The 141,686-nt window shown below is 40.5% G+C and overlaps 9 protein-coding genes across 32 annotated transcripts; 4 read left to right on the top strand and 5 right to left on the bottom strand.

Annotated features, from left to right (window-relative positions):
- Nucleotides 1-16,462: 16,462 nt before the first annotated feature.
- On the bottom strand, nt 16,463-21,539 carry sod1 (superoxide dismutase 1, soluble). Its single transcript, XM_039778304.1, has 5 exons — nt 21,385-21,539; nt 17,797-17,893; nt 17,570-17,639; nt 16,917-17,034; nt 16,463-16,817 (listed from the first exon to the last, which is right to left on the bottom strand). Exons 1-5 carry the CDS (start codon nt 21,454-21,456, stop codon nt 16,710-16,712), a joined length of 465 nt encoding a protein of 154 aa, XP_039634238.1. The 5' UTR covers nt 21,457-21,539; the 3' UTR covers nt 16,463-16,709.
- Nucleotides 21,540-23,971: 2,432 nt separating this feature from the next.
- On the bottom strand, nt 23,972-36,013 carry scaf4a (SR-related CTD-associated factor 4a). The gene is made up of 19 exons (XM_039777984.1): nt 35,806-36,013; nt 34,128-34,211; nt 33,959-34,003; nt 33,703-33,864; nt 33,414-33,546; nt 32,166-32,302; nt 31,862-32,038; nt 31,584-31,669; nt 30,759-30,843; nt 30,022-30,198; nt 29,776-29,849; nt 29,420-29,614; nt 29,318-29,321; nt 27,695-27,808; nt 27,443-27,599; nt 27,205-27,323; nt 26,658-26,811; nt 26,165-26,320; nt 23,972-26,047 (listed from the first exon to the last, which is right to left on the bottom strand). The coding sequence occupies exons 1-19, from the start codon at nt 35,833-35,835 to the stop codon at nt 24,918-24,920; spliced, it is 3,219 nt and encodes a 1,072-aa protein (XP_039633918.1). The 5' UTR covers nt 35,836-36,013; the 3' UTR covers nt 23,972-24,917.
- Nucleotides 36,014-37,948: 1,935 nt separating this feature from the next.
- On the top strand, nt 37,949-49,583 carry hunk (hormonally up-regulated Neu-associated kinase). The gene is made up of 9 exons (XM_039777102.1): nt 37,949-38,605; nt 41,541-41,833; nt 42,618-42,673; nt 43,047-43,182; nt 43,319-43,446; nt 45,797-45,923; nt 46,071-46,239; nt 46,440-46,602; nt 47,317-49,583. The coding sequence occupies exons 1-9, from the start codon at nt 38,372-38,374 to the stop codon at nt 48,063-48,065; spliced, it is 2,055 nt and encodes a 684-aa protein (XP_039633036.1). The 5' UTR covers nt 37,949-38,371; the 3' UTR covers nt 48,066-49,583.
- Nucleotides 49,584-53,848: 4,265 nt separating this feature from the next.
- Nucleotides 53,849-58,894, bottom strand: mis18a (MIS18 kinetochore protein A). The gene is made up of 5 exons (XM_039777101.1): nt 58,598-58,894; nt 58,218-58,284; nt 57,578-57,700; nt 56,964-57,066; nt 53,849-54,440 (listed from the first exon to the last, which is right to left on the bottom strand). Exons 1-5 carry the CDS (start codon nt 58,830-58,832, stop codon nt 54,360-54,362), a joined length of 609 nt encoding a protein of 202 aa, XP_039633035.1. The 5' UTR covers nt 58,833-58,894; the 3' UTR covers nt 53,849-54,359.
- Nucleotides 58,895-59,994: 1,100 nt separating this feature from the next.
- On the top strand, nt 59,995-64,107 carry haus1 (HAUS augmin-like complex, subunit 1). 2 transcript variants are annotated; one of them, XR_005636358.1, is made up of 9 exons: nt 59,995-60,298; nt 60,391-60,565; nt 61,627-61,762; nt 61,886-62,020; nt 62,222-62,345; nt 63,336-63,436; nt 63,547-63,618; nt 63,843-63,890; nt 63,978-64,107. XR_005636358.1 is itself a non-coding variant. In XM_039776634.1 (9 exons), the coding sequence occupies exons 1-9, from the start codon at nt 60,278-60,280 to the stop codon at nt 64,020-64,022; spliced, it is 822 nt and encodes a 273-aa protein (XP_039632568.1). In that variant the 5' UTR covers nt 59,999-60,277; the 3' UTR covers nt 64,023-64,107. The 2 variants fall into 2 exon arrangements, 1 of the variants encoding a protein (XP_039632568.1); XM_039776634.1 differs by having other exon boundaries at nt 59,999-60,298; nt 63,371-63,436.
- Nucleotides 64,108-66,362: 2,255 nt separating this feature from the next.
- Nucleotides 66,363-73,074, top strand: eva1c (eva-1 homolog C (C. elegans)). Of its 4 annotated transcripts, none has more exons than XM_039778267.1 (9): nt 66,363-66,625; nt 66,716-66,924; nt 68,644-68,843; nt 69,197-69,320; nt 69,562-69,714; nt 71,435-71,578; nt 72,223-72,300; nt 72,378-72,482; nt 72,592-73,074. In XM_039778267.1, exons 2-9 carry the CDS (start codon nt 66,810-66,812, stop codon nt 72,948-72,950), a joined length of 1,278 nt encoding a protein of 425 aa, XP_039634201.1. In that variant the 5' UTR covers nt 66,363-66,625; nt 66,716-66,809; the 3' UTR covers nt 72,951-73,074. The 4 variants fall into 4 exon arrangements, with proteins under 4 accessions (XP_039634201.1, XP_039634199.1, XP_039634200.1 ...); XM_039778265.1 differs by having other exon boundaries at nt 72,375-72,482; XM_039778266.1 differs by having other exon boundaries at nt 72,220-72,300.
- A 572-nt stretch (nt 73,075-73,646) lies between these two features.
- On the bottom strand, nt 73,647-77,052 carry cfap298 (cilia and flagella associated protein 298). Of its 3 annotated transcripts, none has more exons than XM_039778263.1 (8): nt 76,907-77,052; nt 76,402-76,572; nt 75,918-76,085; nt 75,417-75,484; nt 75,166-75,324; nt 74,860-74,991; nt 74,637-74,732; nt 73,647-74,528 (listed from the first exon to the last, which is right to left on the bottom strand). In XM_039778263.1, the coding sequence occupies exons 2-8, from the start codon at nt 76,538-76,540 to the stop codon at nt 74,418-74,420; spliced, it is 873 nt and encodes a 290-aa protein (XP_039634197.1). In that variant the 5' UTR covers nt 76,541-76,572; nt 76,907-77,052; the 3' UTR covers nt 73,647-74,417. The 3 variants fall into 3 exon arrangements, with proteins under 3 accessions (XP_039634197.1, XP_039634196.1, XP_039634194.1); XM_039778262.1 differs by having other exon boundaries at nt 76,887-77,014; XM_039778260.1 differs by having other exon boundaries at nt 76,402-76,568; nt 76,907-77,000.
- A 601-nt stretch (nt 77,053-77,653) lies between these two features.
- Nucleotides 77,654-107,199, bottom strand: synj1 (synaptojanin 1). 18 transcript variants are annotated; one of them, XM_039776664.1, is made up of 35 exons: nt 106,966-107,196; nt 105,816-105,979; nt 105,510-105,596; nt 104,789-105,056; nt 104,317-104,542; nt 103,221-103,304; nt 102,780-102,857; nt 98,714-98,775; nt 96,623-96,719; nt 96,021-96,196; nt 95,852-95,933; nt 95,576-95,728; nt 93,885-94,050; nt 93,439-93,462; nt 92,772-92,963; nt 92,128-92,212; nt 89,856-89,996; nt 89,562-89,754; nt 89,330-89,488; nt 89,076-89,232; nt 88,802-88,928; nt 88,368-88,580; nt 88,203-88,281; nt 87,824-87,989; nt 87,479-87,661; nt 87,304-87,342; nt 86,825-86,947; nt 86,569-86,607; nt 85,913-86,020; nt 84,055-84,096; nt 83,167-83,219; nt 82,862-83,051; nt 82,684-82,761; nt 82,340-82,620; nt 77,654-81,229 (listed from the first exon to the last, which is right to left on the bottom strand). In XM_039776664.1, exons 2-35 carry the CDS (start codon nt 105,937-105,939, stop codon nt 80,219-80,221), a joined length of 5,286 nt encoding a protein of 1,761 aa, XP_039632598.1. In that variant the 5' UTR covers nt 105,940-105,979; nt 106,966-107,196; the 3' UTR covers nt 77,654-80,218. The 18 variants fall into 18 exon arrangements, with proteins under 18 accessions (XP_039632598.1, XP_039632592.1, XP_039632593.1 ...); XM_039776678.1 differs by adding an exon at nt 82,005-82,028 and having other exon boundaries at nt 81,093-81,229; nt 82,340-82,761; nt 106,966-107,199; XM_039776658.1 differs by having other exon boundaries at nt 82,340-82,761; nt 106,966-107,195.
- Nucleotides 107,200-107,309: 110 nt separating this feature from the next.
- On the top strand, nt 107,310-113,322 carry slc46a3 (solute carrier family 46 member 3). The gene is made up of 6 exons (XM_039776679.1): nt 107,310-107,451; nt 107,986-108,200; nt 109,421-110,303; nt 111,144-111,227; nt 111,472-111,628; nt 112,581-113,322. The coding sequence occupies exons 2-6, from the start codon at nt 108,006-108,008 to the stop codon at nt 112,696-112,698; spliced, it is 1,437 nt and encodes a 478-aa protein (XP_039632613.1). The 5' UTR covers nt 107,310-107,451; nt 107,986-108,005; the 3' UTR covers nt 112,699-113,322.
- The last annotated feature ends 28,364 nt before the right edge of the window (nt 113,323-141,686 follow it).

The following is a 141,686-nucleotide window of genomic DNA, read 5'->3' as shown; positions in this document are numbered from 1 at the left end:
ATCTCGTTTGTATTATCCATACAAAAAACAACTGTAAAGTTGACAAATTGTGTACCAGATTTCTTGCCTCTGAGCCGTTGCCAGGAAACCAGCAAAGTCTCCAGGAAGTTACTGGTCCCGACCAAGAAATACTCTTGGTCGGGACTCTTAACCCCCCCCATAACATCAAATCTGTGCGTACCAATGTTTAATATTTGACATTCTGAAAACAGTTTCAAAATCAATTCAAGATTACAAATACAAATAAACAGCATAATTTCTGTCTCGGTGTGAATGTTAAATTCAGTAAATCCTCCATTCCCTTAGTAAATTAATGAGCTTTATTACAGTGACTACACGTATCTCTGAACCTAATGGACTGATGCTCACACAGCTATTTTAGTCCATACTAATAAGGCATAACACATAAGTAGGCAAACAAATTGGCAACAATGTTCAGCCAATAATCAGAAAACACACTGAAGAACACACATTGCAGTTGGTCCCTTACATGCAATACAAACACAAGACATTATTTCCCTGGAGACACTACACTGAACTCACGTACAGTATATATCTTTTTGTAGATTATGCTGAGATAAACAGAAAGATGAATAAGCTAAGAAACTGTGCTAAAGTCAGCACTACTTTATTTTAGGATCAGATGGGTTTAACATAGTGTCCAATGTGGATTGAGATTAAGAAAAGAACAGGCAATAAACAAAGCATGTGTATTTCCAAGGCAGAAAATAACATTAAAAGCATCGTGCAAGACTCAGCAGAGATGTAGCCCTATCTGTAGGGGCTTTGTGCTAAACCCTTCAATAACCAACGAGCTGAAGATTTTGAATAATTATTGCAGAGAAGTCAGTTGTATCTACATGGTAATCTCTTAAAACGTCTGTAGTTCTGGGAAGAAAATAATTATATGTAGCAAAGGTGAAAACAAAATATGTCTTTAAAATTGTTAAAGCTGGATAAACTATAGTCAACACCCAAAAATGGCAAAGACCAAGTCAGACATGTCAGAGTCAAGACCTACAGCCCTGCTCTGAGTAATACCTAAACACAAGTTTATCAAGAGAATGGAGAATATGGGCTGACATAGAGTCATCATTTGGCACTTGGCATGTTTGGCAAGCATAACCAGCATCACAGAAAATCTGATATAATCAGCAAGACAAAGTATCAGATATAAAGACGCATCTGTCCTCCATACATGTTGGTAACCTCCAGATCAGTGAAGTAAAAGTACCGTATTATACTCACCAATCATAATCCCCATCAATGTAAACAGGGAGCAGCATTAATTAGGGTGCTGCAATCAAAGATGATTATCTGGGATACAAGCACATAGGAAGGGTGGGAACAGTGTTTTTTTTCATTACTCTCTTACTCTTATTTGTAAAGAAATTAACAAGGAATGGCAGCAAAGGAATAAAAGGTGTGTGTTTGTGTGAGTAGGGGATGTGGTAGGATTTATGGGAGTCTGAGGGAGGAAGAGTGAGAGACAGATAAGGCTGTAGTAGTGCTCGGACGGCTGCACACACACCACACAGTATCCTGACCTTGTCGCAAACTCATGAGCACAAACTGCAGAGCCCATTTCTTTACTCACATAGCCCAGTAACCCAGCCTCTCTGGAGACACAAAAACAAACACACACACACACACACACACACACACAAACCATTCTGCACTTTTGTTATTTAAGCATGCTCAAACCATTACAAGACTGCAGCAACACACATCAAAAGATTTCACTGCTCATCAGAGACTCTTGGACAAGGATGAAAACGGATTCTGACATGGCATCCTGGAAAAACCACTGGCCTTAAGCTCTGATAGCATGCGTAAGATACCAAGTCTTGCCTCTGCAGCAATAATAGAAATTTGTTTTTTTAGGATACACAAATACAGATTGCTAACCACACACTGTGGCAGTTCCACAACCATTCCCATATTTCCTTACAAAGAAAAGAAGAAATTCTGAAATACACTTTTGCAGTTTTGTTGATTTTATTACCTAAATAGATACTGATTTCCCACATTTCAGCTCAACAAATTCAAATGGTTTGGAGAGGTGAATTATGCCTCACTGTGTACCTATTAATTAAGTTAAAAATAATTGTGATTAGAAGTTAATGAGATTAGCTCTATTTCAGTGATGATTTTGACTGAGATTTAACTCCCAGCAACAAAGTTTACATTTAAGTTCTTGAGACATTTGACTCAAAATTTACAAAAGTGAACCTCATGGTGATACTAGAGGAACAGTCTGGGGATCATCAAAGTCAGTCAAACCGCTAGCATGGCTGTAGCTCTTCTATTGATTAGAAAATGTTCTTTTCTCGCCCTCTTACTTTCTTCACTTCATACACACAAAACACACTCACGCAGTTACACACATATTCTCATGGACTTCCAGCTTGTTTAAGATCTTTATATGGGCTGTTTCCAGGTCAATCAGCAGAGACAGAATTAGACCTTATCTTGTCTGCCAGTTGTGCTTGTCTTATTACATCATTCACTGTCTGTAACAAACAGCCATCTCAAATTTACATCATCTAGCCCCATTTAGTAGCTCTCGGGTTTCCACTTACACAATAAGACACAATAAAAGACTGTATTAAATGCATACAAGATTACAATTAATAAAAAAGTGAATAATGGAGTCTTGTTGATTCATGTTATAATGAATAATAAACTACTAACTAATGAACTATCTCTCTTTTTGAAAAACATATTTCCGAAAGTGGGATAATACAAATCATATTTCACCCTGTGTGACATCTACTGTGATAAACAATGGATTCAATAAAAAAATAAAAATAAATATTAAATAAAAAATTTTATTTTTTTATTTTTCTCTCTTGAGCTTCTTGTCATCGGTTTAAATCTTTTAAACACCTAAGTAACACAAAGCGGAAAGTTTCTTTCCATAACAATATATAGCAGCAGCATTTTGTTGTCAGACAGAGTTGTAACTTCACAGCTTTAAACACAACAGCTGCTGAATCTACTGTAGTTTCAGCCACTTCAGCTAAAAGTTGACAGCGCCAGCAAAAAAAAAAGGGAGGGAGGGAGGTGGGGGGATGAGGTTAAGAGGTTGAGTGTGGGAAAAGGAGGGGAGGAGAGGGAAAAAAGGATTAAAGCATCAGAAGGTATAGTGTTCCTCTGAAAGATGACGGGCTGATGGCTGCTCCCACAGGACAGACTGGAGGAGTAATCCCACCAAATGGAAGAGTTTAACAGTTACCACCCACTGAGAGAGATGTAGAGACAGAGACAAGACACACACACACACACACAGTCACAGACACCTGAATTTACACAAACATCCACATGTAGGTACACACAAAATGGTAAATATTAAAATATGATCAATTACAAAAGACACATATTGTACACATGCACATTTTTTAGTGAACTATGAAAAAATATTACTACAGGTAAAATACCAACAAGGGAATGCATGAGCTAATCATTTTGTGCTGTAAAATATGTAATTTCAGTAAAGTCCTTGAACATAAATAAACATGTCCGTTTACTACACGGAAATACAAAAAAAAAAAAACTAAAATGTCCACAAATGCACACAGCATGGTAAAATCCAGACTGCAGAAGTGGAAGATGTTGTGCAGTGGAGTGTCAGGTGAGGACACCTAACACCCCACTGCACTGACGCTTTCTGTGTACATCAGCAAAACCAAGGACCATAGTGCCCTGCTATAAAAATAAAAAATGAAAAAATAACAAGGCAGAGTGTTTGCTGTTCTCCCATGTCTGTGGCAGACTTGGACTGGTGTGACCCTGCTAACACATCAGTGCTTTGATGGGTTTATGCTGTTGGCTGGCAAGCTCAAATAATTAGAATCACAAACAGCCAGAAAGAGGCAGACAACAGGAGGCAGAGAAGGATGGGATTTTGATTAAGCTGTGAGATGCTGCCAAGCTAGTGAAGGGTTTTAGTTCAGTGAACCCCACAAAGCCCCAGGACAACCCACACTTCATCTGGCCATTTGACATAGACACACAAGAAATAGTATTGCCCTATTTCATATTGAAGACGTCATCATTTTGTCATCATCACAAACATCAGATAGTGTAAGACTAGAGCTGCAAAGATTAATCGATTATTGTCAACTCATAAATTAATCAACAACTATTTTGATTTTGACTGATTGTCGGCTTGAGTAATTTCTTTAAGACAAAAGTAAAAATTCTTTGATTCCAGCTTCTTAAATCTGAATAATTTCTAGTTTTGTCTCTCCTCTGTGACAGTAAACTGAATATCTTTGAATTGTGGACAAAACAAGACATTTGAGGACATCATCTTGGGCTTTTTGGGAAACACTGATCTACATTTTTCACTATTTTCTGGCCTTTTATAGACCAAACAACTAATCGAATAATTGAGAAAATAATCAACAGATTAATCGACTATGAAAATAATCATTAGTTGCAGCCCTATGTAAGACATCAAAAAATGTCCTACAATATCGACCTAATTACTGAAAAGTACCCGGATCCCGAATATGTTCTCACGTAGGATTACTCATCTTGAAATAAAACACTTATTTTACAATCACTGTGTAAATCTTCCAACAAAAACTGTATATTGATTTACTAATACTCTCTTATATTAATTAATTTGTTGATTGTTGTGTTGATGACATGTTTAAAGTATTCATTTATTGTTTTATTATGTTCTGCCATCATTATTATTGACCTATTGGCCTAGGTTTTCGTGAGATAAATGATCAGTGTTGTTTGCATTTGTCAAATTAGCTTTCTCTGTAATTGCTATGGCATTTGAACACTCTATCCGGTATTGAATTAGTGGATTAGTGAATTGATTTTTTAAAGGCAGAACACACTTATGTCTCAATTATGCACCATCATAAATAGAGTGGATCCACACACACACACACACACACACACACAAACACAAACAGGTATCCATAGCACTGGGTCAATGAGAAGAATCGCTACATGACCCTGAGCTGGGTGTGAGGTGAAGCAGGAGAAAGCTGTTCCCCATCTCAATAAACACAAACTGTTTGTTTCTCTTTAGACAATGGTACTGGTTTTCTGAATGAGTGACAAACTGCCCTCTGACGACCTCTCCTCTTATTCTTGTTTTCTACTGATTAATTGAGCAAAGATTTGAACAACAACTGAAGCATGCAACTGGCTTCAGGGTCACAGTTAACGAGTAGCAATTGATCCTGGTATAAGGCATCGATATGTGATAGGAGGTTCAAAACTAAATGAAAAACCACGTGCGAGCACCAGTGATCTCTCTATCCACAGGTTTAAGTTAAACATTTACCCTAATGTTATTCTCATCCTAATCTAGTAGTTCAATCGTAGCCCAAGACCTGCCAATAAAATACTCCTCAAAAGTCCTGACTGAAAACAGAAAACCGTATTGGACAACAAATTCAATAATAGTGATTACAAATCAGAAAACAATGAGATTCCATGAACACGAGTTAGACCAAAGATGCTGTAAATGTAATGACTCACAACAGTAATGGAAACTGGATCCACAAAAGTGTAGACTAGCTGTCAAATTGCTTACATTGGGCTTCATGCCAGGAAGCAACACAATATCACCAGTGAACGATAACAGTCAGTAAACTGTAAGTGCTAAAGAAGTGTGCCAGTAAGGGTTACTACTGGCAACAAACTCAAACCAATTGTTGGTGGCAGAATAATCACTTTCCCTTTAACCTCCTCCGGCAACACACTCTAATTAAAAACAGGTTAATTGCTGTCCAGGACTAACAAGACAGGGCACCACAAGTAATTAATATGATGATAACTTCAAACACCAGCAAGAGCACATTTTCACCTAAACATACACACACACACACACACACACACACACGACCAACTGAGAATAATGGTCACCAACATTTGTGGAAGAACAAAGAATTGGCTTGGGAGGAAACATAAATACAGTATCCATTATGTGTTCAGTTAGCTTACATATTAAAGATAATTATACAATTCCACTATTGTCTACACTTATTGTCCACACATTGATTTAAGAAAAACATATATTCATGCAAGTGCTTGTTGTGTTGTACCCAAAGCGGGGTGCCTTGGCATTTCTGGTTCATAAATGTAAAAGGGGAGGAACCCAAGTGATTGGTCGATTAATCAATTAGTAGATTAACAGAAAGATAATTGTTTAAATCAGGGAAGATTTGCTGATTTTTTTTTTTCCCCCATAATTGTAAATGAAAATACCTTTGTGTTTTGAACTGCTGAAAATTTGAATATATCAACTCGTGTTCTGGGACATTGTGACACTGCCATTTTTAACAATTTTCTGAGATTTTATAAACCAAAAAATTAACTGAGAAAAGAGTCAGCAGATGCAGCGCTCATTCTCTTCTTACGGTTCAGATTACTTTTCAAAATCTTTTCACAAGTAGATGAATAATTAAGCAAAATGTGGGGTGAAGTGTATAATTTTAGGCTGGGTAAATCAAAAGAATGCAAAATATGCGCATATTAGCACAGTAATTTCCTCCTTCATCTCAGAGAGCAAGGGGGTCAGAGCCCAGACTCTCTCCATTATCTGTAATGGACAGAAAGGAAAATGAAAGAAGAGCAGAAGGAGAAGAACAAATCTGAAGAGTGGAATACAGAGTGAGAGAGAGGACAGTCTGTGAGGGAAGATTCCTGCTAGTGTGACCATAGACAAAAATGTAGAATGTATATATTCTCTGTGAGATGAATAAGAGCGTCAGTGACCCTCTCTCCTTGTTTCATTCCCTCCTTCACCCTGTTCTACTGTTTTTCTATCCCCACCCCCTGTCTTTTCTACCTCCATGATACAAGAGGGTGTGTTAGTGGTCTTCATTCTGGTGGGAACCGCAGAACACTTCACACCTGAGCTTAACATCTCACACATACGTATAGAGTCTTAAATTGAAAACTCACAAACATACACACATGGATAAAAGTGCACTGGATCAGCAGCTCTCAAGAAAGAAAATAATCACAAAAGCATGAAAACTGCATGGTGTGCCTATTCAGAGAGGTCACATTGCAGACAAAAATATGTGCAAACATACTTGCTGTAGGTTAGTAAAAACTGATCTATCGTTCTGTTTCAAAGATCAGACCCCACCCTGAACAGAATGTACAATATCTGGGACACACACTTTTCTTACTCATTGTCCTCCCTACTGCTTACAACATTTGCACAACTGGCTTCTACTTTTCATCTTGTTCATTACTTCCTCTTTCTGTAACTACCTAAATATTTGCTTTGATAACAATTGGATGCGGAATGAATTTACATAACGGAATCTAGAGACTGTCTGCAGAAGGACATCTGCATGAACAGACTCTGGGGAACAAAGAGGTGGGGGAGAGGATAGAGGGGGGGAATTCAAAACAGATCATTTCTGATCTGATCATAAATGTTGTAAACATTTGCAATCGCAATTTACACATGAAAAATATGTAGATGAACACCAGCATATTATTCCCTCGTGATTATGGACACTTTCATACGATTGTCTTAAACACTACTGTATACAGTGTGTTTTGAATAATTGGGCATTTAAATATGTTATATAGGGCTGCAACCTGACGATTATTTTCACTATCCATTACTGTGTAGATTATTCAGTGTCATGTCTTTTGGCATGACAATGTTGGTCCACCACTTTGACTTCCAGAGTGAAATATCTCAACAACAATTGTATGGATTGCCATGAACTTTTGTCACGGACATCCATTGTCCCCAGAAGATAAATCCTACTGACTGTGGTGATCAGCTAATTTTCCCTCTAGCACCACTGGCAGGTAAAAGTTTTCCCATGTGCTGTGAAATATCTCAACATCTACTATATGAGATGGCACCACATTTTGTAGAGACATTCATGGTTCCTGAGGATGAATGCCAAAGGATTTTATTGATCCCTTGACTTTTAGTCTAGTGCCACTATCATGAAAACTTTTCAATTTGTCCAATACATGCAGAACTAATGGCATTCCCATCAGCCTCAGCTGTACTTTGTTTTTAGTGCTCTTATAGAGCTGCTAGCAGGGCTATAGACTCTTAGTCTTGTTTCAATTAATTGATTGATAATTTTCCCACACCCCAAGGTGACAAAATTGTTTGTCCGACCAACTGTCCAAAACCCCAAAAATATTCAATTTACAATTATATATTGTTTATAATATTAAACAGAAACAAGAAAGAAATCATCACATTTAAGGAGCTAAAAACATATTTGCCAATTAAGATGAATTGGTAATCAAAATTATTTACCATTATTTTTTTGCCTATTGACTAATCACCTACTTGATTAATTGTTGCAAGCACTAGTTTTCTTTATGACATACTGCGTGTCAAATCAAAAACACTATAGTAAAGGTATGCAGTAGTAAACTACCATTTACAAAGCTTATAACAAGCATAATATTTTGTAAAATCTGTGTGCAATTGGTCATAAATATACAAAATATACAAATACCGGTAGATATGCAAAGTACATAAACTGTAAAACAATTTTGAAAAATCGTGAGCTTAGAATTATAAGGTTCTATCTCCACTTTTGGTCGAAATTGAGTTTTTGACATAATCTGATCCATTAGGTGTTTATTAATGCCTGTGTGGTGTTATTTTTGAAAAACAATATTTTGTTAGTTAGTTATTAATAAAATAAAAAGGTTCCATCTCACAAAATAGCTGGGATGTAAAAACTTTGATTCTCAATATCTCAGAACTACCCTAAACGGAGATAGAACCTTATAATTCTAAGCTCACGAAATGTAAGATTTTCTTCACATGGGATACTACGCTGTCACTGTTTGTGATCAAGTGATATTCCTGCCGTTGACCATTCAGGAGGTTGACACAGGGGCATCCCTGGAATGTCACACAAGGCCAGCATCTAGCAAGCTACTCAGTTGCCAAATAATATCTAATCATGTTTGTCTCCCTACCCTCCTTCATGCAGCAATCTATTAAACAGCGTTGAAAATCCTACAGCCATTCATCCTAGAAAGAATAATAAGCACCATCTTGAGTAAAAGTGAGAATAATGGATGTGCAGGGTTAGGAGGTCACAGAGTTCGAAGGTCAGACGAGACTAGCTGTTTGACCATGGATAAGAGGGAGGTTGTAATGTGTTAAATAGGCCTTTGAATCCCTCTGGAGTCATCTCTACACAGCCTGCACCGTGTAGCCCAATCCTACAGCCTGCTGAGGCTACTGGACTATTTCCAGAATCTAAACACCGAAACATTTGTCCTTTCTGACTCAAACTATGCCTCTAATAAGAGATGGAGAGTGTAAAACGATTTTAGCAGTATACATGTAACAGAGGGTAAAATGAACAGCAGAAAAGAGAAAATATCAAAAGCAACAGGGTGTTCAGGGGGTCCACTCTCATGATCACATGACACACAGCTCAGGGGTCAGAGGTTAGGTCATGGGGGCCATGTAATTAGTCTGTCTACCAACCAACCATGTCTCATAGGACATGCACCATTTATGGCATCTCACCCCTGACCTATGGCTCCTAGTCTCTAAAATATCCCCACAATGTCAGTGGTGGACGGTGTACCGGAAGTTGAACTCTCACCCCAGAAAATAGAGGGTCACAGGGGAGTAAGCACCAATACCTCAATAGGATCATTCAGGCTAGAGTGCAGATTAGGTTCCTGTGTGTTTGTTTCAAAACATGGATCTGTGTGCATGCAGTTACCAGACTGTAAACTGTCTCTCAAGAGAGTAACAATTGCACCCTAAATCACACAAACCCATGCTAATACAGTTACAGCTGAAACGCTTGCTCCATTAATCGAGTAGTCGATCAACAGAAATTTAATCAGCAATAATTTTTATAATCAATTAATTGTTTCAAAGGATACTCCAGCAATTTATTGTACAGGTACTTTCATGAAGTTGAGCATATTTTAAGGATTAAAAAGCTGCTTTAAATGTGTGCAGTGGAGGCCAAGATATCCTAACTTTTAGCCCCTATGGGTCAAGCTAAAGAAACACAGAATCCACGATGCATTGTCATAGTATTTTTCATCAGTCCCTACCAGGTAATACTACACATCTCTAGTTGGTAAAACAAGCTTCCTGAATAAAATGTCATCATCAACAGGTTCAGACATCAGAGTTTTGCCTATGAAAAGGCCATTTTGGGCTTGGGGAATTTTTCACACTTTCCCTTTGTAGTCAAATGGCTATCTGAATAATTGAGAAAATAATCTGCAGATTAACTGATAATAAAAATATTCGTTAGTTGGAGCCCTAACGACTTCCAAACTTGAACTGACAGCCATATTGCATCAATCACATATGTTAGAAAGCCACACTACTGAATGAGCTTTGATAATTTTCCAAATGATGGATAACTAGTAAAGTTGAGAAATCCACTACAGGGGGGGAACGATAAAAAGTGACCTCCAGAAATGTGACCACACTGGTTCTTGTCTGCAGTGCTTTGGAGTGCAAAGCTGGATGTGTATGGGAAGAAAAAAAGAACACAACCCTGTAAATCCTCATAGACAAAGTACAACTACTCACAGAGGCACATAGACACAGAAAAACAAACACAAGTGCACTTCTCTCCACTTACGTAAATTGGTTGAAAAGCAAAACCTTCACCTCTGAGTGAACACCAGAGGGACAGCCCTACCACCTCCAAGTGTGATTGTGTACATGTGGGTGATGGATATCAGTTAATAGCAGTATATTTTCCCCTTTATTTTTAATATGATGCAGACACATCCGCACGTGCACTCACTGCGACCTGCAAGCAACAAAAGGACTGGACCCTGTAAGACTGGTTCACCGCTGCCTTTGGGAGGAACACGCACAACTACTGTGTTGAGTTAAACCCTGAAGCAATGGCTATTAAAGGATGAATACACCTTAAGCATTACCTTTTACCTGAAAGATTGTTGTTGTGATGCAGTGACAGTTATGCCCCAAGCCTTGCATAAGTATGGCTTGTCTGTTTTATGTTGGCTCATTCTAGGATTTAACTGAATTTGAAGGCATGCTGTTAAGTTGAAGGTTGGTGCTGACGTTTATATATGCAAATGTTTTTGTCAACATTTAAAAAGTGTTCTCTGTGAAACAACATTTAAATATGAGGCACTAATACCAGAATTAGTGCTAACACCTTGGAATAAAGTCCATTGAATGCCTTATATCCAAGACAGAAAATAAGGACATGTTGATTAGTCATAAAAGTCCAATATTATAATGACATTTGACCTCTCACATGATCATCTGTCAACAGCTAGCTAGATAGTAGTCATTGTCTTTCTCGTTCTATTCAATTTTTTTCTGCTTTTATACTAAGCTTTGTTGGACTCCCCTGCTGTCCTGGCCTATCTCCCTCACTGTCAGCAGCATTGGTAAGTCTCTATTATTCATCACCTCCACTCCCAGGCTATTTATACTAGCTTTTATAGTCCGTCTGTCTTTCCGCTCTGCTGGCTGCATCTGTCTACACTAATACAGCTATTTCACCTTGTATATGCAGTTTTGGGCTGCCTGTGAGTTCTTCTTGGCCTGAAACAGCATCACTACTAGTGCCAGCACAGTGGAAAGACATATGCATACACTGACTTCCATGCATAAAGGCTAATACATTCTGCTACATCAAAAAAAGAAAGGCTGGGGCGCCTGAGTAGCTCACTTGGTAGAGCGTACGCCCCATGTACAGAGGCTCGGTCCTCGCTGCAGCGGTCGTGGGTTCAATTCTGACCTGTGACCCTTTGCTGCATGTCATTCCCCCTCTCTCTCCCTTTCAAGTCTAAGCTGTCCTGTCAAATAAAGGCCTAAAAATGCCACAGAAAAGGAAAGGCTACACTCTTCGCTGAAAAAACTGTGCCAAAATGTGGCTGCCACCCACCACTAATGACTCTGATGAAAACCATTGGTGGGTTTTACTGAAAGGGGTGATAAAATGATTATATAGGGTATTTTACACCGTTCCTTAAGGTCTCCTAATGGGGTATGTAACATTGGTTGGGCTGAAAATTGCCCGAATGCTATTTTATTAGGCCCTTAACTACCCTGTGAATATGGCTCTACTTGGAACAAGAGCTTTTCTTCCAAATATGGTATGCTCATGAATATTCCGAATAAGCTACACGCTGATTGGTTTGAGCAAACTACATAGAAACACATGGGAGACTCAACAGCAGGTCTCAAATTTCAGACACTGCAAAGTTATACATTGTTTGTCGGGCTATTTTGTTATTATATTTACTTCTGAGACTTTTTTAAGCGAGAAATCAACTATATAAAGCTCAAATATGGGCCGTTTTACAAAAACTGATGGCTAATTGCAAATTTGGTAAGACTGTGTGTCGGAGTTCAGCCGACGGTCCTGCCTCGACGCCCGCCGGTGCTGCCTCGCCGCCCGGCCTGCCTTCCTTCACAGACCCCAGCCTGCTATGAGGTACTTGGAGCTCGGTCACGGCTGGCAGCCCACAGCAGGGACTACCAAACGCTGCTGCCCTGACAGAGCTCCAGGGCCTGGAACTCCCCTCTTCCTGCTAGCTAAATGGCCCGTTGTGTGAGAGTGAGAGCGTGGTTACTACACCAGCAATCTCTTACCACATGTTACACACATGTCACGCCACTTATACAACATCTAACTATGTGTCTTATAAAGCTAACAACGGTGTCCGATTTCAAGTTAATGAATATTTGTGAAGACTAGCTAGGTGTTTCGTTAGCTGCGACTGTCCCTTCAATTCTAGCTATATGTAGCTACAAATCACGGATAGTTAGCTTCATTTTCGGTGTAATTCGAGTATATTTACAGTTTGAATTTCGTCACGCCGCTTATACAACATCTAACTATATGTCTTATATAGCTAACAACGGTGTCCGATTTCAAGTTAATGAATATTTGTGAAGACTAGCTAGGTGTTTCGTTAGCTGCGGCTGTCCCTTAAATTCTAGCTATATGTAGCTACAAATCACGGATAGTTAGCTTCATTTTCGGCGTAATTCGAGTATATTTACAGTTTGAATTTTGTCACGCCACGTATACAACATCTACCTAAGGGTCTTATAAAGCTAACAACGGTGTCCGATTTCAAGTTAATGAATTTTTGTGAATTTCAGAGGAATTCTAAGAGGAGGCTAGCTTGCTCTTATTGATAGAGCTCCATCCAGCCGCAGGCTCTATCAATGAGACTCACGGACAAGCGGCGTTTATTTCCCGAATCGTTTGTTTAAGTAACTCAACACATTATAATTACACACATTAAAAGATTAACTAGAATCTGTGGTAAGAGATTGCTGGCGTAAAAAAACTGCAGGCCCTGGAGCTCTGTCCAGGCAGCGGCGTTTGGTAGTCATTCACCCACCAAGCGGTGACTTTGCGCGGGTATGGAGGGCTGTGGGCTGCTAGCCTTGACGGAGCTCAATCGAGCTCACAGCAGGCCGGGGTCTGTGAAGGAAGGCAGGCCAGGTGGCGAGGCAGCTACAAAGGCAGCACCAGCGGCTGAACTCCGACACACAGTCGGACAAAATCTGCAATTAGCCATCCATTTCGTAAAGCGGCCCATATTTGAGTTTTACATGGTTGATTTCTCGCATAAAAAAGTTTCAGAAGTGAATTTTGTAATGGAATAGCAGAGATCTGCGTGACCTAGATTCAGAAGACTACCTGATCTCAGGTCAGTTGTGTAGCAGTATGTAAATGTTGGGGCGTGACCGTTCTCTTAATACACCCATGGGCTGACAAAGGTTCCGGTTTTTGGGAGGTTGACGTCAACTTCCAGCTTTGTTGAGATTCGCCCGTTTTCAGCGGCACTTTCAAAATATGAGATTTTCATAGTAAAGGGGTGTCAATGGGATTTTGAGCTTCTATGTATGTCCTATTTACCCACCGAACTGTGGTTATTCAACTATGACAGGGTAAAATCGGTTTTGCATTCTGTCACCCCTTGAAGAACTGCAGATGTTAATTTTAGTAGTAAAATAACAAGTAAGGGTTCCCTAATTATTATTTAGCACTGCCTCCAATTCTGCTGCCTGACTGCCTTCAAAGCTGAAATTTAAGATGATCAAGTAAAAAGCAGAAAAAGAGACACATCCCATTTTCCAAAAGATTTTCCACACGTCTTGCTACGTATATGATTATTCCACTGCACATTTTCAGAGCTAAGCATTTCATGTATGAATTTGTACTATACACACTCTGCAGTTTGCATCTGGATTGCTCCCTGAGGTAATAACTCCATTGATGGCCCTCCAATATCTCATTTCCCCAGGGAGAAAAGCAGAGTGCCAAATCACTTCACATGGGACCATCCGCCATTGCCATAAAAAAAAAGGACCGACTGGTAGAATGGATGTGTATACTGTATGAGAGTGTGTGTGTGTGTGTGTGTGTGTGTGTGTGTGTGTGTGTGTGTGTGTGTGTGTGTGTGTGTGTGTGTGTGTGTGTGTTGGCCAGTGCAGGACACAGCTGTTCAGTTTAATATCATGGATGAAGACCAATATTCCAATTTCAACCCAAAATCACAAGATCACAAACTGTATTTATATTTCAGTAGGGTGGCTCCCATCATGAAATTTAATGTTTGTATGTATGCCTATGCAACAGTAATTAACAATTTAATGGAAATAATTGTTACCAGTGCAGAATAATAAGGCCTGTGTGTGCTGTGATGATGAAAAACAATCATAACAGCATTAACTAAAATTTTCAGCCACTGGTATGCATGGCTACATCCCTACAATGTAAAAATATGCAAAATCCTGGATGAGGTGGACAGAATGTGATCCGATCGATGTGTGTTGACCTGGAGGCTACCTGTTACAACTTCAGTTATGAAGAGTTGCAATGCCCTCTAGAGGATCTGACATACACATGCATCTTACATACACAGTCAAGATAAAAGCTGTTCAAAGTTGCAGATTCAGTTACATCTTTAAAATCACCTCTTTTTACACTTACTTGTTTTAAATGATTGGTGTTTGTATTTTTATAATTGTTTCCTATTGTTTTGGTAATGTCAACATGGGACCAACATGTCCTATAGGGCAGATTAGTCAACCTGGTCTTTAAGGTAGGAAAGGAAAAAAGTATTTTTCAACATATCTTAAACATTTATTTTTTCTTACCTATAGCCCGGCATGTCTGTCAGTTGGACTACACAGCATGATAATAGGCCACCGTTGACCACCTGATATCTGCCAGATTTAAAGTTGTCATTCGTCTAGTCTGTAAAATTGTACAGTGCAACAGACACAATTAAAACTGAAGTCCTTTACAGTTACATTATTTACCACATAATTCTTTAATTGTGTATACCACTTTTATCCTCCATTATTTATCTGGAACTTCAGTGTTTCTTTCCCTTGTTTAGGCCTTTACATTTGTAGCCGTAGCCTTTTCGAGTGTTTTTCAAGTAACCTTAAACTATACTGTAAACCCATTAACCCCCTAACGTTTCTTAGATACTACACACTGAAAAAGTAATTCAAATACTCTATTAGTTACATTACTTTCCCTTAGACTAGTTAAATGTCGGTCACATGTGACCGACATTTAATGTATACAGTTAGGCCCTGTTTAGGCCCTGTTTAGAAGGATAAAGAAAATAAGGCATATTTTAACGAGCAGTCAGACTATACATTGGAGCTTTACTGACTGTCAACGACGTAAGAGCCAGGCAAAAGCCAGGTGATGTCAGGATATAACGAGCTAGGAGCTATAACATGTAAATAAGCCAGTTCATGATTTACCTGAAAGGTTATTCCTCTGGTTTTGGCGAATGCTATAGCCTCGCCTCTGGCTAATTAGGCTATACATGACCGCAGCGCCGCAGCCAAATCTGTGACCCGTCAGATTCTGATGGTCCTTTGGGCCCCATGTTTCCTCAAAGTTCCTATCAGGTGCAGGTGCTCACCGAAGATGTCAGCTTCACTATATGCATTACACGATCAGGATTCTGCAGGTTAGCTAGTTTGTGGTAATTTGGTGTAAAGCTTTATTTAGGAAAATGCACCAAAGCACAAAATAAGATAGTTTCATACAATTGTATGGTTAGAACTAGGTTTTGACACAGTAGGCATTCACAAGAGAGGGGCACAATATTAAGTAATAATGTCGGACATATTCAATATTGTACCGTAGTGGAGCAAATTCATAGTAAGAACTCCAGTTACCAAAAGCAAATTGTGCACAGTAAATCAGGGCCACTAGGGGGTGTTGCCCACTTGGTAATCCAAAATGAGTTTTAAATTTGACCTAAATAAATACTACAGTTACCATTTTTGTAACAATTATCCAAATTCTAATGTATCCATAACAATTAAGAACATATGCAGTTATTAGTGGCACAGACCAAATTACAAAAGCAAATAAACCCACATGTGTAATTAGTAACACCAAGGTAGGTCAGTAAGCCATTCCATTATGGAAGTTTCTCACACACACACACGACAACTTCGTAAATTGTACTTCTCTTTTTATTACATGTGAGTTACCAATTCTTTGGGACCAAAACTAATCAGCAGACATATAAACCCATACATACAATTGTCATGAGGAACGGACAGGGTAAAGCATGGCTCATCTACTCTCTAGACTAGTCAATAAAGAGTATTGCAAAGGACACACTGTCACATTAGGTAGCTTGGTCTTATTAAGTGATGTGGGGAAACATTGTTTCCAGTGCTGCATGATCTGGCAGAGTGCTCACTGGGCGATACCAATGACACCACAAGCCAGACGTCCACCAGCATTGCCCGTCTTTAGACTTTCGTCATTGCCTCCTTTTCCCAGGTCATCGGCCTTCTCATGGATCTAAACACAGGACCGAAAGTTAGAAATGGTTTTCTTCATTAAGATTATAGTCTGGATGCTCAATTCCAGTTCCAGGGGCAATAAGGCCCTTTCTCTTACCACCATGGTTCTGCCAATGATGGAGTCTGGGCCAGTGAGGGTGATTATACTGTCCGTGATGTCTATCTTGGCAACATTATCTCCTCCTGCAGTCACATTGCCCAAGTCTCCAACATGCCTATTTACATCAAAAAATGACGTGCATTAAAACCATCACCAATGTTCGTGCATGCTACAAACTAACCCTGTGGTCGACATTCTGTGCGCATTAATCCATTTTCAGGTCATAATTATGCTGTTGGGAAAGTTTGTATTTTCACTGGACTCTAAAATACGTTTTTATGACTGATGCCGATTTATTAAGCTCAAACTATTCAAGTTTAAGGTTTTAAACATCAGCTGATGAGTTTTCTATTTCAGGCGGGGCCCTTTGCTGCATGTTGTACCTCTTTTTCTCTCTGCATGATTCCTGTCTGTATGAGGTACAGCTGCTATCTAATAAAAAGGCATACAAATTTGGCTTAAAGCTACTTTGTTCCCCTCCAAAGAGTTACTAATTTCTCATGTGATAGAGCTATAAATCTATGAGTCTATGGATTCTGATAAATGTTAACCGTTTGCATTAACGGTTATATAAAAAGGGCATTATGAGGCAAAATGATTCGCTGAACATTGAACTGGCTCATAACTACTCTTCCCTCAGACAGCCTCACCTCTCTTTATCCTTAGGACCAGCATGATTCTTGTTGTGGGGATTGAAGTGAGGGCCTGCACTGATGCACCCTGGTAAAACCGAGAGGAAAAAATAAAAATAAAAACATCATTACTCAGATTCTGAGTGTAGGTATGCTAAAAGCAGACAATGCAGTTATATTTATTTGCAAGTCCTGCAATTTCAGAAACCTGATAGATTACCACGCAACTACTGCCAGATACTCACCGTTTGTATTGTCACCAAAAGCATGGACATGGAAACCATGCTCTCCAGGAGTAAGGCCTTTGATTTCTCCAGTCAGCTTTACAGGGGCTGAGCCCTCCTAACAGATCAGGATAACATTCATCAGGAGAAACAAAAGACACAAAAGAGCTGTCAAAGCCAGGTGGCTAGAAGGATTTGAAGGAAAAGTAAACAAAACAAGAATTAAGTCCATGTCATTTGCATTCCCCAGACAATTTCTTTATTTCAAACTACTTGAAAAAAAATTAATTATTTTTGCAGTCTTAAAAATTCTACCAGATGCTTAAACTTTAAGGTGTGTCATTTTAAATACAGTATGTTGGTGTGATCATTAGGGCTGTGCTCGATTGAAGAAATTCTTAGGTCGACTAACACTAATTCAATTGTATCGACTAATCGATTAGTTGATTTAATAGACAGATCTGTAAATCTGAGTTTCTCTGCAAAGAGTCATGCAAAAGCACCACTTTAATTCTTGTGTTTACCGGAGATGTGCTCGTACGTTTCCTGGAAATAAGTCATTCAACATTAAAAAAAATTAAAAATAAAATAAAAAAATAAAAAAGCATAAAACATGACTAATAGACTAAAGAAATCTAAGTTGACTAAGACCAAAACAACCGATTAGTCGACTAAGAGGGAGCAGCCCTAGTGACCATGATAACCTACATTGTTTACTATCCAAATGGTTCTTTTTTTGTTGTGTGCTTAATGATTGTAAGATGGTTTTGTAGGTGTTGCCACATACGTCTACACAGCAACTTAAAATTTGTTAACATAAGTGAACTATACCGAAAATAAAGTGCACTCTCATTCAAAACGTTCGTTGCCCATCACTTAGGGGTTGAACGGTACATGTATTCATATAGAACCGTAACGGTACGGGCGTCACGGTTCGGTGCATGAATTTACACGGAGAATACACGGTATAAAAATAAAAACTCGGATGCGGCACTACCGTTATATACGCGGGTTGTCCAGCCAGACAAGATGGCGAGAAATAGGCCATACAATTGCTGAATCTGTCTGTTTTTTTTTTTTTTAAATCGACAAAAGGTCAGTTTAATAGATTTGTCAGATTTGGAGAGGCGGCAAGCCGAGGCGACCGCTCATCATTTCCGGTAAGTGTTTTAACGTAAGTGTTCTTTTTGGGACAATACTAACCACCGAAAGTGGGCACTACGGCAGTAAGTGGTCAGTGCACCTTCTAGCAGTGTACTGACGGAAGTGTGCGGAATGAGACACTGCCTATGACAGGTGGTACAGCCTGAGACATGCACAAAAAAAAACACACCTGCTTCTGCATTTTTGTTTTGCTTTTCCCTCCACTGTACCGAACTCGTACTGAACCGTGATGTCTGAACCGAACCGTACCCTTCCACTATCACTCCAATACTCCGTGCTACTTTTGCTCGCACATGTTTATATGGGGTTTCTAGCAGATTTAGTCACGCCCGCCGATAGGGGGGGACAAACGGGTCTGTTGTCCCGGGCCCACAGTAGGGGCAGAACTGGGCCCTCAAATTATGGAAGAATTAAAAACTAATAATTTTAAATAGGCCTATTTGTGGAAAAAATATGTAGCATAATATTTGAATTACATAAAAGCGTTTTATTTGTTTTCTTCCTAATTGTCCTGGAAATGGTGGTCAAGAACCCCCCCACCCCCAACATAAAAATGGTTTGGCCACTGATCAAAATTTGATATTGTCACTTGATTTGAAGTTCAGTACGCTCAAAATGTCCGGTCAGCACAAGTCCGGAGCTCGGAAAAGGAAAGAAAAGAGAAGAAGGAAATAGAGGCCTTAGAGATTTTCTAAACAAATATTTAAAAAAAGGTGGTGACGGTGAAGCTGGAACTGTCAACGTAGAGCAAGGTAAGAACCAGCGCAGCCAACGTTTACGAGTCATGTAACGTAACGGGCCAGCTTTCATGTTAACGTCCATTAGCTTGTATAAAAGCCTGACACAGCACGTTAACTTTGACAGAAACAGTTGAGTTTGGTAGCTCCATCAGTAAGGATGAGACCGAGAGAGATCCAGCTGCAGTCAGGTGACAGAGAGAGTGATGCGGGAGGGGCCCGCTGCCCCGCAACGGAGGGACAGAGTCAGGCTACCGGTGAGAGAGAAGAGAGAAGAGAGAGAGAGAGAGAGAGAGAGAGAGAGAGAGAGAGAGAGAGAGAGAGAGAGAGAGAGAGAGAGAGAGAGAGAGAGAGTGATGCGGGGGGGCTCGCTGCCCTGTCGGAGAGTCTGAGCAGGATGGATCAGAGACTGATTACACACTTAATTTCAGTGAGAAATGTGAGGAGAGGAAGAGCAAGGGGGGGGGCCCATCTAAGATCTCGTCCCGGGCCCAGGCAAGACTGTCAGCTGGCCTGGATTTAGGGATTACAAATTACAACCAGAAATTCATTTTCATAAACACTTTCCATTAGGCTATTTTGCGGAGGCAACGTTATGGTTTCCGGCGTTTAGCACTGCCCAAGACGATTGGTTTAAAGACATGCCAATAAACCAGAGCAGAGTTTTTCTCCTATCCCAGTGCTGTGTGGACTAGACAGACCTTTATTCGCAGCACTGTGGACGAAGGTCTGACAATGCGAGACTACTGTCATAACACAAAAAGTAAATGGCAAAAATGAATATGGACATTTGTCATAGATTTGGTTCTTAATATTTTTACTTAATCTCCTATAGACTTCCCCAATCACAAATTTTAGCAAATCTAAAACTTTCAAAGGATTTGAAAATCCTTGAGGATCTGGGTTAAAGTTATTGTATCAGCAACACCAACCCTGCTTCAACCGTCTAACTTCGACCACACATGGGAGTCCAACCCCTTATCAACAAGGCCAGATATTCCAGGTAACGTTCAACGCCAACAAGGACGAGGGCAGGCAGTGACTCAGCAAACCTTAATTAGTGGGCTAGCCTTTGCTCTTGTTTTAAAGGCTACCACTGACGGTGCAGCTTTTGACTTCAATTTAGTTTTCACTAATAAGCTACAAACAGGAGTGCTCCCTGAAGGGAGCAACTAACGTTATTTAACCAAATAAGACAATAAAAGCGTTGAACTGGCATTGCAACAGGCGTTTTCAATACACGCGCTGTTGATGATTAACAAAACACAGGCCTTATACGTTCAAAGGTTATGACAACAATATATATTTTTTTATATATACACTCACATTTCCTAGATAGAGAAGAACGAATACAGTACACACGAGCAGACTACTTTGAATAAAGGTCATAGTACCAGTTAACGTTACTGCATGTGCACTTAACGCTAATTGTGTGTTTTACTCCGTGCAGGCTCATTTAAATTTGCATTGAATAAGCGTGCGGTCAGGTAACTTATGCAAAAATCAGCGGAGGTCTGCTAAATCTGATCAAGTTCGACGCCTCGTTATTCAAATGTAACATTTAGCTAGCTAGCTAGGTCTCTCCTGAAAACGAATATGACCGTAGGCTTGTGAATGGGGAACTTTGCTAGCTAGCTAGGTAACGTTAGTTTAATTAAAATTAGTAACCAGAGAATTCTACCTCTGAAAACAACGTAGCACACCTTACCTCCTGCTCAAAATAAACGGTCCCGCTGGTCTCTCCAGCTCCTTTCAACACACAGACAGCTTTTATAACCATATTCGCAGTAGTTTCCAAGCACACCCGAGTTTCTGTTGCGCTTGCCTTGCTGAGCCAGCCAACTGTATGCAAGTGCCTGATGGGCGGGCATATAATACAGACAGCCAATCAGAGTCAAATATTATCAAAAAAAGACACATTTTGATTGGTCACTATGACTATGACGGTGACGAGCTGCCCATTGAATAACAGCATATTTTTTTTCACATTTCTCCACAATGCTTTTTTGTAAGAAGGCATTGCATTTTGGTTTAAAAAAATATTACAAAATGTTTTGCTGCCATCTTAATTTATATCAGTTCTATCAATCAATGGCCGAATATTTGTATATATATATATATATATATATATATATATGTAAATATTTATCATATTTCCTATACTGTTGGACTATAATGCTGATATTTATGCCACATGCTAAAGGGGGGTGGGAACAACTGAAATTCCTTCAAGATGTTAGATGTTCCTGCACAACAGATGATTTATTTAATATTTCTCCTGGTTCCATATAAAGTAACTAAGCTGCGGGGCAAGGCTGTCAGTAGGCCTCTTAAAGCGAAAGGTAAACTCGGATTGTCTCTGTCACAAAGAGCATGACTAAATAATATGCTGGGCTGCAATAGTCTCGCATTGCCAGACCTATCTGCACAGTGCTGGATAGCTGCAAAGTCTGCTGTCACATGAGCTTTTTGCTGTTGAGACCTAGACTATTAACAATTAATGATAAATCTTACCTGTTTTAAGGGCCAACTTGTAATCATAAGTTGAAATACTCCAAAATCACAGCACATATCAGGCCTGTGACATTTGAACAGACCATTATGTGTGCCAAGGTTGAGCATGGGTTAAGCACAGAATATCATTTGAACAAGCAAAATGATTTGGTACAAAAATAGTTTATTAAAAACAATTTCCTCTGGCTGAAATATTGAAGATTTTATGTTCATGTCTTTTGTGTTTTTAACAAATCATAAAAACATCTGTCAACTTTCAAACCATTAGGAGTTAAAAAAAAAAAAAGCGTTAAAGCAAGAGGCCTGTGTTGTTCTTTCCAAGTCAATTTGCTTCTCTCGGATAAACGAATCACAGATCATGAACAATCAACATTACACCTTTGAATCATCCGTGATACAAGCATATTTACAGCAGTGTGTCCCAAGCAATACTCATTTAATCACTTTAGTTTTGCACTCGTGGCCCCTAAAATTATTCAAGAACAAGAGTTGGGCTTGCAGAATCTGAGCTTCAAATGTCAACTTAATCAATATGAGATACAGTATGTCTGCAGGGAAACAGACACTAAGTTTTAATGCTGTGTTCATCAAAATCCAAACAAAATCCAGCAACAGGGTACAATTTTGTATTTTCATGTGGACACAACAAAATTATATCAGAGTTTGACTGACGTACACGAAACAAATGAAGAAGTGCTTTTGTCTGATCGAAGAGATTGCCCCCTTTCTTCCATACACACGGGAAAAAGAAAAGTCCACCAAAACATAAAGCTTATCAAGTCTGCCTTGTGTGTATACACAATGCTCAAAAATCCAATCTGGCACCTACATTTGTTGTGGAATGCAATAATATTAAAATAAGCTTGTTTTGGATCTACAAAAGGTTCTATTTTATTCCTTAACGGAATAATAATAACATACACATTTAGGCAAGTTTGTGAAATTTAGACAGCAGAAAAAAAATTACTAAGTACTAATTACTATACTAGAATTTCCAATATAATTTTACTTTCACTTTGATGTAAATGTTAGTTTTAAAAAAAACTGACATTTAACAGAAACCAGGATAAAAATCTTGCATGGGCACAAAACAAATCTGCAACCTCCTGTTTTTATTTGTTCTGGCATTTGCAATTTGGTATGGCGATTTCAGGCTAATGAAAATCCACTTAACCAGAGAAAAATGTCTTCTTTTTTGTGCAAGTCAATTTCTTTGCAAATGGATGTACTTATCCTTATTTTCGCATACCAATATTTCTCAGTCTAGACCAATCAAACTTCTGAAACAAAGTCCACTTATATAACATCATTACATTTCTTTACTTCCAAAATATTCTTGGGGAGATGTACCAACATTATGTTGAAATGTCTCATCTGAAATGCCTCACGGCCCATAAGTCTGTTAAGCAAAATAAATTACCGTTTAAGTCCTTGGTTTTGAGCGCCTAGAATGGTTTGCCCAATATTTGATTGATTATATGCACACGTTAAACACTTAATGTGATATGCATTAGTATAATATGATCAAAGAATGTGAAGCAATATTGATTCCCTAAATAATATAATGAATGACGGAGGGTTACCTTTTTTCACAAGAAATGGGTGTAATTCCTGTTATCAGTAAAATATGACTTAGATGTTTATTTCAGAGACCTTGTGAGAATAAGCTCAGCTTCTAATCAGTCCTAGTCTAGTAGAATACATAGAAATTTATAAAATCATGTACCAAGAGTGGATATTTTAAGGACATTGGGTATTGGCTAGTAAATGTGCACCAAGTGTCTGGTAGAATGAAGACAGTACTCGTATTTATTAAGCCTGAAATAAAGTGTGGTTCAAAGGGTCAAAAGTGGGCAAATAATCAAAAGAAGAGCTCAACATTTTGTGTGAGCAAAGTACCAAACCTAATTCTCAGTGTAATTTACCCCGACATGTCTTCCACAATTTGTACTTTTTCCTTCTCCATTCAAACACCTACAAGTAACATGATTGGATTTTAAGCCCACCCCCACCATAGTCCTTTCAAAGCTGTGCCTTACTGGCTGTGATCTTGCAATAATGAGCCGACATTAAACACAAGAGGAGATGAAAACAAAGAAAAATAATGGTGCCTATATTATCATATAGTTGTTTGAAAAGATATTCAGTGTTTTGACATGACATTTTGGCAGATTTAAAAAAAGGTTTTAAAATGAACATATTCACTTTGTTGAGGAGTGCCTGCTATCACACAGATAAGGCAGTGAAGTAAAAAAAAATGGTGTCATAGAAGTCATTTGTTTACTCCGCCTGCAAACCAACTTGAGTAAAAACATAAAAGCTAAGCTCAAATTAACCTAAAATGGACAGAGCTAAGTTAACATGCAAGCACTCCGTTCATTCTTACAAATTACAGGAAAAAAAGTTGACAGCCAATATTTAACAACAGCAAATTGCGCCAAACGGATTTTCATGTGGTCGTGTGTTTGGAGAAACAGATGCAAAGTCAAATTTGACCATAAGCCGTACAATCTGAAAACAACCATTTTACATATGTTTAACAACACGTGTGGGAGAGGTTTGTTTTCAAGACATGTTAGTGCCCAGAAACTGCCAATTACCAACTGACAAACTGACGAGCTAGCATTCATATGCCATGAGTTGCGACTGACCATCATAGTGAAAAATGCCTCTCCTTATCTTTCAGTGGTTCACAGCAGTCTCTGGCTGAAGGAGCAGTGAGCCAGTCTATGATGCTGCTGCTTCCTCTTTTGTTTCTGTGGGCTCACTTTGAGCTGAAGGTGAGGGCTCAGAGGTCATCGGTTCTTCTGCAGCAGTTTTTACCTCTGAAGACGGAGCTAAAAGTTCAGACTCTGCCTTCTTTTCAGAAGCTTCCACACTTGGTTCTTTACTGGTTTCCATAGTAACCACAGGAGTCACAGGAGGTTGCTCTGTGCTGTTAGAGGTCTGAAATCTGTCCAGGTTTTCCAGTTCGGCCAATCGATCATCCCTGTCCCAACGCGTGGTCCTCTCTCGACGTTCTGACCGCCTTGGCCTGTCCCCCACTTCTTTTCCTTCAGTTCCTCTCCCTCTTTCTCGACTCCCACCTTCTACCCGTCCTCTCTCTCCTCCCTCTCCCCTCCCTCGCTCCCTCTCCCCATTATCAGCCCTCCCTCGCTCCCTGTCGCTATCCAGGCTGTTTCGCCTCTCCCTCCAGTCCCGTCTGTCTCTGTCCCGATCTCTGTCTCTATCCCATCCTCCTCCCCTGTGATCTCCTCCATCTTCCTGCCAGCCTCCGAGCCGGTCCCTCCCATCCATTCTATCACCACCTCCACCCCTCCCTCCATCACCAAATGGACGCCTTCCACCTCCAAAACCTCGGTCCCTGTCTCTCTCCCTATCTCGATCCCAGTCCCTGTCCCTCTCTGGCTCTCGGTCCCTGAATCCAGGCCTGTCTCCCCTGAATGGTCTGCCATCCATTTCTTCCAGCCCCTCCGGACCACGAGGCCCCCCTGGTCTGATAAAAGGAGGAGGAGGACCTTGAGGAGGAGGGCCATGCCCATGTGGAGGGAAAGGAGCTCTCATATTATGAGGAGGGAGCATCCCAAAGCCTCCTTTAGGTGGAGGGGGGTCATGTTGCATCATTTGAGGGTGTGGCCCTCTGGGCATCATCTGTGGTGGCATAGGTGGCATGTTGGGGTGAGGGGGTCGTGGCCCATGGGGTGGAGGGAAGCGCTGCATGTGTGGTGGTGGGGGAACCGGAGGACGCTGGAGTGGGATTATACCAGGCCGTGCGCCAAGCAGACCACCAGAAGGGGGTTGGAGGTTTCCTGGAGGACCACCTGGGAGAGAACCCAGAGGTCCACCTAACTGGTTACCTGATGGGGAAAACAAATACAAAATACAGCTTTAACTTTAAATCAACTTTTATAACTAACCAAAAGCAATAGAGCAGAATGAGAAAAAAAGAAGTTCCGAGAGAAAGACAGACTGACCCATGGGCCCCATCTGATTGCTGAAGATGTTGGGACCCTCCAGGACCTCGTCATTTTTCCTCTTGCCCAGACCCGCTGGGTCCAGAGGCGGGTCTTCAACTCCACCTTTGGAGGGAGGTGGGGGACCAAGAGGCATGGTACCTGGGGGAGGAAAACCTGGAAGAAGAGGGTTGAAAAGAGTTAGTTAGGGTTCAGCTTGTCTGGGCTGGCGTGAAAACTGTCAACAGGGGAATTAACAACTGGACCATTCCCCCTGAAAAGGTGGACTGTTGTGTTTTGTTGTGGTGCAAGAGCAAAGACAGCAGCGTGTTGTTCTTGTGTTCTTCTAGTGTACGTATTTTTGCAGTTTCTTATTTAAAAGGCGAGCGAAACTTAGCGACTACACACTTACTACTGATAAACATCATTCAAGAATAGCACTGTGTGAGTAAGAGAGAGAAACTGAATGAAAGCCAGTGAGAAAGGGTTTGACGGCAGCTGAAGGAGGTGCTACCTGGAGGCATCTGCATGGGGTTGAAGCCAGGTCTGATGAAAGGAGGAGGGGGGACGCCTGGGGGGAAGGAAGGCAGAGGCATGCCTATGGGACCAGGAAAAACAGGAGGCTGGAGAGAACCCACACCAACCACTGGCTGCTGCATCGGAGGAACCTGAGAACATTTACAAGGATTTACTGGAGATGTCAAATGAGAAAGTCATTTGTTATCCTTCCCAGTGGCACTCTGGAGAAACACAGGAGCTAAGTAACTTCAAACAAAAAAAATCATCTTATCCAAGCTACCTCGTCTATTATAAAGTAGGTATGGACCAGGCGTCTCACCAGCCTGTCATAATATTATAAACGTGGCCTCCAAACTTATCCTTCGGATTGAGTAGCATACACATATTTGCATAGATCCCCAAAAGAACAGCAGGCAAGTACTCTTAATCACATTAAGTTTCAGAATGATATTTTACCAACATTTTATTTTATAACAGTATTACATCCTCCTATCTCTAATCCAAAGAGTGTAAGCTGGTAACATCTTTCAGGTGCCGTTTACCTGAGCAGGAGGAGCAGCCCCAGGTAATACTTGTGTTTCCTCAGGCTGCTGTGGCTCCGAACGGCCGTTGTGGTTGAGTTCCTCCAGGAGGCCAATAGTCTTTCTCACTCCACTCCACTCTGGAAAGGACACACGACAGGACCTTATTTATTGTGCTCTGTGTGACTAACTGGACTTCCCTGTGTCTTAATTTGTTTGTATGATTTCCTAATGTGTCTGCGCCTGTGAGAGTTTTTACCTGGTGATAAGGTGTCCACATCCAGTATTCCTCCTTCTTTGAGCTCCTCCAACTGAGCCTCTCTGATTTTAGACCAAGGTATGTAGGTGACACCCAGATCCACATCCCAGTACTGTTTAAACTCAGGCTTTATGCCCTTGTTCAAAGCCCAAGCAATCTGGCCAGAAATAAACAAAAACAACTCTTGATAAGACAATTTGAGTTTTATTTTTGATTTGCTTTATTAAGCAGCAATCTGTGTTGCTCACTCACCTTGATTGCTTTCTGGTTCACTTTGTGTGATCCTCTACTAAGCTTCTGTAGAGCCCTGAAGGCATCTTGCCTATGTATCATGACAATATAGGCACAGCCGCGTGGAGGGATCATCTTAACAAGTGAGGAGGACAAGCAGACAGGTGAGGAAAAAACAAGGAGACTGTGATTTCCATTTAGTTAGCCGAATCTCATTATGTCATATATATCTCATGTTCCTTTCATCAACAAGTACAACATTTGGCAAGGTTTGAAAAAACCAATATGTAATATAAAACATTAACAACAAAGCAGGGTCTATGAGCTGTCATATATATATGATGAAATGTGTGTGTGTGTATGTGTATATATACATATATATATATATATATATATATAACATATACATATATATACATATATACATACATATATATATATATATATATACAAATATATATATATATACATACATATATATATATATATACATACATATATATATATATATATACATATATATGTATATATATATATATATATATGTATACATACATATATATATACATATATATGTATATATATATATACATATATGTATACATACATATATATATACATACATATATATACATACATATATATATACATACATATATACATACATATAATATATACATATATATATATATATATACATATATATATATATATACATATATATATATATATATAAAGATACACATATATATATATATATATATATATATACACATATATATATATATAGAGACAGAGATATATATAATATATATATATATATATATATATATATATATATATATATATATATATACATATATATAAGACTATATATATATATATATATACATATATATATATATATATATACATATATATATATATATATATATATATATATATATACAGAAACATATATATATAGAGACGTATATATATATATATATATATATATATATATATATATATATATATATATATATATATATATATATAACAGTATATATATATATATATATATATACATATATATATATATATATACACACATATATATATACATATATACATATATATATATATATATATAGTATATATATATATATATATATATATATATATATATATACATATACATATATATTTGAAGGTAGAGAACGGGGAAGGCACCACCCAAAAAGTTACGCACACACAGTATAAGATATTTTATTCAAAGTTAAATAAATTTACTTAACTCAAATTAACATAAATAAATAAATTCATTCTCTCTAACCTCCCCCAACAAAAAATAAAAAACAGCTTACTTTTTAATTTTTTTTTACCCACCCGCCCGCCCCAAAAAGAGTTGTACAAAAAAAAAAAAAAGATATAGAATATGGTCATGTAAACAAGAATAAAACAAAGGATCATGGAAATAATGGAGAAATACAATATGCACAGAATAGACATAATGTAATGGACACTGGATAGTAAAAGATGAATGGTTAAATGGAAGCTCAAAAGCAAAATATAATGGTATTAAAGAAATAAGTATAAAAAACCCAAAGCATTTTTTTCTCCTATCCCAGAATGTACGTGTGATGAAGCCAGACCTTATTTCACAGCGCTGTGGAGAGGATTCTGGCAATGGAGACTAGCTCACAATATAACAACTCATTTCAGGTCCATATACTTGAATAAATATGCCCATAAATAGATTATGACTCACTGCTTAGTGTCTCGCTCTTGGGTGGCGGAAGGCCTTTCTGCCGTCGCTCTCTCTCCTTCTCTCTCTCCTTGCGCTCCAGCGAGCGAGAGCGTGGGGAGTGGTGACGCCGGTCTCTGGAGCGCGAGCGCGATCGCCTGTGCCTGGATCGTCGTGTACGGGAATTAGACCTCGACCTCCTCCGCTTTGGAGACCTGGAGAAAAAAAAAAAAAATAAATATATATATATATATATATATCATGATATGCTCACAATAAATAAGCAGCCTATCTGCATAAAACAAAATAAATGGTGAAGAGCAATTTACATTGCTGCAACCAGATCAATCAATCAGATCCAATTTCAGAAGCTTACCTAGAGCCTGAGTGTGATCGTCGACCATGTCTGCCATCCCTCATAGATGATCGGTCCATATCCATTGACAAATCCTGATATGGTACAGAAAAAGCCATGATTATGATTCAATGCACACATTTAAATATTCATATTAAGCTGGCATCAGATTTGATTTTTAATGCAAATATAAAAATTTACTTTACCTATTTAATTTATTGGCTTCTAAGATTTTACATATATCCTTTGTACTATTGTTAAGTCTACCTGTTGTTGCTGGGCTGCATTGTGGGGTGGGTATACCCCTGAGAAGCCTGGAGGCCCAGTAGAACCAGGGAGGGTCTGCCCTGGCAAAGCATGCCCCATAGGAGGCATCATAACTGGGAAGCTTTGTCCTGGCGGTAAACCATAGGCCTGAAGCTGGCCATTAGGAGGGAGAGGAACCTGAGAAAGACAACTGGAATAAATAGTGTGCAAGTACAATATTGTGCAAGTACAACAGGGTTTTCCTATATATATATCAAATTCATTTTTTTTTTTTTTTTTTTTTTATCCCTCCCTACATTTGCTTGTAATATTTTATGTGTTACTCTTTTTTTATAAAAAGAGCATATACTAAGGCCGCCCACCAAGAGCCAGGGTCTGTGTGAGGTTTCGGCGTGTTAAAAGGAAGTTTTTTCTTGCCACTGTCCCATCAAATGCTTGCTCTTGGGGCGGCGGGGACTGGCTGGGTCTGTAGTGTAGTCTAGACTTACTCTGTCTGTAAAGCGTCCTGAGATAACTTCTGTTGTGATTGGACACTATAAATAAAACTGAATTGAATTAATACTGTATATCGTAAATGTGTTATGTAACCCTATTGTTGTAACACAACAAGCTTAAATAGTTGTAGTGATAGGAAACTTAAATTTGATAGCATTTTAAAGTAAAAATGACAAAAAGAAAACAAAGACCAAAGAATTAGCTGGAGTTATTTTACAATTACAAATGTTTATACTTATTACCTGTTGTGAGAGGCCTTGCAACACGTTCATCATTGACGGTTTAAAGTGCTCCATGTGCTGTGGGAAGGCTGGAGGCTGTTGCATACTGTGATGATAAAAATACCCCATTAGCTTCACAGCTTTAATTTCATTTCCCACTTATTGGATTTGCAGAGATGCTGCAGCGTTTCCCCTATAATTGTACTTTTTTTAAATGCCAAATATCGATTGTGTTTCCGCTATATTTATTCTGCAGCAGTGCCCAGCCACGAGCTGCAGCGACGCACTGCCTTGAGTCCATGAACGAGACAACTGTCTGTGGTTAGTTCATGTCTGTAACAGCAGGACAGTCGAGTGTGTTATCTAAACTGCTAAAAAAAAACAGGCTCGGTAGTTAACGTCACGCTGACGGATTCAGTGTTTTTGTATTTTTGGCAAAGCTGGACGCGGTTTTGCCCTCATTGTTCTCTGTGGTCTCTGTCATCCAGTTTACTGGATGTAATGTAGCGTTTTATGTGGCGTGAACACTGTGCCAAACTCCGTTTAAAAATATAGCCTTTTAAATGCTATGTATATATATATATATTTCACTTTTTTAGATAAATCTTCTTGGCCAGGACTCCCTTGAAAGAGGTTTTTAATCTCAATGGGATTTTCCTGGTTAAATAAAGGTTTAATAAAAAATAATAATAAAAAGTGAAAATGAACTGAGAAATATTTAAAGAAACTTTGAAGTGCTGAATTGAGAACAGACTTTGTAGTAGTGGTAGCAGCCTCCCCCCCCCGCCAGGCTTAAGCAACCAACCAAGGGGAAACACTGTGCACTATTACAAATCAAGGGCTTACAAGGAGGCCTGTGATGACATTTCATCCTTCTTTGTTTCTTCTCCAATTTCTGGTTCATCATCATAGTCAAAACGGTCCAGCAATTTCTGAGGGCGAGAAATAAAATTTAGGGCACAGATGTTGTAGTTTTTAACATGGAAGAGCTTGTACAGCCTTAAAGAACTTATACTCCAAGCACCGTCCTACAAAGTGTCTAAACAGTGCCTGCCCTCTAAAATGATGTTCAGAGTATATTTAGCCGTTGATTGCATATGCAAATACAAAAAACGCACTGCTACCTTGTCAAAGGCTGCCTTCTGCTGGGCGGTTTGGGTGGGCAGAGGCGGTTGCGGGGTGACCGTGCCCAGGCCAGTGGTTATGTTTTGGGCCTGTGTTTGACTGGTATGGACAGGAGGCTGAGTGTTGGTGTCAGACTTCACTGGCTGCTGCTGAAAGTTTTGGAGCATCTGCTGAAGCTAAAAATGCCATTGACAGATTGAAAGAAGAGTTGTAGTAGTGAGGGTCTAAAAGATGTGCAAGCAAAGATAATACAAGCAAAATGACTGTGGTCAAAGCTTATCACACACACACACAAACACACACCTGTTGACCCTGTGTGGACTGAAAGAGCTGTGCGACAGCAGCAAAGGCATCAGAGTTTTGCAGCTGAGCAGCAGATGCCGTGGTGGAGTTTGCCGTTACCGCAGTAACTGGCTCTTTGGCTGGAGGTGGGGAAGAACCTGAGAAAAGAGACGTAGCATGAACGTGTGTGTGAGCAGCACACAGATGCCTTTAAATGCCAGCATACTGACAGTGAAGCATATCAACATTAAATTGTAGAGGTGTTGAAATTAATCAAAATAATCAATGCATCGAATCGTGGACATGGATGATGCTGCATCGATAATCGGCCAGGCCATAATCGATTATTTCTGTTTACAATTTAATGTATGCCTAACAACCTTTCTGTTTACATATTCTGTTATGTTTTGCACATTCAGGAAGTGCCATGTGCTCAGTGCTGTAGTTTTATGTATCCAATTTATTTAGTATTCGAGCACTGCAGAATGTTTTGTTTATGAAACTTGAAAAGCTATGAATTAAATATCCTATATGGCTTTAATAGAAAAATGTATTTGATGCATCGTGATATCGAATCGAAGACCTGATAATCGTAATCGAATCGGGAGATTTTATGCAATATACATTTAAAAAAATAAATAAATAAATAAAAAGGACATTTACAATTTTCTCCACTAAGCAAACATGGATTATTTTCACTACTGAATCCAACAACTCAGCAGTTAGGAAATTGTGCTGATAAAGAAATAAAAAAATAATAAATGTAAAAACAATATCATGGACTTAAAGTAATCACTACTGCCTCATGTGTACATTACAAACACTAGGGTTGGGTACCGAGACCTGATGCTAATATAGCACCGATGCCTAAATGACCGCTATCTACCGGACCGAATGGCAACGTGGATTTCGGTGCCACTTAAATGCCTGCGCTGCTCTCTGATGCTCCGAAACGGACGTTAGGGGCAACAGAAAGATTGCTGCATGTGACGCTAGTTAAGACTACGCTTGACAGCAGGTAACGTTAGCCTACTGGTAGCTAGTAACTGGCTTCAACACGGTTAAAATGCACAACGGTGTAAAGTGTGACTGTACTTCGCTGTAGAGGATTCCAACACCGGGACGTCTAACAGTTAAAGACATTCTAATAGCTAGCCACAAACTATTTTTAGGCCACTGCCTGCTGTTGTCGCAAAAAACACCCTCGTTTTAGTATCGGTATCGCAAAAAAACCAAACGATACCCAACCCTAACAAACACACAAATCACCTGGATCATCTGAGCCTGTGTAGGGTGCAGCAGCACTGCTAGAGCCAGCTGCCATGTCGAGGAGGGGCTGAATAACCTCAATCTTGAACACCCCATTCTTCTGCCACAGGTTCAACACCCGCACAATCTTACTCTACAAAGGGAAAAAGAAAGCAAGGAAACAGGTAAAGGAGATGACACAATACTGACTAGCATTTGTCATTAGCGGGGACAAAATCTTTTAACCCCAATTTGGTACAGTCCACAACATTCATCACAGTGAATTTTCACCAACTCTTTCCTTTCTTACCCTGTCCTCTACTGGGCAAAGGCAGAGGTTCTCAAAGGTTCCTGTAATGTTTTTGGTGAACCTTGGGCCAAAGACATCCTTGTCTGATCCAAACTGGTGTCTGGACTGCCTAACAATAGAATCCACCACATACAGGCCTGCTACCTTGTACTCAGGCTTACACTGGAGAGAGCAGAAATAGAAAACAGATTTGGGTTCATTCATGTTTGGTGAGGTGAACATGGATGATAACCGGATTTAGACAGGCTTGTCTCACCTTTTTGATAAACTTTTCCACAATCTGGACCACATGTTTGTAGAGCTGAGAAGAGAGAAGCAAGTGAACATGTCATCATATACATATAGCCTCATATAATACAGAGAATATCATTAAAATGAATATAGAAGTAACTCTCAAAACGAAGGAATGCCAAACTCATTCTTACTTTCATAGCTTTGATGGCCGATTTGGTGATGGAGATCATCTTTGCCCGAGAGATTGGGGGCTTGGAGTCCATCAATGAGAACAACTAGAGACAGAGTAGATGATAGATGAGTGAAATGGGAGGGTCATAATAAAAAATTATAAAAAAAACACAGAGGACAGTGCTTGTGAAGTTTCAGAGGTGATGCCAATCATTTCTACTCCATTGCTTTTGATTTCATGCAATTTGTTAATTGGATTACTGATCTTTTATTGGTTGCCACTGTTGTTGAGCTGAAGGGTGGCGCTATTGGTTAAGTGGACTTTTTCACTGTCTCTATATCCTGTGTGATTGTTGTATCGAGGATGAATCGCTAAAAAGTTTCAAACTTCCAACGTTTTTATTGTCACATGCACAGTAAGGAAACATGTTTCCCATGGTGGCATGAAGGAATGAAAGCTTTGTGCTTAAAAAACAGTAAATGCAAGAAATCTTTCACTTCTATCGTTTACCACTTTCATTTTCAATCTGCTACAAAGCCTTGACGCGTGTAGACACTTCAAACTGTCATGTGGTTTTGTAAAATAGAATTTTTACAATTCCTCCTCAAGGCTGAGGGGACAATGATACATTTTGCAGTTGGTTACACAACACACACAGTAGCATAACTTACAATAAATAAAATTACAAGATACAGCCTTGTTACAGTAAGGTGAAAATAAATAAATAAACTATACACAGTTAAGCTGTGTGGTGCAATAGGACCTTTGCTAATTCTGAGCTAACCTAAATGGTCCAGTGCCTAAGGGAAACTAATTTAAACATCACTTAAGTACATGTTTTCTTATTTAACAGGTATGTGAAGTATACGCTGACATGTTTGTCATGTAGGCTAGTATATTAGGTTATATCTAACAGTGCTTTGCATCCATAAATAACAATTACTTTATCCTGTGCCAGACAGAAACTGCAAAGCATATTCCCAGATCCATCGGAATCCGCTTCTAGGGGTTGCGATGGTGTGGTGCAACAAACAAATATCAGGACTGCTCTATGATACTACTATTACAAGTTTGTGCGTTTCCCACTCAGTCTCAGCGGGCCCAGCAGTGGTACCGTAACTGTTAACGTTTCATTCAAGGATTAAAAAGCCCATTAGCAGAAATGAATTGACCTGTCTTTTGACTGGGCATCTAACAGCAACAACCATCAGTCCACAGGCCTTACAGCAACCTGGTTTCTAAAAACACTGACAGTGCATATCACCGAAGCGGTTATGCACATTGTGTAAGGTTGCATTGCGACAATAACAACAGGATAGTGTGTTTGCCAGCACCAATGTTACCAACAACAATGTTGGAAACCATGCTCCCACAAGCTAACATAAACGTTGGTCTTACCAACTTAGCGAACTTTGTAAACCAAGGTGGACTCGCTAACGTCGTGTTAGCTTGCTAACGTTAGTTGGCACTAATTTGTTTCAGTACCAACATTAATCGCGCTGCAGGTGTAACGTTAGCTACAACACAAACGCTAACTCAGTTAGCCCAAGCCAGGTAAGATGGACAAGTCCAGCTAGCTCGCCGAGCAGGCCCATTGGTCAGTCCTGCTCGGCTAGCTCCAGAGCAACACAGCACCATGACCAGCGCCGCCAGACTCGGTGACTTCGGGGTCTCAGCGAGCCCTGCGGGCAGCTTACCTCGTGGTTGAAGGCGTTGACGGCATCCATGATTGCCCAACGCTATGAGCTTTCCCCTTAATTCCCGATCCCCCGCTTACAGCGATGTTTATTAAAAGAAGGCTCGGTACAACATGTCCGCTCCCCGTTAGCTAACGGCAGTTAGCCTAGCATCGGTAGCTCTCGGGTCGGCAGGCACGGCAAAGCATGATGGGATTCAATTGTGTTGTTCTAGATTTGGTCCACTGGATGGCGGAGTGCTGTAGGGATTTAAAATTGGTGGACAGGGCATGGGACAGGATTGTCCACGGTGTGTCCTTTTGAACATGGTTATATTCAGGTGCTCATCAGGCAGGCTGCACACACTGACTTCTCATGCAATGTTATATTTTACCAACTCGCAGATACCAATCAATATTACTGTAGGCTACTGTACATGACCCCAGATTAAACCACCAAAATTGAAGATACTTGCTTTTTTATGACTGTGCTAAAAGTGTCAATTCCTAATATATAATAAACTTGTCATCATCACCTGATGTTTCTGGGATGATTTATTAATATATATATATATAATAAATATATATAATAATATATAACTATGACTTTTCCAAGTCAGAAGGAGTAACGTTTAGTTAAATAATCACTTGTATAGGCTAGTGGTAGGATGCTTCTCATTTAAACCTTTAAACTAGGCCTATATGAGCAACACTTAAAAGTAGACTTTAAATTGAGAATCATTGTCTTCAAATTAAATAACTCGGTCACAATACCACTCTGTTTCCCCCCTGAACAGGTCACCTTTATGGATATCCAAGTAGGCTATCTTTATTTTACAGGATGCTGTAACTCCAAGGACTAATCCACAGACTACTTGCTTTAATAATAATTTAACTAACGACTAGATGAAAATATAGAATGAAAAAGTTCAACAAGGATGCAGTCTCACTCATGTTTTAAGTATTAGGACTGACTGTAGCCTATGTTCTTGTAGTACGAAATTACTCCAATAGATGGTAGTATACTTGTACATTTGCTTTCATGTCTGGGTGTCTGGTTTGGTGTCTAGAAAGCATGGTCCAGCAGGCAAGTCAAACTGTATGTACAGATGTATTATTCTAACTCCTATAGGAATCCATACAAGGAATAAGAAAACCGAGCACACCTGTATAGAATTAAATCTGATGCAGTAACACCACAAACTCTAGCCTCATACAACACCACAGTTGAATCAACACCTCTTGGACACAGACTAAAAAAACAACAAAAAAACATAATCTTCACATTGGTAGTAGTACTATTGCAGGGCTATTGTATTGTCAGGTGAACGGTCATTTTGTTCAGCTCCTGTAAGAAAACATACAATACAATCATATTAGGTCAGATTAGCTAAACTGAAGCCAAATAGCTCAGGAAGAAAAATATGTCTCAAACTGTTGCCCCTCCCTAGGTGTTCTCCTCTGAGAGATGAACACCATGTTAATTAGGCCAGTGACACCTCAACAAGCCGGAGGAAGATGCTTTTTTTGTCTGACACTGGTCTACTGGAGTAGGCTACAACTTTCTATTGTTGGCAGAACTCCAACTCCTAGTTCAGCAACAACCAATAACACAGTGAAAAATGGCAATAGATGATTGCACGCCTTACATGAAATTGACCATTTGTCACAGACTCAGACATTTATTTATGATCATGTATTGCCACTATATGTAACCAACGCCTCTATGTGTAATTAAGGAAATTTAGCCTGCGTGGTGCACAGCACGTGAACATTTGGTACCTTTACGCCCATTCTACCCAAATAAACCTGACAATAAAGTCACAACACAGACAGACAGACATTTTGTTACAAGAATAAACAAAAAGAAAAATCGAAATATTTGTAGTGACAGTGTTGTTGTCTATCTCTTCCGACCACACACATATTCTTTGTTCATAGCTGTGTACAATCTGAGCGCACCATACGAAACGGCGGCCAGCGGTACCGGGTGCAGTTGTCCCCCTTGTTCTCACATGTGCTCCGCCCGCCTGCGCTGATTGGATTGAAAATTGCCCCGGCTACCACCACCGTGTGAGGACTGTGTGTTTTTCTTTTTTTTCCCACCCTCACACTAAGTAACGCCCACCCATATGACCGGCAAAGTCAGTTCAAACTGAAAAACACGCTGTCTGCACACTATTCAGGAGACACATAGGTTCATGGAGCAGGGACGCCGAGTAAGAGCCTACCTCTGACTGAGCTACAGATTATTTATTTTTAAACCCTCACAAGTATTAATACAGGTTGCGTCATTTAATTTTACTTTCCATGATTGAGTTTGACATTTTTTCTGTGTCATGTCAAGCTGATAACACTAATCACGACTCGTCTCGGAATCTGCTGAGTGCGCTCACTGGATGCTTTGGGCGAACAGGTGGCGCAAGCTCCCGTTCCCTTAATTTGTATTAGGGGCAAGACGCAGACGGACCGGAGTTAACGCACTTTGCCGGACGTTAAGCATTTAATACCCGCCTTAAAGGTGGGAAAGGGACGAGGTGCGTGATTTTATCCCTTGTTAAAAGGGGACATTTGACAAGGCAGCTGTGATGCCAGTTGCCGACATGGTAGTAGACAACAGCCACGGGTTATATGAGGGCAAAACCCCAAATAGTGCCGGGAATGACAACGTCCTCCCGGCCTCTCTATGCAGTCCTGCGGCGGACATCCTCAAGAACTTTTATCACACCAAACGGGTCGGGAACTATCTGATCGGGAGGAAGCTGGGAGAAGGATCGTTCGCCAAAGTTAGAGAAGGTCTCCATGCGTTGACTGGAGAAAAGGTAAGACTGCGGGGATCATTAAGTGGAAATGCAACAGGGTTTGTTGTAATTGTGTGTAGGCCTGATCTATTTTCTTTGCTTTATTTTAATGCATTTTGCGATCCTATAACATGCTATCAGAATTAAAGTGAATTAAGGCCTCGTGATTTCTTGAACTTAAAAAAAAAACAAAAAACTTTTTTGAGGAAAACTAACTTTTTTTCTTTTCTTTTAGAAAACTGAGTTTGTTCTGATTGTAGGCCATAGGCTAAGTTTTTAACATTTAAGATAATAAGTGGCATGCAGCATGGTAATGGGGATATGGTGATATGGTTTCGAATTCCATTTCAGTGGACAGTGTCAGCTGTCACTTGCCTGCAGGTCAACCGATAAACTGCTCACCTGTTCATACAGTTTAGCCATACTTTATGATTTTGCAATGTGTCTAATTAGTTCTTAGCTTTGTCAGAGAAAGTGATCAGCCCTGTTTGCAATGGGGAGCTTTGTTAATGAGCTCATGCGGCACCACCAGCTGTTGAACTCAGCCATACGCACAGCGGGGCTTGTTTTCTAGCCAAGCTCCAGTGGCAATATTTACTTTTTGTGTATGCCAGAGAGACAAAGAGAGCTGTCTGTCCTTTCCCTAACATGTGTTGGATAACTAGTTGTGCGATCTGTGGCTTTTTACGATCTTCTTTGTCTGCTGCTGTTGGTGGTGATCTCACCGCTGTGGGCGCGCGAGCCTGTGATAGGGACAGAGAGGAAAATTGGCCGGCCTATGAGAGAGCAGAGCTGCTACTTGCATATGAAATAATGTCGTTGATAAATGGGCTTCAGTCTCATTATGATTCTGCCAGCGCAGGGCTTTGATATGGGCCACCATTGGCCACTCGTTGCCTTTGTCTCTTCACGTTGTTTTGAGGGGCAGCCCTAACATTTGCATATAGGAAAAAATATACCATCTTGTCCTTATGTGTCCCTACATGTAGACCCATGGTTGTCTGTATATGTGTACAACAGAATATGTGCCAGTGAAATGCATATTTATTCATTATTAGCTCATCCTGTGCCCCCCTCCCCTCCCATTCTGTTTCTGTGAGGGGAAAGGAAAGCACTCCTCTCCTCTTCCCTCGCCCTCTTTGTTAAGGATGATGCAAACGCTGGCAATCGCACAACCAAGCACAGCACATGCTCTCCCTCTCTTTACTCTCTCTCTTATTCAGGGTCCAACAGGCTATGTGGGGGGAGGGGGGAGGCGGAGGGAAGGGAAGGGAAGGGAGTTTATCCAAGCAAAAATGTAGTCAGGGGGAAAGAAAATACAGTATGGGAGGACTCCCAGAACCTTTTTTTAGCATCACTAGAAAGTCAGTTAAGGAAGTGGGGATGAGAGACTGGGTGTGTGTGTGTGTGTGTGTGTGTGTGTGTGTGTGTGTGTGTGTGTGTGTGTGTGTGTGTGTGTGTGTGTGTGTGTGTGTGTGTGTGTGTGTGTGTGTGTGTTTACAGGCAGGGGGTATGAAAGTGAGGAGAGTTGAGAGATGGAGCTGTCATCATCAGGGGGCTGGGGAGGTCATATGCATGTGTTTTTGATGTCTGTAACCCACTTTCCCCTCCATACTACCCCCACCTCCTCTCTTTTCTGTCTGAGGGCCGCCTGATAAACAACTGAATCCCCCAGAAGCCCCCTGGCTGGGCGCACCCCTCCCCCTCAATATTCCCAACTCCCCCTCCACATATAGATCAGCCTACTGTAAATACAGTCCCCCCAAACACTCATAATATCCTACACCCCCTTTCTTATCCACCTGCCAAGTAACGCTATCTACTACCGTACTGCGTACGGGCTACCCACACACACACACACGCACACACACACACACACACACACAAGAAGGGACACAAAAGACATCATCAGGCTAAACATACTATTAAAACAGCCAGTTTTAATTAGCATCTGTAGAAAGGTTGTCAGAGGTGAATTAATTATCAGAGATAAAAGGACGAAAGTATAAAAGAAAGACAAGCTGAAGGACAGAAGAAAGAGAAGACACACACACAACCACTTTGGCCCTCACCATTTCATTAATGGATATGGTGATTAGTTTCACCGGTCATGCCTTTCCATGTCTGTGGGCTCTCCTTGAGATGATTTGCTGTGTATAGTAGCCATGCTCTTGAACTCAGTCTAGACGGGATACAAGGTGACACGGGCAAAGGATGAAATAGAGTAGATGGGTACGTTATTAAATGTAATTACCTACAGAAGGAAGTGTTTGTCATAAAGGACATGTTCTGTGGCTTTTATGAGGAGACTGCAGATTTCTTCTCCAATGAGACAAAAAGGACAGAGAAACATAGAAAGACGACGCTAGGATGAGTAATTAAAGAAAAAACTTAACACCCCTGCCAGGGAATCTGTTCTTCTCAGTCTGTCTGTTGAATCTGCGTCAGAAAATGAGCCCTACTTACTTATCCTTCCCAGGTCTCCTTTCTACATTTGTCGCCGCTCCTCATGTGTGTTTTGTTGCAACTAAACTCTGTGGCAAATGGGGGAATATCAACTGTCCATTTGGCCCTGGCGCCTTCTCAACAGAAAGGGTAATATTTTCTTTTCCCCTGGTTTATGATGGTTCAGTGACTCCTCCAACACACACACACACAAATACCTCCCCCCCTCCTGCAGCCTCAGGCCCTATAGCGCCTGGGTTGCCCCACATTGGGAGCAGCTGTGAGGGGAAAGGGCAGTGTCGAGTTATGTACCCTGCAATGGAGACTGAGAAGCATGTCACCTGTTACACTACGAATCTGTGAAAACCTCTCTCTCTCTCTCTCTGACTCAGTAGTGCACTAGTGCTCTATTCTCCATGGGTATAACTCACAATATCCTACCAAGTCAGTGCTTTGTCTAAAATTAGTTCCTCACCTCTTATCTTTCTCTCTCCTGTCTCAATTTCTCCAGGTGGCGGTGAAGGTGATCGACAAGCGAAAGGCCAAGAAGGACTCGTATGTGACCAAGAACCTGCGGCGGGAGGGCCACATCCAGCAGATGATCCGCCACCCCAACATCACACAGCTGCTGGACATCCTGGAGACCGAGAACAGCTACTACCTGGTGATGGAGCTGTGTCCCGGCGGGAACCTCATGAACCGCATCTACGACAAGAAACGCCTGGATGAGCGGGAGACTCAGAAATACATCCGGCAGTTGGTGCTGGCCGTTGAGCACCTGCACAGGGCAGGCGTGGTGCACAGGTAATAAAATACACTTGAAACAATGCAGACAAATGCAGAGAGAGAAAAAAAAACACAGAGCCCCATACAGATTGCTGTCCAATGTTGGAGCAGAATTTGTACAAATGCCTCTATTGACAGTTTACCATCCATAGCTAGATAAAGCTTTGTGCCATTTATGGGTTAAAGCTGACTTTAAGATCTCGGAGACATGATTCTCTTTCTAAAAGTCTGACTTAAGTCCAAATTGTGCACATAAGTGTTAATCCACAAACAACCACATTTGCCATGCTTTAAGAGGTTTCTATGGGAGCTGCTAAGAATTATTATAAAAAGTAGATATGATTTATAAGAAAAATATACAAAAGCTGGATTTCCATGCACTGTGCACATATAATCAGTGCAGTGCATTTCTCCTACAAATACTGCTGTACAATCTCATGATAAAATGTTTGATTTGATTCGATTCAGGGGAAAAAAGCATAAACTCCATCTAAATCAAATTTCAGATATAAACTTCACAAAGCTCTTCCTGGGAATATTCAATTATTTGTCGCTCAGAGCCTGGGAACTAAAATTTCTATCATGGAGAGATGGCCTATGTAGATAACTGTATAACAGGATTTTTAAGACTAAGGAGGGATCTCGAGGCACACAATAGACCCTGAAAATCAGTCAGCGTGACCCACATTGGGAGGGACATGTGTGTATGTATTGGGGCTTGCAGGGGGGGGGGGTACCTCTCCTGCTTGTGCATTGTGTGATGATTGTTCTAATGTAAACACTGACCCTCTTTGTCTTACAGGGATCTGAAGATAGAAAACCTTCTGTTGGATGAGCAGGACAACATAAAGCTCATAGGTAACTCAAAAGCTCTTACATTTACAGTATCTCGCTCACATCGGTTTCTTTTCCTTGTTCAGTGCAATGCTGCTGCTACTTTTTAATTTCCTGTGAATTAAACATGCAGAAATGCCATTAGTTAATTTAATAAGAAAAGATTGTGTCCGTTGGAGTGGGACATGCAGAGTATCACAGTGTCCCGCATGTGGTGAGGAGCTAAGAGCAATTAAATGTCCTGTTAAAACCCTTACAAGCTCTCACCTTAGTGCTAATCTGCTTCTGTTTGTGTGTGTGTGTAACACTGTGACGGTGCGACTAGTTTAATAAGTGAGCTGAAAAGACAGTGATAAAACCCAGAAACAACACTCACCCCAGTTCTTCTGTCCCTCAGATTTTGGCCTCAGTAACTGCGCAGGCATCTTGGGATACTCCGACCCATTCAGCACCCAGTGTGGAAGTCCGGCCTACGCCGCCCCAGAGCTGCTCTCCAGAAAGAAGTACGGGCCGAAGGTGGATGTCTGGTCCATGTGAGTGCATTACTCCTTTTTTTTTTTTTTTTCTCTCACAAATGTAATCAATTGTTGCCAAATATCAACTTATTTAAATAAATTTGTTTATTTCACAAGTGCACTCCGAGCTAAAGTGTGTATTTTGATCTTCCAGTGGTGTGAACATGTATGCCATGTTGACTGGGACTCTGCCGTTCACCGTGGAGCCCTTCAGTCTCCGAGCCCTGCACCAGAAGATGGTGGACAAAGAGATGAACCCTCTACCTCCCTCGCTCTCCACAGGTAAACACTAACGCGAGCACTAATGCGCAACTATGTGATAAATCATAGATTACGAGGTGTTCCTCTATGGTGAAGAAAAGATTCATCTATCAGCTCGTCTACTATGTAGGCTACCATGCCTCAGGATTAAACTGACATGAGAAATATATATAGCGTGTAAACAAGATAATTTTAGGTTATGATTGCATGTGAGAGAAAGAATGTTTCCAAGAGATGCAAGAAAGGCCAATAGAAAATTATTGATTATAGGCTGCTCTGATTTGCTGGAATGACTGTCAGTAGCCTTCTTTGTTTAGCTTTTTGTCTGGCTATCCAACAAGCTTTAATAAACAAGCTCTCTGACACTCTGCTTTTAGAAGCTATTTTTTTACTAAAAAAGATTAAATAAGAAGCAAATCGCTAACGAACTTAGGAAATGGCAAAAGTTTTATCCAATCAATAAATCAGATGCGTCTTTGTGATTTTAAACTCCTTGATTAAGACTCTTTATTATGTCTCTTTTAAATCTTCCTTAGAGAGACACAGCCTTCAGACACCCTGCTTACCTAAAAGTAAGCAAACAGATCAGTCAGTTCACTGAGAAGTTAAACAGCTGATCAGTGCAGCGCTTCAGGCAACAAAGAGAACTCACTGATGCATTGCTGATAAGCATTTCTCAAGAAAGAACATGGCAGCTTCGGCAGAAATACAGTCCTTTTACTCACCGCCATACTTACCTTTGATAAGCCCAGTATGTGTATGCCCAAATATAATTTTTTTTTTTTTTTTTTTTTTCTCTCTCTCTCTCTCTCTCTATATATATATATATATATATATATGTATGTATGTGTGTGTGTGTGTATGTATGTATGTATGTGTATGAAATCTAAATGGTAATATTTCTGTATAGTGTAAATTTAAGACTATTAGCGTTTTAAGCAGAGAGAAATGAAACCCTCAACATTTAAAAAGTAAAAACATGTTGGCAGAATACGGGTAAACAAGTGCACTATCCAAATTGCAGTTGTGTTTTTTCAAAATTAGTAGCAGGTTTTATCTATGTAATTATGTATTATTATCTAACTTTTCCTGTTAAGTCGCTGGGACTGCATGAAAAAAGTGATTGATTTATGATGGTATTTGCCTCAGAGTTTGTCAGAATTCCTGAGAAGGTAGCGCCCTGTTTTTGTTTTTTTTAAACGGGAACACAGGTGTGTTTATTCTTCGCTGGAAGTAGCTACGCTCATACCACAGTTGCTACTCCTGTTACAACAGTGTCACTCTAATACCAGTTAAGGGATGGCTTAACCCAGTTATGTAAGTTAACTATTAATTAAGCTAATGACATAGATGGTGTGTCATCTCATCGGTCTTATCTGTCTGACGTTATAACTGATTGAGAGATGATGAGTAGGATATAGGCCAAGTTTGTTGTGCACTGTGAGAGGACCAAGGGATTGTGAAACTTGTACTTCTGCTCCAACTCATAAAAACTAGTCAAACAGTTAAAGGAACACGCCGACTTATTGGGAATTTAGCTTATTCACCGTAACCCCCAGAGTAAGACAAGTCGATACATATCCTTCTCATCTCCGTGCGTGCTGTAACGCTGTCTGACGGCTCCAGCATTAGCTTAGCCCAGCACAGATCCTGCAGGTAACTGGTTCCAACTAATGTAACAAAAGTGACAAAATAACGCCAACATGTTCCTATTTACATGTTGTGATTTGTAGAGTCACAGCGTGTACAAAAAACAATGTAACATGAGACACAGCCATCTTCTATCTGTAAACAAACCGGGAACTATATTGGCTTGCTGCGAGCATATCACTCCGCCCAAGTACTATATTCTTCCGCCGGAGAATATAGTTCCCGGTTTGTTTACGGTTAGAAGATGGCTGTGTCTCATGTTACGTTGTTTTTTTGTACACGCTGTGACTCTACAAATCACAACATGTAAATAGGAACATGTTGGCATTATTTTGTCACTTATTTGGAGCAGTAGGATTACTGGAACCATTCACCTGCCTGTTCTGTGATGGGCTGATGCCGCTGGAGCCGTCAGACAGCTTTACAGCCCGCAGGGAGATGAGAAGGGTATGTATCGACTTGTCTAACTCTGTGGGTTATGGTGAATAAGCTAAATTCCCAATAAGTTGGCGTGTTCCTTTTAAGGGTGTGCTGGATTGCAGAGAAGTGAGTATTAGTATTCAGTCCCATAGTTGTCAACCAAAAGAGCAGTCACATATCTGAAGAAAAATATGTAATGTAAAAACATTTTACGTTTCAGTATTGGAAAACTTTCCTCTATGCAGCAAGTAGAACATCAGTGGCAGCTTATTAATATTTATTTTCCCTATCTCTGTGTTAGCTGCCATCTGTCTTCTGAAGAAGCTTCTTGAGCCAGATCCCAACAAGCGTCCCAATATCCATCAGGTGATGGCTGATTCCTGGCTACAGCTGGCCAACAAGAACACAGGGGCACCGTACCTCAACAGGTAGAGTTTAAAGATTGCATTTTGCAGCAGTATGTCTTCTAGTTTAGCCTCTCTTTTTTTTTTAACAAACAGACATTCTAATTGCATTCAATTTAAAGCATCACAAAGCATTAACTTTCTCGCTCTGCATTCCATTTCTGTGTCCAGGATCCACATTGAGGAAATAAACCACACGGTGTTGCTGCATATGACGGAGAAGATGAGCTACAAGCACAGTGAGGTGCTGAGCGCTGTCCTCACCAACCGCGCCTGCCACACTCTTGCTGTCTACTTCCTCCTCAACAAGAAAATGAAGAGACTCTCTAAAGAGTACAGGGTAAGGAAATCCTTGCTAAAACCTGTCCCATGCCATTCTCAGTGACAGAGGGTAAAGGAAACACAAGACACACAAATTTTCCGTGTCTAGAAAGGGTTACAAGAGAGCATGAATTATTAGGGGATACAACTGGTTACACAACAACAGGTTTGTCAAATGCTAAGGGTTGTCGTAATGTGTGGTTTGCTCCGTCTGTTTAGGAGATGCAGTTTCAAGAAAATAAGAAAGGAGAAAAGCAGAAAAGCGAATACTTCCAGACCCAGTGGAGGAAGCACGTGGACAAGCTCACTATACCCCCCAAGCAGACGCCCGTCTACCTGGCAGTTGCCAAGGGGCCCAGCAAGGAGAAGAAACACAGAACAGGTGAGGGATCATAAAGTGCAGTGCAGAAAAAAAATTAGAACAAAAAAAAGAAAAAGATAATAAGATACCGTATATTTGTTTTAAAAAGTACCACTTTATTTATTCTATTTTATGTACCTTTATTCATACAGGGTAGGTTGACTGAGCATGCATGTTCTTCACACATAAGTAGTTACCCCCATCCATCCATCCATCCATCCATCCATCCATCCATCCATCCATCCATCCGTTTGTCTGTCCACCCGTCCACCCACCCACCCATCTGGGAGGAAACATCCTGGACATGTTTCCAGTCAATCGTAGGGGCAAACACACAAACACTTTTTAAATTTAATTTATACTACAGAAGTAAGTATATTATTTGTCGGAGTCACACTACTTACAAGTGAGGTGGCTAGGAGCCAGGGGCAAAGCTGGGGCTTAAGCTCCTTTCCCTCTCCTCGTTTGCATGTAAATGGTATAGAGAAAGCCAACAGGCTGATCCAGATCCTGCATGTCAGGACGGTCTGGTCTTTACACAGAATGTTCCTGTACCTTTTACACCTGCTTGTTACATAATAATAATAATAATTAGACTATGAGCGGTATGTCTTCACTGACATGACATAATAGAAACTAGACACGCAAGGCACTCATCCAAAATGTGCACCTGCAGGCGGTTAAGCAAAAACCAGTATTTCAGAAATGTAACAATGCTTCTCGTTTCTTCCTCAGGTTTATTGCGTGCCATAACTGGTGGCCATCGCAATTCACCTCTGGCACCACCTGGCACTGTCGCCTCTTCCTCCATGGAATATCTAGAGATCCAACCTCTCTTTTCTAACACCCCTCAGCAACGGAGGCGCTTGGCCACCCTTCCACAAGTCAATACGAGCCCAGAGCACAACATACCTGCCCCGCCAGCACCATCACCGATCGGCATGCATTCCTTCGGCTCCCTCTCCAAAGCGGAGCAAATTGAAGACACCCCCGCCTCACCCTGGTACAAGCTGACCAACGGGACTCTGTCCCCGCCGCGCCACGTCTCTGCCTTCCAACCCGACTCCTCTTACTTGAAGAAGGCCACGATCCCCAGTCCTCCCGTCCTCATTGTCAACCCGCAGCCCAAGAAGAGCGTCTCGTCAGATTGGGGCGGTTCTTCTGACACCAGCGGCAGCCCTCCCAGCACTGTAGGAAGCCCCCCGGGGAGCTCGGCTTTCAGCCCTCCAAAGTCCGCCTTCAGTCCCCTCAACCCCACCTCAGCATTCAGTCCTCCTTCCAACAGCGGCAGCAGCGATCCCGACAGCCCGACGCACCGCAGCAAGTTCCCCTCGATGGGAATTGGACAGATCCTAAAGAAGAAGGTCCAGCTGCAGCCATTCTCTTTCCGGCCAGAACAGGTCGTTGAGGAAGTGGTGTCCCCGCCTCCCTACCCCATGCAGACTCTCCTCTGTGCTTCAGGTGCACTCAAGACCCTCTGCTGAGGGATACACGACACAAGAAAATGAAAAGAAAGACAGACTGAACTCAAGGCCCCTCTCAACATTTTGTTTAAGTTGGAGAGGTCTTCCAGAGCGGCCTTTTGAACTGTGAACTGTCCCTTTATTGCGACTGAGCCACTTTTCAAGACAGACTTGATCATTTAAAAAAAGAAAAGAAAAAGGAGAAAACAAAAGGAGGTTTGAGTGAGAGTATAAATTATTGTGTCTCTCGTTACCGCTCTCATTATGTAATAAGAAGTGGTGACGCTAAGAAGATGAGATTTGAAACGGATCCCTGAGCAATGACTAAACCTCACTGTGGCCTAGATCCAGAGTGGACATCCACATGGTACATTATGTATTACACACACACACACACACACACACACACACACACACACACACTGTATTATAGACTGAGTTAGGAGGTACTCTCTTATGTAGTATTGCTGTAACTGGTTACTAATTGAGCCGCAGACTGATTCACACCAGCTAACGGACCCCAACTCTTACCCTAACCCTGATTACGTGTATAAATGTTTTGTCTCTGTGAAAACACTCTCTAAGATAGTCTACCCACTGACTTCCAGCCAGCTGGCACTGTATCCTCAATGCTGCCTGGATGAAGAAGCTCACTGCACTATTCTTAAAAACCAAAACCTGAAGTAACAACGGTGTTTACCATCCTTTACCTCACTGTATTATTCATACATTAATGTATAACAGCAGTCGATTGTGCGATGCTTGTGTGGATTTTGCCACCGCGTTGCAGTGTCTTGAGCGTTAGTGCCATAAGAATCAACACACTGAAATAGAAGTAGGTACCATTAACTATAACTCAACACTAATAATAATTCACAGCTCTAACTTTTTTATATACACGTGTTACATCAACTCTACGACCCATAAGAAAATGTCAAAGTCTTAGTTAAAAAAAAAAATTAAAAAAAATCGAGAATCAAAATGTATCAATCTCACCAAAGGCTGAGGTATGAACGTGGAAGGATCACATACATCCATGAAAATAATTCACTTCCTTTTGTCTTAATTCTGTAGTTTGTGCAATAGTCTTAAGTGTTAACTGCAATGACAAGTATTTGCCAAGAGCTCTCTGAGAGTGATGTGAAAACTGTGCTTGTAAATAACAGTACGACTCCCGTGTTCCTGTCACTTATTCTGTATGAAGGGATTGTAACAGGTTTACCGACATTTTCACGTCTTAGTTGCTTCATAAAACTATTTGACAAAAAGGCTTCCACAGGCACATGAGGCTTCTCGTGTTAAGATACCGTAAATTTTCTTCCTGTCCAAATGAAAAAGTTGCATGCAATGTTTCACGAGTCGTACTGTACTGTGACCATTTTCAAATTGTCACTGTCTGTACCTTTTTTTGGTTGACACTGAGATTGATACAGACTTGAGGGGGTGGTCTTTTGTAAGATTTTGTAATGGATGGTTTTCTTTGAGTGTCAAGAGATTTCTATGCTGTATAAAGTATTTTAAAAATTTATACTGAATCCATTATGTGTCTGCCTGGTCTTTCAAAAGCATCTACCTACTGTCTGGCTTCATTTACTCTGCCTGCACACATACACAGCTTTTTATCATTAGCTGAAATTCCACAGAATCCCACATTCTTGTTAATTTGTGTAGTTTACAGAGCCTGAGGCGTATAATTTATTCCTAAAGCTCTCAGCTCCGGGAGCACTTCGTGAAATTTGGCCTCTGCTACGGAACACTCTGTTACTTTACAACTTCAATGTGCCACTTGTCTCACCCTCACATACCATATACATTTCCCAAAGGACACCTGTGGTGGGTAAAAAAACACACCCTTGGAACAGCTGAAGGATCCTTGGGACTGACACACACACACACACACACACACACTGTAGACACTAATCTACTCAGCTGTGGCCCCCATCATAAACCTCTTTGGGTGACACTGGCCTGACGAGACAAAGAAGGGGGATCACCAGAGCTCTGAGACAAACACACACATGCACACGCACAGGACGACAAAAACAGGGCTGTCAGATTAAACCGGCGTGGCTAAGCTGATAAAAGCCAAGGGGCAAGAGTGGCTCAAAAATGCATTGAGCTGGAGCCTTTTGTTTATCAAAAACAGGCAGACAGTTGTTCAAAATCCCTAGGCTGTCGGGAGAGACGGACCATAAATACTATGGCTTAACCACAGCGCTGAGCACAAGGACAGTGTACACTACAGGACATGTACAGGTAGATTTTTTTTTGGGGGGAAGCAGTTTCATCTGGAAGCATTACTGGAAGAAATACATACTGAATGAGATAAAGACAAAAAAAATCTTTTTCGTTGACATAGATTATTTCAACGTAAATCTGTATAAACAGGTCAAATTACAATGAGTCTGTGATAAACAAACACCCATCTCCACCAGCCCAGCAGGGGTGGGCAGTTGATTTTTATTTTTTTTTAGATCATAATCATATTAGGGGGATTTTAATCATAACTACTCAGTGTCCAAAACAATAGAAAAGAGTTAGTACGTCAGATTTCTCCAGGATAGATTTCAGAAATATTTGGGATGCTAGATGAAAATGCACGATGGATGACTTTCTGTGCCTAAATTGTCTTTTGTCCTCATCAAGCCATACATCTTGACAAACTCTAATTTAAATTGAGACTAAAACAAGACAGCAGACATATGCCACATCATGGAGTGATTTTTGAAATAGAATTAATATTCATACATGTTCTTCAGACACTGTTAATTTGACCACTTACTGTACAGCAGGACTTTTTTTCTGTCAATCTGTTCAGGCTTAGATCCTGATGACACTAATACTGTTTTCAGCCCCCTTCTCATCACACACACACACACACACACAAACACCAGGGTGTCACTGGGACGAGCCTTTGTGTCTGAGAAAAACAGACGATTAACCTGCTACACAGTGACTAACACACACACACACACACACACAAGTACTGCCTTCCTCAGCAGCTCTCACCCATGCAGAAAATGAGGAGAGAGTGAGAGACGTCCTGGCAGACACCGGCATACTCAAAGATGTGTGGGGAAATAAACAAGCAGATGTTTCTAATGAAGGAGGCTTTGAGCACTAAGAGGGGATTTGGGTTATTCCGTTAGACGAGTCTCCGACCGGCCGACTATCCTGTTTCGATCACGGACACAGATGAAGGTGATTAATGAAACGAGAAGGCTGTGGCTTATCAGAGAGTTTACGCTTTCGCCTTAGGAGGTGCTGTTAGTAAAAAAGAACTGGGCTAAGGTTCCCAAATGCTTTTGACACCAAGATCATTTTACACCCACTGATTCCTCAGATTAATTTGGTAAATTTAACCTCCCAGATTTACTAACTGACCTGCCGTCTAGTCTGTCCGACACACGAGACCAGACAGTCTTAATGACTTTAGATCTAAAAAGAAGATTTTGGTGAAGCATATGTCAAGCAACCTCACCATGTGAGGAAACGTAGAGGTGTTCAACCAACTGTCAAAAGTTCAGTTTGGTTCTCTACAACGTAAAGGTTCTTTTATGAAAGTTTTATGTCATATTTTCAAACAAAAATAAGGATTAAACGTGTACTTGATATATTAAATATATATGGATCGCATTTACATAAAGGCACCATGTAAATACATTTATATGAAAACATTTTTGAATTAACAGGTGCGAAAATGTCACATGCACAGCACAGATAAAATAGCACTGTATGAGACCGTGATGAAACACAATGGACCTGGGGTTTGGAAAATCAAGAGTTAAACCAGGAATTGGTCATAAACGAGCAATGAGCAACTGGTGGGGTGTGGTTCTTTTGTCAGGGGGAAACCAAATAATATGATGCTAGGGCAGAAAAAGAAACATCTATTCAAATTGCCATTAATCAAATTATGGTTGTTTTTCCATTCTTTTTTAATTGACAAAACCCCAGACACCTCAGGATATACCTAGTGGCAGAAATAAATCCCTTTCCTCATTACCCACTTTATTACTCCATTTAGGTCTGTTAAACCCCTTATAACAGAAACATTTTCCCTCTCACAAAGTAATCCTTTTCATTTTGTGGAAGTGAAAACAAACATATTTTGTAAGTTGGCACACAGGTGGCACTCCTTGAGATATTTTCTCTCTTGAAAACAAGATCAGAAATTCAATCAAAGAGCAGAGCTCAGCCAATAGGATCTCAGTGTCTGTGGCAACAGCAGCATCAGTTCGAGCAGCCATTGGTCTCATGTTTCACACAGGGAAGGCTGTAATTGGCTGATAGTGTGCCGAGGCTTCATTGCCTCCATGGCAACATTGCTTCCTTATTGCTTGGAGAAGGTGAAAAGGAGGGAAAGAGGGGAGGCGACTTTCACTCAGACACAACCTCTGCATTATTCATCCTTTGTCCCCGAGTGCTTGTAGAATGTGTGTAGATGTACTGACTGATGCATGTGTGTATGTTTCTAAGTTAGTCTTGGTTTGGGTGGTAATGATTGGTTGAGGCTTAAGGGGTGAATGGGGTGAATCCGGTGCAATAATTGCACTCAGCAGTGCAATGCATCCAGCAACACGATGTCTATATATAAAACAGCTAAATGAGTTCAAAGGCCATTCACAGTGACGCTAACTTCAAACACAACTACTAGCCTTTAAGCTCTAATGCTCTGAGTGGAACAACAAACGGGAAAATATTCTCCAAAATGGGTCTGTTGCAGGGGTGTAACGGCACACATCTGGACAGTTGACTGGCTAGCCGGCTTGCATCATCCACTCTCTGTGCAGGATGCATGAAGGCACCTAATTTTTAAGCGAGGACGGTATAAAGACAACAACACCACCCACCACCAGAAACAACAAAAACCATGCCGGCTTGTTTGTTGTTGTTTTGACTTTTTTCCCAGCAGTTGAGGGAGGGGGAAGGAGAAAGATGGGCAAGGGTGGGGTTAGCAGAGAGAAAAACATCACACAGAGATTAGGGCGTGATGGTGTGTGTGTCGGGGGGGGTGGGGTGTTCCCACTCATGACTCCTCCCCTGTGTATGTGTCTGAGCAGGAGCGGGGGATAACGTCTGTTGACAGGCGTGCCGGCCAGCGAGCTGGCTGGCTGTTCCTACGGCAGTGAACGCGATGACGAGATGGCAACAGGCATTCAGCATAGCACGTGCTCTCAGTTGCCATCGCAACCTGCCCTTGGATACAGCATGCTGGTTGGCCGTTTCTAACAGTTGTTGTTCTGTGAGGCTGATGAAACCTTGTGGGTGAGAGAGGGCAAGCAGTACAGCATATAGCCGCTTTCCCGCCTTAGTAGAAAGTGTTGCTAGGCACATTAGGAGGTCAGTTGGTAAACAAACACTCAGCCTTTAAATATAATCAGCATCCTGCCTAACACCAAAGACCTTAAACATGCTGTTTGACTCTTAAATCCAAGAAATACTTCTAATTAGACAAAGCAGGATGAGCCACTGATCCCCAACAATCTTACTGCACAAAGTCAAAGAAAAAAAACATTTAAAAAGATTATCCTGGTAATTATTTGGTTTGCTCCTTTATATAAAACTGACATAATGTAATAAAATATTAATAATATTAAAATGCATTTTTTTTTATGTCTTTATTACACAAACAAACATACTTAAGACAAAAGAAGCTTGTACAACTATGAACAAACATAAAAAAAAACAATGAGTCAATGTAATAACAAATTAAGGGATGCAAATTGCTGCACATTTAAGAAGAAAAAAATGTATGATGATTCTTAAGTAAAAGAATAGCCAATAATGTGGCTGAGTGTGTGTCTTTTTCACTTCTGGCCACAACAAGGCGATAAAAAAGCATATATACAGCAATCCTTCAAGGCACCATGCTTGAGGAAGAGAACAAAGAAAAAAAAAAAAGTGTGTGTGGAATCGAGTGGCCAGATCAATGCCGCATTTTGCTGAGTTTGCAGCCTGCCTGATGAAATCCTGCACAAATAAACATTCTGCTCACAGCGTACATTCACTCTGCACTGAGACCCGCAGAGAAGATGGTGCCATGAGCCACAGGGGCCAAGCTGACAACATGATTGATTACATGTGCAGGCAGTCTTTGTTTCACCATCGGTAATCAGGACAAAGCGGAGTGGAAGCCGTGTGTGTGTGTGTGAGCACACAAGGTGAGGCTCGGACAAAACGTGTGGCTGAGGGAATGTGGTTGAGATGATACTTAAGAGGAGGAAACACTAATGTAAAAAAGGTACGGGGTTGAGAAGTCACGTTCAACACCTGGACAAAGCACCCACCCAGACAAGGTGACGTTCTTCATCGTCATGCCACATCGCATTCCTCCTGAAGACCAGCATCAATCTCTTCCAGCCTCTGTGCCATGGACATGACCAGCATTTTCATCTGGGAAGGATGGGGTCAGACAGGAGAGAAGGGGAAGGTTTTAAAAGGGGCCGGATTGGCATGTGAAGAAGAGCAGCAAGGGCAGAACAGCAGAAAAATGAGTAAAGAGAGGATGGAATAGGTGGGTATGAAGGAGCAAGGACAGGGAATACATTGAGGAGAAAATGGACAGGTGGGAAATAAAGGGGGCAGCAGGAAGCAGTGAGGAAGAAAGACGGGTGGAAAGGAGGATGGGGGTAGGGGGAGAAGGAAGGGAGTGGGAAGGGTGGGGGAGACAGGTCAGTGAGTGTACAAGTTGAAAAACCCAAACAAGTGTCTACGAGTCAGACAGACAGACATAATACATTAATTATGGCGGCTTCAACAGATACAGTACAGCTGAGGACAAAGAGTGCAGGGCTGGGGATTGTTGGACATTGTAATACTAGTGACGATACCTGCTGGAACCACTGATACAGAGGGCTTTTTCACACCTGAAAGTCCGAACCAAGGTTCATGTTTCTGTTACATTGATACATATGACCCGCTAAGTCTCGGTTTCACATTGCAATTACGCAAGCACACAAAAGAACTATATCCTCGTAACCCTCTCTCGTATCCTCTTTTTGTGCGTTTTTTTCGAACTGACCTCTGCTCTCCCCATGCTGCCGGGAACGATCATTTTGTTTACTCGTTTCTTTTTTCCGGCTCTGACTGTTACCAATCCTGTTTCAGCAGTTGAGAAGCAAGACCTGGAAACTTTACTTAGGTCTTGAGGAACTGCAGAGTTTATTACCAATTATACTTATTTTACCGTTTTTAGAAGAAAAAGAAGAAGAAATAAATTAGTCGGCTGTAAAACTTTCTGATCAACAGCTTTCAATACTTGTGGTACACCCAAAAGTATCGATACCTACATGAGTTCTGGATGGACAAGCCGTTAGAAACCACATAAATCGGAAATGCTATTTCAAAATTTTGTCTAGAAAACGGACTGCTGGCAAAACAGCTTAGGGCCCGAACTCAAACACAATGGTGATTGAAAGAAATTATAGTAGAAATTGTCAGTGAAAAAGCCATAAAGATTAATGTTGACAAACGTGATAAAAACAGATTTTAATCCTTGACCTAGTCAAATTCCTTTATAATCTTGTTAGAATATGCCAATGACTAACAATGAACGAAGGCTATAAAGCCACCTAAAATGAATACAATCAGCGTGTAACCATAGTCCGATTAGTCTTCAGCCTACCCACACAGCGACTTAACACAGTCAATGACGAGGTGGATTTAAGTGGTAAGAGAATATGAGGTAAGCCTGTTCAATTCATTTTACGGCGCACTCCTTTGTTTGAGTGACACATGGTGTAGCAACATTATTATATCAGTGACGTGGGCTTTGTTGCATGGGATGAACTAAAGAGTTGATCCATTCGGAAATGGATTTGTCTTGGAGGTTCACAAAAGTGCATTCAAAGAGAAAACATAATTACACATGGAAACTATCAGACAGAAAAAACAACACGGTACTTACTTGGTGTGCTAATACACTGACATGACATCTCCATGAGGACTATAAAGCTCTGATGTCTAATCTATTGTTCTATTGCTGACATCCAATGTTTTTTTTTTTCTTGTTTATAACCAGTAGTGTTACATAGACATCTCATAACACAATGGTCAAGTGTCACCTGCAGGAAATTCACTGCCAAATCAAACTAAATAACCATGCATACATCCAGCTATAGTGACAAAGACACTTCATGGGCAAAACATGTTTTTCCTCTGACAAAGATTCCTCAACATGCTCCCCATCACATCTATTGTCCTTGGTGCAAGAGTGTGGGAGGGCTGCCATGTGCTCCTGCACTCTAGCACCACCTACTGGACAATCTGTGGTTGTGTGGATATTTTTTAAACAAAGGATGATTTAGAATAACTTTGCAAACCACAACACTATTCCAGTGACAAATGTAAGTACCCTCTACATTTTTATAATAATAACTTTAACAGGGTTTAAAAGTTCAAACGTGCAGAAAATTATAAACAGAAATGGATGCTATAATTGATGCTTACTGAAAATATACTTTTATTTTAATTTGATCTAAAACGGTATGAGAAAGAAGTCACTTTGCTGGGGATGACATGGTGAGATGAGGTAATGTCTGATATAAACGTCTGCCCGTCACAGGAGTGAGGGCTTCCCAGTACTAAGCTGATGTCATCATTAGTACAACTTGTGCATTGATAATCAATGAGAGCGCTGCTCTAAAGCAATGTGAGAGCACGGTCAGCAACACAATGCAACACAGAGAACAGGGACTCATAACTGGCAAGGTGCAGGACAGATCTTTAGTTTTTCTTCAACCATTTTTACACAACAACACAATTTTAAAAAGGACTAAACTTGACCTGTGCTTGGAGAGATAGTACATATTGCAATGAGGTTTAGGGCAGACTTTCTGCTCAGCTGAGGAAACATTTTTCTCACACTGATACAATATCAGAGAAAACAGACAAAGAAAAGCAGCAGCAGTAATTTACCTCTGTCAGCTGTTGTTCAACAATGCCTCTGTACTCCAGTGTGACTGGCTGCTCTTTGGGGCCCTCTGCTGCCAGCATCTGGCTTGCAGAGCCAAGCACATAGCTGAAAAAGATTCACAGTGTAATAGTACAGTGCTAAATGCAGGTGCAGGGGGGTGTATGCCATTAACTGCTTTACAACAAGTGGAATTCCATACAATACCCCAACCATAAACACCACCAAATTATAGCTAGAAAATTTGTGTCAAGATATGATATTTTCCACATCTAAGTAGGCTTATTATTTCTACATTATTCTACTTGATTATGACAATATGCTGATGTCATTAAGATTACATTTGTTAATACCAGTTTAGAAATAAGGGTGCATGTTTTCAAGTTTTAAAACAAAATAGATGCTTATACTCACGTTTTTATATACAGTAAATAAGGCGACAATTTCTGTGGAGACTATCTTCTCACATAATGTAATCTTGTGAAATAAGTTCACAGGTGTACAACATTCCTGTTTTGATCATTACACTCTCTTCAAAATTTGATCTAAATCCCATTAAACTAATTTAAACTGATGTATGTGTCTATAAACATTCGTACAATCCCAGCCCTAAACATACCTGTCAATGTCTGCTACATTGAGACAGAATGCAAATCTCTTGTGGTCCAGGTTCTTAGGCGTGGATGCGTAAACCATACCAAGCACAGAGTTGCAGCCTCGACAGAACAGATCCACGATCAGACTGCGAAGGGAAAATTACACACAAAAAAAAAAAAAAAGAGAGAAAAGGTAAAAGTAAATACATTTATTAAAGTGTTGTACTTCAATACAATTTAGAGGTAATTTTATTTTATTTTTTATTCCACTAGTTATCTGACAGCTACAGTCACTAGTTACTTTGCAGATTAAGATTTAACATATATGATCAATTTACAAAATATGATGCATTCTGAACAACACAACAAAAAAATAAGGCATTTAAAAATGACATCCCTCTATACTAGACTATAAAATAATCATCAGTTATAATAATCCAATTATATAACATATACTAGTATAGCTCTGACAGGGGCAATCCTGAGGCCTAACTAGGACTTTTAATGTTGATACTTTAAGAACATGTTGCTGATATTATATCTGAGCCTTTACTCAGGTAATTTGAATTTTTACATTATTTTTACATTGTTGTACTGGTATTTTCACTTAAGTAAAAGGATTTGAATGCTTAGCTAATTCACTAATGGGCAGAACCTTCTTACCAGAGAGATCGTTTGCTTGCTTCATGCAGGCGAGAGTCCTCTCCAACAACGACGTTGTCAGTGACCCCTAAAACCAAAACATCACAAACGTGTCAGCAGCGTAGTGCATCCCATATCAATGAGTGCAGCATGCACATTATTGAGGTAACGTTAACGTCCATATCTGTAAGTTCCCAACCTCTACAACTGCCTATGAATGCACCATTTTCATACAATTAAAAACTGCAATAACAAGCTAACATTAGCTAACTTCCAGTTATAAATAGTAGAAAAATATTGGTAGGAGGGGGGGGGGGGCAGTTTGATAAGCTGCCCAAATATGCAAAATCATTCAGTTTTACCGCTAAAAGAAGAAAAGCAAGCAAGCTAAACCTCCTTACGCTTCAGTCGTATTTGGTTTTGGCAGGCTTCACTTCCATCCCAGGACATTGAGTCCCCAACAGGCAACTTGCACTTCCCGCAGATGAAGACCACAGGTCCGTCGTCGTCACCATCCTCGTCCTCCTCTGCTTGGCCAAACAACTTTTCTTCGACGGCGGTGGAATCAATACTTGACTCAAACGTGGTATTTATACTTTTCTCTCGGTGTTGTAACGACTTCTGTCTCGCCGCCATTTCCACCAAGCTATTTCGAACTACGCGGCTGGTCGACAGTGAAGAGGAGAACCCTGAAGTATCCAAACGACGCAAGATTGTTATTTGCGTACTTCCGCTTTCGTCCGTTAGAGAAGAGCCTAGAAAACAAACAACCGCGACACTTGTTTTTCCTTTTTTGTCTTAATGTAATTTAATACCACATTTAAAAATGGGAGTGAATGAGCGTTTATGTGTCTACATGTAATCAAATATTTGATTTATACTCGGAACATTTCAATGTTTTTTTTATGAGCTGGTGGCTTTCATAGAGATATTTTTCAAAAGTAGTTGTAAATAATCTTTAAAACAGCATTAAATCTTAGCCAATAGCCACTTTGGGGAGAACTAAGTCTGTATCATATTTATTATTATTATTATTATTATTATTATTATTATTATTATTATTATTATTATATGCTGAATAACACTAGTGAATGGCAAGCCAAATTTGACAGTAAACTATGTGCATTTATACTTTTGTTAAACAAGGTCAAGCCAATCCCATCTTTTTGTGACCATCTCTAATCATACATATGTTGTTTTCACACATGCATCTCCAGGACCTTATATGAACAATTAGAAACATTAGACTACATGATTACATATATAACAAACACGATAAAAGAAAGTTATTGATGTTGATCGGTTTTACCCAACTGACCTGGGTAAGTCAACTGATTTATTTAATTTAAATGTGTAGGCTATATCTTTTTGGTATTGCTGTTAATGGTTGTGGTTATTCTGTTCCCTTGCATTTTCTCCTTCTTTCTTTCTACTTCTTTTTCTTAATAGACATGTGAGCCATAACTTATGTGGGATATATTGAATTGATTTTATATTTACCCATATTTTAAGTGCTGTAATGGATATTGATCTTGGTCAAGGAGCAGATGTTTTTCTCTCTTTCTCTGCTTTGCCAATAAAATGAAATTAATTATTAATTAATTAATTAATTATTCACACTAAACTCTCCAGTTTAGTGTGAAAAGGTTATCAGAGGAACCGACTTGAACTATCTTGACCTGATGTTTATCTTTGGGAGCCAAAGGGAAACAGGAACCGGAAAAACTTTGTTAATATTTTCTGTTTACGTAATTCGTCACCTTGTTGGCTTTATTTATTCAAACCGTCATTTCTTGTCAATTTTTATTTAATAAAAAAATGTAAATCGTTGTTATAAAAAGTAGCGAGGACATTTCTTCGTCTCGTGGATATATCTCTTCTCTTAATACGTGCATGATGTATCGATGTATCCAGAGACGGTGGATCTTTGCCTTGCAACCCGGAAGTTATTAGAATGATTTTGGGTGGCGCGAAAACAGCTGAAAGCGAAAATTGTTGTTGTTTTTCTTAAGGGCTTGCGGGACCGCCTAAAAGTTTTAGGAAGCTAGCTAGTTGTGGTTGCTGCTTCCTTTTCAGTCGCCATGTGTGAAAAGATAAAGAAGGTAACGTTAACATTCAGTGTCTTACTAACATGCCTTTATAAGTTAATGCGGTTACTGGCGTGGCTTTAGTTAGACGTTACCCTTCTCCTCAGGTGAACAGCTGGCTCGGCGCAGTGTTTGGAGATCAGCCGGTGCCACACTTTGAGGTCAACACAAGGACTGTCGACATCCTGTACCAACTGGCACAGTCCAGTGAAGCCCGGTGCAGCGACACAGCCCTCCTCACAGAAGACCTCAAACAGAAAGCATCAGAGTATCAGGCTGAGGGTGAGCGCATAGCAGAGCTAAACGCAGTGAAATTCTGACTTCTAGTTTTGATGCCAAGTCGCTTTTAGTCCGTGATTTAACCCTTGTATGGTGTTCGGATCTGTGGGACCCGTTTTCAGTGTTTGCTGAAAGACAAATTACTATTTATTATTTCTTCTAACTCAAACTGGCCTTGGATGATTTTCTGTGAAGAACATAAAAAATAACTTATTTTACTATTACATATGAGGTGTTCGGGTCTACTGGACCCGATTATTACAGTGTAATAATTGTAGGTGCTATGAAACTTAACTGTGTCCTCCATCTAACTGTGTGTGTGTGTGTGTGTGTGTGTGTGTGTGTGTGTGTGTGTGTGTGTGTGTGTGTGTGTGTGTGTGTGTATGTATGTGTGTGTGTGTGTGTGTGTGTGTGTGTGTGTGGTAATTGAGCTAAAGTAAACATCTGTTAAGTATTTTTTACATAAAATGTTATGGCTGTATTGATTTAAAAGCCTAATAATATGGGGGGTCCATTGGCTGTGTAACAAAAATATGAAAAACATACAAGGGTTAAGCATATCAGGAAACAACAGGAACACTTATCTTAAAGGATAACTCCCAATTTATTACAACTCAGTACCTGTTTGAGTAGGTTTTCCCATCATCACTTCCCTCATTTAGGATAACATTGTACTCACTAAAGTAATAGCTGAAATCTGGAAATACAGTGATGGGGCAAGACACACGATTAATCAGACAGGTTGTCAACAAGCCACCCTTTAGCCTTTTCTCCGAACTGTCAGTAATGTGTTACGTCATTACACAGGAAAGTATACAAGTGATTGTGGGATCACTTGTGTTTCTTGTCCCATGGACTTCTTTTTAGCAATTTGCCACCCAGATCTCAGCAATTATTTTAAGGAATGATGGCCAAAACTCTGGAAATAAAACCCAAGTTGTTACAAACCTTCAATTCGGTGTCTTTACATGCTTTACAAGTTTTGTCAAGTGTAATACACACATTCACACAACAAACCTATTCACAGCATTTTACTGAACTGAACTGTGTTTCCTCCGTTTTAGGTGCTCATCTCCGTGATGTTCTTTTACAAGGTGTAGGTCTGTCCTGTGCAAGCTTGTCAAAGCCTGCTGCTGACTACTTGTCTGCTTTAGTGGACACTGCCATGGTACTTGGAGTCAGAGACACATCACTGTGCAGGTACCCTGTTGTTGCACTGTTGAACTATTTTATGTGTATTTTCTCGACCGTAGTTTCCCTAATTAAAGACATGAGAGTTACCATTGAGAGGTTTTGACAGTTGGATTTGTATGTCTTGTCTAGCTTTATGCCAGCAATGAACAACCTCACCAACGAACTGCTGGAAAAAGAGAAGTCAAACCGGAGACTTGAGAGGGAACTCAGGGCCCTCAGAGAGAGACTTGGTGTTACTCTGGTACTGCGGAGCAACTTACAAGAGTAAGAACATGGATGCAGAGGATGATGACTTTAGCATGTTGATATTACCACTGTGTTGTACCATTGTTATAGTAAAAAAACAAACACACAGTCCTGGGCTATGACATACTGCGCGTAAGCGCATCCAGTTACAACAGACATGAACCATTTGCTGTCACATACTGTACATCACCTGTAATCAGTGTTCTTTATTGTCTTCAGAGATATCAACAAAACTATCAAATCACAGTCAGTGGAGAGCGCTAAAGCTGAGGAGAGACTGCTCAACATGGATTTTGTGATGGCAAAGACTAAAGACCTCAGCAGCAGACGGGAGAGGGCAGAGGTATGTTGTGGTGTTATACATGGAGCTGTAACAGCTGCATAGTGCATTGAGGTGCTGATACATGGTACAATATACTGCTATTGAAAATGATAAGGCGGCCGGAAAATGCCAAGATATGTAAAAGTTTTACATTTTGCATTTTGGTATGGTGAAATATTCATATCTTAGCAGGAGGTTTGCTCTGGGTGAGAAAATTAAGCAAAATTGTTCTAATGACAACTTGCTATGCAGCCTGAAGAGGCATTCATTGTTGGTGTTCTCAGCCCACCAGTTAGAGAAAGTGGAAATCAACACAAGCCAAACAAAAAAAATCAAACAACCAATGGCATAAACATACTCAATTAGTAGGGAGAAAGATGGAGATGATGAGGAGAGTCTTAGAAAACCCTCTGCAAGTACCTAGCACAATAGGAAATAACACACACTTAAGGTGCTAAAAATTTAGTTTCTTATAGCAAATATGCTAAATTATGTTGCCACTGAAAAAAAATTGCTCTCTGAAAAATGGCAAATAACCTCCTGGCATGCCACAGCCCTTTCTTCTGTGGAGTTTTATTTTGTTAAAAAAGACAGACTGTAGTTTGACCCGGGTATAATGTGGCCATCAAGTTACTGCCTCTGGTTTAGAGCACAGAGATGATCCTGCAGACAGGTCCAGCAGTTAACACCCTTGGTATCCTTGTGTGTGTGTGTGTGTGTGTGTGTGTGTGTGTGTGTGTGTGTGTGTGTGTGTGTGTGTGTGTGTGTGTGTGTGTGTGTGTGTGTGTGTGTGTGTGTGTGTGTGTGTGTGTGTGTGTGTGTGTGTGTGTGTGTGTGTGTGTGTGTGTATATATATATATATATATATATATATATATATATATATATACATACATACATATACATACACATATATATATATATATACATATACATACATACATATACATACATCACATACACATACACACACATACCCCCCCACACACACACACACACACACACACACAGGTTGGCTGTTTTATTCTTATCTATCAATCCTGCAGGCTCAGCTTGCATCCAGGAACATGGACAAGTCTATCACCCACCAGGCTATTGTGCAGCTTTCTGAGGTAATGTCAGCTGTTACACATGCAACACATTTGAGCATCCATTGTTATGAAAACATAACACTTTCTGCTTTCAGGGTTTAAAATGCTTCATCTTATTTTTCTCTCTGTAGGAAGCCACCGCGCTGAAACAAGAAATAATCCCTTTGAAAAAGAAACTGGAGCCTTACATGGACTTAAGCCCGGTACGTTTCTTTTCAGTTTGTCTTGTAACTGTCCAACAACAAAGTGCTTTCACAATATCCTAAATATTTTCATGATGGCCTTTTTTTGTTAAGAAATGTGTGTAGATTAGACTTAATTAAAGCGACTTGACAGAAATGGGTGTATCATGTTTAGATATTTGGAAACGACTTTCTGTTTCTGCATTTGACTTTATGAAATGTTTTTACCTGCTAAACCACAACAGAGCCCATCTCTTGCTCAAGTGAAAATAGAAGAAGCAAAAAGAGAATTGGTGAGTATCTTAACAGTTCATTCGATGATGGATGGGATGTGGCTGCTTACCTTTTATTTTAATGCCATTGTCTTTCCCCAATTACAGGCTGCAATTGATGCCCAACTGGAGATGAATATGGATTTCAAGTAAAGATGTTTGTAATGTTAAAATGTTATCTGTTTTGAACTGTAAATGATCTGTGTTTGAAGAATAATAAAGTCATTGTTTCTATGTATTGGGCTCTTTGTAATGTTGTGCTGCAGCCAACCCCTGTCTGCCTCTAAAGACTGAAACGTTTTAGTTTGGGAAGTTAAAGTCACAAATAGTTCCCTCTGACGATCTGTTTTTCTGCATTTGTAACCGTTTTTACATGTTTCTTCCACTTTTAAATGTAATGAGTAAATAAAGCAACCTCCCTAGAGTGGAAATGTGTTTTCCTCCACAGTGGATTTCTTTGAAGGAAATCTGCTTTAAAGGAAAACTTAAAATATTTAGATTTATGATCAATTCAAGACACACCCGAGGAAGAAAATGTAAATCAAGATCTTTCTTTTCTTTGGACCTATTCGGTTTATGTCCCCCTCTTCCTGTTTGTTGCAAAACATCATTAACATAATCAAATGTTTTGTCTTTATTTTCTAGTATGCTACCTAGTTGGGGGTTTGTCTTTTAACAACATGACATGTTTAAAAGGTTCTTTTGATCAAAGTCTGTCTGCCAAATGCATATTGATTATCCATATGTCTGCCCAAACAGAGAGAGTTGGATTTATTGGATTTTCTTTGAATGTCTTTTTTAAAGAGGAACTAAATGCAATATGTTTTAGATTGTCTTTATGGCAACTTTGAAAAAATCTTTTCAGAAGTAACAAAAGCTTAACATTTAAATAAACACTAATAGTTGTATTCTACGTATGCTTATATCTAATTTCTACATTATTCTGAAGTGTAAAGACATTAACTGGAATTGTAGATTGCTGACAGGAGCCAGCCTTGTTATGGGACAAAAAAATGACATTACACAATTTTTATAATTCTTATTCCTATAAGTTTACATGAGTCCACACATCTACACACTGTATTTCAGAACTTGTTTCACCATAGCCCTTATGAGCTTATGAGTACATTTACTCAAGTGCAAGTTATACTTCTTTTTTTTTAACCTACATGGCTGTCTCTTGCCTTAAAAACAAACTGGAGGAAACTTTCTGAGTTTGACAACAAAATTCCACAGGCTTTGGAGGGATAACCGCACATGAAAGAGGTTTTGGAGCCACTCCCTGGGTGCCTAAAGCTAAAGTATAGAGAATGGAACCAACAAGGGGGGGGGGGGCTGTTGTCCAGTTTGTATGCAAAATATCACCTCTCAGTTCCTCCCCCACCCAGTCTTCCCCCAATGGAGCCGAGCATGGAGACCCCAACGTCTCTGTCGGTTTGACTGTTGTAAGTCTGTGCTGCAGTCTGACCTGTAGATTGACTGGTTACCATGGAGTGGGTCATGGATGTGGGCCTGGGAGCAATTTACCCAGTAGGCCCCCTGCTTCATTCAAAGGCACCGTGGTTAGGGCATCAACAGTTTATGAAAAGAAACAGAATCAAAATATCACCCCATTGAAGTCAACTTGGGGGACACACAGACCCACACAGAGCATCATTAACACACTACGTTGTCTATGTTTTGGTCACTGGCAGCTATCTTTGGCTATCTTTGCCTTTTAATTCAAGGACTGCTTTTATAAACAAAATATTTACCAATGTGAACTGTGCCACTGTGCCAGTATTTTTCTAAGTCAACTCAAAACGTTTTGAGTTAGATTTTTGTTTATTTGCACATGTTAATTCATATATGACATAGAAATGATAATGAAAATCAATGTGCAGAGAGAGGAAACACTCCCCAAAGGGCTTATATGACCTCTACCTACACAGTATTTAAACAAATTTAACTAATTAACGCCCTCCCCTCAAGCCACTCCCCCTCAAGCCAAAGCAGTGACAGAAAGTTGAAACTGAAAACCAGTGACATTGTAAAAATCCTGACAGCGTAAAAAAACTATCATTGAAAAAAAACAAAATGTGTAAAGACTGTAATTGAAAAACCCATCATGATGCATAAAAATAAAATAAAATAATAGGATTTTAAGATTTAGTTTTTTTCAGTTGAACATTTTTCAGTGCCAATACTTGTTGTTTCAGTGCCAATTTCTATTTTTAATACCTCAGGTTACTGTCACTGTTCTAGCTCCATATGTTATGACCTAAAAAAAATGTTAGACATATAGAAATGTGTCAGTTTATAGTAGGCTAGTAGAAAGAAAGAAAGAAGAGAAAGGAAAGCACAGAAGAAACCTCATAGAAAGAAAGCATTTTGCCATAATCCAAAAAGTAAACATGTGCCTCATGGTCATGGGGGAGGGGGGGGGGGTTCCTGCCAGTGCGTCATACCATTGAGTGTGTCGCCGCTTTTGCCTTTAAAATAGTTGTAAATGCCACGCCCACACCATAATTCCCACTCAGCTGTTACTGTAAGTCGCTTTCAGTTTCCACATGCATCTATTCACAAATCTGCGGTGTTGAACAACAGGAGAGTCGGACTGGGAGGATCACCACGCGTCGGTTAATCATCTCGTCTATCAGTTTTGACCAACTTGTTGCGCAGCTGCTATTTCTAACCTCCTCTGTGGTCCGTCGGTGCAGTGGGACAGGGGCTGCTCCTATTCACCAGCACACAAGGCGCTGTTTAGGGCTTCATTGGTAATATTTTCTGTGAAGGAAGACAGATGGATGAAGAGATGGCTTTCCCTACTACTTTCTAACTACTTTTTTTTTTTTACCAATGCGTAGGCCATAAGAAGATGACGCTTTTGTATGGATTGTTATGAAGTCCAGCAGCCTACAGTGAATTTTGCAGTCTCTTTAATATGATCTCAGAAACGGGATGCAAGTCATGAGCTGGACGCGTCCTTGCCACGGACTAGACTGGAGCCACAGCCTCTTCTACCTGACTTTACTCCTGTGGACCAGACGCATGACTGGACTGGCTGACTTTTCAAGTATGATGATGATGATGATGATGATGATGATGATGATGATGGTGCAGTGGAAGGAGGAGGGGGATAAATCAGGGTGACAATGGTTAAAGATTACAGAAAGTTGTTTCTTAGGTTTAGTATGCCCTGTTATAAGCTGTGTAATAATAGCTACAGTGGCGGAGTTAAGCATATTTGTACAGATCGTGTATGGTGTAAAGATAAGGTGGTAATAGATTATTATTATTATTTTTTAATAAATACATTACATAACATTGCCAGTGTTCCTAAAATACCAGCCATTTGTCCCAAAGCATCCCTTTGAGATTTGGCATGGAACTGCACACCTGTCTGACAAGGGGTTATGTAAAAGATACAGTGTGAGGAGTAAAATACATTTCCTTTTTGTGTTTTGTCATTGTAGTTTTTGTCTTGTCATTTACAATTGTTAACAAAATAATGTTGGCGTTGTTAAAAACCAGCCAGTGGTTTTCCACTGTTTTATCTCAACTATCCATCATCTAATCAAATAGAATCATTTCTGATTTGTGCAAAAATCCTTGACAAATAATGTAAACATCTTAAGATAAGGGACTTTGATATGAGGTAACTTAATCACACCTGCACACCAAGCAACAAAGGTGGGTCATATTAGGTTGAATGCCAGTTGGCGGAGTTTGCCACCCAGGAAAGAGATCTGGCAGTCAGCACTTTATTGGGTACGTTTTCAAAGCAACATGAGACACTTAACCGAGCTCCAAAGAGGCCAAACAAACTGATCCGAAACCACAGATGCAGTAGATTGAAAAAAAACAAAACAAATGAAAGGTTTTCAATGGTATGAAGTTGCCTCGAAGTTAAAATCCTTTTCAATTTAGTTTTTTATATGTGACTATTACTACCTCTGTAAGTAATAGTGGATTTAATGGGGGCCCTGGAAGCACACCCTCTCTTAGAGGGTTCCTGTGGTTGTCTATCCCTTATATGATTAAGTGGATTTAAAGGAGTACTCCAGCTATTTTATATTATATATTATATTAAAGGTCCCATGACATGGTGCTCTTTGGATGCTTTTATATAGACCTTAGTGGTCCCCTAATACTGTACCTGAAGTCTCTTTCCCGAAATTCAGCCTTGGTGCAGAACTACAGCCACTAGAGCCAGTCCCACAATGAGCTTTCCTTAGGATGTGCCATTTCTGTGACTGTAGCTATAGAGGAGGAGAGAGGGGGGGGCAAGGTGGAGGTGTGGCCTTGACCAACTGCCACTTTGCTCGTTTGAAAGCCATGATGTCTCTCTCTCATGGGTGGGCCAAATTCTCTGGGCAAAGCAGAGAAAGGGGAGGTAACCTTGCTCCTTATGACCTCATAAGGAGCAAGATTCCAGATCGGCCCATCTGAACTTTCATTTTCTCAAAGGCAGAGCAGGATACCCAGGGCTCGGTTTACACCTATCACCATTTCTAGCCACTGGGGGACCATAGGCAGGCTGGGGGAACGCATATTAATGTTAAAAAACCTCATAAAATGAAATTTTCATGCCATGGGACCTTTAAGTTTAGGAGCTCTCAAGAGACCGATAATAGCCTATTTATCGCCCAAGCTGAGATAACCCTGATGTCATCTATGTTAAGTATTTACTATTTCCACAGGCTGAGTAGTCATGTACTCATTGCATGTCCCTTTGACACATCTGTATGTTTCCACGTGCATTACAGCCTAACCAATTCCTTTTGTGTGACAGACTACCTGTCCAGGATCATCACCAGTCACTCCGCTCAAGCGTGTGATGGACAGCCTCTGCGACTCCACTGTCCACGTCACTCCGCCATCTCCATCCAGTCTGCCTTCTATGGGAGCGGCGAGGCGCGGCTGTGTAGAGCAGACCCGGACCCTCCGCTCAGAGCCCACAACCACAGCTGCTCAGCTTTTACTGCTCTACAGGTGCATTTTATGTGTGTCAAATACAACACTTTTTACTCTCACTGGGTCACTTGTGTAATCTGGTGTTCACCAGTTTTTAGCTGACTTACTTGAAAAGGTTTCTCCGCATATGTGTTTTAGTTTTGCTGTAAACACACACAACCCTTAGATGAGCTGGCTGGTGAATGCTGCTGACTGTTTAATAGTAGATTTATTAAAGGCACAGCCCACTGTCTTACATTTGTCTGCCAGTTAGTGCGTCATTCTTTTTGCATCTGGTTTACATTGTGCCCACTGTGGAGTGTAACATCAAAGTAAAAGAGGTTAAACAAAAAGAAGGTAAATTCTGACTGTCCCTGGTGTTTGCTGTGCAGAAGCTGCTGTCGGAGTGTCAGAGCCACAGAGATTGCCAGCTGCCTGTCAACCACCTGCTGTTTGGGAAGGACCCCTGTCCTGGCACTACCAAATACCTCCATGTGGACTACAAGTGTAAACCAAGTGAGTCCAGCAGCTCTGATCCCATTTGTCCCTACCTTTTTTATTGTCATATTCCCTCCCAGTCAACTCAGGCTCCCTGTTTCAGCCTCAGTTTCTCTTACATTTACTGGTGGATGAGTATGAAATAACTACACAGCTATACACAAAAATCTCACCCCTTCCCCCCATCCTAACCCCTCAGTTTCCCACTGCAATCACCCCCTTCACCTCTTCATCCTCATTCATTCTTCCCTTCGCTCAGCTGAACACAAAAGACATGTGGTGTGTGAGGGGGAGACGATGATTCTGCGCTGTAAGCCCCCCAAGGCTCTGAACATCTATGCAGCTGTCTATGGGAGAAGTCTTGGCCAGACTGACACCTGCCCCTCGCGCCTGACAAGACCACCCCCATTTGGTGAGTCAACGGGATATTCAGTATTCGCATATGGTGGTAACTAACAGATGATTCCTTTTGCAAGGAGAACAGTCAAGCCAGGAATGTATGTATGTCTTCAGAAACTACTTTACATAGTGAAATAGGAAAGTTTTAGGAAGCTGTAAGTAATATGTTTCACTACTCAAAAAAATACACAAAAAAATGTATTAATTGTAATTACTGTAAACAAGCTATTTTAATTATAAGCATCTAGTGGTGTCTTTTTGCAGTTACGATGATGTTTCATTAAGTCAGATTGCAGCTTTGAGCGCTGCTCAAAGCTCAGGGGTAGAGCTGAGCAATATATCAATATTATATCGATATCGTGATATGAGACTAGATATCGTCTTAGATTTTGGATATCGTAATATGGCATAAGTGTTGTCTTTTCCTGGTTTTAAAGGCTGCATTACAGTAAAGTTATGTCATTTTCTGAACTAACCAGACAGTTGTAACTGTTGTATTATTTGCATTTACCCACTTAGTCATTATATCCACATTACTGATGATTATTTATCAAAAATCTCATTGTGTAAATATTTTGTGAAAGCACCAATAGTCAACACTACAATATCGTTGCGGTATCGATATCGAGGTATTTGGTCAAAAATATCGTGATATTTGATTTTCTCCATATCGCCCAGCCCTACTCAGGGGTTATGAACAATAGGGCTGTGTCACTCCCTATTTTCTATATACTGTAGTGCACTATATTTACTGTCCGACATTTGATTTGAGTGTCCAAATTCTGAGTAGTGCCCTCTAAAATAAGTAGTGTCGATGGCTCAGCAGACATTTTTATTTGTCATTGTAGGAAAATCACAGGCGTTACTAATAACATTAATGATGGCTCTGTTATATCTAAGTGTCCCGTTAAACCAAAGCAGCTAAATGGAATTCAGCTGTCATTCAGTTTTATTATTTACAACTGTACTTTTCCGACTGTGACATGCCAAGTTGTCTTCTGTGAAAAAGGCCTATGGCAGATGGTGACCTGAGTAAAAGTCCAATGGAAATATAGAAGCTCTAATCTGTTCACTAAAATTTGCTTTACAACACAAAGTGATGGGGGATTTATGGGAAATGTGGCCTAAATTATAGAGAAACAGGCAAAAACTACACACTCTGCTTTTTTCACAGCAGATATTTTGAGATGCCAAAGCAGAAAAAGCACAGGTGTAACTAATAACTTCAATAATGGCTGCATTCATTTTGGGTGTGGCCCAACCATCATTAATGTTTCTGAGTACATCTGTGCTGTTCCTGGTATGACAAGTCAAAGTCAGCTGTAAAAAAAAAAGGCATACATGAAAGGCTAGATTATGTTGTCATTTGTTAGTAATTCTACCAAATTATACAAATTTTACAATGACATGACATAATGCTTTAAAGTAACTCATATCAACATTGACTGCACACACTGCTACAGAATAAGCACATTTTGAGATGACATTAAACCAACACAGGTGCACTGAGTTAATATTTGCTGGGGGAAAAAAAACTTCACATGGCTGCCAAAAAGGACACACACACACACACACACACACACATACACCAGTACTGTCTTCCTCAGCAGCTCTCACCCATGCAGAAAATGAGGAGGAGAGAGTGAAAGACCTCCTGGCAGACACCGACATACTCAAAGATGTGGTTTATTATTTGATTGGTTCTCTGAGTTTCTCTTTGCTGTTCCCAACAGAGTGTCTGAACCACGAGGCTGTACACTTGGTGTCCAAGTCCTGCTACAGCAAACAGAAGTGTGCTGTTGCTGTAAGCAACCAGACCTTTAGGGATCCCTGCTTTCCAGGAACCAGGAAGTACCTCAGTGTGGTCTATTCTTGTGGTAGGACTCTTTCTGCTTCCTCATTCACAAGATACAATTACTAGCCTGTTGATGAATTAGAGGTCTCAAAATAAGAAAGGGCTTTCGTGATGTTATTATATACATAGCTCACGTCATGTCGGTTTTTGTTTTTGCCTTATTCATTTGTAGTTTCCTATTGTGGAACCTTATCTGCTGATCTCAGCCATCAGCTGTTTTTATCATATCACACCCATTAACACAGTAGCAGGAAATAATTGTGAGCTCAGATTTGGAGGTTGAGATTGGCATCCTGGTAAACTTCCTGCAATTGGCACAACTGCCAGTGAGGTCATGCAGCAACGTTGTTCATGTATCAATGTTTGGAGATTTGACTTCAGCCTGGTTGACAGAATTCTTTTGACTGGCTCTGTTGGCTCCATCTAGCACAACCCAATGTGTGTCAACCTTGCAGACCAGTTGTCAACATAATTGAACAGAATATATTGATTATTTGAGAGTTACTCACTCCGTTGCGGGCCCAGTTTGTGCAGAGGTTGGTTGGGTGTGTGAAGTGGCGTGCTGATGAACAGTCAGCTGTAGATTCACCAGTACACAGACACAGAATCTGTATCAATTTGTCCACAGCAATATTAAGACTGTCTCCTCTGTTTTCCTTTCAGTAGTACCGCAGACTTTACTAAGAGAGGTAGACCCTTACATATTCAGCTCCACCTCATCTCCTACTGTGGACACAGAAAAAGGTAACCATGCCATCTGTTGCAATTCTAAGTTTTATGTGCGATTTTATCTGATATCATAATTCTAAATTTTACAGCAGCTCCTCCTGCAGATCTGGAGGAGCATTTCCCCAAAGGGTCAAGAAGGCCAGACAACTCAGGAGCCATGATGAGCACCTCTCTCCTGACCTATGCCTACATCAAAGGTAACATTATCCATGCATGCATGCACTCACAAATGCACATATAAACCTTGTTTGTTTCTGTTATACACAGAAACAAACAACTTATCTTCTTTCTTCACTTCCTACACAGAGCATCCAGAAATGGCAGGGCTGCTGTTCACCTCCAGTGTGTGTGTTGGTCTTCTGCTCACACTGTTGGCTGTATCGGTCCGAGTGACCTGCAGAGTCAGACGCCAGCTCGGAGATCACAGACTCGCACCCAAGTCTCATATCCAGGCTTTCAACTGCCAGGAGGAGGACGATGACGATGATGACGAAGAGGGAACAGAAAGCTCTTTAATCTCAGCCGCAGAAAGGAAGGCGATACACGGCTGGGAGGAAGGGACTTATGTGAGCGAGGCAGCCGAACGGGCGGAGAGGATTGAGCGCAGGGAGATGATCATACAGGAGATATGGATGAATGCCTATATGAATGGCAGCTCATGTTAGAGGTCCCATGGCATGCTGCTTTTTGGATGCTTTTATATAGGCCTCAGTGGTCCCCTAATACTGTATCTGAAGTCTCTTTCCTGAAATTCAGCCTTGGTGCAGAATTACAGCCATTAGAGCCAGTCCCACAATGAGCTTTCCTTAGTATGTGCCATTTCTGTGTCTGTAGCTACTGAGGAGGAGAAGGGGGGGGGGGCAAGGTGGAGGGTGGGTGTGTGGCCTTGACCAACTGCCACTTTGCTTGTTTGCAAGCCATGATGTCTCTCTCTCATGGTGGGCCAAATTCTCTGGGCGGGTTAATGTTAAAAGACCTCAAAGTGAAATTTTCATGCCATGGGACCTTTAACCAAACTGTGACCCATAGATGCTGTTCAGCACCTTCAGGATTTTTTTCAGGATTCTTGGCAGCAGCTCCCAGCCTTTTTTGTACATTGTAAAAGCAATTTTTCGTGTTTTGCCATATTTGCAGCTCAGTTTGTGAAGTGTAATATTTTGGTGAAACTGCAGTACTAGCCATTTTTAAAGGATCAACAGGATTTTAATACTGTAAAATGGGAGCTCACATAGGCCTACATTATGGAACTGTTAAAATGTTTTTATTCACATCAATGAAGTTCAGATTTCAGGTTAAAATACTGTTTACTGTTACAAAAATTGTAAAATCACTTGTCTTGACAGAAGACTACAGCTGCCATGTTCAGTCAAGTCAGTTTATTTATTTAGCCCAGTATCATAGATCGAATTTGAATGTAGAAAAGGACCTACACATTACATCCAGGATGTTTTTTTTATGCAGTTTTCCTTGAAAGACTTCATCGACTCTGTCAACAGTTCCACGCAGTGGGATTAAACTCTCACTTTGAACTCTACAACTTCCTCATCCCTGCTGGGACAAGAGCTGGAACAACCATCTACTATGTGGCAACTTCCTGCCTCAGAGCAGCACCGACTTTCAGTGTGTGTGTGTGTGTGTGTGTGTTTGTGTGCGTGCGTGTGTGCGTGTCAGCCACTGACTGGAGACAAAGAGAGGAAAGGTGTAGCATCCTTGTCCCAGCAATCCAAGGGATGTAAAACTGTGTTCCAGATGAATCACTACCTATGAAACTTTGTTGAATGTTTTTTACAATCAATAAAAATGTACAGTACATTTAGATTAAACTCAAATTTAATTGTTTGCATATCTTCAATAAAAATGTAACTTTACAACAGGGTGAAAACAATCGGTAAATGAATACAGAGATCTGATTTAAATTCAAATAAATCAGGTTAATCCACATGTCATCATCCAGTTACTACTCCAAGGCATATAAACACGTGCTGTTTATATTCTCCAGAAGACCTCATATAACACGGACAGTAAACTAATATCAGAATTGAGATAAGGCATTGTAGTCATTTGCATATAGAGCTGTGAAGGACCAGGTCAGAGCAGCAGCTTTAAGGTAGGAATCTCAGTGGTAGTGGTCTTTATCTTGGTCCCCATTTGATGTTGGTGAGGCCTTGAAACTGTCTTCTGAGGGACTGTCTGTCTGTCCACTCTGAGTCCAGGTAGCTATCATCGTCTGCTTCCTCAAGTTTCTAAAAATGGTTCAAAAGGCACATTCAGTACAAACAGGAACCTGGTTTTTAATGCGTGCACCTATTTAAAAGTCTATGAGTGTTTTGTCTCTTAAGCCTTTTTCTCACCTTGAGTTCCTCCTGCCTCCTGTACATATGCATCATCATCTGTTTCTGCTGCTCATCAGTGACCAGAGGCTCTCTCGCTGGTGCCCCCTGCCCTTTCTGGAGGGAATGGCAACTAATATATTAGAGTTATTCTCAAAACTAACAAAAAACACTAAACAACACATACACTGCCTGCCATATACCACACAAATACTCCCTTTAGATTGGCTGAAATGGCTCTCACCTTTTGGATTTTCACCACAAGCTTTGTCTTTTCATTTTTGCCAATGTAGTCCTGCAGTTTTTTCCCCCTCTGCATCTCTTTAGCAGCCCACCATAGCTGGCACTCGTCCTCTGTGATCACCTGCAGAGATGCCTGAAGTACAGACAGATGGAGAGGGAGGAAAAAGAGAGTATCAAGGAGCCAATGCTGACAGACATTAACAATAGTAACTCATGCCCCTGTCGTTGACTGAAAACTAATTTCAGATGGAAATTAGCCAATGGCTGCCAGGACAAGCTGATTACTGACACAGGTTTAGCTGTTCACCTGTGTTCCTGAAAGGTCTTCACAGTCCTCAAACTCCATTCTGATAGGGTCATGAGGGGGCAGCCCCATGGGGTACACGATCATGACAGCACCCCTTAGCGGATCCAGGGCTTCCTTCACCATCTCCATGGTGACACAAACGTTAGCTTGAACTTGTTTCTGAAAGATGATCAGAGAGACAGACTGAATAAAAAGTATTGACCCTTGTTGAACAAGACAATCACAGATTGAGTGTTTACCCTGATACTCACTTTGGAGATCAGTGCCTTTGCTTCCTCCACGGTTCTCATCAACACCTCTTTCATTTTATCATTTGGAGCTGGTAGAAGGCAATGAGTTGGATTGTCAGATTACCAAAATATTTTATTGTCTTTTTTTCCTGCTTGCATAGAAATGAAGTTAAACATGTTTTTTATGCAAATTAAAAAGAAATGCTTGGCAAATGGACTTCTTCACAAAACTGTTCTGTACAATAGTAGCATCTGTATGTTATTCACAGTGGGGATGCACAATCAAATGGGACAAGGGAATTACATACTTACATTTTTTAACATTCTTTAATTGCAGAGTTTTCAAGTCACAAGAGGGAATTTAATATCAGAGAAATAGGAGGTGTAAATATCGGTCCATGCATGTCACGGTTTGCAGTTCAAAGTTACAAGCACAGGCAAAGGACCGGTCTTTCTGACAACGTTATGGGTTTAGCACGGTCTTCTTGTAAAACTACGTGGCCTACAGAGTCATATTCTCACCGTGTCCGTTCCTCCTCCCAATCTCATCCTTCCTAAAGACTGGACCCCCGCTGGGTATGCACTTGTCTTCCCATTCATCCTTCAGATTCAGCTCCACAATCTGCTCCTCTGTCAGCCCCTGCATGTTGGGTGGCAGTGTGATTCCATGGTCTGCCAGCTCTGGGATCTCTGTGGGGACACAAATGAACAAGCAAGTCAATGCCAATACAGTATCCTAGTATGAAATACTAAAATAAAATAAAATAAATGTTTAACAGAAAATCCAGTCAGTCAATTATTTAAGAATAAAAACACATTCTGCTTACACCCTTATAAACGTGAATACTTATTTGTCTCTTCTTTATACTAATTTAACAAGGCTGGTGGTATTTTGCCAGCAAACAGTTACCCAGTTTAAATAGTAAAGCAAGCTATGTGAGCCTACTGACGCTTCTCATACCTACTAACAGTAAGCACAGAAAGCGCTGGGACATGTCTTTTTCACCTGAACATATTCTGTCCACTTTGAGTCTCCCGTTGTAAATGGCTGTAATTTGCTGGATCACCGTTTCCACAGGCGCGTCCACAGTGGTGTTGAAGAGAAACTGGCTTTCATCTCCACGCTTCACGTGTAGCTGCACCATCTTGCAAAAGCAGCTCACCACCTGTTTACTAGCTGAAAGAGACGTTTAGGGATATAACTTTAATGCGACTTTGTTGTTTAATAAATCCACCACAGCACGAAGATGTGTCCGTGTAACGCAGTGCCCGAGGTCTTTAGGAAAACAGTGTAACCATAGCAACAGTCGTGAGCACACCATAGACACAAAGCTAGCTTTGCTTTAAACTAGCTAACGTTAGCTAGCTAGTATAACTTAGCTAAGTGTTATAGTCAATGGCTCAGTCTGTTAAAGGGTCATTTCTCTACAGTGACTGGAAATGGTAACACTTAGCTGTGCAGTGAAACGACAAGCACAATACGGCACGTACAACGTTCAGACTGAGCTCACACTTTGTTTACAACCGGTAGCATCGGTCCAGAGCCAGAGAAGCATCTGGATCTCGCAAGCATCTCGTGTGAACTATTTACGGCAGGTTAGAACGAGCCAAGAAGTATTACTGCCCTCTACAGGTAGCTAACTGATGGCAACACTGTGGTCTGTATATTAACAGTCTGGTTGCAACTCAGTAGGAAGATCGTCCTAATGTCGTAGCTAACCGCTTAGTGATACTGTAATAAACTCCATAGGGATGGTGTGCCTTGCTCAACGGTATTCCAGCAGGGCAGATTCATTAATTGAACATAAGCTAGGTCATCTTGTTGAAAAGGTTATTCACTAGCTCGTCCTGCTACACCAGAAGACAAAAGGACAATCCACTTGCCTAAAAATACTGTACACAAAAACAAATTAGGAGACAAACCAAATAAAGGAATGCAGCACCGTTTAGCTGACACTTATCATGGGAAATAAAAACAGTAGGCTAAGACATCACCAAGACTAATTAGCTAAACATGAATGAATTAAAAGTAAACGTAACTCTCAAATATATTTACGTCAGCATTTTATTTATGAGTAACGTGATACATTTTAGAATTAAGTATGAAGAAGTTACTAAAAGATGATGGAATAGAAAGGGGCAGCGCGCGCACACATAAAAATACATGTCTGTACAACTAAAATTTAAGAAAGGTATGATAGGTATATCTTCAAATGATGTGCAATAAAGTTACAGCCTGCAGTCAAAGAAGACAAACATTCTGGGTCAACTTACATTTATTTTTGCATACATACAACATAAACGGCTTCATACATAAATGTGCCGAACCCGAATGGCAGCTTCATGTTTTCTCTTTAATACATACAGAATATGTTCAACAACACAGGCTCTTTATTTACTATGGATTATAGCCATAAAAAGGGACACCAACCTCACAAAAGGAGCAATTTGTTTCCTATAAAACCTCATCTTGAACATGACATGACACAAAGCGCTGGTTAGTCCCTTACTGTTTATGCAGATACAGTATCTACTGCACACAGTTGGATAACACAATAAATGCATTTTAGAGATGACATCCACATGCAAGCAAATGCAACCCGATACACTTGCTTACATAGATACAGTATCTACTGCTTTCAGTGCAATGAACACAGATTATTTGTACTGACTTTACATTGTGTTTAAACAAAGTGCAGAAGCTTTAGTTGGTACTTTCCTGGGTCAAATGTTTTATCCTCCATGCTTTTAAGACCATAAATAATACAACTCATCAGCAGTGAAAGAGAGCAGTAAGGTAGTACAGGGACAAATACAGACACATCACCTCTGACAACACCACACACACCTCATGAATGGTTACAAAACCAGCGAGGCTCAGTAACAATTACTCTCAACTGGAGGATACAGCTATGGATTAGATATCACAGGTGGATCTGCAAACGCTGAGGACAGTTTGACACCCAACACTCAAATCACACTACTGTCTGGAATGTGGGCAATGCTGCGCCTAGGAAGGACACAAACAGTCAACTGGAACTGAGAATCTGGCCACGCATTCAAGCATACAGTGTAGTTGAGTCTGTATATTCAGTCAAGGTGGTGAATAGTCTTCCTTTAGTGTTGCTGTAGGGGAATTCTCACTCATGTGGTGGGTGCTTTGTGAAAAAGTCATTGGTCTTGTATTATCATTTTTCGCATACAGTGAAGCCACTCCACAGCCCTTGGAAGGCCAGAGAGCGGAAATGCAGTTACAGCCATAAGCGTGTGAATACAGTGGCCGTCAGTTCAGAATCTGTAAGCGAATACACTGTGTGCACTTAAAAGAGAAGACTTCCTTAGGGGAAAAGCGCTGATATTCCACTCTTAACTCTGTACACACACACATACACACTCACATCCAAAACACAAACTTTGTCAGACACAACAAGACGATATGCACCTCAAACACAGCACGTTACTTCTCACCACAGTATCAACAATAGATTATTTAGAGTAAATGTTCTTAGAAATTAAAAGCATTACTTTTGTAATTAACAAAATTTGAAGTAAAAAAAAAAAGTGCCCTCTTTATTATTATTATTATTATTATGCATGGCTTGTCTGCTGCCATGTCCACAGACCCAAATCACACCATCTTCGAACTTTGAGTAACCGAAGTATACACACGCCACATTCTTTGAATTTACAATAGTGTGGTTAAATGCTTTGGAGAAATCAAGAAGGATCAAAACACTACAGAGGTGTAAATGTCATCTGTTCAATCCACAGGCTCTCATTTCTATCAGCAAGAATACAAACAAGAGAGAATACAGCCTTTCAGTTCATATCAGTAACATTGTGCAAACCACTGATACGGTCATCACAAATGCACATTTAAGCGAGTAATTTCCATGTTGAAAACGTACATTTATACATAAACACTATGTATAGGTTTCGATATACAGTAGAGCTACAAAATATATTAGGCTAACCGTAACAGACAATTGACAAAGACTGATGGCTGAATAGAAAGTGAACAAAATATCTTACTATCAAGTGGATGGGATGGCATTATAGAGCATCAGTACTGCGGCAGTTTGACGGACTATGACACTGACTAGGACACTGACTCGTGCGGTTCTTTTTCATGCTGTGACGTCAGCATTAAGCAATGACCAGTGCAACATTAAGTACATTCATGATAAAAGCAAGTGCACAATATGACTTTTAAATTTGTCCCCTCAGACACAAAACTTAGAACAAACTATTTTGGGGGCAAATGTAAAACCTGCATTGCATAACCTTCTACTACATGTAAAGTGAGAATGTAGAAGATTACCCTCTACTCTGAGAATTACACGCTGATGTACAGGTTAGTCAAAATGATGAATATGAACCGCAGTGTGTCAGCGAATGTAGCAAATGCCAAGGTAGCACTGAACCTGACAGGCGAATGCATTGTGCTGCACAGCAAAACAGAAAATGTCTGAATATTGCACAGGTGATTAAACAAATGATTTGTGCGTGTAGATGTACTATATATACCTCTATACTGTAGACACAGGCACGTTTGCTGCCATGAATAAAAATAAACATGAAAACGATTCATATATTAAAATAAATGGTCATATCAGAGAACAAGCAGACATCCCTGTGATAAAGGTAGAACACAACTTTAGGCTCATACACCTCTCACGTTGCTGCTCGAGATATAAATCCTTTCCTGCGTTTATACTTCTTAAATACTGTCTCTTTTGTACATACACACACAAACACACATATACACATTTATCATATATCTATACATATCTGGATATGCCCTTTACATATTAAGAGTGATCCTATCTTTCTGTTGACTCCCTAGGGAAGAAGAAGTCATCACTGGGTCCCTCTGGGAGCTTTGGGTTACTGGTTACAGTTCTAGTTGGGATGGGAGGAGGGAGAGTTGGGAACACTGAAGGGGCCGAGGATAACCAGTCGGGCTCGGAGTCAAACACAGAGCGGGAGGGCCGAGTCTGAGTCTGGGACAATAGGGAACCGGAAGGGAAGACGGGGGCTTGTGGTGTTTTAGTTGGAGGTTGAAAATCCAAATCATCATCAAAAGTGACCCAATGCTGGGTCGGTTTGGCTCCTGGAGGAGGTGGCTGGCCACGAAGTGCAGGCAGAATGGAGGAGGTTGGTGCCAAAGGCAAGAAGGAGACAGGAGATGGGGCGAGGGGGAGCAGAGGAGCAGGTGTAGGATTAAAAGTGGATGATGGACCAAACAGGGACATGGTAATTTGTAGCTGGGAGGTGGGTGCAGCAGTAGGGGCTGCTGTTGGAGCAGGGGTGGGGATGAGTGGTTGAGTAAGAACAGACATGTTCCTCTGAATGTTTGGCTTCGGGGCGGTAAGCTGGACGCTGAAGTCCGGGGTGAGGCAGCGGTTCTGCTGATGCGCCAGTGGGCCTGTGAAGGGATTGGTGCTGCTGGGTCGGGCAGGAAGCAAGTCAGTCGGGAGGGGGCCAGGGGACGCACGCAGTGTCTCCTGCGAGCGGCTACGAGACGGAACCGGAGGGGGCGGGAGCAGGGAGGAGGTGAACGGTGATGGGGTGGAGAGTGAGGATGAGGAGGATGAATCAAGTGCCTGCAGGTCTGACAGAGCAGATGACTGGAGGGAGAAGGATGAAGGGAGAGTGCTGGAGGACATCGTAGACACAGGAACAGAGGGGGGAGTACGCAGAGAGGAGCCTCTGGTCAGGGACTGGGTGGTGTGCCAGGAGAATGAGGAAGAGGAGACAAAATCAGAAGTAAGGGTGTCGAAGGGTTCGGGCATCCATTGTGCTTCTCTTTGGATTCCATTCAGGCCATTCGTCTAAGGAGGAACAAAACAAAGAAAATGCCATTCAGCTGTCACAACAAATGCTGTGTGAAAATATAAACAATGGTCTAATGTGTGTTTTACTAACTAATGGTCCATCAGTTAGCTTAGCATAATCTTTAGCTCAGATCAAAGTATAAAGATACCCGTTGGAGCTTTCTTGTAACAAACAGTTATATATTTACAGCCAGTGTTTCTTAGTTGATCCATAATGCCACCATTGGTCAAAACCTCCACAGGGTAACTTTAATCCGGCCAATTTAAATACACGGACTACTGCTGACAACCAATGTATGCATCACAGTCCACATACAATCACCAACTTTAATACAAATGAATGAAATAATGCAAATTAAACAAAATGTCAAATCAAATTATAAGGTCATTGCATATGTGCTCACTCTCATCACCTGAACCACAGTGAGCAGATATGAAAAGACTAGTGAGGGAGAAATGGCTAACAACAAAACATCACATTTTCATCTGTCATTTTTTCATGTCATTTATGGTTTGATATGTTGACCGACAAAAAGAAGACAAGGACTGCTCCATTTTGTGAGCCTAACACAAGACAATGCCTGGCATTGCAGTGGACTAAAAACATCCAGGTTGAAATAACTTAGGAGGAGACATAAAAAGGAAGGAAAAGTTATTAAGAAATAAGAGAAGAGGAGGTTACTGGGTGTAATGTATGAGAGGTAATAACATCAGAGCAGAGGACTGTTGTGCTATGGAGGATGAGACAAAGAGGTGGTTTAATATAAAGTACCTGTCACCCTGAGGGCTTCTCCAGCTTGTGAGAGAGAGACAAATGTATCAGAGAGACAAAAGCAGGAAGAATGACACGGACAACTAAGCTCATCTTATGTGAGACAAAGGAGTAGAAATAGGCTATTGTCCCAGTCTCCACAACACTCCTCAAAATTTAGCAGAAAATATCTTGTCTAATGACCAGAATTTGAGCAAGAATCTGTAATACATTATTTGACTACATGCAAGCAGAAAAAGCTTAGTGTACTCAAAAGATAATTATAGTAATAGTTAGTGTTCTTTATTCAGTTACTGAAATTCCAATAATTTAATGAAAAGGAAGTTGGCACCAACCTGCGCAGCTGGGGCAGTCTCAGACTTGGCAGCATCAGGTGGCAGAGTGTGAGAGGAGCGGGAGCGTGGTGGGGGTTTAGGGGAGGCTAGACCCTGTGGAAGCCCAGCAGGGGGGGTAGCAGCAGTGGCGGCAGGAGGGGACGCTGCTTTAGGAGCTTGCTGTGGCTGGAGTGGAGGTGGAAATGTGGGCTGCATCGGTGGTGGGAGTTGGGACTGAACTGAAGGGGCAGCTGGTTGGGGCTGCATGGGGGGCTGCATTGCTGGTGGGAGTTGGGACTGAACTGAAGGGGAAGCTGTTTGGGGCTGCATGGGGGGCTGCATTGCTGGTGGGAGTTGGGACTGAACTGAAGGGGAAGCTGTTTGGGGCTGCATGGGTGATGGAACCTGAGGTCTCGCTGCAGGGGGCTCTAAAGGAGGAGGACCTGAGAGAGGAAACAGGACAGAGTTAAGGCTTAATTCACTCTATCACATTAATAACATTCTAGTGTTGATATAATGCCCTCTGTGAAAACACGTCCTTACCCAGAGGCAGGTCAGTAGGTTTGGCCTGGCCACTGGGCACAGGTCGTGGGGCTCCAGGGTGGGTGTCTGGGATGGGCCGAGGGGCCCCAGGATGCACGTCTGGTATGGGTCTGGGTGCTCCAGGGTGAGAGAGAGGTGGTGGGCGAGACTGAGGGGGAATACTGATTACCCCAGCACGAGCAGGGATATTCTGGATGACGAAGAGGTCATAGAGAATAGGGATAAATGAACAAATTGGGTAAAAAAAAACAAAAAAACAATAAAAGATCTCCTTTTGTTGTGGATATTCAGAGTTGTAAACTCACCGGTCTGGGAGCACCTCCAGGTCCAGGAGCTCCCACTGCTACCTGGCCTCGAGCTGAAAAGAGTTTAGAAAGACAAACCAGCTACATTAGCAACAAAAGAAATCTTACTATAATGTGTCTATCGCGTGGACACTGCCCTCTAGGGAGAGATGTAAGGAATAGCAGGATTTTTATCGCGTTTTTATAGCATTTTAGGAAATGGGAGGTTCAAGCAAATGAACGAAAACTAGCAATACATTTTACAAACACTGTAAATCACACAAGTGCACTGCAAACTCACCCCAACCTATGACAGACCAAATTCCCCATGGCTAATTATTAATGACGATGACTCAGTCATTCCTGAGCTGCAGGAGGTCTGGAGGAGAGGCAGGCCTTGTTCTGTAAGCCAACTGCTACTCACACAGCTTGCGAGCACACACATCTTCTTTTGCTATTCTCTTGCTGAACCCCTCTCAGCACCTGCGAACATGTTCCCACGCGACTTAGATGTCTGCTTCTCTGTAATACATCACTGTACAGCCACCAAACATAAGTCAACCCTGCTAACCACTCACACCAGACAGAGGGATTCAGCTAACCACACACATCATACAAATCGGTCAGCTGAAGACAGGCCAAGTCTCCGATTAGGCTTAGCAACCAAACCCTATCCCCCACCCTGGGACGGGCTTAATTTGTGTTGGGGTATAAACACATAACACAGGATTATAATGGACAGACAGGGCTAATCTCAGTCCCATATCACTCCCAGCAAGTACAAGAAAACTCCACACAAAGACGGCCGTTGATGGGGCAAATACAAACCTACATAATTGAGTAACAATCCTTTTATTTAATTAGTACGCTAATGCTAAGTGAGGCTACGTCATGCTATGTGGCACTCACCTGCAGCAGCATCTGGCTGAGGAAGAGCGGGGCTTTTTGGTCCTTTGCAGCACAAAGGAAACCAAACCACATTACTGTTATGCACAAAGTGGAGTACAGGAAGTAGGTGTTACTATTGACAACACTTTACAAGAAGCACTAGGAATAGCGTATGTTGGTAAAAAATGCAGCAGAGCAGTGATGCCTGAGATGGTGTGAGTCGGAATATCTACCTGCCCGAGGAAGATTTTCTTGTAGCCGATCTGACATTAAGACCATTTTATGTCCGGAACCTTTAACTCACGTAATCTCCCCAGCTACGAAAAGAGACTATGACCACCAAATCAATACCTGTTTAGTCCATAATGATAGAGTGTGTACAATTGGGAGGCATCCAGTTTCCTACTATCTGCAGCCATTTCAGTCAGATGGTCGCCTGCAATGTCTGTACTTGTGACTCCTGATAATAATGTAATTGACTGATTAAAGTAGCCTCGTTTTGATACATATTACTCTTGCACAAGTTGTGATATTGACTTCCAGACCTCAATACTAACGTATACAATAAAAAAAAAAAAAAAGGTCTCATGACGGAAAATGCCTGCTCTTCTTTTTTGTTGTTGTTTTTATTAATCCTTAACGCTAAACACTAATTGGTAGGGATGGATTACATTTATAACCACCACTGAATATTAAATGGGGAAGGACACATGTTTTCCTCCGGATAATTTTTTTTTGCATTTAAATAAGCCAATGTATGTATGTATGTATGTATGTATGTATGTATGTATGTATGTATGTATGTATGTATGTATGTATATATATATATATATATATATGTATGTATGTATATATGTATGTATGTATGTATGTATATATATATATATATATATATATATATATATATATATATATATATATATATGTATATGTATGTATGTATGTATGTATGTATGTATGTATGTATGTATGTATGTATGTATGTATGTATGTATGTATATATATATATATATATATATATATATATATATATATATATATATATATATATATATATACACACACACACAGTAGAGGCCAAAAAAAGACATGTTTTCAGTTATTTCACACTTTTTTAAGTACATAATTCCATATTTGTTCATTCATAGTTTTGATGACTTGAGTGAGAATGGACAATGTAAATAGTCATGAAAATAAAAGGAAACGCATTTGAATGAGACTGTGTGTCCAAACTTTTGGCATGTACTGTGTGTGTATATACACGTTTTCAGTGGATGGCGAGCGCGAGACGCCAAAATGGATGCCAATAAGATTCTGAATGGAAAGTTTACTTTTAAAAAGTTGCCAAATGGTTCCATTGACAAGACCAAGATCGTTGTGAACTGAGCTATCACCGCAGCACGTCCAGTCTGAAATACCACTTGATGGCAAAGCACACAGCTGATGCGAATTCTCCGCCCCCTCGTCAAAGCCAGGCGACAAAGCACAAAGCAAGCCGATCCACTTTTTGATAAGAGCATTAAAATGAGAAAAAATAATGCGACAAAAAGAAATCAAGGGACATTTAGAATCGATAAAAATGTGTGATTAATTGCGAGTTAACTATGACATTAATGCGATTAAATATTTTAATCGTTTGACAGCACTAATAAATAATAAAAAAAATATATATATATATATATATATATATATATATATATTTTTTTTTAACAACAGGCTACCAAACACATCTCTCTCACATACACACAAGACTATGAAGGCCCACAAGATATAGAATTGGTTAATGGTAAACTATCAATGCCAAAAAAAAGCATTGACAACTGGATCTAAGTCTACAGGGATCAGATGACATTTAAAGACACACTGCCTGGCCAGTTACCTTCACTGCCTCTCCTACCAGGCCAGTTACCTTCACTGCCTCTCCTACCAGGCCAGTTACCTTCACTGCCTCTCCTACCAAACAGTGGGCTGGGACATTCGCCACAGTCTTAAAGTCAAAGAGGGGAAACGGTATTTCAATATGAAAAAAATACATCATGACTTACCAGCTACTCCTACATTAAATAAATTCAAATAAGGGCAACAATACCTAGGAAACTGTCTAGGTTACACGTTAATAGTACTCACAGATATACCACAGATGAGGGATATTGTTGTAAAGCTAGCCACATTTTCTCTGTAAGAATTTACTTAATCTATGAACTGTTCACCTAAAATCAAGCATGACTCTGCAACCACATGGCCTATTTCCACTTCAAATTTTATTCCGAAATTGATTTGGGTGGATAGTTTTGGCTGAAGCTAAGCCCAAGAACAGCACAGCGGTGTGTACATCCTGTCAGGTGTAGGAGAGGGTTCATGTCATGTTAATGGTTGTGTGAAAAATACACTTTTTTTGTTAAAGCATCATACAATCGTCTGCAAACTAAGACTAAGACAAAACTTGTTCGATGCTGAACTGAAATGGAAAATAGCAGCCACTACTTCAAATGCTATAGCAATGTAAGCACATAAACACATCGTTCCACACTTTACCTCCAGAGTCCTTTCTAACTGGCAGAGGGCTCATGCCTCCTTCAGGAATGAGGCGAAGCAGTGGGATAAAGGTGAACATGTTAACACCTGCCTTAAATATCATTCTGTACCATGCTAAAAAAAAATTATATCCACACTTCCAATGTAGGATTTTATTTGGTTGCTCTGAGGTTACGGACTATACTTCTGTGATTAAAATGTCAGAAAATTAGGCTTTAATTAACTGTAGAGAATAAGGTTAAGGATGATACTTTACCTGAAGGTGGTGGTGGGCGTTGAGGAGGTGCTGGTCTGGCTGGGGGGCCGTGGGGACGAGGGGGAGGCGGGCGTTTGGGCTCTAGAGACATGGGGGCACCAGGCTGGAAGTCAACAGGAGGCCCTGGAAGATAAATAAGCCTACATTAAAATTTATCTGGAAATAAGCATGGCTTAATGCCCTAAATGTAAAAATTATAATAGTATAAATATGTTCTTTTCTTTGACAAACCACACTGGTCAAACGTATATCAAGCCATGAGCCCTATTTCTGAAGTCTTAGTTCTAATCCTACAATTCCTTCCATGTGCACAGCTGTGATTTAGTGTTGACCAAAGAAAAGATAAAGCTAACACTACACACATTTTAATACTGCACCATAAAACATGTTCTTAAAAGGAAGCAAGTAATTTACTAGAAGACACACTGCAAGCCTTCTAACACTAAACATAGATAAATTTATCACACATTACATTTTACCTGTAATTTCTCTCCTCAATGATGATGGGCTTAACTCTGCTTCAGTAAATTACAAACAGAACAGAATTACAGTTTATATTCCAGCAGGCAAAGACTGGAGCCTTAGCTGATTACTGGACTTTACTTTTAGTTTACCGATTCCAGGTGTGTATCATGCTCCACAAATTATATTTACCATGTGATGGTCGGGAGGGTTGTACTCCACGACTAGGCCTGCTGGGGGCGGTAGGTTCTCCATGGGTAGGGGAGGGACAGGGACTACTGCGGGGGGAGGGGAGAGGGGAGGATCCAGGGCCAGAGCCTGCTCCAGGCTGAAGATGCTGGGGAAGGATCTCCTCCACCTCCTCGTCCACATCACCTAGTAAAGGAGACAAGACAAATTCATGTACTTGAAACGGGTAATCTATACAGCCTTCTCTATATCAGTGGCGGCAAAAAACATAAATATAAATTGTCATTCATTTAAAAAATTAGAGGATTGAGGATAAGGATTGGAATTGCTTGGGTGGTCATCCCTCACCTTCCATATCGTAATCATCATCGCCCATGTCCGTGTCCTCAGCCAGCAGGGTGGAGCTGGCCGACGTGGGGATGCTTCCACAGATCCTATCCACGCTCATCTCATCCTCTAGATTCTTGATCCAACCTGGACTCTTCAGACGGATATCCAACATCTTGCCGAGGACCTACAATGTCACAAAAATACATACAAGAGAGAAGTAGATATTGGTTCCCAGGTATACAATTGAGGAAAAAGTGCTTGTGCACAGTGGTGATTAAAACTATGATTGACTAAGGTTAAACAATAGAGATGGAAACATTTAACGCATTTTATATTATTAATGTTAAGACTTATGGCTAGAGCTTAGAAGCAATTAATATAATCAGCGACGACTTACAGTGGAGGCGCTGAGAGACAGAGCAGCAAGAGCAGAGTAACCTTCCAGGAAAGTCACCCACATCTTCTCCTCAACAAACCTGCATAAACAAGGACACTGTCAATGCAGTCTCACTGTCTGCAGGTGATACATGTCTGTCTGGGTGCGGCGGGGTGTCAGGCTCACCTGATGAGGATGACCTCTCCAAAATGAGCAAACTTGTCCAGCAGCTCGTCTATGAGCGCATCGTCAAAGTAGTCGTCAGGGCCGGAGGAGCAGAGGGACACCAGGATGGTGCCGTCTGGAGGCCCCTGCAGGGCAATGACGTCTTTGTAGACCTGGTGCCGCGCGTCCGGGTCGACCTCCAGGATGTCCACATCTATTATCGACACCACGGGCCTAAAGAAAGATAGGAGACCTTGAGGACGGTGATATTTGACTAAAGACAAACACCATATATTTGTTTTCACCATTGTTATGGTATATTTCACAGTCTATGTGATTAGTCATTTCCACTTGACAACACAGATGTGACATGAGATGGAAATGCAGCAATTTATATTGCTATAGGTGAAACTTCAATATCATCAATTCGCTCCACTATGTATCTTGTTAATTACCTGTGGTCTGAGGTCTTAAGCTCAGCCCTGCCATAGTACTTCAAAGTCCCAGGGCTCCAGGGATTGTCTGGATCGTCCTCATTGTCCCTAGAAGTAGAACCTGCCCCTACTACATTCATCTCCTCAGCTGCAAAACATGCACAAATGCAATAATAAGACTAAAACCATATTTTTGCCAGTGCTGTAATGTTGTCTTCAGTCACAATGTCTGAGATAGAAGGGAAGAAGATGATTTGGGTTAGTTAGACTTCTCTGAAGTGGCTCTGCATCTTACCTGTTTTGCTAAAGTTCCACTTCCTCCTCTTCCAGAGTATGCGGTCAGTCCAGGCTGGTGTGCGGCACTTCTCACTGGTGTCATAATCTTCTGAGAAGAGGTCATACTTATAGGTGGGAGCAAAATCTATCTTCCCCTCGATAAAACCTCGGAAAACCTGTTGAAGAGGTCTTCGCATTAGTACATGCAATTCCTTTTGAGAGGAAGTAAAAGTTATCAGTGCTGTAAACATGCACGTGTGCTGTAGGTCATACCAAACCAGCATTCTTCTGGTCCAACAACTGGTCCCCAGCTGTCAAGGCATCCCAGTTCTGCTGTTTGATTAGCTCTTTCACTTCCTCATTGGGCAGACTGATTCGATAATTAAAGTCTCCACACCAGAAAACGTAGTCATGCGAGTACAGCAGACGACCCTGGCAGGGACAAGAGAGATGCGGTTATTTTTACGTTATGCAAAAACGTGTTTGTAAAAATGCTTGTTAATACCATGGGGAAGGTGAGTCTGCGCGTGATCTCATTGTAGTCGTCGTTCCTCTCCTTGACCTGTGACTGGCCAGCAGCAAAGTGGGAGCAGACGAAGCAGATGCTGGTGGTGTGGAAGAGCAGGCGGATGGCTACACCTCCTTTATTGCCTGTAGCCCCACCCATACCAGTTTTTACAGTATCTACAGCAACATCCCTGCAAAACGTATTGAATAACAAGTTTACATTTGTTACAATAACTGTGATTTACAGTATAACTATATAAGACTCTTTCGTGATAATGGGTCCAGTTCATACCTGATGAAGGGTGCGTGCTGTGGGCGGATGAAAACAAACAGACAAACTCCGACCAGCTGCTCTGAAGCAAGCAGCACATACTTGTGGTCCCGCGATATGTTTTTTTGGAGCTCAGCTGCCCATAGTTTCTGGTTTGTAGTGCTGAGACAAAAACAGAAAGATGTGCAGTAAAAAATATATACCACCCAGACAAGCCAGAAACATAAAGTGAGTGAGAGGACAATTAACATTTTATTATATGTTAAATTTTAAGATGACAAAATCCACTTAGTTCCTCCTCAAGATATACTGTATAGCCCAGTGTTTCTCAACGGGGGCGGTACCGCCCCCCAGGGGGTGTTCAGAAGATGATGGGGGGCGTTGGAAGCAATATTTTGGAAAGGGGGGCATTGAGGTGCCCTTGGGGGGCGTTTGTTTGAAAGCTAGTTTAAACCAAAGATTCACAATAACAATACATGTTTACACTTAAACTACTAATAAAATCAGTGGTCTACAACATTAAAAGCTGCCAGTTTACAGCACTGCGACTGGATGAGACAGTGTATCAGTGTATCATAACTCTTCTGAGCTTCTGTCAGCTTAGTTTGGCGCAGCTCTGTGCTGCCTTCATGGAAACGGGACGTCAGAGGTAATCTTAAATGAACTCTGTAGCCTAGCCTACTACGTGAAGCTGCGTTCAGATAAAAAAAAAGAAAAGCAATCGCCGTGACGTCGTGTTGTATTCTTTAACCCCCAAATGTAGCACAAGTAGACTTTATATTTCACAGTAACCGTTTTTCGTCAGATCGTTTATAGAACACAACGTTTCCTACTGCTCCTGAAGGCAGCTTCATTTCACAGAGAAAGAGAGAAAGAAAAGAGACGTGCGAGAGACATCGACTGTGCTTTGTTGTTTCGCAAACATTTAGCTGGTTCACAAACTCCCGGCCAGTTCAGAGCTACTCCCGGCCAGTTCAGAGCTTGTGTTTGGGGTTTTAAAACTTTCTTATGGAAGCGATACAGGCATTCATGTCACTGTTTACTGTACGGGACTCTCACACCTCCACAAAACACACCGCGATATGGGGGTGCGTTTCTCCAAACGTTTTTTTCTGCTATTTACTCGCAAGACAGGCGATAGCAAACCTATACTCCTCTAACCTAGACTCTTCTAAGCATCAAAAAACAGCTCTCACTAACTTTCAAAGGTTGTAAAATTATTTAAATTCGGCAGTAGGTGTCGTTCTTCAAGTCGTTTGTCATCACCAAAATACTGTGTGTGTGTGTGTGTGTGTGTGTGTGTGTGTGTGTGTGTGTGTGTAATCCTTCTCCTTTTACCCCTTGATAAGTGCCAGCTTGTTTTCCGTTGGATTCGATTATAGATTTAGATTTGAATGAAAAATAGATTTGAATGTTAAATTGCTAGCTGTTTCTGATTGGCTACTGTTAGTGTTTGTATTGTAATAATAATAATAATAATAATAATACATTTTATTTAAAGCGCCTTTCATGACACCCAAGGTCACGTCACAAACAAAAAAGGACATTCAAATTATAGTCATCTTATGAAGGTGCTGAGGTTCACACCAGGGACATGCAGCAGGCCTTTTGATAATACCTAATTATAGTTTGAATGTTACATATCTAGTCGTTCTGATTGGCTAATGTTATTTAATTTGAATGTCAAATGGTTGCATTTTTAAAAAAACCTGTAAATATATATAATTTCTATTCACATGGCTTTTTGATACCTGGGAAACTAATACATGTGTTGTTTGGCATTCAATGATTTGATTTTTTTGATTATTTTTGATAACAATAGTAACAACAATAATAGGCCTATATTAGGGCGTAATCATTAATATTCGGGGCAATTAGCCTACATAATATTTGATGGGGGGCGTTAGTGGACCTGGATAATGGATAGGGGGGCGCTGGCACAAAAAAGGTTGAGAACCACTGGTATAGCCAAAAGAATTCACATCTGGATAAGTGACATTAGCCTTGTCGGCTCAGGCCGAAGCAGTCCAGCTCAGCTTAATCATCTTATTATGTCAGGGGCAAATTCAGGAACTGCAAAAATATCATAGCCACCTTTTCAGGATTTTACATACTGTATGTTCAATACCCTTTTAAATGTAATTAATGCATTTTAATATTTCATAACTTTCTTTTTTGAAAACCGCATGCTTGATACTAGCTAAAGAGTAGGCTGTAGGGAGCTCATCTCCTATCTATCCTAAAGGTAAAAATATAAAAGGTCATTATCGGAGGCTGGAACTTGCACACATACCTCGCACTGACAATATTGCCAGCATTCAGTTCAACCATTTCCTCAAAACCGATGGCAAAGATATCTATGGGGTTGGCTTTGCTATCTGTAAAGAAAAAAAATTAAAAAATTTCAACAAAAGCATCTAATAAAAAATGAACATCATATTTTAACATACAAATTTAGCTACATAATGTAGATACTGTTTAGGTATATATATATATATATATATATATATATATATATATATATATATATATATATATATATATATATATATATCTATACCAGTCACTTTAAGTAGTTAGTGTGCCCAGCCAAGAAACAGTCCAGACCGGCACATAACCCCCCTTTAAACCACCCAAATGTATAAAGGAGATATAACATGTTAAACAGTGAGCTTTAGAGGTGCCGGTAGCTGGATTTTGTTACCTTCTGACAGAGGCAGGATAGCTGTTGTCCCCGTTTTATGCTAAGTTAACTGGCTGTAGCTTTATAGTTAGACATAAGAGTGGTATCGTTGTTTTCATCCAATCCTCGGCAGAAAAGCGAATAACCGTATTTCCCAAAACGTCAAACTACTCTTTTCACCTAATAACTAGGAGCAGCCCAATGGAACATACATTCCAGACATTTAGAGTGCAGATAAATACACACTGACATACCCTGGAACTCAGGATGCCCTGCCTTCTTTGGAGCATCTAACAGCCAGTCGTTGAGTGTCTGGTTGCGGTAAGCAATGCTGCGAAACTGTTTACCCCCGTTGACATTCCAGGTCCCGACACCCACCCGGATCTTCTTGGGCCTCGTGTATTTATGGTAGTTCTGACACATTCCCAGCAATACTCTTGGGGAGGCTTTAGAAGGGAGGAGAGTAGGATTAGAGTATAAAATGGTTAAGTATGTGTGTGTCTGCAGGAAGGGGTGGCATACGGGGAAACAAAACAAAAACGGAAAAGGTCTTATCAAAACCAATGGGAGAACATCCAAATAAACAATGTTCTAAAACATAGGGTGTGGGAAAAAGCATACAAACCAGAACTCTTGTTGAAATGCAGATAACATTCAAATAATCAACCTTGGTATTGGTTTATTTCCGTCTATAAATGTCCACTCAGTGATGTTACATTTCATTGCGAAATTTAGCATCCTCATTCTTTGAACCACTACTGCAAAAGACTGATGATATGGAACAGACACACTAAACCACTACCAACATTGGATTATAAATCAATGAACAATAACGAGTAGCAAACACAAATGATAGGACAACTATATGACGGGAAGGATCAAAAAATCCATCCACTGGGGGCAGTCTGTCAGTTACTATACCTGATTGTAAGACGGGCTCAGTGACTAAGATTGTGTGCAAGAGCAGGGGGGAGAGAAGGGAGAGAAGGGCGGGTTAACCAGTGCATCAACAGATAAATTTAGCAGAGTAGTCAGTCAGCATTAATCTAACTGGGACAGAGAGCTGGCACATGGAGATTACACTTGATGCGGTGCAGACAAACCCTTCTATTGTGCAGAGTAGCTTCTGGCTAACAGGGCTATAACAGATACAGGTCAAAACTTGTCAAAATATTCAAACAATTCCTCCTAGATGGAGCAGAAAGAAAGTTTTTCTTGAAATTACAAAATATAGAATCAGCAACAGGTAATATGGAGCAAACACTTGCATTTATAACCAAGCATTTGTTAGACTACTCATAAGTACATTTCAGGTAAGATGTGATCCATTGACTCAATCAAAAATGTCATATGTTGTAAACAATTACCATAAAGACTGGAAGTGGTGAGCAGGGCCCGAGCTTTGTCTGCCAAATCACTGTTGAGTGTGGAGCCCAGCCTCAGGATGTCTATAGCCTCCTGCTTAGAACTGTCAAAGAAGTTGTTCTGGATGGTCCTTGTCACAGAACGAGCACCATCTTTTAGCTTCCCCGCCTACAAACAGACAATTAAAAAAAACACCTTAATTAACACCACATAATGTTTTATGTAAGGCACTTTGTATTGCCCTGTTGCTGAAATGTGCTTTACAAATAAAGCTGCCTTGCCTAATTATTAGCTCTACTCCCACTTGGTTTAAATGTCTGCACTTCCCACTCCAACCACAGAAGATAAGAAAAGGAGGAACACATCAGAAAGCAAGTATCCATCCAAGCAACATAGATTTTTGAACTGACCGGGAAGGATCAAAAAAAGGTCACTGATTTGTTGTGCAACCTGGTTTGATTAAATGCCACATGGCAATAATTTGAAACTGATTCCTCCAAGATCATCCAATCAAGACAGCAGATGTTGCCAGATAATGTAGGCAACAATCAGAGAGGATACTGTAGTAGGAAAATGATCCCTTAACAAGCAATAGCAATTCTCCTTCTTTTAAACTCAATTTATGTAGATCAGTAGAGCACTCCATGGAGCTTTTGAGAGTTACCAGGTCAAGACAGTATTCATCACATGGATACCACCATTTTTATTTATTTATTTTCTTTTAAATAAAGAGGTCCCACCTATCACGTAATCATTAATCATAATTTTTTTGGGGGGGGGCTTTTATTGCCTTTATTGATAAGACAGATTAAGACAGGAAAGTGGGAGAGAGATTGGGAATGACATGCAGCAAAGGGCCGCAGGTCAGAAGTGAACCTGCGGCTGCTGCGACAAGGACTGAGCCTCTGTACATGGAGCGCACGCTCAACCAGGTGAGCTAACCAGGTGCCCCTAATCATAATCATTTAACCCAGACACTGAAATCAATAATGCACCAGACATACGCCCACAGCTCAAAAACAACAGACTTGTTTTTTAACTTACCACAGAGGTAGAGAGGTCCAAAGGACAGCAGAAAGAGATAGCACACAAAAGTTAAGAAACTAAAGCACACAGTTCTACACACAGAGAGGATCAGCTCTGTCACTGCATGCACAGTGCATAACTAGACATTATCTTGAGTGCTGTTTATGGTTTAAGATCAATGTAAAAAAGGTAACAATTTAGGTTCCCAGTTCTGTCAACTTACAGGGATTTTTTTCTTTACTGCACAGGTGCCAGCATTTGTGCCTTTCTAAAAGTGGACATGTATCTTTTCCCTTCCGTAGGGTGCTATGAGCATGCTTAAACTGAGATGTTTAAGATGTGTAAGCTGACAGTAGGTTGTGAAGGACAATAGTGAGCCTTTGTGATCCTCTCTCAAGCTTTTTTTTATAGGGCTTAAATATCTTTGAAAATCTTGCCTTAGCTAAAGCTGTAAACATTTCTCTTTAGTTGGAATTGACCAGTCAGTATCAACAATTGGGAGGACATTGTAACAGCAGGTTGACAAAGTGTCAAAATGAATACAATCTGACAAAATCATGGTACTCCTACATAAAATGCAGCTCTTGTAACATGTTGCCTCAATTGTGAAACTGTGAATTACTGTGAACTGGTATTTGTGTGCTTTTAGTGTGTCCATATTGTGTACCTTGGCCTTGCCATCCAGGGCACCTGTGCCCGCGTAGATCTTGCTGACAGAGTCTCCATTGGCAGACCACATGGTCCTAAAAACCTCCTGAAACCTGGCCACCAGCTGGGGCTTCTCCGTCAGACCCATTTCCTCCAGCTGCTTTGGCAACATCTGGTGTGGTGAGGAACAGGGGATTAGGACTATAAGCATCACCACTAAAAGCAATCAACTTTCACAGAAAAATTCAAATGCTATTTTATAACAAAACAAGAGCATACTGTGTCAGACTCCTACCTCAAGGGCAAAGAAGGCCTGGACACTGTTGGTTCTATCCAGACAGTCCAGGCAGTTAGTTCTAATGGTCCCACCCTGAGTCCTAAAAAGACATGTTATATAATGTTAAGAAGAAATAATAAAAGTTACATTTAATACTACTTTATGCACGTTTGTATTTATTTCTCACCTTGCGATGCCCGTCTCTCCCGAGTAGTAGAAGAACCCACACTCTTCCATGAACTTGCTGATGTAGGGTTTGAGGACACTGTGGAGTTTGTCTGCCTTGCCTCCCTTCACATTTTGATGGTAGTCAAAGTTCACCATTTTGACTGCTGTTGCGTGCTCTGATGCCTTCAGGTGACTCTGAGAGTGACAGAGAGGGGAAGAGGACTTATTCACAGAAATTCAAACTGAATGCAAAAATGTTGTGCATGCAAAGTGTTTTGCCTGTACCTACGAAGCAACATTAGTTTGCATTAATTGATGCAAAACCAATGGCTTGAACTCTAAGGAAAATTTGTAAACATGCTCATGTTTGAGAACTAGGACTCAGTTGACCTTTGGCAATACTATTGACTTAGCTTCCTCATCGTTGCACTTAAATCCACACATGGATTTGACAGCTAACGGACCACAGAGGAAAATGTGACCTGACGAGTTTGTGGGCTTACAAAGACCTGCCAGACCTGCTGCCAGTGTGTTTTGGACAAAGTCTGTTTTGTTAGAAGCATCACATAAATGTCTTGCAGTACATTTCAGCGTTGGGGGACAGAGAATGGCTCCTCTCACCTGAAAAGCTTTGCTGAGCATGTGTTCTCCTTCCTTACTCCCAAGCAGATTGATGATCACCTGTTTACCATACAACCTCCGCAGTGCTGTGAAGTGTCTGGACAGAACATAATACACTTACATAATAAGCAGTAAAGGCTTAAAATGGCATAACATACTAACTAATGGTTCACCAATATACACACAAGATCACTTAATAAATAAATCAGGGCTGCAGCAGCACAGCAACATCGCATCTAAACACCTGCTTGGCCCACATGTCTACTGTACAGAAACACAATACACTGTTTATTTCACAGGAATTAAACCCACTGACAAGCCTTTTGTCACACTTGTTTCAAACAGTTACTTTTACATGTATGGCACAGGAATACAATGACTTTGAACGGGACATGACAAATCAACAATGACAAGTAAATGTGGATTCAAGCCTCACTTTTGGAGTCAACAGTGAAATATTAATGTGCAATGAATTCAAAAGTATACGTCTTACTGCTTATTTGTATGGACATGGATGAAACAGCAGCACCATCCAGCAGAGAAAACAGCAGACCTAGGCTATACTCTGCTACTTTTACCAAGTTTATAAAAGATGTTTTGTTGGCCTTACTATTTAAGAAATTTCAACACAGACATATGACTGTCTGATATGGCTGTCCCTGCAGAAAACTGACTCAATAAAACAGAGGATGAGTCATGAATCCCAATCTGGACAGATACTGAAAAAGACTAGTTGCATTACAATGTGCTTCTTCTATTTATTTATTTTAAATATAACTGGTTCACCATCTGGCATGCTTGTCTTGACGTGCAGAATTCTAAAGTCCAAGATGTCTAGAAACGACCAGAAAAGAACCACTGTTGGTCTTCATAGCTTTACAGCATTATGTTAACTTGAACTGAGTGAACAGCATGGCTGCTCTGAGACTGACAGGGTGGCAACAGAAAGTTGATATGGATGAAACCAGACACGGTACTATCAGGGTGTGCCACAGTGATTAGGGTAATTATCTGTCCTCTAGAGCAGTGTTTCTCAAATGGGGTTCCGTGTAGCCCTAGGGGTACTTTGGAGTACTGTAGGGGGTACGTGAGATTCCTTTTTGAAATGTTAATCAAAATACTACTACTCAAATATATCAGTCATGCATAATTCATCAAATCAATTTAGTTATGGATTCTAAACATTTGAAGTAACATTTAAGTTTGTTTCAGTTACAAGATTGTTAAGTAAATCACTAATGGTGCAGAGCTGTAATGTACCTCTTTATATAGCCTTTTTTTCTACCAAAAAATGCTTTGCACTCATCAGGGGGTACTTGGCTAACAAATATTTCAAAGGGGGGTACATTATTGAAAAAGGTTTGAGAACCACTGCTCTAGAGGGCCTGGGTTTAGGAACAACGACAATCCATCTGGCTTAAGTGCCCCTAAGTAAACTAACAACTCTGAAGGGCACTGCTTTGATGCTAACCCTGCATCTGTAATGTGTATAATAATATATATAAATATATTTTAAATGTTTTTAGGTATCAGACTGCAAGCTTTGTGAGCATTTAGAATTAACATTATGTTGTGATACTTGCAAACATTGATCTTCCTTCTGTAAAGAAACTAGACAAATGTTTCAATCAGTTCTACATAAAAATGTGGAAGATTCCATTTTAGGAGGCACACATTTGTCACTGCCCATCTGGTCTCCAATTCGGTTTCTCCAACTCTCAGACAAAAATTTGGAACGATACTACTACTGGGAAGAAAAATAGTCTATCTGGAGCTGAATGCCATGCATAAGAGATGTGCAAAAAGTCAAGGAAGGACTTTTGCAAAGAAACTGTCTGCAATTAATATAAAATACAGATTATTAAGGTCGACAGCTGATCAAGGGTTACTATTGTGTCCTTTCTGTTCACTGCAATAAACCGGCCTCCAAGGACACACTTCAATTAACATCTTCTCCTTCAAGAGTCTGGAGAGTTTTTTTCTCTGTTGTGCCTTGGGCAGTGACTGGAGGAAACATAGTATGGTAAGAGGAATGGTAATCTGTTGTATGCCACATGAAGCAGCTAAAAACTGCTACACACAAATAATTACCTTTCGAATGCTGGTGCATTTGCCTCAAATCCCCTTGAGAGCTTGACACGATGAGAGCCAACCTGCAGGTTAAGAGACAGCAAGTTTTTAACTGAAAACCAAATTTTGTGCAAACACACATGTTGCAGATGACCAGGAAACCTGGTGGTGAAGAATGAAGTTGGGATAGAAATTTGGGATAGCATTTGAACAGTGGAAACACTTTTGGCGCTTACCCACTGCTAGTACCAGCTCTACTCTACTCTACTCTCGACCGCGGTGCCCCGTCCTCCATTTTCCATTGCAGATTTAGTACCGCCTCATGCCTGAGGCGAGCATGGCTGGTCGTCATAGCAGGAAACTGCCGTGACCTAACGCGACACACACACAGAACGTCGAAGGTGTGTTGTTTTTTTACTCTCGGCAAGAAAAAAATTGTTTCAAAAGAAAAAAAAAAAAAAAACTCCACTGGCTAAACTATTTAAAAATGGCAGGTTTGTTCAGGACACCCCCGTCTGTCGCTAGCAATGACGACGCAGTGATTAATGACGATTCTCTCGGACCAATCAGTAGTCTGCAGGTTTCCACGTCACCTTTTGGTATCGCCTCAGCTCGCTTGGAACCTCCACGGAGGGGATACAAAAAAAAATAAAAAAAAGTACCTGGGGGTACCAGGAACTATTTTTCGTAATGGAAAACCAAAAAAGGCGAGTAGAGTCGAGGCGAGTCGAGCAGGTACCATGTAATGGAAAAACGCCATTTATAGTGTATTTTATAGTGGAACCAAGCCATTGGACAACAGCAACACAGGGGCAGCATAGGGAGATTCGTTCATACAGAGTCAAAGACACTATGCAGCAAAGACATCTTGTTGTCCAACCAGTCATTGGAACTTTTTATGTTTTTTTCTTTTGCCTCTCGTCTCACTAATTCTGCAATATATTCTCTCATTTTGAGAGTATATTGGTGCTGACTGAATCAGGAGAAATACCAAAGAGCCTGAAACGTTGGGTATACTCGCCGCAGCCGACCTGTCGAGCGGCAGTGTGATGTCATGGGAGCGCCGTAACTATTTATACTCGCGCGTGGTGGTCGCGACACTATTTGCAGTCTTCTCCTGAACAGAGGTGGCACTAATGAGGAAAGGCTACCGACTTTGCTATTTCTACGGACTAGAAAAAAATAAAAATAAAATAAGGTAAACAACGGCAGAACTGGCGGCAGCATTGCCATCAATGCTTCGATTTGATTCGATGACCTACTTCGTCGGTTCAAGGCTTTCATTCACCATAAAATAACTCATCTTAACCCAGTAAGTTTACAAGAGAGACTTGCAGTCACTCTGAGAGTCCTGGCATCCAGTTGCCCAGGAGCTCGTTCATGCATCCCGTTTCCACTTTGTCGCTGAAAAAAAATAATCCTGGCACGCCAGCTAGATCTACGCCATTTTGACGTCACCTTTGCGTGCGCCAGCTTGGCTGCGGCGACTGTAAAATGGCCTTTACAGAGAAGTAAAGGCAGGCATGACCACACCTTGACAGGCTGAGGTGCACATCGGCCGGCACACAGAAAATCTATTTACTCTGCATTGCAGGTCCTCACTTGTTCCCTTGTAGTTCTCAACCCATCTCTGCCTGTGTTTAAACATTGTCAAATTTGATTATCTTCTCTTGCTTTTAAAATCTCTTCCTGTCTCTAATGGCTTGTCATCAACAAAGAAAAAAATCAAATGTCATCATCCCTCCTGCACCAATTAGTTTCTGCCTCCTCTTTCTCCTATTGACAAGCACACCAGTCAATCATTATTACCAGTGCATTTTATCTCCAGATATGATCTGCTTGAATGTCTGTATGTGCCTATTTTGGCTAGGCCTGTGTTTGGCAGGGCTAGACATTTTGCTCCATGCTGCTGCCATTTTGTCATTCCACTCTCTAGTGCAGGTCTATGCTATGCATATTTAATAACTTTCTGAACAGCATTTGAAATGACTCAGGTTACAGCAGGTAGTCCTCCCTGGAACTCTCTTGGTGCAAAGCCTAAGAGTAAATCATTTTCCTGAGAAAGGAGGACGAGTAACGGGCAGAGTAAAAAGCGCCCTGAGATTTGTGATAGGATCGGCTAGCCTGCATTATCATCCAGGCAGTACGCCTCATCAAACCCCTGTACTTAGGACACAGCCGTGGACAGCTGCCAAATGGAGAACTAGCAACAAAACACATCCACAACAACCAAATGTGCAACTGGACAACAGATATGCTCCACTGCTGCAGCACCCTGGATCTCCGTCTGATAACTTGGATTACGTCTAATCGCCACACAGCAGGGTTAGGACTGAGAGTAACTCAAAAAGTAAAAGGCTACAGGGAAAGCTAACAAGGGGGCCTCAAACTCTGATTGTTGGTGACTCTGCTGCAAGAGATGTAAAAAAGCATGTGCAGTAAAAACACCAAAATACTACGCTTTCCCAAGGACATGGTCTCTGACTTGGCAGAAAAAAATCCTGCATATCGTGACACCACACCCAACTGTGAAAAATATCATACTGCACATAGGGTCAACAGTATGAAGTGCTGACACAGGACTTTATTGATCTGTTGAACACAGTCATCTCTCTCACTTTAGGTGAGAATGCAATGCAATCCAAACTCTCTCTCTCTCTCTCTCTCTCTCTCTCTCTCTCTCTCTCTCTCTCGAAATTCGCTGGTTGCATGTATTTTCCGTTTCCTTCCGCTTTCCTTGTGTTGGAATTTTAAAATTCGGTGGTATGATGAGGACTATGTTTGACTGCTCCTCAGAACTCTGCAGGGTAAATTCAGACAGCTAGCTAGACTATCTGTCCAATCTGAGTTTTCACTTGAACAACTATTTTGCAGTGGCTCTGTGCAGAGTTTAGAACCGCCCATCAAGATTCTGATTGGTTCTGCTCACATTGTTCGCCTTCTTCTGAAATATTAGAAACACCAAAGCAGAACCAGAAAACCCAAGACGTAAATTTGGTGTTGGTCCATTATTTCTGGGACTAGAAGTGTCGGCGAGTTTTGGATATTCCATCCAAAAAACAAGCGACTGTTTCCACCGCGTGACAGTGTTTGGTGCGTTTGACAAAGTGCAGTGTGAAAGCAAACCGAACCAAATGAAAAATGCAACAATGTTGCAACTTCACCTTTGAAACACACCAAACTGCTGTGTGAAAGCGACCTAAAATGAGGCAGCAGCCCTACTTTACTTATTTACATCTTTTGCAGCAGGGTTTTATGACACTACACTACAGGTATGATTTAGAGAGTAATCCACCACGATTTCTAATGCAAGCTTACTGCAGAAAGATTAATAACTCTTCTTCTGGATAAAACTGAAACTAACCATCCTGCTCAAGGAATGAATAAGAGAGTATGGGGAGAAGAAAGAAAGAATACAAAGCCACAATTGGTAGAGGGGACTAAGATTAAACAGTTCTTTAAAAGCAGGAAGATTACAGTTCTGTCTGAAAACAACCCCGGGCCCACTACCCTGTATTTTGACCAAACCATAGACATTGTGGACTGAAGAGGTGACTAATATTGTCTTGGTTTTTCTTGGCCCTCTAAGATATTTAGCAGCTCATTCTTCTATATTATCAATTAAGACCTATCCAGTTTCCTGTGGAAAATCAGCAGACTAAGTAAAAAGGATTTGGGTTAGGGGATGTTTTCAGACCAAGCTCTCACCTGACCAATGAAGTCTGGGAGCTGAAGAAAACAGAAAAATGCCCTTTACCAACCACTATTTCTATCATTAACCTCCCCCAAGTCTGATCTAATCCACCAGTCTGTGCAATGTCAGGACAAGGGCAGGAGAATCCCAGTGATGTGGTTTATGGTGTGCATTTAATAGGTGAGCCTAGTTCCTGCTTTAGATCTCCAAAATGGCTTATCGTGAGGTCACCAATTACATGAACACCATAACTGGGCATGAAACCTGGATAAAAATTCATGATTGGGTTGCCTTGGTTTTCACCGCTGGCCTTAGGCATTGCACAGAGAAAGCCCTATCTGCAAAATGAATGTGCCAGCACCAGCAAGAGCCAAAACAAAAAGAAGGTTATACCAGGTGGGGGTTGTCATCCGTCCCTTTAGGGTGCCGATTCTCATTCAGGTGCAACAAAACACCCTTAATGCTCTTTTTCTGAACACAGCAGCATGGATAAAATGTGTTAAAACTAGGATAAAGATTCTCCGTGTAATTACAAGGAGATGTTTCATTCCCCATAAATGCCAAATACAATGTCTTTTAATTAAAGTGTTTTTTCTTGTTTTTCAAGAGCTCCACATAGGAGTGGTAGCTTCATCAGAGTTCAGTGTACACTTACAATGTGCAATCTGAGATTAAGTGAGCCTTATCTACAACTGCAGCATTTACAAAATTGGCAGGACGTTTACACAAACATGAAGGCTGTTATATGATTTTCATATAATGTGGCTTAATATATGAAAACCTCACAATTACGATTCTAGGCTTTCTTTATAGAATACGTTTAGTTTCCAATACCTGGATTCCTGGCTGTTCCCAGAAAAGAGGAATGGACCCACGGATCTGTATGAAGGACGAGACTTTGTCGTCCAGGAAAATAACCTGTTCAAAACGAGAGGAACGTTTGGTTACCCGTAATTATATTTGCAATGTTTTAAACACAGATTGTGAAAAGATATCATGTTAAATAATAAATTTATAAAACCTATAGGAGGATAAAAAGATCAAAAAGGAATATAACCTTTTTAAAACCATAGGTAACTGACAGAAAGTTAATTCTTCTATGAGAGTATAATGCAGAGAGGGAAATTACATCACTATATTGCTATAGACAATACCAGCATGTGTGTCTGTGATCGCTTTGTCAGGACACAAGGAAAATGTAAAGGAGAAATCATGTCATTTGTAAAGGGGCTACTTTTTTCAGTGGTGTGCTGATGGCATATTTTTGAGGCCTAAATCATTAATCAACATGACCAAAAGCTGTCAACAATACAGGGGCTGGCCAAAATAACCACAACCAAAACCCTGCAAACCACTACACATCTGAAGATTCCATTCTATTCAATTTCTATTCAGACTTTGACAAAAAGTTAAATGACAATATGATAATTTTTGAGGCAGCAAATATTGGTGGTTGTACTGCATTTCATTGTATTGCAACTGTAACTGTATCTGTCCAACCTATAGCTGTGTGTTTGTTTCCTGAAACAGGAACTATAAAAGTATAAAAAGGGAAAATGCAAATTGAGTAATTTTCCACAATGAAGAGCTGAGAAATAAGCTTGTGTATTCAAATATGCATTTGTCCACAGACAATGTGCTGACTCAGCAATAAAAGCAAAATAATAAAAAAAAAGTATTATTGTTGAACAATTTCATTCTACAGTGACAGCATAAAATGCTGGAACAACAGTGTTTCACTACAAGGCTGCACCAGGTTTGCTCCTCAACAGTTAATGTTTAAACAGACTGTATTAACCAAGGTCATGTGCACAGAGCATACAGATACTGATGCAACTACAGTATCAAACTGATTTTTAATCAGCAGCTTTTATCATCTACACCTCTCAAACAGGAAGAGAGATCTAAATTGATGAAACATCTGAGTCACCTGTTCAGTCTCCACAAAGTTGGCCACCTGTCCGTCGTCATTTGTACCTCGGACGTTGAATCGCGTGCCGGCTCGCTCGGAGCTGAGGCGGGAGAAGGTGCAAGCCTTTGCCTGTTTGTGCCCTGCATATATGGTTCTGATCTCCACACCACCACACATCAGCCTCAACAGCCAGTCATCACAGTTTACTCCGTAGTGTTTCAGGTGCAGGTGCAGAGATTGGTTCCTATTGATTAAGCAAGACAGACACAACAGTAAACACACAAACAAATTCAGTGTGAACAGTGCATTTTCACATCTTAGTTGCAAATCACACATTCAGAAGAAACAATTTTACCAGAAGGACTTTGCAGATTGCAGAACACATAATTAGTTCTACTAAGTAGTAGTTTCTACTACTTCAGAAATTGCTAACGCCCAATACCTGCCTACTTCTTATTACCTCGGTACAGTAAACATTTCATGCGCTTACCAAAAGAAGCGGTTATCTGTAGTGTCCTCTAGGATCCTACGATGTGCATTGAGACTCAAGTCCATGCTGACTCCAGTGGCCGACCACGCAAAGTAGAAGTGTCCTGAGTTCAGGACCTTTCGTACTTCAGCGATCCGGTCCTCATCTCCTGGATCATTCTTCAGTGATATAAAATCAGTTTGTGTGACCCTGAAAACCTCAGAATCCTGCACCTTCCCCACAGAGCTGCATCCTGTCACAACCACCAGACTGTGGAGCATGGAGTCACCTGCATAAGTAAGGTGGAGTATGGTGAAAAAAAAGAGTAAATGAGTATGAAAACATATATGGTGAATTGTAAAGAAAAGGGATAAAAACAAGCAGTATGTTGATAGACATGAAGCATTACATGAAGAAAACATATGATAAAACATTAAGCATTAAGAGACTGGACAATAAATGGTTAATTCAACTTTGGTACCACTCCTTTAAAGGAAATCCCCAGCCAGTCAAATCTCAGCCATCTATAATACTGAGCTTTAATCTTTTACGTGGCTTTTTACTTTGTTGTGACAACAAGAGTATTCAAGGTTATGTAGAGGGCAGGAGAAAGCAGCTTATAAGTAAGCAGCAGCAACAGGACTACTTACAGTCACACAAGAACCTGGGTTCAGGTTGGACTGAATCCAGGAAATTTCTGGAACAAAGAGCAATGAATAAAGAATATGTGTCTGTAGCTTACCCAGGTTAAGGCGGAGGACACCCAGGATGCCATAGGCATCAACAATCTTGGCGTATGTGTTTTTAATGGCCTCCTTTTCTGCCGCCGCTAGAAGACAAACAAAAGCAACACAAAGTTGAATATTAGTAGTGCTCTCCTTTAAATGTACCCTGTGACTTATTAATAGTACAGAATCATGACCATCACTTTATAGTCAACGATATGTATCTTATAGCTGCAATTCCCTTGTAGCATCCTTAAGTGGGGCAAGAGTTAAGAGTATTTAAATCATCTCTCATTACAGTGCAATCAAACAAGATGTCTTACACAGAACAGCAACAGCCCCCGATTCAAACATGAGGCATTCTTCCCTGGTTCTAGTTTCCACTATAACACTGTAGGGGGGTGGGTCCAGCTTGTGGTAAATGCGATATCCCTTGCTGAATGCCATTGTTAATCCAAGATGAAAAAACCTAACGTTCCGTTATGACCTGAAAACAAAAAGAATGAATAACAGCATATCAGACAAGAGAGTTGTTATTGAATAGCTACTATAGTGTACGATGGTCAATTGATTATTTATGGAGAGGTGACATATATAGCTTGCTTTTTTATAAAGTTTGGTTAAAAATGAATGTCAGTTTCAAATATGTGTAGCTAATGTTGTGGCTATAAGGACGTTTCAAAGACGGTAAATACAGTAACGTTACCATAATTGTAAACCACTCTGATTGCAGGTAATGCATTTTTTTTTTGTTTAAACATTTAGAAATTGTATTACACATTGTTAATTGTATTACACATGATGGAAACCTATCGTATTATTAGGTAATAACATTACGCGTGAACGCCAGAAAACTTTCATTGCGAAATCAGAAGACTAGCTAACTATCAATTACGGACATAGCCAAGGCCGAAACATATGAAAAACGTATCTTTTAAACTGAATATCGCAGGTAACGTTAGCTAGGGATTATGAGCAGCACCAACACTGTAAAAGATAACGTTAGGCCGAGGGACTGAAATATCATCCATCCTGACACGGACAGTCACGACTTTATAATGCAACTGCAGCAGGCGAAGCTAACGCTAACGTTAATATTACTCGCCAGCTAGCTTTAACTGTGGATTTTGAGAGGTGAAAAACCAACTAAGAAAACGAAAGAGATAGCTAAACTGATAAAGTTCTCGTTTACCTATCTAACGTTAATGCTGGCTGGTGACGTTAGCTAGCTGAGTTAGCTAAATTAATCACAGGGGTAACGTTAGCTATGATTCGCTAGCTGACGGTATTTTGATGGTGGTAACGTTACGAACGTTACCTGCACGTCCGGGATGATAAGATGACATTTACTTGCAATGCATATATTTGAGTGACTCAGTCATGTAAAACATAAGTCTGTGCATATATTTGAATGTCGGCTCTATCTTACAGTTGCGGGTTTGATATAAGGAAGGGATGATAATTTTGCCTTACCGTTTAGTGCCCCCGCCGGGTTTCTTCTCGGTTTCTCCGCTGTCACAACAAAATCCTTCCGTGTTGGCAAAAATGGTACATTCCAACGCAAAGCACGCCTACATCAACGTTACTAACGTTAGTAAATGTACCTTGTGCTTTTATACAACGGGAGCATTTTGAGTTCGTAAATAAAATAATGTATCAGCTAAATCCAGTTAACTGTCCTTGGAGGTATTAAATACACGTTAATATTCAATAAAGAGCCTGCAACAGGAAGTCACAAAATGTTCTCGCCCGATTTTTCTCATGATTGACAGTTCCAGCTATCGAATAAACAGCCTCGAAAGACTGCTGTCCAATCGTATGGTGAGAGGCGGGACATCGGGATTTCAGTATGCCGTACACTTCTGTATAAAGCGAGATATCTGATCGGATCGTGTCTAAACACATGTAAACACGTCTTGCAATGTATTTGTAAACATGATCCAAGCGACGATCTAAAAGGTAAGACTTATACTGCATGTTCTGGTCAACATCTTGAAAGAAAATAAGGTAAAGGCTAAGCTGTTGTTGTCTTCCATTGTGTGTTATCTAATTATTAAAGCAGTATTTAAGGTACAAACAAACAAACAAACAAACAAACAAACAAACTGTAGGCTAAATTACAGGGTTATTTTGTTATATTCCACTTAACAATAATATATTCAACTTTCAAACTGTCAGATAATGTTGGATCGATGTGCAAACGCTCTCAGTGACATCAATTAAACAAATATCTCAACTTCCATGTAGTCGCTGTAACCTGTTTTGTAGGCTAGAGGAATGTGGATATCATCATTAACCTGCACACTGTACCTGAATGTTATTAAAGCGATGGGCAACTGATAACTCAATAATCTAGATCTGTTCAATATCATAAGTCTTATTTATACACGGATATGTTTAAAAAAAAAAACTGCTCAGACAATGCACAGTTTACCTTATTATCTGTGTTCATTTTAACTTTAAATTGATTCTCTTCTTCTCTTTTTTTTTAAGGAATATTGCAACCCTTCAAAATGAAGGGTCTTTTCCTCGTGGAGCCTGTGGTTGCACTGTATGCTTTCTCCAGTTTTCTCATCTATCCTCTTGTGCAGCAGTATGTGTACCGGAGGCTTTGGCAGGAGCTCACAAACACCACCTATCCCATCTCTGACAACACTTCCAGATGTGCGGAGAACAGCAACAGCAGTAACCATTCCAGCTACCACGAGGTTAGTCACTTAATACTCAATGTAAGAGAGCATTAATTTAAGTAATTCAAGGTAAAAGTAGAATTCAGTTACCTGAATCCTTTCAGATCCTTTCTAGCAACACAGCTCAGATAAAAAAAAAATGATTTACTGCACTGTTAGCTGATATGGTGAGACCTGTGACTAAAGGTCACTGTTCTTAACTCGTACAGACAATACTGAATGTATATGTTGTCATAGCAACACTTTTGCTAAAATGTCAGAGCACATATATCACTTAAGATAAAATAAGCTAAAATAGACTTTATTAATCCCACACTGGGGAAATTCCTTTGCTACAGCAGCTCAAAAGAAAAACAATGTACACACAACAGAATACCACAAATACACATTAAGTAGACATTGGTGAAAAATAATATAAATTGAGTATAAGAGATAGAAAAAGAATAGAATTTGTTATAATAACAATAGTAATAGATCAAACATATTTACACAATAAACCTTCTATAAACAGACAGTATATAAACACAGATATTCAGGTGAGTAAGGTGCGGATGAACAGAGATGAAATATTGCACAGTTGGAGGTGACACGGTAATAAATAGTAAAGTATGGTGCAGGATATAGACCAGTGATGGCTCATATTGCAGAAACATTATGATGTTGCAGTAAAGAGTCTGACTGCTGCTGGAATGAAGGACCTGCGGTAGCGCTCCTTCTTGCACTGAGGATGCAACAGTCTGCTGCTGAAGGAGCTGCTCAGGGAACTCAGTCTTGTGTAGGGGGTGAGAGACTTTCAATTAAGTCTGCAGTACACCAAGGCATACCATATTACAAAAAGGATTTAGAAAAAAATATTCTTCTGTTAAAAAGTGGTAATGTTGTATTTATAAAGGAAGAATGAAACCAAGCAGAGAAGTGAAAACAAATGCACTGATCTGGAAAAGCCTGTTTTGTCTCCTGCACCTGTTGCACTACAGAAAGCTGTGTTCCTTTTGGCCCTGAATAAAATATTTAAAAAAATCACATGATGCACACATCAAAATGCTTCCCTTCTGTGTTGGTTTAATGACATTGGATTGTCACCATTTCTGTTTAACTGATATCATTTGTAGGATAGTTGCTAATTTAATGGTAGATATGTTGCCTTCTGAGGCCTGCTGTTACACTATAATGCAGTCCAGTGCCAGTCCATACATGACTTTTAGACTCAACCATGCTCTCTCTTTCTGTGTTTCTAGGAGGTACAGAGGCAGGCATCTCTCTTCTCCCTTTACACAGAGCTCTTCTCCACAATCCCTTCTTTGGTTGTCACCTTCATGCTTGTGGCCTATAGTGACCTGGGAGGACGCAAGATTACAATCATCATGCCTTTGATTGGCTCGTTGATCTACACCTTGGCCTTCCTGACAGTGTCCTACTTTGAGCTCAACGTTTACTTGCTCATTGGCTCCTCGCTTCTCAGTTCTCTGTTTGGCGGCTTGGGCACATTTCTGGGGGGCTGTTTCGCCTACGTAGCAGACTTGTGTGAGGATGGCCGTCAGAAGACTCTGCGCATGGCTGGAGTGGACATGATGATTGGCCTGTTGTCTGGGGTGGCTTCGATATCATCAGGCTACTTTTTGAGAGCTGCAGGCTTTAACTGGCCTTTCCTAACCTCTGCGTTGTGTCAGTGTTTGATTCTGCTCTATGCAATTTTCATTTTAGAAGAGACTGTGAAGAAGGCTCCTACTGATGCCATTCTTTTAAATGGATCTCCTGAGCCCTCAGCCATTAAACAGATGATCTATGGGGTCTACCACATGTTTGCTAGGACCAGCCGCAGAAGTAAAACTGTCTTGGTCCTCCTGATACTCATCTTCACCAGCTTCTCCTTCGCTTATATGGGTGGGATCTCCTTGATGACGCTATATGAGCTGAATAAGCCACTCTGCTGGACTGAGATTTTGATTGGCTACGGCTCAGCATTGTCCACCACTGTGTTCCTGACCAGTTTTGTGGGAGTGTCAGCGTTCACATACTGTGGTGTGCCACAGCTGCTCATTGTCCTGATGGGAATCCTGTCTGTCATATCAGGCATGGTTCTATTGGCGTTTGCTAAGACCACTTTACTGATGTTTTTAGGTGAGAAACACTGTATAACAACATTGCTGCTTAAACCAATAATATACTTTAGTTTGGAACCTCCTCTTTAGTGAATTTTATTTTACCAAAGTCTTGTCTGACAGTTGTTTACAATGTCAAGTATGTGCAGAAACAGGATTAAACCTGCACCTGGTTTAATTTTTACGTACACTGTTTTCAGAGAAGTTCAGTAATGTTGAATAGTTTGACGAGCACAGTGGATCATTATTAACTAGATTCACCTTCTACTGTTAACCAGATATTGGAAATTGTGTTGTGAAATTATGCACAGGATTTATGGCCTTGTAGCCTTGTTTAATAACTAACTATTATGCCTCAGTATTGCTAACCATCACATATTTATTTTTTATATCCATGTTTATGTAGACCTTTTCTAATATTTAACATGAAGTGCTCTACTTAAAATAAATAGGTGTAAAAAGACAGGGCATATCATATTAAAAATAAGACACATTTTAGCTACAGAAAAAAAAACTGAAGAGTAATATAAAACAGAAAATTAAATAAGGAAACAACAGGCTTGTTGCACACGTTGATTGACAGAACCTACTGTTTACCAAGTAAAAAAAATTTCTAGGGTTACAGTATCTTGTGTATTTGATCAGATAATTGTAAGCCAATAAGACAATGTAATTATGATATATTATCACTGCATTGTTTATTTCAATGTTCATTTATATATTTTTTACAAAGATAACCTTGAACAACTGTTAAATATGTTTTTTCTTTATGTATTTTACAATATGATGTGGTTACATTATAATCGCTGTATTATGCTGTGTTATATAAAGTTTGTCTTCTTTTATTTGTTTACCACAGTGAGGGTGCCAATGCTTTTGTCTATCACGCCTTTCCCTGTTCTGCGCTCCATGATATCAAAGATCATCTCAAAGTCTGAGCAGGGTGAGTGGGTTTAGGGCTTTGCAAGAGCCACAGAACCGTGTCTGTGTGTTTAGAGAGTCAGGGTCCATTGAAGAGTTGCCTGTCCCAGCAACTTCATGATCTACTTGAAAACAAAGCACTCCAAGTTTTTGCTCCTTTGAGCAAAGGGGAATCTTGGAACTATACTGTGTATCCTTTTTTTTTAGTCACTCTATCACGTCTTAAAATTTGTTTCTTTGTTCTCTCCTGGGTATGTTTTTTGCAGGAGCCCTGTTTGCCCTTCTTTCCTTCCTGGACAGTTTAACTAGCAATGTATCGGTCGCAGTCTTCAACAGCGTGTATGCTGCTACGGTGGCATGGTACCCTGGCTTCGTCTTCCTGTTGTCGGCAGGACTCTGTGTCATCCCTTTGTTTGTCCTAGGGTGAGTTAATCATGTTGCCAATGTATAACATTATAGGACTGTACTAGCGCTTTTGCATGTTTTACTACAAAGACCAAATAGTTTACTTAATTGTAGCATACAAGCATACATTTCCAAACTTGAAAAGGTGTTCAGAGAGTATTTTACCCAAAGGTATTCATTTATACTATAATAAAAACAGCAATTCATAAACAGTTTATGCTGTGTAGATATGCTTCATGTGTAGAGCTGTACTCTTTGGATTGAGTTGCATTACAAACACCTTTTTATCTGCTGAGTCACTGTTTGCCAGTTTTGCTTGACTAGAAAAAGAGGAATGGCTTCCTTGAACCTTTGGGCCCTCAGAAAACAAGAAGAGTCGATTCCTCATTCCTGCATTCACCACATCCAACTTCCCTTACCAAATCTCTTCATATAGTAATTTAAATCTATGATATTATGTCTTTTCTTTTCTATTTTGAATGATACGTGTACACCTTCAACATTGATGCTGTCTTATTATATAGAAATGGCCATACAAGGATACTTATTTGTGGTACATTGTGTTCTTACATTTGTTTTGTTACATTGAGTTGGCAAAGTAGTGCTGCTGAGTCAGTGTGGGAGGCGCAACATGAAACAAAAAACTCCTCCAGTAAATCCATCTCTGTCACATGTACTGCTTCTTCTGTTACATGGTGAGTAGTTAAAGAATAACAAAGCCACTGGTTCAGCAAGCTCAGCGTAACTGCTGAGGACAGCATGGGCTACACAACTTTTTTTCAGTAGGTCAACAGATCGTCAAACCTGGCGACTAGTACACTAATTGTTGTTGTAACATCTGAAACATCAGTGACTTTGATGGGTGAAAACTTGTGTGTTGAAAATGTCTCTTAGTTGTAAATGGTAGAGACCGTAATGTATCAAATGTTTTTCTGCTGCTCTTATGCTGTTTTTCCCCCCCACATTTCAGGGTGGTGGGTCTGATAGGAGTGGATGTTGCTGAAGAGGTCAAAAACCTAGAGCCTGTCTTCTCAGGGGAGGATGATCTTGTTGAAGAGCCGAAAGAAAGCAGTCCTCTTCTTAGCTGAGCCACATGGACGGCCGAAACCTCACCAGCACTTTGAACTTGAATATTATGTGGATACAACCGGGAGTTTTAGGCAAGTTTTGTTTAGGAGTTTTACATTGTTAGATTAGATAAATATCAAGATGGTAGCATAAATAGGATATAAAGCAGGGATGGGATGTTAAGTGAGGTGCATCCAATCTAACAGGTCTTTCATGAAACATGGAATACAGTATTTTACCTCCAAATGGCCTGACTGTGACAAACGCATTCAAAAGGATGTGGTTTTACTGTGTGACTTGATTTGCCGTTTTAAAACTTCACATTTTAGATTTGTTACAGAGTTTGATTTGATTCATATATGTCCTACCTTTTGTCTATTTGTCTCTCAATTTTAGTGCAATGTTAGTTAATGCCTTCATGAAGAGCTTCACTGTCACTTGTTTACTATATACCTTTTCTTATATAAGAAATCTTCAATTGCATTTTATTAATACAACTCACATTAAGGAATACAGGAACATGTTATTTCTTTGTGTCTACCCTTTATTGTGCCATAATGTGTAAAGTGATGGTTCGGAGTAAGTGCTGTAATATAACTAGTAGGAGACAAGTTATATTTGAGGTAAGTTTGGAGACATTATTTAATCATTAAATTAATAAATATTTTTGTTGTATCTCTTTTCGGTGTTGTAATTTGTAGACGGCCCTAAGCACTCAGTAGCAACAGCAGCAGAGACGAGAAGCCAACAGGCAAGTGTTATTTACATAAACTTCTGGTGTATTTACAAACTTTCCAATCCATCGTTTTATGAATGCATAACCTATTTGTACTAGTGTAGAAGTTTGGTATCATTTTGGGCATTATTAGTGGGGTCATTTATGAGATACAAACCTGGGTCCATTAGCCCCTGCGCTAAGCTATTCAGCTGATAACGCTACTCTACGCTAACTCTCCCAATGTTCGACCCAGCTGAAAAAAGCTTCTGGGGGGGTGTTTGACTCGAGGTCATGGTGCAAAGGACCCTAGGGTGAAATTACTCCGAACAATCACTTTAAGTTAAAGCAGGATTACATTTTAGATATTGTCTTAGGTGTATGCTTATGTCTGTGTGTAAGTACTTAAAAAAACAACAACAAATGAATAAAAGAAATGCTTATTTGTTTATGGAGGGCCCAATTCCTTTAACACTAGTTTTGCATTGCCAGACCTATCTCCACAGCACTGTGTCAACACTGATACAAAGAAGTCCAACAACCTGCGAGACTAGCTTTTTGCTGAACAAACTGCCTTCCCTTTAAGTGTCTAAGCGTTCCTGTTGCTTGCTAAAACCACCACAAATGGAGATGTGTGCTCTGTGTCGATAACTTCCTCAAGTATTAGCAAGGACCTTTCCTTTGTAAGAAGGTGTTTTTTGCAGGAGAGTTTGCATCAAGTTTTCTTGATGGAGACTTGTTAGACATCCAGTCAATAAAAAATATGCAGGTTTTGTTATCATGTCTAATGTTGGATTTGGAATATAAAAATTAGGAAAAAGAACACCATCAGAAATTAAATTAAACAAATAAAACCTAAAATATTAAGCATCAAGTTGAATCTTAAAAACTATATACTGCCATTTTTCTCTTGCCAGAGATTTACCTGTCAGCAGCAACAAAGTGTATTTCTTCAAAATCCTGCTTTGCTGGGGAAGATATGTTACTATAAAAAAATTAATTAATTTGTGCACATTCTCTTGGGTTGTGTGTAAATCTGCAGGTGCATATAGGCCTGATTCCTATCTGGATGCTGAGTCACAGTATTAGCATGTTTTAATAGATGTGTGTCCAGGGAAAACAAATAAATGGGTTCAAATTCCCATGCAGGTTAGGAATAGAACTGTCTGAGTGACTCTGTCTTTTGTATATTGACCACTAGGTGTCACTCTTGATCCAGGCTTATAGGCAAACTGTCATGCTACAACATAATATACTGGCTGTAGACATGGGAATTAAGGAAAGATGTTAAGATCTATCTTTTTTATCCTTTTAATACATTAAATTATTTAAGACTCACAATCATAGCTGTAAATGTCCTGTGTGTTTACACTCCTTTTCTTTACGCATGCTAAAGTGTACTCTGCTCTAGATTCCATGTTTTTTCAGAGGCTACAAAAGGACTATTGAAAACTTCAACCATAAAAAACTTGATTATGTTGTCAGTACAGCCATGGTTAATGTAATGGCCTGCTGTCTCCACACAATGCATTGTCCTCAATACAAGAAATGTATAGTTTTTGAGCAGAAAATATATCCCCCAGTGCAATTAACACACTGGAAATGACGTTGTTGACCAATTCCTGTTGATTAAAGTGAATCTGGAAGAAAAAAAGAGAATTTTTTTCCACCAATGCATGCTGCTCCCAACACTTCAGTTTTCTTTTTAACTCAATACTGTTCCTCATTCGTTTCACACCTCAAGGTTATTGTATTAGATTTTCCAGTAACCAAATTATCCAAAGTTCCCACCTCCTGTCTTTGTCTTTTACAGAGAAGGGTTGTTATTGTGCGTACATGCATGTGTGTAAAACCTATTTTTCTTAGACTCGCCCCGTCTCTGAGAGAGATGTGAGATTCAAGGAAAAGCATGTAAGCATGCAAAACGGTGTGTCCTATGGATGATGAATGGACATCAGAAATCCTGGCAGGGATCCCATCAGATTGCATGCTTAGTTAGGCCTACTGGACCAGTGGGTTAGTGTGGAAACACAGAAGCGTGTAAATAATGTCTGCAACCACAAGAGATGGCGGCGATGTGATAGGCTACAATACCCTGCTATACCCTATGTGAATCTGCAATGAATATTCCATATAAAATCAAATTAGACTAACACATGATGAATCACGGGTATAGCTATCAGCTAAATTGGGTCTATTTGTTGTTGGCATGTTTCGTCTGCCCATTGATTCTAGCCAGTAAACTGTGTCGAGAGATGTGATTTACACAGGAGGCTGGGAAACCCCCATGAGAATGGAAAGGATAGACACTTGCTGTGAAAAAGGTAGTAAAAAGAAAAGCAAGACAAACACAACTTGGATATGCTTGTTTAACATGGGAACCAAGCTGGTTCAGTGTGAAAACAGCAGAACTCCTCCTTGCACTTGTGAAATAAAGTCTTGTTGCTTTTGAACATTGTTAAAGTAGAAACACGCCAGTGAAAGTGTGTTTGCTTTTTTTAAATGTATAATTGGCACTTCAGTTTGAATTGGCCTCATTCGCGGAAACCCAAATGACGTCTGATCACAATGTGCAGTTATTTGATTTCCATCCTCAAGTCTTGAGAAGCGTGACTGCAGCTTGATTGTAAGGTAATGTTGACACTGAGTTTGAATTAAGCCCTCAGCGCTGGAGGTTACATGAGGGATCATCTGAAGCAGGACTTGCTTGGCACCATACATGAGGTTTCTGGTTAAATTAGAGATGGAGGTGTGGTGAAGAGTGACGATAGTTTGCAGGCTAGGAGACGTTTTTTCCCAGGGAGCCCAGGGGGAGACAGTCGTGGTGGTGGCTTGTGTGTGTCTGGCATACATGGGGTCGTTGAGGATTAAAGGGAAGCATGGAAGCAGGGGATCGAGGGTCTTTGGTTTCTGGTTTCCAAACTAGCTGATTCAGCAGTGTATGATCATCTGCACCACATCACATCACCAATAGCTCAATCTCTGATGCTGATCCAGTAAGTTACTAACAGACTTTCTCTTTATCTCGACCTTCTGCTCCCCAGGAGGAGATAATTCACTATAATATAAAAACCCATTTGAAGTGGTTTGCGTGACTGAAACTAAGGGGGCAATAAAAGGGGATTCCCAGGCTAGAGTGATTTGATCATTTGAGGATGATTTGATCACACCAGGATCCATTGCATATCTATTTTCATTCTCAGTTTTCATACTACACTGTAAGACTGACAGTTAATAGAAATGTGGGTTGATATTACTGACCACAAAAACGGTTTCTGACACGTTATTATGGATCCCACGTAACTTCCAGGCAAGTCCCGCCCTACAAAGCAGCTCGATTGGTTGGGGTTAGGCATTGACCTTGAGTGGTTAAGGTTAGGATAGCTGATTGGTCAGGGGATAGGACCTGAACAAATCGGGTTACGTTACCTTGCGTAAACATGGACGCCTGGCCAATAGCAGTGTGTGAATGCTATTAAAGGGCGTGTCTTGCCTAGAAGTTGCGTGGCTTCCATAATAACGCATTTCTGACCTGTTTTCTACATTTGAGTTGCTTTTACACACAGAAACTGCCTAACAGATGCATTAGTTTTCAAGTAAGCAGCTTCACTGGAGCAGATTTTTTTTTTATTTCATTATATGTATCTATAGTAATTGTACGCGACATTACTGGCAGTAGAAATATAGAAGTCAGTTCCACTATTGTTAGTCTGGATCAACGACAGTTCATCTCCTGGATAATGATGTTCCACCGGATGTCCCTTGCCTTTGTTTCGGGAAACCACAACAAACTTCGAGCTAGCAAACTTCGCCAGTTTTAAAGAAAAATGGGATCAAGCAAAAAGGCCTGCTTGGTTCTTTCGGGGAAGGATTGTAAAGACAAAGAATATGTTTACAGCATTTACTATCTAACTGGGAGGTTTTGGGACTGATTTGCAGGGATTTGCTATTGACAAAATACACACAGTGATACATTGGTAAGAGCAAATTAAGTTTAACCATGAATCCAGCTCATTTGAATAACTCACATTACTGTATTGTGTGTACAGTTAACTTAATTTAATATTGTATGTTGCGTTTTTATTTTGTGGGGTGCAAATGTTCCACCAAAACAAGTTCCTTCCCGAGAACATTTTGCAGATACACCATTGCTGCGTACGGAGCTAAGCGCCCCCCCCCTCACCCCCCAAGACAATTGTGATTGGTTTACAGAAATGCAAACAACCCAGACTGTTTTTTCAGACTCCTATCCAGGAGTGTATGTGTGGAAGGGCCAGATCTTACTCGACAGCGCTGTGGAGGTCTGGCAATGCAAGACTACACTATTGTCAGCTAAACCTGGAGCTAAATATCTGGAGGTCATTCATCTTTTCATTTCTCTTCCACCCCTTTTTCTCTCTACAAAGGTCATGCTGCTGTGTTGGTTTTCCCCTGCTGGCAGGCCTGCCCTGCAGTGCAAGGGATGATGTGTGTTGGTTAAGTGATGGTCTGATCATCCCATGCTCCCCACATGTGTTTGTGTTGTAGGTTGTGTGTGTGTGCTTAGCGGGATGTTTGTCAGAGGTCCAGGAGCTCTGTCCCTGAACTGTAATTACTGCCATTCTCTGCTGTGTTTTTTCTATGACATGTTATGATCACTTGTGATCTTCATCTTCACATCACTTTTTTGGATTTTCAACTTTCCCCTCAATCATATTGCATGGTTTTCCTTTTATTCATTTTAATGTATCAGTTCATATCACTGAGATCAACATATTTGCATACCTGTTTATGTCCCATCTGGATTCAATGGCTTCATGTGGTTGCCCACTCCCTCCACAGATGTCTTTTCCCTGTCTTAACCGCCAATAATGTCAATTGCCCTGTCTGTCCTACCTCCCTCCTCCACATCCTCTGTATTTTCTCTCCACTACTTCACTTAAGAAAATTGCCTAGATTTTGAAGCTCTGTTTCAAATATAGATCTGTAACTGCCATTATTGCCACACGCCTCAACCACAGACCCCTCTTCTCTCCTTTGCCATCTCCAACCATCCATCCATGCTTCAGACTCTAGAAGTGGTTTAACAGTCAATTCTTCACCTCCCCCACCCTGCATTTCTACTGTACACAGCCTCAGCCAATCTGTCAGCTGCATTGCCTTCAGAAGTGCTATCACACTACACAGCAACACAGCAGCACAGAACAGGCTTTTGTTTTTGCCAGTATAATTATATATTATTATTATTTTTATTATCATTATTTCTAAGAAATCCATATTCCCATGCACAAAAATCACCACACGTGTGCACACACGTCCAGTCCTATGCCAAACTTAATCAGTCCGATTTGTGTGCTAATAGTCCTGATGGTGGCGCTACAACAGCCAACTTAATTCTAAACTTAAAAAAATCATAACAAATCAACCATACATGCTACAGCAATGTAACTTAGTCAAACTGTAGCCCAAATAGAGCAGAAACTCTCCCCCGCTTTTAGCCCGTAGCAATTTTGAAGTCCACTACTTTTTTCAAAAACTTACTTCTTAAACCTATCTCATCCTACATTTTTTGTTTCTATTGACACCAAACTTTGGGAAATTCATCTCCAGACTGTCCTCATCCAATTTACCATTCATATTTTTGATGTATAAAAAAATTGAGCCCCTTAGTACATAAATTTTTTTTACTGCATGCAGTTTCAACAAATACTGCAATTTCTTCCAAACTAAATATTTGTTGTTCATGGAAAACAATCACGTTTTGAGGTAACTGTACATTTAGTGTGCAAAATTTCAGAAGTTTATCTAAAAAAGTGAAATATATATATATAATGTTTGAATTGCGTCCTTATCTACACAATTGCAGTCAATGTAAAATAGAGCACATTTAAACATCAGTTTGTCACTAATTGATCCTTGTAAAGATAAATTACAGGTATCTCTATGTTGTCTAAACAAAGTACAGAAATTCTCAGAATTTTCTAGTGAGAAATGAGTTTTTGACAGTAGTTTAAAATTCTACATTTCCATGCAGTCCTGCCCATTGTCTATCAATATAGTGAAGCTATTGTGTCATCACCCAGATAAAAGCTCTCTGAGATCAGTACCTGCATAAGGCGACAAAGGTTCTGAGTTTGAGCCCCAACACATTACCATTATTTATTGATAAGTTCACTGTATTGTTGTTGTTTGATTGTCAAAGATAAATAAAATCAAAGTATAGTGCTAATGGTAGTTTTTAGTGCCAGGTATAAAATAAATATCAAATAATTATCATGGCCAACATTATTACATTGGTATTTTGTAATTGCATTAAGACACGCTCCCTTTAATGACCATAGGCTATCATTTCTATGAACATGGCTAGTTATGTAGGACCGAGCTAAAGATGATCCTACCCTGCTGAGATCCCAATGATTACAACTTAGTGTGTAAAAGCTATGAATGTCATTTGTGCTGAGAAGTGCTCCTGTCTTTAGCCACGTTGGCTGGTGGTGAGCCGGCGTCTTAAAGAATGGAAACCCCCACCTCTCTAGAACGGTGGCAAAGGAAAGGTCACCCTGACAATCAATACACTGCTTCTCTACGTTTGCCTGGTTCTGCTTCAGTGAGTCAGTCTAATCATCCTGCTGCCCGAATTGGAGGAGACGTCAGGACCTGATAATCAGAATGGAACGAAAAGAAGAAGGCTTGACTAACAGTGATATATAGGCCACATTAAATGTCTGTACTTTTAACGGATTACAGTGAGAAGAACAGATCCTTAAGCTGTCTGGCACTGGTATTGTCATCATTATCTTTGTCATGATTTCTTTGCAATCATCTGCTTTACAAATGACAAGTCTAGATTCTTCTGTCTTTTGGTCTCCAGTCTCTTTTCTCTGGTCTCAATTTTCCTTGTGAAGGTTTTATTGTCTCTTTGGGAATATCACAGTAACAGCAACATGTACCTTAAGTGGGTTCACATTAATTGCATTTGGTTGGGGCGTGCTCTTGGACACACACACACAGACACACACACACACACACACACACACACACAGACACACACACACACACACACACACACACACACACACACACACACACACACACACACACACACACACACACACACACACACACACACACAGTGTGTCACTCTGACATTACAGGAACCACAGAGCTAGTAACCCTTCTGTGTAACCACACTGGCAAGCCAGCATGCTGTGGAGTGATGTGTGAGCACACAGTCACATCTGTATTTATCAGATTTTCTCTGACCCAACCCATCCCTCTGTTCTGTGCAATGAGCTCATTTATACAGCCTGCAGTTGGCTACGTCTGTGTTTTACTGGTCTATTAATGGGCATTTTCATTTCAGTTTGCATTAGCATGGTTTCCACAGCGCTCACAAGCATCAGGTTTCTAATTAGCATCAGAGTAAACAGTTCATTTGTTAGGGACTCTTTTCAGGGGTGGATTATGTAATATTTTTTTTTTTGGTGGTTTTTTTTTTAATAATAAAAATTTTTTTTTTTTTTTTTAATAAAAAAAAAAAAAAATTTTTTTTTTTTTAAATAAAAAAAAATTTAAAAATTTAAAAAAATTTGAATTATTGTTTTTTTTTTAATATTTTTTGTAGTTTTTTTATATTTATTTTTTTTTTTTTTTTTTTTTTTTTTTTTTTTTTATTTTTTTTTTTTTTTTTTTTTTTTTTTTTTTTTTTTTTTTTTTTTTTTTTTTTATTTTTTTTTTATTTTTTTTAAAAAAAATTTTTTTTTTTTTTTACAGAACTTGTGTTGAACTACACCAATGAATCATGGACTGTTGTTGAGAAAAAAAATATTCATTTTTTGTTGACGTAATCCACAAAGCATTTCGTAAGCGAGTGCGGCTATCCACATTACAAGCCTTTTGTCTCCCAAATGTTCAATAACCAAAAAAAAATCAAAGAGGAGCCCTTTTTTTTCCCCCCCTTTTTTTTTTTTTTGTTTTTTTGTCTGAATTTATACGAATCCACGAATGTAACAATTGGTAAATGATACATCTGGACCATGTTTTAATGAAGGAAGTTATCTGATATAGATTGTATTTTGTCTATCAAACCAAAAGTAGCATGAACCCAAACATAAGAGAGATGAAGTCTACACCACATTTAGTACAGTATTAGATGCTAGTAGATGGTTAGGGGTTGGGTTGAGGGCAATACAGAGATACATGGTGAATTTATTGTCCATGGAGCCCCAAGGGTTTCCTCCCTCTCTTCCTCTCCAACAATAAGAGATTTCTTGGAGGGAAAACTTGCAGCAAGAGGGAGACAACTGCAATGTCCTTGAGCCTTTCTTTGTTCTGACTGTCATCTGCAGTAGGGAAGGACTGGGACAGAATCCTCCTGTTGTGTGTAAAGCCTTGTAGCAGAGGCATTTGCAGAAGCAGATGCTCTTCAGCAGGAAAAGTCTAAGGACACAAATAATATCCTGAGGGCTGTTTTGCTCTTATCTTCCTTTCAGATGTCTGTTCTTCCAGCTGTTTAGACTTATTTGTGTCTACTGAAACACTACTTACATCTGTACCATGTCTGCCAGTGATTGATGGCAGCTGTGTGAGTGATATCAGCAATATCACAAACACATATGAACATGAACATATGCATCTGCAATACAGAGAACACATGGGCCCATACATGACAACCAGATATGTACACATGGCAGCTTTATTGGCTGTCACTTTTACTGTTCAAGCTCTTATTTTGGCATATTTGCAGCCTGATTTCCTGGGAATCTTTAAGCAGTACCTGTATTTGTATGTAGTGTGATAACTAAAATGCATCTTTTTGTGCATTTGAAAGTGACAACCCATCCCAAAGACAGCATAAAGGCAGAAAGACAAGATACAAGTTTTTTTTAATACCATATAAGCCTGGTCATGTGGGAATGTGTTACATATTTGACTTTTTTTTGCTAGCTTTTTTCACAATTAACCCAAAACAAAAGCCAAGACTCTCACATTTCTAATCATTTCAAATTATATTTATTGTTACTTGCCCTAACAAAGCTGTAACCTAAACTCTAACCTTAAATAAAGTTGTCCAAGTTGCCTAATCAAAATCTGCCTCATAGTTATTTTACTTGCTGAAATGTAATCACAAGCTAACCCTTCGCAACCCTTCACACACTACTGCCGTAACTATTCTCAATCTTCAATCCCATATGGGGTGTGCTCACTTCTATAAACGAAATTCTATAAGATAGTATTAGAAGTTTGATATTCATAAATTATGTTGATTATTTTATACACACAGCATGATGTGAGGCATGCATTGCATTGAAAGGCAGAAATATTTTAAATTATGTACATTAAATAATTTTAGGATAGAAGTATGCAACTAACTAAATAAGTAACTAACTAACATGGCACACTTAGATGTAAATTTCATCACTGAGAAGGCCACACCCATTGTACCCTGGAAAAAATAAATGTGGCCATCTTTAAAGTCAATGAAAACCATCCTTATCCTTGGATTGTGAGTCCTTTTGGAGGTATTAAAGTGTCGGCTAAAGGTCTATCTTTCACTGTTTATTGTTTATTGTAATATCTAAATATTTCTTTTATTTCCCTACAAGAGAACAAAATGGAGTTTAGGGTGCTTTTAACTTCCCTGAACCTGGAAATGTACAAACTCTGCCAAGATGTTTCCTGGATTTCAGCTGTTACATGCTAACTGCCACACTAGGGGGTGAAACCAGATGCTATAAGCAGGACAATCTAATCCTTTTCTTTCACTTTACTCTGATAACATGGAAATGGCCTCACTGGATAAAGCCAAGAGACCTTAATCATAAACTAAACCTTTAAAAAATCTAACCTTTTTTGTACTACATGTATTTTGGGGTTTCCTCCAATTACAGTGAAATATTTTGCCCGAAAAGAAGCTGGCTACTTGTCAGTTTCAGATTTTACATGTGTTGCCATTTTAAAAAGTGAACTTATGTGACCCAAATTATCTGGCGGTGGACTCTGGAATCTTACCAGTACCAGATGCAGTTTTTGTGATACAGCTTGCATGTGATGTTTAGCAGTGATGCAGAGAGGGGGTGGTTAACCCTCATTTGACCTTATTGATTATCCCTTTATCAGCTTGGCCTACTTAGTGTTTAGTGTTGCTTTGTAGTAAAACAAGAAACAGAGATGGGCAGTGAAATGCTCAAATTTCAGCTAAATGTGCAGCACATTTAAGAGGGGAGAGACTTCTGCTCTATCACATTCCATGTGAAACACTGACCAGCGCTTTTAATCATTAGATCTCTTTATTGTGCCAAACTCTTTATAAGGGAAGGGAAGGTCAGTTAATCCGGAATAGAAAAGAAAAGCATTTTATGCTAAAAATCAAAAATTACAATCTTGACAAAAGAAACCTTTGATATCTTTGGAGCCAAGAACCTTCTGGTCTCCAAGCCAGATCTACAGAGGGATTTCAACGCTATTGTTCTCTGAGATTTATGGACAAAATGTCATCGACAGCCCTGCTGAAATATTTCCTTCCACTCAGTGACTGAGCCTGGTTGACCCCTCTTACTGGGCTCAACAAACGTCAACTAATTAATGCTAAACATCTGAAGTTATGCAGTTTTATAGGCAAATGTGTGTTTTAAACAAATACCCTTGTTCACACGGTAGTTTTATCAAATTAATTCTTCCACATTTTCGCTTTCTTGCCCAAAGTTAAATCTTTTTTTCAAGCAAATTTCCCCAAATCTTGAAGCTGTAATACTACCTGAGTGGTCAGTTAAAACACTTTCCAGAGCTTGTTTGACTTGAGATTTTTTTTTTGTCATACCTTAGATCGTCTTATATGAAACATGCAGTGACCAATAACTGTTTATCTCAATTTCCCCCAGTGCATTGGTTCATGTGTGTTTGGATCACTGTGTATGTGTGTGTTTACAGTATGGACGAGGTTTCATGAGTGGACATGACCTTTGAAATAATGCAGGGAGTAGGTTTAGCAGGCAGCAAGTTTCAAACAGTAGTCGAACTTTGATGAGGTCTGCTGCTGCCCTCTGTATTTTAAGAAAAAAAAAAACTGTGCCAAGCACCTAACTAGCACATGCACTGCACCAGCTCCAAGAACACGTCCTAAACACAGGTTTAGTAAATTACAACCTGCGCTTAGGACTCTTTACAAAACTGACACTTTCTCTGATGCAGTTTAATGGAAAACAGACCACATGCCAGCACACACACACACACGCACACACACACACACACAGTATATGTATGTGCAGTGGACTGAGGTCTACTGAGGTCAGCAGTGTTGGTATAGGATATCCTGTTGATGTCACGCCAAGGATGAGGATGGTGTTTAAGAAGGGAAGACACAGCTGGAGTCTCTAAAGGCTCCGATACACCAACCTTTTTTTTTAATTTTTTTTTATGATCAATTATTTATTTATTTTCTTACAATCATTCATACACTGGAGAGGAAGCATCTTCACAAAAAAAAAACAAGAAACCTTAGGCTGATTACATCATCATTGAAAATACAACAAAAGCACAATAAAGTGTTGCTTAATTCTGATGCTTGTTTTTCTTCTCCCCTTATCCCCCTCCAAACCCCACCCCACCCCCAACAAGATTTGCTCAAGGTATTGAACAGTTAAAAAGAAGAAGAAGAAAAAAAAAAAAAAAAACACACACACACACACACACACACACACACACACACACACACACACACACACACACACACACACACACACACACACACACACACACACTACCTCTCAACCCTTTCCCATTGCCACCCATACATCCTTCCTCCATCACAGAACCCAAAGCGGGACATTGAGCATTGTGTATATTGGATAAATATGTCATACTTGAAAATATCAAGCACATCCTGATTTCCTCCAATACACCAATCTGATGGCTGACCGTCTGCAGAAAAGGCAGTCGGACTGATCAGTCGGCTCCTGTCTCTCAAAAAAGTGCCTCGGAACACACAGAAGTGACACCAACTTGAGCGTATGCTCTGTGCGTGCGGGAGACTTAATACGTCTCCATAACAGCAGGTGGAGCTAATCTGTATCGTCGCCCAAAAATTGACGGAACATTGCTCTAGACCTAGTAAACACACGCTGTCATCAGTCATTATTTTCATCAGAGAGTGTTGATAGTAGTCAAGAAGGATCGTTGTTGTCATTACTCGCTGAACGGAAGAAAATAGGATGGCTAGGAATAAGAAGATACTGGCGTTGTCAGCTCCGGTTTTCTCGTGCACTGATTCGCTAGTCAAGCGCTAGCACTCCACTAATCAGATTGGTCATTGAATCAACAATTTCAACAAGTAAAATAGGCCAAAATGGATGCCCACAGCTCCTCCGACTGACGACGGCACGGAACACACCGAACAGACTTGAGCCACCGACCTCGCCAGACTGTCTGACGGCTGATAATCGGGTTGGTGTGTCAGAGCCTTAAGTATGCCACTTTGATCCATGATCCCTGGCAACAGAAAAGTTATAGCGCACAAATGTCTCCCCAGCGTCACGCCTTAAATGTTACAGTTTAAAGGGATATTTCACCGATTTAGCATTCAGCTTTGTATCAGTAGAAACCCGGTAGTATTTTTGAATGACCGTGCTTCCCTCCCTCATGTCCCCCTGAGACGAGAGATCTCTGCATTGTGGGCCTGGAAAAAAATCTTCCTATGACGTAAAATGACGATTTTTGCGTCATCAGAGGATTTTTTGGCCAGAGGCAAAGGACTACAGCCAGTAGTAGGAGATACTTCCGCATGTTTTCAACCGAGCCCACAGGGGGTTGGACTCAGACCCGTCGCTAGACCTCAGTCTTAAGGGGGGCACATGAAATACATGGGGGGGCACAATTATTATTGGCGTACAGTACGTATATGTATAATAATCATATACTCTTGTTATACTATTCGCACGTAATCATCACGTTAAACATAACCAACAGCAATATGACCAGGTAACCTGTATAGCCTACAACACATTACATAGAAGAAATGTTATGAATATCCATAAAACACTTGACTATACAACATATTAGATGTAACACCAGAAGCATCTCTCAAACATTGCATTTTAAAGCAGTCAACAGAAGGATATGCATTGCTATGCATGTGCCATGAGAGACACACGCCACGCATGCACACACACCCACACACAAAAACGCACAGAGACTTTGAACCTACCGGTACTTTGAGTGGAGGCAGCCTGTCCTCTCTCCAGTCCTTTCTGTCATTTGAAGTTGCATGCTTATTTAAGCCCTTGTCTGTAAATCTTAAACCCCTTAATGGAGAAGGTTGCGTCCGATGATACAGATGTGAATTTCCTGCAGGCATAACAAAATGCGGAGTCCTTTAACACCGGAGTAGCCCTCGCAAGGCCAGTCTCTGTTCAAATGCCAGCTACACAACGCGTTTTTTTAACCAAACATTTTGACTGGATATTTCCTCAACACAACCTGTTTGGGTTTGTCCGTCACACCCCTGATTCAACAGTTAGTTGTGGCCCAAATGCTGCCCCCAGTCGCAGTTGCACTTGACCTGCAGGTCCTGCCAGGCCCAGGGTCGGGCTCCACGCGAGCTACTAGCATCAGGCTCAGACTGTCGTCCAGGGGCCCTTCTCCAACGACAACATCAGGAGGTGTCGGTGTCGTATCCAATTTGGCAGAGGAGAATGTTGGTGGGCTTTTCAACCACTTACCATCACGAACTGAAGCCAAGAAAAGGCGCGAAAACATCATCCAGCTTTCAAAAATGTCCGGTAACTGTTGAGCAGCTACACTGACGTAGGCTACGTTACGTCGTAGCCTAACTTTCTTTTTAGTAAGGCCGTGATAGGCTGTTGCAGTGTAGATTCCCATCAATCAAACAAAAATCACACCATTGTTTATTTATATTTATAATGTTTTAATGATAAAGAATGCAACATTAATGCAACACAAAATTAGCAACTATGATAATATAAAATTAAAGTAATTTTTTTAAGAGATCTGTGCCTCAAGTGGGGGGGGCACAAGCATTTTTGGGGGCGGGCCCGGCCCCCTATGGCCCGCCCATAGCGACGGGTATGGTTGGACTGCCGAGTCTGGCCGAGGTATTCCGAATGAAAACGACTGTCAGCCATCTTGAAGCTTCGCTAAACAGGCTCTCTGTTTTCAGCAGCAAACATTTAACAATTATGTGCATTCAAACTACTGCACGTGTGTACCACCGGGATACATTGGTACAGAATACTCGGCACACTACATGAGCTTCGCCTGCATGGAGACCAGCGGTGTCGCTCAATGCCGCTAGCCGGCTAGGGGACATCCTCATCGGCTAGGTGGAAAGCTAACGCTAGCCGGCCACCTGTCCCATCCATCCTGCTTGCAAGTGTCCGTTCATTAAACAACAAACTGGACTACATCCACCTTCAACGAAACTCCCAACGTGAGTTCAGAGACTGCTGTGTTTTTGTTGTTGTGGAAACATGGCTGATCAACAGAACAGTGTACCGGCACCGGGACTATCCAGCTACCAGGCTGCTCTCGCCAGCCCGTGGAGGTGGGCTGTGTTAACACGGAGTGGTGCAGAAATGAAATCCAACTAGCTGCTAACTGCTGGTGGAGCTTGTGACTGTCAAATGCCGACTATTCGACATTCCATGTTAATTCACGGCTGTGTTTATACTCGGTGTTTAGCTACACCAATGCTAGTATGCGTTAGCTGAACTTTACGGATCCTGCTTGCAAGTGTCCGCTCATTAAACAACAAACTGGATTACATCCAACTTCAACGAAACTCCCAATGCGAGTTCAGAGACTGCTGTGTTTTTGTTGTTGTGGAAACATTCCTGTCGTTTTTATATAATGTCGTTTTTATATATTTAAAATGTGTAACACCACTTGAGTCACGATGAAACGTTGTTTCGTGTTTATGGTTGAAATGACAATAAAACATGCTTGAGTTGAGTTGAATGCCTCTGTCTGTCTGTCAAGCGGTAGGCGTGGCTTGGGAGTGGACTCATAAAGCAGCGAAGCAGATGCATTCTGGGATTTGGTGTTTTTCATCCATATAAGCCAAAAACACATTTTCTGGCTTTTCTCGGCCTAGAACGCACCAATTTCAATTTTCTTTTCACATTTCTACTACATAAGTGACCCAATTTAAAGATATATTCAGCTTTCCAGTGGTGAAATATTCCTTTAATGAAAACTCTGAACTTTGAATCAGTGACAAGGTAAGTCAAGATAATGTGTCTCTAATCAGTTCAGATGCAAAACTCAGTGAAAACCCAAAGCATAATTACAGCCTGGGAATGCTTATTGATACTTGAAACTGGAGTTTTTGTTGAAATAAGAAGTCCTTCATTCAATGACAAAGAAACCTTGACTGTCTGCCTTCACAAGCCCCCTGCCTGCTCTATCATTCTCTATCATAAACTCCAATGTGTTAGAAAACAACACCAAAACCTTGTGCTTTCTCGATATATTATGTATATGTATCCAATTGTGTTGTAAATATCTGTGGAGATATGTATTGGAATCATAATAAAAACAGTCCTGCAATCTTAATATGGTGATAACATCTGGATCTTTGAATCCAGAGGATGAGCCTTTCCAGACCCCTTTGGTCCTGCACATAATAAGGAACTCATACAATTATGTAAAAGAAGAAAAAAGAGGGTGAGTCTGTCAACATGCAACACTAACTATGGATCAATACCAATGTTATTATGCTGTCCAAATATGGAACAATGCTTTAAGGGTTCCAACTTTCTTGAGTTGATTTTTGGAGACATGCACTTCACCATGTCCCAACTATAGGCTGAGGCTTAGCAAACGCTACACTTTATAAATGACTGAGGATGAGAAGACCCTGGTGTGTGTTCTGACAGTTTTGAAGCTGGGCTGCAGAACTGTGACACTGCCTTTTTATATCTCATGTTTCAATATGTCAGACCTAATCACTTGGAAGGGCTGCCTTACAGGTGACACATGCAGAACCTTTGAACGTATGTAATTGTAATTCTTTGTCTTTATTTTTGTGTAACTATCGTGAACAAAATGGGGCCATAGTGAAGATGATTTGCAGCTTCTATCCCACAGCAGTGGCCACTTACTGTAAGTGTTTCTTAAAATTATGACCACATTTTCCATAAACTGCTTTCTTTTGCAAAGAGCATCTTTATATCTTCTGGTTGACAGTTTTCATTGTTGCTTTACTGAAGAAGATAAACACACTGGATAAACACAGAGATTTTACTGAGGGTCTTTTAAAATCCTCCCTTCTGCCATTATAAGAACTATTGCTCTATTTGCACTGGGAGAGTGAAGCCCTTTTCTGGATTTGAATCTTAAACTAATCCAGGAGGGTTTAGTGAATTTAGATCTGAAGGCACAACATTTGAAATGACTTCTGGAGACTGGTGTTGGCTGCAAATGTCCCACCAGTAGGACTGTCTACAGTATTTGAAAGCATTTAAAAATTAAGTTCATAATGATTTCTTAATGTTAAAATGCTATATTTGGCGCTGATTGGGTTACAAAGCTCTTACTTTTTTTTTTTCTTCTTTTTTTTTTTTATGATTCATGACCGCCTGCTAAACAGTGCCTTCTTCTTTTAGTGCAGAGACTAGGGAAAAACAAAGAAAAAGTAAAGAAGAGAAAAAAGTTTGGAGAGTGCACGTGAGGACACAAGAGTTAGGTAACATAGAAAAAGAGGGTGGGTCAGGGTGCAGGGGCCAGACAGCTGAAGACGAGAAGAATCTGAAGATGATACTGTCACTAAAATGAAAACCATCTGTAATTTAAAATCACAGAAGAAACCAGAATCTTCCCTGTGGCCTGGGACTGATCACAGTGTCCTGGGGGAGGTTATATTTGGTCCAAATGACACTGTCTCACACAAAAAAAAATGAGAGGCTGTATCCAAGTAAAACTGCCATATATTAACATTCACACGCACACACATACACAGAATGCAGATCCACAGTACACTTTGTTTATTTTTGGTATATTTCTGACAATATCCCTTAAGGTTTTCTGGACTCACTGTTCACTTGCCTCCTATCAAGTTCAATCTGAAATCTTCTTACCGCCAATCTCACATTGCACCACAGTTAGAAACTCCCTCAGAGAACCACCACATCAGAGGGCGACAGACCTTTAGCATTAGCCAGAACAGAACAGTGCTGGCATGTTCAGCAGTGTGATAGATGGACAGAATGAAAGAAAGAACAAGAGGAGCCACAAGCCATACGAATGGTCTCGTTAAAATCACAGCCCCCTGCCATCTTTATTGGGCCGCAATCATCACAGCGACTGAATAAAAAGCACAAATGCCTGGCAAATCTTCATAGAGAATCTGTAGCTTTCAGGGAAGTGTTTCATATTCTTCAAATCCATGGACATAATGTACAGTGAAATATTATTCCATTATTCTATTAGTATAAACAAGAACCCCTGTGTTAAGTGTCAAGAGTTTCTTTTATGGTCACACTGAACACCTGGAGCACACTACGAGGTGCCCCAACAGTCATCAAAGTAGTTTCTGTGTGTGGCTATTATTGCAGTGGATCTAATGGTGTACAAATGAGACGGCCTGTTAGACTTCCTCTCACACCTTCAACCCCACATGGCACCCACATTTCCCTTCACGTACACTCATGCACACATAGAAAAAGCGCTTAGCATAGCACAATAAGCTCATAACTATCAAAGCCGTCCGTTTTTCAAACTCTTTCCCGTCTTTGTTGTTGAACCCACCCCAGCTCTCTCTCTGATGTTCAGGAAATTAACCAGTTGGAGCGCAGGTGAGTGTGTCTGTGGAGCTAGTATCAGAGGCCAAGCTGGTTGCTGGGAAATGTGATAAAGCTAATAGCACCGCTCAGCAATCACCCAAGGAAATAGCATGTGGTCATAATCATGAACACATACATTTTAATTTGACAAGCAATCTGAGAGAGTTGTGAGAAGGAGGAAAGGGAGATTTGGGGTTTAGTGTTCAGTGATCGGTGCTTTCAAGAACTTTGTATTTGATTTGATAAAAAAGTTTCTTTTGTGAATCCTGGTATTAAAATTTTTTTTCCTGGAAGCTGATCAGTAACACTGAACTCTGCGGATAACCTCATAAGAGCAACATAATGCATTGAGTCTTTCAGCACTGACCAGGTTGCTGCTGAGATGATTCATTGCACGATGATGTTATTTCCTCAATTAATTTACGCCCATATCATAGAGCCAGAGCAGATTCTTTCTCTCTGGCATGATTTATATACCATCTGCATGCAGGCTTTCGGCGTTTGCCAGAAATTTGGATCCCTTGTCTTTTAAATGAGCTCTGACATGCCTTTGTATAATTTCAGGGCAAAATAGCACACTTATCCATCATGTAGTACAATTTCATCACAACGCAAAAAAAAGATCATTCCACGCAAAAGTAGAAAAAGATGTGTCTTCTTCCATTGTTATTGTTGAAATATTGTGTTAAAGTTGTGAGAAGGGCTACATTTTGTTGGTGTGGTGGCTAGGAAATAATACGGCAGTGTCAAAGAATGCATGTTGAGGTTTCCAGTTCAAGTCATCACTGAGTTCTTTTTGTTTGTAAGAAATAGAAGACATGCCATTTAACCTGCAAGGGGAAATTCACATTTTCACTCCGTTGGTACAGTTTTTACGCCTGAAATACACACACATGCTCAGGACCCCATGAATGAGTGCCCAAGCAGTTGCGAGTTTGGTGCCTTGCGCAAGGGAGGGCACCTTGGCAGTCCTCAGGTGGTGAACTGGCACCTCTCCAGCTACCAGTCCACACTACCTTCTTTGGTCCGTGCGGGGACTTGAACCAGCGACCCTCCAGTTCCCAACCCATCTCCATGAGCTACTGCCACCCCATGCATGTTTTCACATTTTATTTTCCTAATTCAAACTATAAAGCTGTCCCACATTCGATCTATATATCCCTCTGCTGTCCGCCTCTCAGCAGTCCGCCAGTTGATGGGAGTCACATTAAATAAATACACAATGGAGTGTTTAAGACTGGCGGTATTCTGACAGATTTCATATTTTTATTCATTAAAGGAGCTAATTGTTGGGTTGAACTGACTTTCATGACAGTTGTTACCGCAAACTGTTATTAATTCAACTTTGGGAAGACTTGGGACAAGTTTGTGGGTCTCCTACACATATGTGTGAGCTTGACGGAGTATAAACTTTGCTTTGTCAGCTTTGTCAGCTTTGTCAGCTTTGTCAGCTTGTCATTAGACCCATCTGATTAATAGTGGATGAGAAAGAAGTCATCAGTTAGACATGCACAAATGGATGTGATTAAGTGTGAGAATGAAATAAAAAAATGTGTCTTTGCTCAGCTTTTTAATGTTCTGTCCCATATAAAACCTCTGTGTTCTCCTCCTTATGCTTTTCAATAAACACACACACTTGGACATCACAGATACACACACATAAACACACTCCTCCAGCTGCCACCACTTTCAGACCGTCACGTCTAATCTTAATCTAACTCTGTTTATTATTCCTTACAAGCAACTTCCACCCTCTCCATGGAAACGCTTACTATCCCTGGCAATTTGCTGTCTAATCCATAGTCAGATTGCACAAAAATAGTCCTGTGTACGGTGATTACAGAGCTCAGAAATCAGTGGTCACTGTGATGTGGACAGCCGGTGGGTATCCTAAGCGGTACAGCAGATTCTCTGGTTGTGGTTGCACACACACCACCTTGCTTTTCCATTTAGGGCTATCTGCGTGTGCAGAGAATGATGGGAAACACAGTGACCACTCTGTCCCCATGTAAGCCCTACGCACAGCCACCTCTATGGCATGGGCATGATGGCGTGCATGTGTATGGCATGTTGAGTGTGTGTGTGTGTGTATGAAAGCTGCAGTAGTTAAATATTAACTGCCTAATGCATGGGAAATTTGGGAATAAAACAGTGGGTGCCTGAAAGAAAGACGAGCAAACACTCCTTTGGCATAACCTCAATATCCCAAAATCCATGCACCCCGCACCCGACACACTTTACCACCACTTTACCAGCATTAAACAGACACAGAAGGCAAGGCACAGAAGAAAGCATTAAGTCGTGCCTCTGAGGCAAACTCACAACGAAAAGCAACAATTAGGTTAAGAAAGGAGGGGAGCGGCAGAGAGAGAGAGAGAAAGAGAGAGAGAGAAAAGACAAACAAAACAAAATAAAAAAAGGAGAATGAAGAGAGTGCCAGCTGGGGCCACGTAGGTTGTATAACAAATGTCAGCACCCTTGAGCGTCCAGGTTAACAGAACTCTCTGACTTTGAGTGACTTTGAAAACCAGAGAGGCAAAATTAAGTCATGATGATGTCAACCTCATACTCAGAGGTGACTGGCAGCTCACTGTCTGCCTGATAGGCACCATTATTGCAATACAGGGAAAAGGGAAATGAACACCGCATCCTAAAGCTTCATGGAAGGGACTGAGAAATGGGTGGATTTTTCCCAAAGCACTCAAAATAAACCACAAAATGTGGCTGTGGATCACACACACACACACACACACACACACACACACACACACACACACACACACAAGGAAGGAACTATTTTACAGAGCCTGAGAGGAATTCATTTAGCCAAATTAACACTAACTTAGTGTTGCGTGCCAACATCATAGCAGGCAGATCCAATTGTGCTCATGGTCCCTGTGCGATGTTATGCTGAACCCTCCACTAATCATGCATAGTATAACTAAGTATTAGAATGCAGTGTAGTGATATAAACAGATAGAGGTGGAACAAAAAACACACTTCTTGTCCTACAACACACAATTGATCAAAGGGCTTCCCTGCCAAGATGTCGGAGTGATCTTTAAAAGCACTTTTTCACATTTGCTGAACCATGTAACCACATGTATTATATTCCAAGCTCATATGGAAGTAGGCATGCTGGGAAAAAATGAAAAATTAGCTGCCAGTGCTGGCTTCTTTGGACTTCCATAGTGATCTCATTCATTTGTTATTATTTAAAAGACATTGTAGAAATAATAGCTGTAGCAAATATTTCAATTGCCGTAGTGCAGACCCTTTTTTTGCAGTCTATAGTTGTGAAGAAATATTTTGGAGCATTTGCAAATAACTATACTGCAAAGCTTACTACATTGTTTAGTGGCCTGACTATTCATGAACTTGTCGAGGTATGCATGCTAAAAAAACAAATGTTTAATAAAAGAGAAAGACGGCTGTAAATTAGAGAATACCTCCCTTGTGGTAGGTAATCACTGGTGGTAGCTCATACAGTGCTCTTTGGAAAGTGAAAAGCCTTATTCCAAAAAACACCTCACCATACTGTCGGCTCCAAGTGGCCTACCTGGACCTTGAATCATGCAGAAGTAGTGTTTATGATTTCCTCACCAGTCAAAATGGTTTACAGAGAGTAGTTAACAAACGTCACACATGCATCCAAAGTTTCTCTCCGTCTGTTTTGAATCAAAGCCATCGGGACTACAGTTGCTGGTGGAAAATGCTCACAGCTTGGCCAGGGACTTTGTAGTGATCTTTTTGTCTCTGTGAAATGAAGCATAATTGAATAAATATGTCATGTAGAAAAGGTGTTTAGATGGCAGACGAGGCACAGTAAATATTTGTGTCTTGCTGACTGCCAAGCTGCCAGTGGACGAGAGAGTTAAAACCTCTTAGGACCGACTCGCCGGTCAAAACACAGCACGAGCTTGGTGCAGTTTAGTCTTGATGTCGCAAATATGCTTACTCATTTCATAAATCATTGTATTGTCTCTTTATTGACCCTATATGATTTCTTACACTGCAACAGTATTAAATGAGAATGAGATTAAATGAGAATCGATGTTAAGCTATACTGCTCATTATTGAGTGTGTGTGTACTGTACTACTGTACTAATACTGTGTATTTTATTTCCTCCAGAGTAATAAAACAAGGAGACAAGAACACTAACATTTGAACTAAGTTTAGTGAGTTGGTTTTGGGAAGCAGCACGACTAGCATTATAAACTGAATTTGAAAAACAAATACCACATCATCAGTGGCTCCTGTCCGTCTCCAGCTCTTATCAGTGTGGAGTCTGGACTTAACCTTGTTAACCATGTTTACAATGCAACCAGGACTGTCTAAATGCGCTTACGAAATTATGTTTGTCTCTCTCTTCATGAACCATTTAGTAAAAGGAGACCTTGGATGATGCGGACTACACGGTCCAGGTCACATGCTCAGGGACAAGAACAGGTCACATCTCTACATTGGTGGAGATGTACTCGATGAAGTAGAGATGAATAACCCCCTGTTCAGGGGTCGACACGCCCTGAATGCTCCAAAGTAGATCTAATAGTTTAATTAATTCTGGTTTCAGAACCAGAATTAAATCAATCTCAGCTTGTTATTTAGACTTTTTTTTTTTTTTTAACTGTAGCCTCTGCTTAACTTCACTGTTGCTCTCCATCTTTCTCTAAGTCTCTGTATACTTTTGTCACTTTGCCAAACTACCTCAAACGTCCTTATGAACAAATATGAGCTTTGTTGGAGCTTTTCCATCTCCTGGCCCTAATCCCTCTAAAAGCTCACACAGTCCATACTGTAAACATATTGTGACCTGTACTGTGTGTGGCACTGGTTGGGAACCCAGCATGACCTTATCTTGATTATTGTCCTGCAGCGAGCAATTTATTGGAAAAGAAAGTATAAACTCTTCCAAAAAACAAACAACCAAACAAAATCGGAGCAGTGGGAGATCACTAGTCTGGACATAAATCACACTCTAGGAGGGACACAGAAAATTCTCCAGCTTCTGCACTGGCTCCAGCCACAGACAGCTGTGAGAGTTACAGAGCCGATTTTTGAGTTTTTCTTGACCATTTTCCAGACTCAAAGCGGCCTTAAGTTCCTGCTCTCTGATTCCAAGAAGATACGCAACGTTTTGAGAACAGTGTATCATAAAACACTGAATATAATCTATTAACTCCTTCTGTCTTCACGTAAACTTATACTCTCAGCTTTATTTAAAAAAAAAAAAAGATTTTACTTCATGGATAGTTTTGTGCTATGTATGTTAAAGCCAGATTATGTTGAGTTGCATTCAATGTATGAAAGGCATTTAAAGACCTCTTTGGAAAAGACAAGCAACAATTCAAATACTGTAAACTGTGCTAATTTATGACCAAATGTTTGGGGATTTAATATGAAACATTTGTTTCAGTAGTTAGGAAAAGGTGCTGGATTTGTTGATAGCTGCTTTTGAAAAATAAAAGGGGAGTCAATGTTAACCCTGAAAATACAAAGGTCAGCATTTTTTCTACATCCAGCTAATTATTATCCTGCCTGGGGGCCAATGGTTGTAATTAATAAATATACTAATCATAATGTAAAAATAAAAACCTACTTTAAATAAAAGCCATTCAATCATATGCTGCACTATGATCCACTATGACGTACAAACTGTTCTAATGTGAGTAGGTGTCAGGTCACACTGGTCATGTCATGAGGTGTGACGAGGCACTGAACAATATGGCATCCGTCGCATGATGTGCTTCTGTTCCGCCGGAGTCAAAAGTCAAAGCCTTGTTATCATCATGGGACGACACTACGGTGCAACAATAAACAGGAAGCAGCTAATCCACAAAGGCAACGTGAGGAACGACTTATCTCCCCTGACGCACTTGACCCTCTCATCTTCCTCTTCCTCTGAAGTCTCTGACCACAGGCTGAGCCAAAGCTGTCCCATAACACATGCACCACACACGTATCCATAAACAAGAGTAGCTTTATTGTTGTCACATAAGCTGCAAATTTTATTTTGTGGAAGTAGGGATGAACAGTAGGGAGTGTGTGTTTTGTTTGTTTTAGGGCTATTTATCTGATGCAGAACATTAACCAAAGAAAAATCAGATTAGTTAAAATTGTATACAGCCCCTACACACACACACACACACACACACACACACACACACACACACACACACACACACACACACACACAGAGAGACTCCTTATCGATTCACTCAATATGGAATTGCGTTGGCACATTAACGGCAGAATTTCATAACAGTTCCACGCGGCAACACATCTGGCTCGCAACACCCACTAAATCTGTCCGCGTCGCTGCTGCTTTATGTGTGTGGTGAGTGAGCGAGGGTGGCGTGTAGAGGTGCGACTCACTCTTTCCCACGATGCTGTGCATCAGCAGGCCAGGGGCAGGGAAGGAAGCAGAGGAGATGGAATGCTGGATGGCAAACACACAGACACACACACACACACACACACACACACACACACACACACACACACACACACACACACACACACACACACACACACACACACACACACACACACACACACACACACACACATGTTAAGGAACCTCCTGTGCCCAGTGCAGAAGCTGGCCCGTAGATGGGCTTATACAGGAAGTTCTCAGCTTTGGCTACTTCCTGTTTGCTAGACGCTTGTATTAGAAGCACATTGTGGGGTAGAGAAGCCTTTCAGCAGCTATTCACTAAATGTAATGAACCAGTATGAGTATTCCATAGCAGCTGTAGCTGTCTACCTTCAGCACAAAGATTTTTTAGTTACACTGACATTTCAGCTTTCTCCCATTATATTCCCAAGGAATATTCCTTGATCAGCACTGACAAAACTGTTTGCTATTACGACACAACACTGTACAGTTGATTTAGCTGTCATACATACAGTAGGTTTCATAGTTTCATCAGTGTAACATAGATACTTCTGCACACAAACTGCGCAATTACAAAATATCTCTTTTTTTTAGTTCCATTACTGTAAGCCTACGCTTCATGGTTGCCAGGGTTTTATAGCAGCCGGTCAGCCAGCAGCTAAATAGTTTCCGCACAGCCTAAACAATCTCAGTTCTTCAATCGAGGCCATCCTGATTTAGTGGATCTGCCTGCTTGGGGTATTTGCTTTGTAACAATAAAACATTCTGATAGAGGGAGGAAGGGAGGTGTCACTGAGAAATAAATTAGCGAGGAGGGGAAGAGAGGGAAGAGTGCAGAAGGAGGATGCAATCTGCAGGTATTGTGTGAAGTCATGCATAGAAAGAGATTGGGATAGTGATGTAAAGAAAAAAAGAGGGTTATGAATGTGCGTCATCACAAAAAGAGACTCAAGTGAAGAGATGAACAACCAAGAGCAAAACACTTCTTGGATCAGAGACATCAATATTTAAACTTTACATGCCTTCCGAAATGATTTCCTTGGAGCAGCAAGTCCGTGTGGCAAAATTAAGATGCATCAAGTGGTGGACTCTGTACCTTACAGAACTTGTTTTTGACAAGAAATCGAAACAAAATTGTATAACCTAGGATAACACCTGGTAAGTTATATTTATAAAAGAGATATAAGAGAAGTGAGTGCAACAAAGGAAAAATACTCAGATGGGTTGTCAGCCATAAATTTCCTCCATTATACAAAACCTGGAAGCTCGTCAAAGGAACTGTTTAATCTCCCGCTCTGATATCAGCCTGCATGTAAAGATACAGAGAGAGACGTGAGGGACATTACAACTGCGGTGTTAAACCTGGACTGCTGTTTTCCTGTTTTCACTCTTTACTTGAAGATGACTGCTCGATAAGAAAAAAATTACAACCTTCATGCTTGAACGTATAAGATAAGATTCTCAGAAAAAGTTCAGCTAATGCTGGGAGGCCTTGTTCAGGTGGAGCTTGCCAAGTGGAAGCAAGCCAGCCTCTGAAGTAGAGTCTCTGAAGGTATAACAGTTCAGTCAGAGAAGGATTTTAACATTTCTTTCAACTCTAAGCACATTATGGAGATGACGTAATTCAAGATAAGGCTGAAATATGTAGCACCGAATTAGCAGAAATCTTCCCCCGAGTGAAAAGAGGATTTAATGAAAGCCTTTGGAAAGTAGGCCTACTGTACTGTTTATAGCAGGTACTTTAGGGTTGAGTGGCTGCCATGGTGATATCACAACTTTAAACATTTTATTTCAGACATAATTTCCATTTGGATGTGGAACACTCTGTGTGATATCATTCTGTGAAGCTCTGGGGAAGTACTAGCTCACTGAGCTCCTAATAACAATGCCCTTTTCCTGCTCAGTCATCCCTCAGTCTATTTATCCTCAGTCTCTCCCTGAAATAGTCCTAAAGCTGCACATGTCTATACAGACTACTTGCATAAACAATGCACATGTAAAAATCACTGAAACGGCTAAAAATGTCTGGAGGAAACCACACATAGCCAACAGGAAATGCAGTGCCAACACCCAACAAAATGGAAACACAGATTTTTTTGGGGCTGCTGGCAAAACAAAATCAGTTCTCCCATGAATTTACATTCAATACATCTTATTCCTAAATACTTAACTCTTGGTCCCCTTTTAGTGACATCTGCAGAAATGCACAACGCAAAGCTTTGAAGGAAGAGCCAAAGTCATTGGGCTAGTGTGTGGTTGCATGGTAGGCAGGCTAGCCTCAGAGTAAAGTAAGCTATAATAATCTCCCTAAGAATACCCTGCAGGCACAGATGAAGACAAATACAACTCTATTTGTTACCAGTGGCAAAGGAAGGCACTTGAGAAAAAAGAAAATAGCTAGTGAAATAGCCCATGGTGTTATAGTGTGCTGAGTAAAGGTGAAGCGAGAACAATATTTCAATATTTAAAAATGTGGCACACTGCTTTCTAGCATGAAGATAAAACTTGCTTTAGAGTTGAGAAGTATGTTGTTACTCTATATTTTCTTTATTGTAAACAAATCCCATGAAAAACCCCAAACCAACAACCTGTTTCTCCTCCTCTTAATGCTTTCTCGCTTTCCTACTGGCACTCAGCCCCAAGTTGTTCACTTTTAAAGAAGGTTAAAAAACAAAAAAAACAGCACTGTTTTATAGCAAGCGTTACTCAAGAGGAGTATATAGTGCATTCGTTTTTGGACTATTTTCAGCTGCGTATTGATACATATTTCAGCTTGAGAGTATTTCAGCAGGAAAGCATAGGGAATTGATTCAAAAACAATAACAATGCCCATGTTCATTGTTCTGAAAGAACATGTTACCTAGTGCAAAGGTGTTGCTCATTTATGTGTTTTAATAGTTTTTGGACAACAATGGAATAAACTGTAGATTTTGGTTGCACAGGCAGTGCTTATTATTAGGCACAATTCATCGTTTACTTTGGCCTTTTCATGGGATTTGTTGACAATACAAAATATATAATACTGCCATACTTATACTTTAAAATATTGAACTGTGAATAATTAGTTTTCTTTGCTCACAAGAGTTACACAACTCTTTTAGAATGAAACCCTGATGAAGGCCAGACAGTGATATTTTGGACATGGGAAAGGAAGGTCTGATTAAGCCACCACTCTTTTCTTTTCTTGGCACAGACTCACCGAGGGGAGCTGTGACCTCATCCCATCCTGCCGCACAGGAAAGGTGGATCAGATAGCCGGGGCATGACACCTGCACAGACACAGAGTCGTCTGTATGGTCGAGGGAGAAAGAGACAGAGTCAAGTGACAAAAATAAGAAAGTTAATGTATGTGCAATACTATAGATATGAACTTGTGTGTCAGGAAAAGGACTGAATCCAGAGAGATGAAGTGATAGCAGTTGAATGAAATAAGACATGGTGGAAGGAGACACATTAAGCCCTTTTTTGGAAGGAGCGGCCAGGATATACAGAGCTAGGGTATTGTGTTGCTTGCCAGTCAAGGAATTATTTCAGACATATTTTCCGGAGGATTATGCTCAGAGGAAGAATACTTGTTATGTTACATTATTCACCAGCTTTTTTTAAGTGATGAAATCTAAAAATTTGTTTCAGTCCACTGCAAATGCAAACATGCCAATTTGGCTAATTTGCTGCTTTGATTCACATCACAGTCCTGCGGTCAACTGTGTGTGTTTGCATAGGAGCGAAAGAGAGACCCAGCCAACAAGTTCAATCATACAGCCAATATAGACAGGCCACTCTTTTACCTCCCAACGATGCATTTCCAACTGACCTCACAGCTTCTAGATGTTATCTGACCACCATGTCACACTTATTTCTATGTTGTGTTCACAGTGACCACAATGTATTTCCAAGATATTTAAATATCAGATGATGCTTGAAAGGCCATTAATTCATTTCTTAAGGGTCTCTGGGAATTTACAGCTCTGTGACCACTGGTTTAATCAGTTCCGTTATGAATGCATCGAATTGACTATAAATCTTGGAGGTGTTTTAAATTTGGACCGGGGTTATCCTGGTCAGGCTGTGGATTTTGAGGTTAGAGGGAGGAACTGACAAACAGGATAGACACAAGAGCC

Source organism: Perca fluviatilis, chromosome 16 (assembly GCF_010015445.1).
Source record: "Perca fluviatilis chromosome 16, GENO_Pfluv_1.0, whole genome shotgun sequence".
Classification (NCBI taxonomy): Eukaryota; Metazoa; Chordata; class Actinopteri; order Perciformes; family Percidae; genus Perca; species Perca fluviatilis.
Note: the sequence above shows the minus strand (reverse complement) of the source record. Positions and strands in the feature narration are given on the sequence as shown.

Excerpts from the sequence above, each read along its gene's own strand:
- sod1 (XM_039778304.1), bottom strand. The coding sequence starts at position 21,456 with ATGGTTATAAAAGCTGTCTGTGTGTTGAAAGGAGCTGGAGAGACCAGC. Across the intron at positions 17,640-17,796 it reads TTTTGGTGACAATACAAACG|GGTGCATCAGTGCAGGCCCT; the intron begins GTGAGTATCTGG and ends CGGTTTTACCAG. Across the intron at positions 17,035-17,569 it reads GGTCCTAAGGATAAAGAGAG|GCATGTTGGAGACTTGGGCA; the intron begins GTGAGGCTGTCT and ends TGATGTAAATAG.
- scaf4a (XM_039777984.1), bottom strand. The coding sequence starts at position 35,835 with ATGGATGCCGTCAACGCCTTCAACCACGAG. Across the intron at positions 30,844-31,583 it reads ATGTCATCACAGGCCTCCTT|TATGCAACAGCCTCCAGCCT; the intron begins GTAAGCCCTTGA and ends TTATCATCACAG. Across the intron at positions 30,199-30,758 it reads TGCAAGGCCTCTCACAACAG|GTTCCTCTCCCTCCTAATGG; the intron begins GTAATAAGTATA and ends TGTCTTTCTCAG.
- hunk (XM_039777102.1), top strand. The coding sequence starts at position 38,372 with ATGCCAGTTGCCGACATGGTAGTAGACAACAGCCACGGGTTATATGAG. Across the intron at positions 38,606-41,540 it reads ATGCGTTGACTGGAGAAAAG|GTGGCGGTGAAGGTGATCGA; the intron begins GTAAGACTGCGG and ends CAATTTCTCCAG. Across the intron at positions 43,447-45,796 it reads ACCTCCCTCGCTCTCCACAG|CTGCCATCTGTCTTCTGAAG; the intron begins GTAAACACTAAC and ends TCTCTGTGTTAG.
- mis18a (XM_039777101.1), bottom strand. The coding sequence starts at position 58,832 with ATGGCGGCGAGACAGAAGTCGTTACAACACCGAGAGAAAAGTATAAAT. Across the intron at positions 58,285-58,597 it reads AAACCAAATACGACTGAAGC|GGGTCACTGACAACGTCGTT; the intron begins GTAAGGAGGTTT and ends TTTTGGTTTTAG. Across the intron at positions 57,067-57,577 it reads AATGTAGCAGACATTGACAG|CTATGTGCTTGGCTCTGCAA; the intron begins GTATGTTTAGGG and ends AATCTTTTTCAG.
- haus1 (XM_039776634.1), top strand. The coding sequence starts at position 60,278 with ATGTGTGAAAAGATAAAGAAG. Across the intron at positions 63,437-63,546 it reads CTATTGTGCAGCTTTCTGAG|GAAGCCACCGCGCTGAAACA; the intron begins GTAATGTCAGCT and ends TTCTCTCTGTAG. Across the intron at positions 63,619-63,842 it reads CTTACATGGACTTAAGCCCG|AGCCCATCTCTTGCTCAAGT; the intron begins GTACGTTTCTTT and ends AAACCACAACAG.
- eva1c (XM_039778264.1), top strand. The coding sequence starts at position 66,810 with ATGCAAGTCATGAGCTGGACGCGTCCTTGCCACGGACTAGACTGGAGC. Across the intron at positions 68,844-69,196 it reads CAGCTTTTACTGCTCTACAG|AAGCTGCTGTCGGAGTGTCA; the intron begins GTGCATTTTATG and ends TTTGCTGTGCAG. Across the intron at positions 69,321-69,561 it reads GGACTACAAGTGTAAACCAA|CTGAACACAAAAGACATGTG; the intron begins GTGAGTCCAGCA and ends CCCTTCGCTCAG.
- cfap298 (XM_039778260.1), bottom strand. The coding sequence starts at position 76,968 with ATGCTTGCGAGATCCAGATGCTTCTCTGGCTCTGGACCGATGCTACCG. Across the intron at positions 76,086-76,401 it reads AGTGGACAGAATATGTTCAG|AGATCCCAGAGCTGGCAGAC; the intron begins GTGAAAAAGACA and ends GTGTCCCCACAG. Across the intron at positions 74,733-74,859 it reads TTGTGGTGAAAATCCAAAAG|AAAGGGCAGGGGGCACCAGC; the intron begins GTGAGAGCCATT and ends CATTCCCTCCAG.
- synj1 (XM_039776658.1), bottom strand. The coding sequence starts at position 105,939 with ATGGCATTCAGCAAGGGATATCGCATTTACCACAAGCTGGACCCACCC. Across the intron at positions 96,720-98,713 it reads AATGCACCAGCATTCGAAAG|ACACTTCACAGCACTGCGGA; the intron begins GTAATTATTTGT and ends TGTTCTGTCCAG. Across the intron at positions 95,934-96,020 it reads GGAGAGACGGGCATCGCAAG|GACTCAGGGTGGGACCATTA; the intron begins GTGAGAAATAAA and ends ATGTCTTTTTAG.
- slc46a3 (XM_039776679.1), top strand. The coding sequence starts at position 108,006 with ATGAAGGGTCTTTTCCTCGTGGAGCCTGTGGTTGCACTGTATGCTTTC. Across the intron at positions 111,228-111,471 it reads CATCTCAAAGTCTGAGCAGG|GAGCCCTGTTTGCCCTTCTT; the intron begins GTGAGTGGGTTT and ends TGTTTTTTGCAG. Across the intron at positions 111,629-112,580 it reads ATCCCTTTGTTTGTCCTAGG|GGTGGTGGGTCTGATAGGAG; the intron begins GTGAGTTAATCA and ends CCCACATTTCAG.